The sequence below is a fragment of the Trichosurus vulpecula genome, chromosome 7, assembly GCF_011100635.1.
Source record: "Trichosurus vulpecula isolate mTriVul1 chromosome 7, mTriVul1.pri, whole genome shotgun sequence".
Classification (NCBI taxonomy): Eukaryota; Metazoa; Chordata; class Mammalia; order Diprotodontia; family Phalangeridae; genus Trichosurus; species Trichosurus vulpecula.
The window spans coordinates 14,985,653-15,116,891 of NC_050579.1; the positions used below are offsets into that span (position 1 = coordinate 14,985,653).

General features: G+C 51.0%; 7 protein-coding genes, 2 non-coding genes and 1 pseudogene across 15 annotated transcripts; 8 read left to right on the forward strand and 2 right to left on the reverse strand.

Moving 5' to 3' along the window:
* The first annotated feature begins 1,000 nt into the window (after positions 1 to 1,000).
* On the forward strand, positions 1,001 to 21,612 carry EIF4G1 (eukaryotic translation initiation factor 4 gamma 1). 3 transcript variants are annotated; one of them, XM_036766514.1, is made up of 34 exons: positions 1,001 to 1,170; positions 2,775 to 2,832; positions 2,991 to 3,084; positions 3,344 to 3,430; positions 3,582 to 3,931; positions 4,468 to 4,644; positions 4,781 to 4,880; positions 5,738 to 5,850; positions 6,632 to 6,724; positions 6,862 to 6,928; positions 7,060 to 7,914; positions 8,313 to 8,404; positions 8,492 to 8,678; positions 8,772 to 8,905; positions 9,014 to 9,184; positions 9,286 to 9,474; positions 9,614 to 9,811; positions 9,899 to 10,045; positions 10,814 to 11,050; positions 11,221 to 11,325; positions 11,448 to 11,607; positions 11,807 to 11,907; positions 12,070 to 12,172; positions 12,311 to 12,413; positions 12,512 to 12,744; positions 12,833 to 12,951; positions 13,034 to 13,206; positions 13,402 to 13,527; positions 13,638 to 13,719; positions 19,934 to 20,032; positions 20,163 to 20,297; positions 20,379 to 20,460; positions 20,557 to 20,697; positions 21,013 to 21,611. In XM_036766514.1, exons 5-34 carry the CDS (start codon positions 3,899 to 3,901, stop codon positions 21,192 to 21,194), a joined length of 4,737 nt encoding a protein of 1,578 aa, XP_036622409.1. In that variant the 5' UTR covers positions 1,001 to 1,170; positions 2,775 to 2,832; positions 2,991 to 3,084; positions 3,344 to 3,430; positions 3,582 to 3,898; the 3' UTR covers positions 21,195 to 21,611. The 3 variants fall into 3 exon arrangements, with proteins under 3 accessions (XP_036622409.1, XP_036622408.1, XP_036622410.1); XM_036766513.1 differs by lacking the exon at positions 3,582 to 3,931 and having other exon boundaries at positions 1,061 to 1,170; positions 21,013 to 21,612; XM_036766515.1 differs by lacking the exons at positions 2,775 to 2,832; positions 2,991 to 3,084; positions 3,344 to 3,430; positions 3,582 to 3,931 and having other exon boundaries at positions 1,080 to 1,170.
* LOC118858872 lies at positions 8,136 to 8,212 on the forward strand. Its single transcript, XR_005010995.1, has one exon. It is a non-coding gene; the product is annotated as a small nucleolar RNA SNORD66 (small nucleolar RNA).
* Positions 11,652 to 11,727, forward strand: LOC118858871. The gene has a single exon (XR_005010994.1). It is a non-coding gene; the product is annotated as a small nucleolar RNA SNORD66 (small nucleolar RNA).
* Positions 21,613 to 24,220: 2,608 nt separating the features above from the next.
* Positions 24,221 to 29,793, forward strand: FAM131A (family with sequence similarity 131 member A). The gene is made up of 6 exons (XM_036768694.1): positions 24,221 to 24,290; positions 24,845 to 24,987; positions 25,989 to 26,082; positions 27,132 to 27,314; positions 27,507 to 27,635; positions 29,324 to 29,793. Exons 1-6 carry the CDS (start codon positions 24,221 to 24,223, stop codon positions 29,791 to 29,793), a joined length of 1,089 nt encoding a protein of 362 aa, XP_036624589.1.
* Positions 29,794 to 30,651: 858 nt separating this feature from the next.
* Positions 30,652 to 55,599, reverse strand: CLCN2 (chloride voltage-gated channel 2). 4 transcript variants are annotated; one of them, XM_036768695.1, is made up of 24 exons: positions 55,386 to 55,599; positions 52,004 to 52,160; positions 51,687 to 51,818; positions 51,056 to 51,184; positions 50,815 to 50,948; positions 50,600 to 50,677; positions 50,358 to 50,436; positions 49,922 to 50,047; positions 49,180 to 49,264; positions 48,931 to 49,032; positions 47,354 to 47,438; positions 46,770 to 46,925; positions 44,943 to 45,012; positions 44,325 to 44,435; positions 43,031 to 43,244; positions 41,799 to 41,932; positions 40,097 to 40,269; positions 39,053 to 39,170; positions 38,730 to 38,803; positions 38,460 to 38,519; positions 38,237 to 38,275; positions 38,010 to 38,114; positions 32,241 to 32,327; positions 31,433 to 32,051 (listed from the first exon to the last, which is right to left on the reverse strand). In XM_036768695.1, the coding sequence occupies exons 1-24, from the start codon at positions 55,443 to 55,445 to the stop codon at positions 31,857 to 31,859; spliced, it is 2,703 nt and encodes a 900-aa protein (XP_036624590.1). In that variant the 5' UTR covers positions 55,446 to 55,599; the 3' UTR covers positions 31,433 to 31,856. The 4 variants fall into 4 exon arrangements, with proteins under 4 accessions (XP_036624594.1, XP_036624590.1, XP_036624593.1 ...); XM_036768699.1 differs by lacking the exons at positions 31,433 to 32,051; positions 32,241 to 32,327 and adding an exon at positions 30,652 to 30,767; XM_036768698.1 differs by lacking the exon at positions 51,687 to 51,818.
* Positions 55,600 to 58,772: 3,173 nt separating this feature from the next.
* On the forward strand, positions 58,773 to 65,893 carry POLR2H (RNA polymerase II, I and III subunit H). Its single transcript, XM_036765756.1, has 5 exons — positions 58,773 to 59,297; positions 62,783 to 62,866; positions 64,635 to 64,728; positions 65,035 to 65,118; positions 65,487 to 65,893. Exons 1-5 carry the CDS (start codon positions 59,225 to 59,227, stop codon positions 65,602 to 65,604), a joined length of 453 nt encoding a protein of 150 aa, XP_036621651.1. The 5' UTR covers positions 58,773 to 59,224; the 3' UTR covers positions 65,605 to 65,893.
* Positions 65,894 to 69,030: 3,137 nt separating this feature from the next.
* On the reverse strand, positions 69,031 to 74,196 carry THPO (thrombopoietin). 2 transcript variants are annotated; one of them, XM_036765974.1, is made up of 6 exons: positions 74,096 to 74,196; positions 72,717 to 72,875; positions 72,155 to 72,285; positions 71,927 to 72,013; positions 70,185 to 70,352; positions 69,031 to 70,004 (listed from the first exon to the last, which is right to left on the reverse strand). In XM_036765974.1, the coding sequence occupies exons 2-6, from the start codon at positions 72,727 to 72,729 to the stop codon at positions 69,315 to 69,317; spliced, it is 1,089 nt and encodes a 362-aa protein (XP_036621869.1). In that variant the 5' UTR covers positions 72,730 to 72,875; positions 74,096 to 74,196; the 3' UTR covers positions 69,031 to 69,314. The 2 variants fall into 2 exon arrangements, with proteins under 2 accessions (XP_036621869.1, XP_036621868.1); XM_036765973.1 differs by lacking the exon at positions 74,096 to 74,196 and having other exon boundaries at positions 70,185 to 70,346; positions 72,717 to 72,823.
* Positions 74,197 to 76,933: 2,737 nt separating this feature from the next.
* On the forward strand, positions 76,934 to 89,735 carry CHRD (chordin). The gene is made up of 23 exons (XM_036765868.1): positions 76,934 to 77,320; positions 77,547 to 77,650; positions 78,097 to 78,226; positions 78,518 to 78,646; positions 78,836 to 78,935; positions 79,120 to 79,207; positions 79,659 to 79,800; positions 80,223 to 80,363; positions 80,544 to 80,626; positions 80,710 to 80,857; positions 81,145 to 81,251; positions 81,408 to 81,527; positions 82,168 to 82,324; positions 82,523 to 82,743; positions 83,281 to 83,394; positions 83,478 to 83,807; positions 83,925 to 84,018; positions 84,145 to 84,201; positions 88,111 to 88,214; positions 88,796 to 88,898; positions 89,049 to 89,203; positions 89,358 to 89,454; positions 89,605 to 89,735. Exons 1-23 carry the CDS (start codon positions 77,005 to 77,007, stop codon positions 89,655 to 89,657), a joined length of 3,093 nt encoding a protein of 1,030 aa, XP_036621763.1. The 5' UTR covers positions 76,934 to 77,004; the 3' UTR covers positions 89,658 to 89,735.
* A 4,961-nt stretch (positions 89,736 to 94,696) lies between these two features.
* Positions 94,697 to 95,361, forward strand: LOC118857435 (annotated as a pseudogene).
* A 4,464-nt stretch (positions 95,362 to 99,825) lies between these two features.
* LOC118856170 (transmembrane epididymal protein 1A-like) lies at positions 99,826 to 100,713 on the forward strand. Its single transcript, XM_036766296.1, has one exon. The coding sequence runs from the start codon at positions 99,826 to 99,828 to the stop codon at positions 100,711 to 100,713; it is 888 nt and encodes a 295-aa protein (XP_036622191.1).
* Positions 100,714 to 131,239: the final 30,526 nt, after the last annotated feature.

The following is a 131,239-nucleotide window of genomic DNA, read 5'->3' on the forward strand; positions in this document are numbered from 1 at the left end:
TCTGGTGCTGGGCCATCTGACAGTGCCAGGGATTTTGGTGGTGAGAACTGATAGAAACAGTAACGAGAGAACGGAGTCCCTGCCCTCCGGAAGGCCGCGTTCTGCACGCCCTTCCCCGCTGATGCTGAGGCCGGGTGAGTGGGCGACTGCGAGCGCAGCTGAGCCACAGGCCGGTCTGTAGGGCGGACCACGGGGCCCTGGTGCAGTCATCACTCAGGGGACCTCCGGAGGGCCGGCTGCGAAGGGCCGCCGGGTGCACCTCGGAGGTGAGAATGGTGTGGTCTCATCGCCTCCGCGGGGGGCTTCCCGCCCAGCCTCCGGCGGGTACTTATCACGCGACCGTTGAACGAGGGGGTGAAGGATCCTCCTTCAGGGGCATGGAGCTCTGGGGCGGCTCTCTCTTCCTTCGCCTCCCAAACCCCGAGAAACGTTTCCCGGAGAGCCCTTTGTTCTCCTTCCCAGACACTCCATCCATCCAGCGTTCCCTGACCTCGTGACCTGGGGGAGGGGGAAGAATCACTGTGTCCAACCTCCACCCCCCCGCCATGACTGGGCCTTAATGCACCAAAGCCCGGGCCGGGGGCCGCCCAAAGGGGCTCCCCAGGGTCCTGGGGGTCTCCCGGTCTAACCTCCCCCTCTGACAGATGGGGGACTACAGCCCAGGGCGGCTCCAGGTTTGCCCTACCCGGGAGTGGAGAGCACTGTCCCGGCCCCGGACCCCCTGCGGGGTAGGCTGGTCCGCTGTAGCCCGGGATCGCCCTCCCCCGGCACCCCAGGAGGGCTCAGAACGCCGCCGGCACAGGGGGGAACTCCGGGCAGCAAGAGAGGAACTTTGGGAGGCCTGGCAGATTCCACGTGATCCTGAAGGACCCCCAGCGACTGGGGGCGGGGGAGGACTCTCCGCTGCGGCAGCGGGGAGACGTCGGCGTGACGGCGATGACGACGCACGCCGCGGGCGGCCCCCTCCCCCAGCCCCAGCCGGCGCCACCCAGCCCCCTGCGCCGGGGCAGTCACGTGGCGGGCCGGGCCGCGCCTGCGCCTGCGCCTGCGCTTGCGCCTCGGGAAGAGGCGGCGGCGGAGCCGGAGCGGTGTGCGGGAGCCGGAAATGGTCGTGGACGGCGCCTGTGCGGCTGCGTGGGGCTCGGCCGCGCGGACTGAAGGAGACTGAAGGTAACGGCGCCATGTCCGGGCCCGAGCCGGGCCCCCTCCCCCCGGCATCCGCCGCCATCCGTCCCGGGGCCGCCCGCCTGACTCCGCCGCCGCCGGGCCCGGCCCGGCTCGGCCCCGCCCCGCCGCCCGCCCTCCCTCCGGGCCCGGCCCGGTCCCGGCCCCGCGCTCAGCCTGGCCGGGCCCCGCCGCCCGCTCGGCCCTCTGCCTGCCCACGTGTGTCGGCCGCCCGCCGGGCCGGGCTGAGCGCGGGGCCGGGGTCGGGCCGGGAGCCGGGGTCGAGCTTGCGGAGCGCGGGGCCGGGGCCCGGGACGAGCGGGTGGTGGGGCGGGAAGTGACACGTTGTTCTCTGGCGCCGCCGCCCCGGGAGGGAGGAGCCCGGGCCGGCCCCGGCCCCGGGCCCAGGCCCAGGCCCAGCCAGGCCTAGGCCCTGCCCGACCCCGGCCGGGCCGGGCTCACTCCCTCCCCCGTTCCCCGTCCTCCTCCTCCCCCTCCGACAGGGGCCAGGGCTGAGCCACTCCCGGGTGCGGGCCCGGCCGCCCCCTCCCCTAGCCTTTGCTCCGAAAGAGGAAGCCTAGCGCCTACTGTGTGCCGGCACCGCGGACCTTCCCCCACAGGAGGCATGCCTGTTTAGCACCTACTGTGTGCAGGCATTGGGACCCTACACCTCTTTTTCTTTGCTCTGTAAGATCAAGCACCGCCTCTTCAACCCCTACTGTGTGCCAGGCACTAGGGCCCTTTCTTTCTCTGTTCTGTAAAGAAGCCTTTCCTGTTTAGCACCTACTACGTGCCAGGCATTGGGGCCCCCCTCTCTTTTGCTCTGTAAGATCAAGCACTGCCTGTTCAGCCCCAACTGTGTGCCTATCTGCTCTGTGAGAAACCTTCCTATTTAGCACCCACTGTGTGCCAGGCGCTGCAGCCCCATCTCCTGTTCTCTGCTCTGTAAGAAGTCCGTTCTATTTGGTACCTACTGTGTGCCAGGCACTGGGGCCCTCCCCTGTCTTCTTTGCTCTGTAAGATACAAGCACTGCCTTTTTAGTCCCTACTGTGTGTGGGGCACTCTTCCCCCGTCTTTGTAAGAGGAAGCATTTCCTATTTGGCACCTACTGTGTGCCAGTTGCTGAGAATGTGGTTGATTTCTCTCATTCCCACCCCCAGTCCTCTTTGCTCTTCCCCTTTTCCGAGGACTAGCATGTCCTCAGGGCTTCTCCCTGGAGGAGCCTCCTTCCCTCCCTGGCCTCTTGGCCTCCCCTTCAGGCTCTCTTTCTCTGGTCCCCTATAATAGGAGCTATTGTCAGTTCTGGTTCTGACCCCCCCCCCCCCTTGCATGCGCTGTGTCCAGGACACTCACCCACCCACTGAATTCAGACCCTCACTGGGGCCCAACTGGCTTCCCTGGAGGGTTCCTCTGGCACTTTGTCCCTCACGTGCTCTCTTAAGCAAAAATCATTTATCTTGGTGTGTCTCTTTCGTCTCCTGGTGGGGGGGAGGGTGGTCTTTCCTTTTTTGTTCCTGGAGCTTGGTGCCAGGGAGACCTGGAATTTCTGGTCTGGTAGGTCTTGGGCTCCTGGAGCCAGGTTGATTTCCCCCTACCCTTCTAATCCTAGGCCCCTCGGATGCCCAGAGCCTGTAGGCCACAGCGTGGATTTGTTGTTTCCCGAGGGGGTGAGTGAAGGGCAGTTGGGGTTGGGCTCCCAGTCTGATGTGGGCTAGGAACCTGTGAAGGTGGGAGACCCTAGGTTTGATCATTACAAACTGAGCTTCACAGCCTTAGACTCCCCTTCCTGGGGCCTCTCTTTGAACACCCCTCCCTCTCTTCACAGGTGCTGGGGGGACCCTGATGTGGCACCAAATGAAATGAACAAAGCTCCACAGCCCACAGGCCCCCCACCTGCCCCATCCCCTGGACTCCCCCAGGTAACGGGGGAGTATAGAGAAAGGCTGGGCCCAGGACTGAGCTGGGGGGGAGAACAAGTTCCAGTTGGATGCCCCAGCCCCTAGCTTGGGGGGTAGAGTGGGGGTTTTGGGGGAAGGGGGCCGTGACCCCCTGGCTCTGGACAACTTGCCAGCCCCAGCCCCGTTTGCTCACTTCTCTAGAGCCGCTTCGTTCTCCCCCCAGTGGTTTCCGTTTCCCTTAGTTTCTCTTCTTGCTGAATTCTGGTCTCCCCCTCTTCAGCCGGCGTTCCCCCCGGGGCAGACGGCACCGGTGGTGTTTAATCCGCCACCAGCGACCCAAATGAACACGCCTTCCCAGTCCCGCCAGGTGAGGGTCTGTGGGGAGGCAGCCGGGACTCGGTGGTGGGGGGGGGGCTGGGGAAGGACCAGGAGAGTAGAGTGGTCAGGGCCTGGCTCCTCGCTCCCGCCTCTGATCTCTTCCAATCCTTGTTCTCCTGTGTCCCCTTATTCTCTTTCAGTGCATTATTTGATAATGAGTGCCCACAGGAGACACGCCTAGGTTATGGGGGTACCCCTAACGGGGAGCCCCACAGAGCTGGGAGCAGTGCACCTGGGGTGGCCCTAATGGAGCTTACATCTTTTCTGTCTCCTCTCTTCTCCTGGTGGTCGCAGTAGTTCTGGTCATTGCCCCCTTGTTGCCACTCTAGCCTGTGGGGGAGAGGAGCCCCATTTTTTCTCCCCTGCTTCCTTCCTCCTAAGAAGGGATGCTTCTTTCCCTATTCTCCTCACTCCATCCCTGGCCACCTGGGGGATAATTCTCTTCTTTCCTGTCCCCATGTGCTCTCAGGGAGGATTCAGGTCTCTGCAGGTAATGCCTCTTGCCTGATCCTGGACCATAGTCTGGTCTCCCAGTCACGGGCGGGGCAGCAAGGACAGGGTCCTGGGGGATGGTGGGGAGATAGCCTCCCGTCCACCCAGGGTGGAGGCCTAGGGTGGCAAGGGGCTGCTGTAGTGCATGTTGAGAGGGCTTAGTCTCATAGAGCCTCTGGTCTTGGGAAGGGAAAGAGCCCTGCATGTTAAAAGCCACCTCCCTAGTGTCTGGGGGGCAGGGCAGGGAGGCAGAGCAGTGCATGCTGGTCTATCTGTTGCTTGGAAGGGTCAGGGAAGGCAGGGCTGCTTTTGTATGAGAGGGGTCCTTTTTATGCTGCCATATGGAGTGCATGGTTCTCTGGGAGTGAGCAAGTGCTGGAGAGAGCCCGGAGGTGATGGGAAAGGCCAGATGAGCCAACAGTCAGCCCTCGGGGCTGGTTAGTGGAGCCCACCTGTTCGCAGCAGCTTGTCTTATTTTGGATTCTGGGGCTGGCTGTAACGCTCTCTGTTCCTTTTCCTTCCTCACCCTCCCAGCATTTCTATCCAAGCCGGGCTCAGCCCCCAAGTAGTGCAGCCTCCCGCGTGCAGAGTGCAGCCCCCGCCAGGCCTGGCCCGGCTGCCCACGTCTACCCCGCGGGTTCCCAAGTGATGATGATCCCCTCCCAGATCTCCTACCAGGCTTCCCAAGGCGCCTACTACATCCCTGGACAGGTGAGGCAGGGATCTCCTATCCGTGGAAGTGGGACTCCCCCAGTTTCCTCCCTGGTCCCTTTTTTCAGATTTCTAGGCTAAGGTGTCTGACCCAAGAGTATGGCCAGTTACTCATTGCCACTTACTCCCTCCCCAGGGCCGTTCCACATATGTTGTCCCGACTCAGCAGTATCCGGTGCAACCAGGAGCCCCCAGCTTCTATCCTGGAGCAAGCCCCACTGAATTTGGGACCTACGGTAAGCAAGTGACGGAGGGAGGGGCTGGGGGGGCAGGTGTGCCTGTGAGCCTCAGAGGGGATATTTCCTAGATTGTGAAAACAAGCCCTGGCCTCTGGTGTTAGCATCAAAGAGATGGGATTAATAATCGGTGCTTAATGTTTAACAAATAGTGGGGGGTGGGAGGGAGTAGACTTTATCCTGCTGCCAAGAGACTTGGAGGCTTCCCCAGGGCAGGGAGCTGCCAGCCAACGTCCCAGGGCCCACTGGAAGTCGGAGGTCCACGTGCAGAGGGGTTTGGGAGTTCTGGTGGTACATAGTCCGTCCTCCCTCCCTGCCTGTCTAATGTGGCCAAGCTGCCTCTTCCTGTTCCCTGTCCACAATGTCCAAACCTCTGCCAAAGGGCCTTAGAGCCAGGTGGAATGGGGGTCATGAGTGCAAGGTGGGGTCTCTCTGGTCTTCTAGCACACATCCTTGTTCCCTGAGTAGGAAAAAGAAGAGGGCATCCCGCATGGGAGTCCTTTGTTGATACTCTTAGATCTCAGGCCTAGGATTAGGGCTTGCATGTTTTGGGGGGGGTGTGTCTGTGTGATTGTATGTGTATGGGGGGGGTGCCTTCCTTTGAGAGGTGTGTGTCAGGAATTCTTGTAAACGCAGTTCAGACTGGTTCCTCGGCTTCTGTAGACGCTGAGTTCCCTGGGGGTGGGAGGCGGAGCAAGGGGCAGAGGCCCTGGCTCCCCTTCCCTCCTGTCTTGTGTGGGGAATCCTGGGTTCTGGGGGCCCAAGGGGCACACAAGCAAGTGTCTGTACATGGTCTGGTCCTGACGTTGCCATCATTCCTCATCCTCCTCACCCCTCCCCGGCCCCCCTCTGCAAAGCCGGTGCCTACTACCCAGCGCAGGGTGTGCAGCAGTTTCCACCTGGCGTGGCCCCCGCCCCAGTCATGATGAACCAGCCGCCCCAGATTGCTCCTAAGAGGGAACGGAAGACGGTGAGCCACGGCACAGAGGGAGAATTGGGGATCTGGGAAGGAGGAGGCCCCGTCAGGTGGGAGCTAGGGCCCTGTGGGTCAGAGCAGGGGGATTCTGGGAGAAGGGCTCCAGCCAGGCGAGGAGGGGGCAAGGAAAAGGGGCCTTTGGAGTTGGAAAGCTTGGTAATGACTGTTCAGCTTTGAGGAGGAGGGGAGGGAGCTTGAGGAGGTGTTAGGGAGGCCTGAGGGGCCCAAGTTCTTGGGGGTTCAGTGTTGGTTTTTGTTTTTTGGGAATGGTTTGTCCCGTGTTGTGTGCCCCCACTCCCATCCCCCATGTCCTGGAAGCTCTTGCTAGCCTCCGCCTCTGCTCAGTCCTCCAGCCCTGGGCGTGGTGCCCAGAATGGGGTGCCAGGGCTGGGGAAGCCGCTGAGTCACTGTGGCTCCGCCCCTCGGAGCTTGGGCCCTGCCCAGAGAGCAGGCAATCCTTGGCCAGAATTGGGCTGTTTGAGGGCTGGATCTGAGTCCCCAAGGTGGGAGGAGGGAGGAGTGTGCTGTTGGCTTGGAGCATTGGGGGGGGCAGTAGTGAGGGAGGGCATTGTGATGTACTGGGTACTCTGTGAGGTCGAGGGGCTTGTGGGGGCGGGGGCTACGACTGCAGGAGCAGGGTGCTTGGGTCAGCAGGGGAATTCAGGGGGTTCCTGCTCTCTCCCTACCTGTTTCCTAGTGGGGGAGGGGTGGAGTGGGAGCAGGGAGGAGAAGTGGGCTCCCCCTGCTCCCCACTCAGCTTACACCCTTTTCCCAGATTCGGATCCGAGATCCCAACCAGGGAGGGAAGGATATCACAGAGGAGATCATGTCTGGGGCCCGGACCTCCTCCACCCCCACTCCTCCCCAGGTACTCAGGGCTGTCATGGCCCTACTTCCCATGGTGATGTCCTCCCGGCTCCGAGCCTGAGGGAAAGGGTTCTAATTTTCTCCGGGGTCAGGGGGGAGGCCCTCAGAACTGGCAGGCTGACCTTTCGCTTCCCACAGACAGGAGGAGGTCTGGAGCCTCAGGCTAACGGGGAGACCCCCCAGGTTGCTGTCATCATCCGCCCAGGTAAGTGGCCTTGTCCAGCCCTCCTGAGGGAGAAGGTGGTGATCTGCTGTGAAGAAGAGGACAGGTTGTGAGCTGGCAGCCATGGCATGGTGGGGATGAACACGAGCGGTCATTCTCTGCTCTCTTTACAGATGACCGGCCTCAGGGAGTGACCGTCGGGGGCCGGCCGGGGGCTGCCCCAGAGCACAGCCCTTCCGAATCTCCGTCACAGCCATCCTCTCCTTCACCGGCCCCGTCACCACCACCTCCAGTTTTACAGCCAGGGCCTGAGCCAGGCCTCTCAGGCCTCCCCATTACTGAGGACACGATGACAACCACAGTGGTCATGCAGATGAGTGTCGAGGAGCCTGCCCCCACCGCCCACGAAGCCCCAGAGCTGCCCTGCCCTGCTCTCGCTCTCCAGCAGCCCTGTGCCTCCCCTGGACCCTCCCCAGAGGCAGAAGTGACTAGTCCTCCACCAGCCCCCGAGACTGCCACTGCCCAGGCTCACAGCCTCCAACAGCCTCCGGACACCGAGCTTTCTCCCGAGCCCAACGGCGTGGCCCCCGCCGAGGAGCCCGAGGCCCAGCCAGAGGTGGGCCAGGCTGAAGCGGTTCCTGTGCCGCCACCCCCCCCAGCCTGTCCCCAGGAATTCACAATTGTGGCCCCTACGGCCCAGCCTGAGGAGCTGCCCAACGGGGCCCCCTCTCCCCCTGCCATGGACCTGAGCCCCATTGCTGAGCCCGAGGAGCCGGTTGAGGAGGTGGCGGTGGTGGCGGTGGCGCCAGCATCAACGCCGGCACTCCCCACCCTCCCTGCCGACCTTCCCGGGCCATCTGCTGCACCTCCTGCCCAGGAGGAAGAGCTAGAGAATGAGGAGGAGGAGGAGGAGGACGAGGAGGAAGGGGAGACTGAAGGGGAGAAGGGAGGAGAGGAATCGTTGCCCCCTGAGACCACCCCCACCCCAGCCCCCCTTCCCCAGAGCCTTGACGAGACAGCCACCCAAGGTGAGGGGTAGAGGGGTGGGATAGCATTCACGGACTCGTGTGCTCAGTCGCTGAAGCCCCTGGGGCTCTCCTTAGCTTGTTCTGTACGGAAGGCACTCTGTGGGATAGGTTTGGGGAGGGTGGGGGCCCCACAGATGCCCCGAGGTGAGGGCCTAGACAAGGAAGGGGGAGAGCCTTTGGCTCAGGGGAGAGGTGGGACCTAACAGGTGGGCTTCTTGTTTCTTCACTGATGAGGTCCTATTTGTGCCATCGTGTCTGGGCCACTGAAGCCTTGTGATGGAGCTGAGGATCTGAGAAGAAACTAGGATTGAGGCATTGCAACCAGCCTAGGGAGACTGGGCTGTCGATGGAGGAGGGGGGAGCATTCTAAAGTATTCTGGCCTTTGGTTCCCCTTTAGTGGTGGCAATATCTGTGCCAAAGAAGAGACGGAGAATCAAGGAACTGAACAAGAAGGAGACCGTGGGCGATCTGCTGGATGCCTTCAAAGAGGTGAGTGGGGGAGGGGTGGCCCCCAGGAGGGTGAGGTGGAGGGGGTTGGGATGGTCAGCCCTACAGCCCGGCATTCTGTGCCCACAGGGGAATGAAGGTGTGCCAGAGTTAGAAAGCCAGTCGTCTGTGGGCAGTGCGCCAACCCCCGAGCCTGAGGGTGGCCCACGGAGCCCTAGGCCCGAGGAGGCCGATGAGACCTGGGAGGAAAAGGAAGACAAGATTGATGATGCTGAGAATATCCAGCCTGGGGACCAGAAGTACCAGTACAAGTCAGGTGAGCTTGGGGGTGGGGATAGCGGGGCTGAGCCTGCTGAGGCACAGGGAGAAGTGGTGCCATTTAGAACTTCTCGCTCTTCCGTGTTCTCAGATCAGTGGAAGCCTTTAAATCCTGAGGAGAAGAAGCGCTATGATCGGGAGTTCCTGCTTGGATTCCAGTTCATTTTTGCCAGTATGCAAAAGCCAGAAGGCCTGCCTCACATCAGTGATGTGGTGCTGGACAAGGTGTGTGTGGCCAGGAGGGTGGGCACTGGCTAACTTGGAGGAGTTCTGCCAAGGGTGCCCAAAGGGAGCATCCTGCCCTGCCAGTGAAAGCTTCCCTTCTGTGTGCAGGCAAACAAGACCCCTCTGCGGCCACTGGATCCCACCCGGCTAACCATCATGAACTCTGGCCCTGACTTCACCCCATCTTTTGCCAACCTGGGTCGGCCCAACCTTAGCAATCGAGGCCCCCCAAGGGGGGGGCCTGGCGGGGGACCAGGCAGTGAGCTACCCCGGGGACCGGTGAGTGAAAATGCAGGTCCGGCCTAACAGTGGGTGGATTGGGGAAATCAAGGCTTCTGTCATGGTCTTGCTTGGCCTTTCTGACCTGACTTCCCTCTTAGCCGACCGGTCTTGGCCCCCGGCGCTCCCAACAGGGCCTTCGGAAGGAGCCGAGGAAGATCATTGCCACAGTATTGCTCAGTGAGGACGTGAAGCTTAACAAAGCCGAGAAGGCCTGGAAGCCCAGTAGCAAACGTGGCCCTACGGAAAAGGACCGGGGAGAAGAAGATGCCGATGGCAGCAAAACTCAGGTGCCCACGGGTGGGCGTGGTGGGATGTGGTGGGGTGGACCTGGTCCTCCCAGGCCCTGACCCTCCAGGACTTGCCTTCGCCTCCCCATCCTTGTCTGGGGAGCCTCACTCTGCGTGCTCTGTCCCCCTCCCCTTCCAGGACCTATTCCGAAGGGTGCGATCCATTCTGAACAAGCTGACGCCCCAGATGTTCCAGCAGCTGATGAAGCAGGTACAGCAGCTGGCCATCGACACGGAGGAGCGCCTGAAAGGCGTCATCGACCTCATCTTCGAGAAGGCCATCTCAGAGCCCAACTTCTCGGTGGCCTATGCCAACATGTGCCGCTGCCTCATGGGGGTCAGTGCCGTCCCTCCACGCCCTCCCCTGGCCCCTGCCCCACAATCCATCTGCTCCCTTCTAACATCTCCCTCCCCTCTCACATAGCTGAAGGTGCCAACCACCGACAAGCCCACAGTCACAGTCAATTTCCGGAAACTGCTGCTAAACCGGTGCCAGAAGGAATTTGAGAAAGACAAAGATGACGACGAAGTATTTGAGAAAAAGCAAAAGGAGATGGATGAGGCTGCAACGGTACTGGCCCCGGGCTCTCCTGCCCATCCCTCCTCAGGCCTGGGGGGAGGGGCGGTGGCAGGAAGGGAAGATGAGCTGGGACTCTGCCCGCAAGCCCCGTGCTTCCCCTCAGCAGGACCCTCAGGACAGGCCCTCTGCCAGCACACGCACCTGATTCCTCCAGAATCTTGGGCGGGTTCCCATTGCCTCCCAAAGAAAGTCCAGACTTGGCTTGGCATCTGGGACTTGCCACAGTTGGGCTCTGAGCTATTTTCCATCGTTATCTCACGTTCTTTTCCTTCATCTATTCAGGGCTTCTACCCAAGGGTATATTTAATGGGCCCCACACCCCTGAGCTTGGGGTCCTTCTCTCTAACTTCCTCTCCTGTGGTTGCTCGCTTCACTTGTAGTCCCTAGATACTTGCTTTCCTTTTTCTTCAGAATCTTTTCCCTGCTGGAGAACTGGGTCTGTCTCATTGGTCCATTTATATCAGACAGACTTGCAGACCTTGGCAGTAGCAAGGGGTCCAAATTAAAATAGGCTGAACTTCTTCAGCTGCTAGAAACAGACTGACGATGGTTGGGTTGCTGCGGGTCATGTGACAGCCGCCTGAAATCCTTTGGCGGGCCATATGTTGTGCAGGTCTGGGTTATGTCTTCAGTGCCTAGCATGGCCTGCATACAGAGCTCAGGAGCTGGCTTTGAGGAAGGGGGGCAAGGCTTGTTCTCTGGTGGGTGCGGGGGCCCTCCCCTCCTCTCCCGCCTTCACTCCACTTCTGCCCCTCCCAGGCAGAGGAACGGGGCCGCCTGAAGGAAGAGCTGGAGGAGGCAAGAGACATTGCCCGCCGACGCTCCCTGGGCAACATCAAGTTCATAGGGGAGCTTTTTAAGCTGAAGATGTTGACGGAGGCTATCATGCACGACTGCGTGGTCAAGTTACTGAAGAACCACGACGAGGAGTCTCTGGAGTGCCTCTGCCGGCTGCTCACCACCATTGGCAAAGATCTGGACTTTGAGAAGGCCAAGGTAGCACCCCATCCCCAGCGGCTGAGAGAGGCAGGGCAAGGGCAGGGCCGGGGGGAGGGGGCAGGACGGCTCCTCTGCTGGGGTGGAGGTTCTGGGCAGAGGCAGGTGCTGGGCATTGGGGGCACCTCCCCTCCCCTCCCCTCTGAGGGTTCTGTCTCCCATTCTTCTAGCCCCGCATGGATCAGTATTTCAACCAAATGGAGAAGATCATCAAGGAAAAGAAGACATCGTCGAGAATCCGGTTCATGCTGCAGGATGTGTTAGATCTCCGAAGAGTAAGAGTTCCCCAGGCCTTGCCTCCTGCCCCAGAGCCTGTCCCCTACTCCTGACCACCACCCTGTCCAGATCCTCCTCTGCTCTTCCTTGCACTGAGCCGTTCTTTGCCTCGTCCTTGCAGAGTAGCTGGGTGCCCCGCCGGGGAGACCAGGGCCCTAAGACTATCGACCAGATTCACAAGGAGGCTGAGATGGAGGAACACCGTGAGCACATCAAAGTCCAGCAGCTGATGGCCAAGGGCGGGGACAAGCGTCGGGGCCCTCCGGGGCCTCCGCCAGGCAGTGAGTTCAGGAGAGGGACTGGGCAGGGCTGGCAGGAGAGGACTCTCCAGTGATGACCTCTCATTAGTGCCGCGTGTCTGGGCCACTGATCTCCTGTGATGGAGCTGAGGTTCTGAGGAGAGTTATGGCTGGCCGGGGTGGGGCAGTCATGGACCTGTGTGGGCTCTGTGGGTGAGTGTTCATCTGTGCCTCTTCCTAGGCCGTGGGGGTTTGATTGTGGATGATGGAGGCTGGAATACTGTTCCCATCAGCAAAGGCAGCAGACCCATTGATACCTCCCGACTCACCAAGATCACCAAGGTAAGAAGCCAGAGAAGAAAGAGGGGAAGGGAGGGAGGGGAGACTGGTCTTTTTGCCTCATGGTTTTAGACCCGTTCATTTGGAAAAGTTAGAATGGGGCTGGGTCCCTGGACAGGGGCTGGAGCACCTTGTGATTCTGTTCTCTTGTTTGGAACCCCTTAGCCTGGATCCATTGACTCCAACAACCAACTCTTTGCCCCTGGGGGACGCCTAAGCTGGGGCAAGGGCAGCAGTGGGGGCATGGGAGCCAAGCCCTCAGACTCAGGTAGGAGCAGAGGGGCGGTGACACTCGCTGTTGAGGCTTGGGATGAGGGTCGGTGATGGCCAGGTGCCCTTCAAAGTGGGAAGGGGTCCGGGGACTAGAAAGGAGAGGGTTTGCATTTCTGGGCTCTTGTCTCCCCAGCCTCTGAGACGGCCCGGCCGTCCACCAGTACCTTGAACCGTTACTCAGCCCTCCAACAGGCAGCCCCCCCAGAGAGCACCGACACACGGCGAGTGGTACAAAGGTGAGGTCTTTGTCGCCCCGAGGGATGCCACCTTGCTTGCCCTGTTCCGTGGCCAAGGGGGGCACTGGGTGCTGAGGCTCAGCTGGTCCTTCTCTCAGGAGCAGTCTGAGCCGGGAACGTGGAGAGAAAGCTGGGGATCGTGGAGATCGCCTGGAGCGTAGCGAACGGGGTGGGGAGCGTGGTGACCGCCTGGACCGAGCTCGCGCCCAGATCCCCAAGCGGAGCTTCAGCAAGGAAGTGGAGGAGCGGAGCCGAGAGCGACCTCTCCAACCAGAGGGTCTACGCAAGGCGGCCAGCCTGACCGAGGAGCGGGACCGCAGTAGGGACGCAGGTGGGGGGGTGCTGCGCAGGGGCCGGGGAGAAGGGGGTGCCCGGGCCAAGTCGGGAGCCCCTCTACCTCCCTCTTATTCCCTCTGCAGTGAAACGGGAGGGAGCTGCTGCCCCGCCAACACCCGTCAAGGCTGCGCTGTCTGAGGAAGAGCTAGAGAAGAAGTCCAAAGCCATCATTGAGGAGTTCCTGCATCTCAATGATACGAAGGTGAGGTGTGGCTGGGCAGGGGGGTGCCGCCAGGAGGAGGGATCCCGGGCCCAGCTGACTCCCCCCCCTTTCCTGCCTGCAGGAAGCGGTCCAGTGTGTGCAGGAACTTGCCTCCCCTTCACTGCTTTTCATTTTCGTTCGGAACGGCATCGAGTCAACTCTGGAGCGCAGCACTATTGCCCGGGAACACATGGGACAGCTGTTGCACCAGCTTCTCTGTGCTGGTCACCTCACTACCGTTCAATATTATCAAGGGTAAGCCAGCCCTTGGGACCTCCCTCTGCCAGCTCCTAGTAGTATGTATGTAGCCTCTGGCAAAAGAAAGACTCCCAGAGGAGTTCTGCTGGCTTTCCTGGCAGATTATGGTTCCATCTTGAAAGGTTCTGCTGGGGGCAAGGCAAGGCTCCCCTGGTGTGAAGCCCTTAGGGTCCTAACCTCTGGTCTTTGCAGGCTCCATGAGATCCTGGAAGTGGCTGAAGACATGGAGATTGACATCCCCCACGTGTGGCTCTACTTGGCAGAACTGGTGACGCCCATCCTTCGGGAAGGTGGGGTACCCATGGGGGAGTTTTTCAGGTAATTATCCTTTGTGTTCTTCTGCTCCCCCAGGTTAATGGGGTAGACATAGGCCTGTCTTTTGGTGAGGTGGTGAGTGACCCAAGGTCTGGCTTTCTCTGTCCACACAGGGAAATATCGAAGCCGCTGAAACCCCTAGGCAAAGCTTCTCCCCTGCTGCTGGAGATCCTGGGGCTCTTGTGCAAAAGTGTGGTGAGTAGAGAGAACGCTGAGGACAGAGACACAGACAGACCCTTTGGGCCCTGCCAGGAAGGCTTCCAGTGGGGGTGCTGAGGCAGGAGCCACATGTCTCAGTGTGGGTCCCTGGCTTTGGACTAACTCCCCTCCCATGCCGTGGAGCATACTGCAGGACTCAGGCCAGGATTTGGAGAGGCCCTCAGTCCTGGGGTGCAGGGGTGGTCTGACACATTCCTGTATCCTTCTCTTCTTACCATATATTCATCCCTCCGGGCAAGGCCTTTAATCTCTGGGCCTCGCTGTCCTCATCTTTACAGTAAGAAGAGGCATTGAGAAGGGTCCCTCCTGAAGGGGCTAGAGTAAGTAGGAGGACTTGACAGGCTCACCAGGGAGAGGACCCGAGAGGAGGAGGGGCAGGAAGAGAGGGCAGGGATTCTCTTGGTGGGTCTCTTCCTGGCTGACTACTCGGTCTCCACCATTCCCCCTCCCTGAGGGCATGACCCTGCTTTCCTGGGCCCTGGCCCCCAGGGTTTCAGTTCTTGTCTCTCTCGGATGACTTCCCAGTCTGGAGCCATCGCTATGGCTCTTCTGAGTTCCGTTGGCACGTTTCCCTGTCCCTAGCAGGTGCTTCAGTGGTGTGTTTTGTTGGCATCTCATATTCAGCACAACCAAAAACAAGAGCTCAGTGCATTTTCCCCAGACCCCGCACTGTCAGGGGCAGCCACGCCTGCAGCCTCAGAGCCGTCCTCCCCCTCTCCTATTATCCTTCACAGAACTTGCAGTGATCTTCCCAAATTGTCATTCCCCTACTCACCAAACTGCAGTCATTCCCTAGGGTGAAATGAAAGGTCCTCTGGCTTTGTAAAGCCCTTCATAGCTTGGCCCCACCTTGACACTTTGGCAGCGTTCTGGTCCATGATCTTGGTGTTCTTCACACACAATGTACCACCGCCCATCTCACCACAGTTACAAAGACTTGAGTTCCAAATTCTATTCCTCCCTCCCTGAAGTGCTAAGCCTCTATTATAGGTTCTATATGTGCAGTCATGTAAAGCATTTCCATATTAGTCATTTTGTACAAGAAGACAATAGCAGTTCTTTGGAGGCGAATAGCATTTTTTTATTGGAAATCTTTTGGGATTGTCTTATATCACTGTATTGCTGAGAATAGGTAAATCATTCGCAGTTGACCGTTGTACAGTATTGTTCTTACTGTGTACAGCCTTCTGGTTTTGCTCTCTTCACTTTGCATTAGTTCATGTAAGTCTTTCCAGGTTTTTCTGAAATCATTGTGCTGGTCATTTCTTATAGCACAATAATATTCCATTACATTCATGCACCATAACTCGTTCAGCCATTCACCAGTTGATGGGCATCCCCTCCATTTCTGATACTTTGCTACCACCAAAAGAACGTCTGTAAGTATTTTTGTACACGTGGTTCTTTTTACGTTTTTTTTCCCAATCTCTTTGGGATACAGACCTAGCAGTGGTGTTACTGAGTCAGAGTATACACAGTTTTTTAGCTCTTTGGGCGTGGTTCCGAGTTACTTTCCAAAATGGTTGGATTAGTGCAAAACTCCACCAGCAGTGCGTTAGTGTCCCTGTTTTCCCACATCTCCAAAATTTATTATTTTCCTTTTTTGTCATATTAGCCAATCTAATAGGTCCGAGGTGGTACCTCAGAGTTATTTTAATTTGTATTTCTCTAATCAGTAGTGATCTAGAGCATTTTTTTCTTGGGACTGTAGATAGCTTTAGTTTCTTCCTCTGAAAACTGTTCATATCCTTTGACCATTTATCAGTTGGGGAATGATTTGTATTCTTATGAATTTGACTCAATTCTGTATATATTTGAGGAAAGAGGTCTTTGTCAGAGACAAAATTTTTTCCCAGTTTTCTGCTTTCCTTATAATTTTGGTTTCATTGGTTTTGTTTGTACAAAATCTTTTAAATTTTATATAATCAAAATTATTTTATACTTTGTAATGTTCCCTATATCTTCTTTGGTCCTAAGTTCTTCTCTTATCTATAGATCTGACAGGTAAAGTATTCCATGCTCTTCTAATTTGATGGAAGCTTTTTCTTGATTCTCCTGTTGTGGTGGCCTATCCTAAAGTATCTCACATTTGTTTTTTCTGGATTCTCTGTTTACCAACCTATGTCCATGCTCTTTTCCCCAGTTGTGACTGGGGGCACAGAGGCAGGATATCTCTGGTGTCTGGCACATAGTGCTTACTACATGCTTCTTAACTGATCGATGGAGGAGGCCATTGCAGCTGTGAGCAAGGACCTCTTATTTTAGAAAAGGAGTGACCAGTAGATGGGCTAGCTGTTTGGCCAGTGGGAAGCTGGGATTTGGTGGGGCTTTCAACAAAGAAAAACCTCACAGTGCCCTGCCAACAGAGGAGTGATGGGCACTAGTAGGTAGCATGTGTCGCCTTGAACCTTCCCTTTGTTCCAATCCTCTGTTAGTGTCAGTGGCGTCCAGTATTCCTGAGACCCTTCCACTGAGGATTTGGTAAGGATGAGTTCCAGGGGTACAAAGAGTATGAAAACCAGCTCCTGCCCTAAAGCAGCTTACGTGGTAGTAGGGGATATAAGCAGATGGGTCTGTAGCCAATAATTTGAGACAGCCCTGCGAGCTGTGGGGATTCAGAGGGGCTTCCCATAGGAGAGGAGATACGAGAGACAGTGAGTGACAATAGCAGCGGGCATTTTGTAGCCCCCTGAGGTTTTGCAGAAATAATCACTGGGAGACATCTCACAGATGAGGAAAGGGACTGAGAGAGATGGCGACTTGGCCAGAAACACGTGACTAAGTCATGTCTGAAGTGGGACCCCAGGATAGTTCGTTAGCCAGTGAAGGAGATGGATGGGAGCTGGATGCCATGATGAGAGTCTCTTTTATCACAGTCTAGCTTGTTCCTTGGGGATGTGATGTTGGTATGTGTGACGATGGATGGATGAGAGGCAAGGCTGATAGTGGGGAGGTCACTCAGGAGACTAGACACAGTCCAGTCAGGAGGCGAGGAGGCTGATGGCTGTGTCTGAGAGAGTCAAGGTATTGGGAGGCAGATGGCCACATAGGTGGGGGGAAGGAGGCGCCAAGGATGATGACAAGGCAGTGGACTGGGGTAGGGGTGAGATTGGGGGGCCAGAGACTAGAGAGGGCAGTGACAACATTTAGCATTTGGCTTCTGTGCTTGCCTGAGCCCGTGCCCTCTGTGGCTGCTGTCCATGGCAGTCCATGACTGAGAACTAGCAGCAGGGAGAGGTTCCTGTTGAACCATACACACATGCAGGCGTGTGTAGGTAGACAGACACGTGTACCGAAACACATGCCGTGTGCAGGCATAGACGTGTTTCATGACTGCTCCCATGGAGCCAGCTAAAAAAAAAAAACCCCGATACGTATTTGTGTGGTCCAGCAGTTTCCCACATTGGCCACATCTGAAAACATGACTGAGTAAAAGAGACCTTTGTAAAGCACTTAAAGGATGTGCTTAGTGAGATACTGTTTCTCCTTGCTGCTGTTTGAAGCCTATGGCACCTCTCTGGTAGGAGAGGGGGAGGGCTGTGCTCATCATTCTTTTGGACATGTGCTACTGACCTGAGTTGTGAAGACTCACGTTTCTCATTGTATACATTGTTCTGGCTCTGCTCACTTTACTGTCCCAGTTCAATAAGGTCTTCCTAGTTTGCTCCAAAACTCCCATTTCCTCATTTCTTAAGGCACAGTTAAGACCCCATTACATTCACAGGATACACTTGGTTTGACCCCTCCTCAAGAGGAGGATACTCCCTTCGTTTCCAGGTTGGAGGCTGCCATAATGATGTTTTGGTGGGATAGCTGGAACATTGGGTCTGAACATTTTAGTAAGTTTGTGGGCTTGATTCCTTTTTTTGGTGGGGCAATCCATTTTTTACTTTTCTTATTTTTTCAATTACATGTAAAAGCATTTTTTAATATTTTTTTTTTAATTTGAGTTCCAGATTCTCTCTGTCCTTGAGAAGGTGAGCAATCTGCTATAGATAATCTATGTGCAAGCATGCAAAACATTTCCATATTAGCCATGTTGAAAAAAGACCCAAAAAACCCAAGAAAAATAAAGTAAAAACAGTCTGCTTTGATCTGCATTCATACTCCATCAGTTCTGTCGCTGGTGGTGGACAGTATTTTCCATTGTAATCTTTGGGGATTGTCTTGGATCATTGCATTGTGAGAATAGCTAAGTCATTCACAGTTGAACATTGTACAACATGGTTCTGCTCACTTCACTATGCATCGGTTCATGGAAGTCTTCCTGTGGTTTTTCTGAAGCCATTCCTCCTTTCAGTTCTTAGTATTCCATCATACTCACATACCCCAACTTGTTCAGCCCTCCCCAGTGGATGGGCCTCCCCTCAATTTCTAATTCTTTGCCACCACAGAAAGGGCTGCTGTAAATATTTTTATACATATAGGTCCTTGCCTTGTTCTCGGATCTCACTGGGGCTCCGACTTAGTAGTATTGCTGGGTCAGAGGGCACAGTTTATACTTGCCCTTTGGCCATAGCTCCAAGCTGCCTTTGCACAATGGTTGGATCAGTTCACAACTCCACCAGCAATGCATTAGCGTCCCTGTTTTCCCGCATACTCTAATATTTATCCCTTTCCTTTACTGTCGTATTGGCCAGTCTGATAGGTTTGAGGTGGTACCCTCAGAGTTGTTTTAATTTGCATTTCTCTCATCAATAGGAATTTAGAGCATTTTTATACAATTGTAGATAGCTTTAAAAATTGGCTGTTCAGGGGCAGCTAGGTGGTGCAGTGAGTGGAACACCGGCCCTGGAGTCAGAAGGACCTGAGTTCAAATCCGGCCTCAGACACTTGACAGATGAACTAGCTGTGTGACCTTGGGCAAGTCACTTAATCCCAATTGCCCTGCCAAAAAGCAAAAAAAAAAATTGGCTGTTCATATACTTTGACTGTTTATTAGTTGGGTAATGACTTGTATTCTTATAAATATTTGAGAACTGAGGCCTTTATCAGGGACACTGACTGTAAAAGTTTTTCTCCAGTTTTCACCTCTCCTTCTAACCTTAGCTTCATTGGTTTTGTATGTGCAGAAAACGTTTAAATTTAACTTTTAAATAAAACTTTTTAAATTTAACATAATCAAAATTATCCATTTTATATTTTGTAATGCTTTTTGTCTCGTTTGGTCCAAATTCTTCCCTTCTCCATAGATCTGAAAGGTAAACTATACCATGCTTCCCTGCCTTGCTTGTGGTATTATCCTTTGTCTAAATCATGTACACATTTTGATCTCATATATCATATATATTATATATACATATACATATATGTATACATATACATACATATATATATATATATATGTGTGTGTATATATATATATGGTGTGAGATGTTGGTCTGCGCCTAGTTTCTGCCAAACAGCTCTCCTCTTTTCCTTCCCAGCAGTTTTTGAACAAATGTAGTTCTTACCCTAAAACCTGGGATCTTTGCAGTCATCATACACTAGTTACCATGGTCATTTACCCACAGTGTGGAGGACCTCATTCCAAATTGCTTCCTGGAATGGCTGTAGCCGCTGCCAGCTCCCCTGGCAGTAGAGGGCACCCTTGTTCTCACAGCTTTTCCTTTTAAAATTTTCCTCTTTTGTTGTCTTTGCCAGACTATCATAGGTGCTTTTTCACTTGCATTTGAAAAGTTATTAGTTATTCAGAGAATTGTTTTTGTGTGATGGTTGACAGCTTGGATTTCTTATTTTTAAACTGCCTATTCCTGGCCTTAAGGCCATTTATCATTTGGGAAAGGCCTTTCTGAGTCTTATTCATATGTATTCATTCTGGATGAAACCTTTTATCAGAGAAATGTGCTGTAGACTTTTCCAGTCATCTCTGTCCTTTCTAATTGTTTAATTCCTTAGAGACTCATTTCTTTGTTGATAAAATTGTTCGTTTTATCCTATATAATCCTCTTTATGAATTCTTCCTCTGATCACAGATCTGGAAGGTAAATTTCTTCTCTGATTTATGATACCTTCTAACGGGTTCATGTATCCATTTGGAACTTCTCTTAAGTGTGGTGTGATGGGTTGGTCTGAAGCCAGTAGCTGCCAGACTGGTCTGGTTTTGGGGGAGAAGTCCTGCAGGAGGTAAGGGGTGGGGCTAGGCTGCCGGAGCACAAGGGATGCTGAAGGGACCTTGCCTTTTTTACAGGGTCACAAAAAAGTCGGGGTGCTGTGGCGAGAGGCTGGGCTCAGCTGGAAGGAGTTCCTACCTGAGGACCAGGACATCAACACCTTTGTCATCCAGCAGGTAGGGGGTGGGGCTTCCCCTGGGTTGATGTCCTTTTGGTCCTGCTACAAAGCTAGCTGTGTCCCTCCCCCTTACCTCGTTTGGTTCCTGTGTGTCCCCCATCACCTAACCCTTGAACTGTTGGTTTCAGAAAGTGGAATACACACTGGGAGAGGAGGCCGAGCCCCCCAGCCGGCGAGAGATGTCGCCTGAGGAGCTGAGCCAGCAGCTGAAGAAGCTGCTTAAGGAGAGCCCCAGCAACCAGCGAATCTATGACTGGATAGAGGTGGGCAGAGGGCTGGGACGGGGAGGGGGGGGAATCCTGGAGGGGAGGTGAGTTTGCTCACGGCATCCTTCTCCTCCACAGGCCAACCTGAGCGAGCAGCAGGTGGCTTCCAACACGTTGGTCCGTGCACTCATGACCGCTGTCTGCTACTCAGCCATCATTTGTAAGGGTTAGGGGGCTTGTGAAGGGGGCGCTAATCCTTTGAGGGGGGGGCCAGGGCTGGAGATGGACCCAGCTGAGTTACTGTCTTCCTTTCCAGTTGAGATCCCCCTGCGAGTGGATGTGGCCGTGCTGAAGGCACGAGCGAAACTTCTACAGAAATATGTGAACGATGAACAGAAGGAGCTGCAGGCGCTCTACGCCCTCCAGGCGCTTGTGGTCACCCTGGAGCAGCCAGCCAGTAAGGGGCTGGGGCTAGCAATGAAACCTCTTTGGTTTGGGACTCGTTCCATGATCATTCTCCGTCCCTTCCCAGATCTCTGCCCTCCTCTCTCCCTCTCTTCCCCCTTCTGTTTCCTTCTGTCTTTTTCCCTGTTCTCTCCCCTTCTTCCCTCCCTTTTTCCGTCCTGGTCTTACCCCCCTTATTGGTCTCTGTCTCCAGTGAATCTTTGGTCTCCAGCCTATGTCTCTCCCATCTGTAAAGGGAGGATCCTTGGGGGAAGGCCTTGCTGGGCCCTGCCACCCTCACGAGGTTTCCTCCCTTGCCTCCTTGCAGACCTACTACGCATGTTCTTCGATGCGCTCTATGATGAAGATGTAGTCAAAGAGGAGGCCTTCTACAGCTGGGAGAGCAGCAAGGACCCCGCTGAACAGCAGGGCAAGGGTGTGGCCCTCAAGTCTGTCACTGCCTTCTTCACGTGGCTGCGTGAGGCCGAGGATGAGTCTGATCACAACTGAGGGCGGGCCGGCCAGAGGCCACCCAAATGGACGCGCAAACAGCGGCTGCACAGACTGCAGGGGGGGCTGCGGCGTGCGCCTGTAGCGCGGTGTGTGTCTGAGCTAATAAAGTGGTGGCTGAAGAGGCAGGATGGCTTGGGGCTGCCTGGGCCCCCCCCCTCCAGGACGATGCCAGGCGCCCCTCCCCCTGGGGGCATAGAGATATATTATATATAAAGTCATAAAAATTGGTGTGGGGGTGGGGTACCACCGCCTACCCCTGGGGTCCTTTTTTTTATTTTAAGAAAATCACTTTTGGGACGGCCGTCCTCGCTGCTGGGGGCGTTCCGCCCCAGCCCCCCGCACCTCCTCTGCTGCTGCCTGGGCAGGGGAAAGGGGGGGCACGGTGCCTGTAATTATTAAACATGAATTCAATTAAGTTCCATGCCTCTCTGCTTTCTGCCCTACTCTCCCTGGAGGGGGCTCTGGGCACTGCCATGTACACGGGGGCCTTCCTCGGCAGTGGTCAGCCAGGGGGCTGGAGAGCCGGCCCAGGCCTCGTTCTGCCCCTGTGGCGATGGGAGTGAGCCACCATGAGCCCTGCCCTGACTTGATGGGTTGGTGGGTGGCAGAGGTGCTTGTGCCCCTTGGGTTTGGGGTCCCCCGCCCCCAGTGCAAGATAGGATGGGGGAGCCAGAAGGGGGTGGAACGGACATGGACGGGGACCGGCCCTGCTTTGGTTGCCTGCGCGGGCTGCACCCCAAACATCCCTCCCAGTGTTTCACTGTTTCGCGCATCTGCCGGCAGGCACCTGCCCGCGACCTCCGTCCCTGGCCAGGTTCTTGGGGGCCCCCCCTCCCCCAGCTGTGACGTCAGCCCCGCTCCCCGCCCTCCCGGGCCCAGTGGCGTCACGGAGCCCGCCCCCAGCACTGACGTCCCCCCCCCCTCTCAGCAGCCGGCGGACCAGCGGCTCCGGCCCCTCCCTTCCCCGCCTGCTCCCCTCCCTCCTTCCTTCCCTCCCTCCCGGGCCTCGGGAAGGTGATGGCCAGCGGCCCCAGCTGAGCCTCCGCGGGGCCCTCCCTGGCCATGGGCTGCATCGGCTCCCGGAGCCCCGCGGGTAAGAGGGGGCGGCGGGCGGGGAGCGGCGATCGGCCGCGCATCGCGGCGGGGTCCAGCCTAGGGCGGCGCGGCGCATCGCAGCGCGGCAGGGTCCCCGGGCAGGTGGGCCCGAGGGGCGGAAGGATGCAGGAGCCGAGGGATGGAAGGACCGAGGGACGGATGACGGAAGGAGCTGGGGAGGGGGCCAGAGCCTGGCCGCGGGGAGGAGGGGAGGAGCCTGGTCCCCGCCGAGAGGAGGGGGAGGGAAGGAACCAGAGCGGGAGGGAGCCGAGGGGAGTGGGTGGTTTTGCCTCCGCGCTCTTACCTGCCCGTTTTCCTGGCCTGGAGGTGGGAGCACAGGATGTTATGGCCGCAGCCCTCCAAAGGCCCACCTTGGCTCCTCGCTTTTCCACCTGGGATGGTGATGAGCCGGTCTCCTGCCTACCTTAGCGCTGCCCTCTCACCCCACCCAGCACACATCTCCCTGCGTTCAGTCCATCCCCGTCTGCCTTCCCACACATCCATAAGGAAAGCCATCTACTTCTGCCCCTTCCCGTGTTCTCTGCCAGGCTCCTGGCTCGCCTGTCCACTTTGCAGCTTCCCACCAGGAGACCTCTTGGAGTCACTGCCCCATGGAGTGTGCGGGATGGAGCTTGGACAGCTGTCTAGTACCCCACGCCCACCCCGAAGCCACACTGGAGAATGTAGAACCAGAGAGGGTGGCAGAGGGAGGCTTTCTTCCCTACCCCATCTCTTGCCCCCCATCCTAAGAGCAAGTCCTGAGCTCCCCGTGGGTCCCCTTGCGTCCTAGGGCCAGAGTTGCATGCTGGGACCTGTAGTACATTTTAGGTCTGTTAACCTACTTTGTGTCAGTGGGCTCCCTTTGGTAGCCCCAGGTAGGCATGGACTCCTGGGCCTTGTGTGTCCCTGGGCCTCGTGGTACCTACAACTAGGCTGGCTCCTGGGCTGTTTCTAGGGTCGATGGCACTGAATGGTGGGGAACACATCCTAACAGAGTAGGTAGCTATGAATTTCTGTTCCAAATCTGTGGATAGCTGGGGGATGCTGGTCAAGTCCCTGCACCCCACCCCTCTCAGTTTCCTCACTTGCAAAAGTGACAGGTTTGGACTGAGGGGTCTCTTCCATCTCTGACATCCCAGTCTGGTCCATGGGCTCTCTTTCTGCTGCTAGGACTCAAAGTTCTGGTGGGCTGTGGCTCACACAGCCCTTTGCTATTCACACAGAGGGGCTCCAGCATGGAAAGATGGAAGCTGGGGTCTTGAGTAAGGTGTTCTCTGACTTGAGAGGCATAAACTCCTCGAGGGCACAGACTGTCTTTTGCCTTCTTTTATACCCTGGCACTTTAGCACAGTGCCTAGCACATAGTAGGCACTGAATAAATGCTTAGGACAGACCATTGCCTGACCTTGTAGTACTCTGGTCCCTAGGACCCTGCTGAGGCATCCCCACATTTTTGGACATGGCTGAGAGCCCAGGGAACCATCACACACACAGACAAACTCCACTCGTGGTCAGATGAGAGTTCGGCCAGCCCTAGGGTCACCCTGGTGAGCTCGGCTGAGTTGAGGTGACAAGTAGAGAAGGGGAAAGTAACCTTGTATCTTCCTTCTGGTTGTTAGCGTTTCTGGGGACCACCAGCTGGCTGAGGCTCGGGGACAGAGACGGCTGCTCCGGCTAAAGGTCAGTTATGATCTGCCCTGCCTGTTGGTGCTGTCCAGGGGATGACCCTAAGCACATACCTCCCCGAGCCCCAGAGAGCTCAGTCATGTGCCTCCTGCCTCCCTGCAGAAGGACCAGAGTCCTCCTCTTTGTGTGAATCAGAGTGGGAATTCTGAGTGGGGAGGAGACTGGTCCAGGTCCAGAGCCCAAACAGGAAGAGAGCTAGGAAGCAAGTCTTGAAATCTGGGCTTCGGGCTCTCTGAAACAACATGGCTGGAATATCGCTGTGGGGACCGAGTGTTTCTGTGGCAGTGTTTGGGAAGAGAAGGAGGAGGCATGGTGGGCTTCTCGGAAGGGAATGGACAGACACGAGACCACAGAACTGGGGATGTGAGCTGGGCATTACATAGGACGGGCTTGGCTGTTGGGAACCGACTGAAGATGGGGAGGGGAGGAGGAAGAAGCTGTGGGAAAACGGGCATAAAGAACCCAGAGAGGAACCAGCAGTGGCATGTGCTAAGTGAGGTCTAGAGGCAGGCAGACAGGAGGCACCTGGATGTTTGCAGGCTTTTTATCTGGGACAGGTGAGCGGAGAAGTTGAAAGAGGGATGCATTGGAGAGTCAGAAGGTTTTGTTTCATGGGGGTACAGGGAGTGATGGTGAGGCAAGACATTCCATTGGGAGAGGAAGCCAAAAGGGGGCTGGAAAAAGGGTCTTTCAGTGCTCAGGAGACCTCCACAGGGGCTCTCCTTTGGGACAAGAGGAGACAAGGTCTACTGGCTGTCTTCCCAAAGGTGAGGTAGAAAGGTTGATGTGGAGGCATTTAGGAAAGCTAGGAAAGAAGACCAGGAGGAGAAAACTGTCCTTCATTAGCCCTTGTCCCCTCCCTATAGTGGCTGCTGACCCCAAGTGGGGTGTGGAGTGGATAGAGCTGCCGAGAGTCCTGGGGCTGCCCCCTCGTCGACCTGCAAGGACCCTGTTTGGGTGGAGCCGACCCTCCTACCCACCATCTGTGGACAGCCAGGACTCATCCGAGGTACCATGTTCCTTCTGTTTGGAGGGGTGGGGGATAGGAGCTGGAATTGGGGGTAGAGGAACCATTTCTTCCTGATGAGTGAGGGTCCTGCCACCCTGTAAATCCAGACCTCCTCCTTTCTTTTCCTTTCCTTCCTTCCCTCTTCCCCCCCCCCCACCTTTGATTCTCCCCTCTCTCCACAACACAGGGGTACCTTTCTTGGCAAATGTCTTATCCCAGACCCCACGCCCCCGCTCCTGGCATGCCAGCCCCACCAGGGCTGACGTCAGTGCATCCCTGATGGTATCCGGGGAGACTGTTCCATGGTGATCTGTTGCCATGGAGATGTACACCTTGTCTCAGGCAGGCGGCAACTCGGAGCCCTGGGAGGGAACATGAATGGGGTTAGTGGCAGGCCTTAGAGGATGGGAAGGATCAGATAATTCCTTCTTGCCTCCCCCCGCTCCCCCCAACCAAGGCCCTCCACTGGGCCTTAGGGCTCTGGGTTACCATGGAGGCCACTGGTGCTGTCCAGATGCTAAGCCATGTCAGGGACTAGCCGGTCTTGGGGATGGGGGCCAGGCACAAAGAGCTTGATGGGGCTGGGCGAGGGGTGCCCCCCCCCTTGCCCCCAGTGTGAAGTGGATGGTTGGCTGGGTGTGAGAGCTCAGGGACATTCCCTGTTGAACTCTGCTCCTGCCCTGCTCCCTCTGAGAGAACGTACCTAGAACTCTTGGCAAACCTTCCTAAGCTATAAAAACATACGTTGTTACTATTACTGTTTTACCAGAGAAGCCCTTGTTCCCTTCGCCACCCATCCTTCCTCCCTGGGTGACCTTCTTACTCTGCCCATGACCAATGCCTTGCAGAACCAGTCCTAGTTGGGCCAAGCCTGAATTTCAACTTTGGTCCTTTGACTCTTCCTAGAAGCCATGGGAAGAGGGGTGCTGCTAGGGGGTGCCCCAGAGCAGCTGGGTGTGGGGCAAGCTGACCCTCCAATGTTCTGGCTCCCCCCACTTCAGGTGAATGTTGAAGACACTGTCGAAATGCTTCCCAAGTCCCGGAGAGCACTCACCATTCAGGAGATTGCCGCACTGGCCCGCTCTTCCCTGCACGGTATGGTCCCCTCCTCATTGCCTACCTCCCAGCCCTCATCCCAGCTCTCTTAGAGCTCATAGTCAACATTGTGGGGCATCAGAGCTGGGAAGGACCCACAGGCCATCTAGGCAGAGAATGCCCCTTTACATTGATCACAGAATCTCGGAACTAGAAGGCAACCCAGAGGGTATTTAGTTAAGCCTATGCCTCCTCAAGAACCTGCTCTCCAAGGTACCCTCCAAGTGGTCCTAGTGATTCCTTCAGAGTGGCTGTGCCTGCACCCTGTGCCCTGTGTGTCCGCACTTCATGTGACCATCTGTTTTTCCCCCGTAGGGGGTGGCTCTGACTCCTGAGCTTTGGGATATTCTCAGCCTCGGTTTCTCCTCATCTGGGACAGGGTTATGTGTGCTGCCCATCACAGGGCTGTTTCAATGCCTCATACATGGTGAAATGCTGCAGAAATCCTTCCTTTTTTTCACTGTTTTTCCCACATGCTTCTGAGACCTTCCTTCCTCCCCCTTTTTGGATGAACCAGAGGCTCTTCCATGTAAACAAGCAGCCATATGTGCGTGGATGTGTGCACACCCACTGCCTCATGGTGCATTGGGAAAAATGCTGGATTTGGAGTCAGGAGACCTGGGTTGGGTTCTCAGCTCTTGTGTTTCCTCCCCGTGTGACCTTGAACAAGTTACTGAATGACACAGGGCTGTAGATCAGGGGCTGGAAGACACCTAAGAGGACACATAATCCAAGCTCTTCATTTTACAGAGGAAGAGACTGAGTCCCATAGAGAGGAGAGGACTTGGCCAAGGCCACGTGGGTAATGATCCTTAGAGGGGGGATTGGAACTCAGGTCCATTCCTGTGCCATGCTGCCTATCCTATCACTATTTTATTTATCTGGGCCTCAGTTTCCCTATCTGTAAGATGAGGGGGTCAGACCAGTTGACCTCTAATGCCCTTTCCAGGTCCAGTAACAATCCTGTGTTGGATGAGTGCCTCAGACTCCCTTGGGAGTGTTTTCCTGGTATGCTCCCCTCATCCAGGCCCCCTCTCCTCATCCCTTAGGCATTTCCCAGGTGGTAAAGGACCACGTCACAAAGCCTACCGCCATGGCTCAGGGCCGAGTTGCCCACCTCATTGAATGGAAGGGTTGGAGCAAGCCTAGAGACTCGCCTTCCGCCCTGGAATCTGCCTTCTCCTCCTACTCAGACCTCAGTGAGGGGGAGCAGGAAGCTCGCTTTGCTGCAGGTAAGTCCCGGGGCAGGGAGGGAGCCTGGCCCAGTGGGGGAGGAGCCTGGAATGGGAGGAGGGGCTGCCTCGGTGGAGGGGGAAGCCTGGCCCAGGGTGGTGGGGCCTGCCTTGGTGGCCCTTCCTCTTCACCCCCTCTTCCCATCGATATTCTGATGAATCGCGGTGCTTCTCCCCCTCCCCCGACCCCAGGGGTGGCAGAGCAGTTTGCTATTGCTGAAGCCAAGCTTCGAGCGTGGTCCTCTGTGGATGGGGAGGACTCCACAGATGAATCCTATGATGAGGACTTTGCTGCAGGAGCTGACAGCCCTCAGCCTACAGGTATGCAAAAAGTCTTAATAATAATTCTCCCTCCCTTTGGGACAATGCAAAGAGAATTGCCTTTGGCATCAGAGGGCCTGGATTCAAATTCTCCTCTACTGCCCGGGCCTCAGTTTACCCAGTTGTAAAATGAAGGCATTAGACCAGATGACCTCTGTGATGACTTCCAGCTCTATAGATCACTTCCTGAGTCACTTCTCTTATAGCCTCTCCGGGCCTCAGTTTCCCTCTCTGTAAAATGAGGGGATTGGCCTCCGAGGTCCCTTTCCCCCAGCTCTGTTGCCCTTCTGATCTTTGCTCTGATCGCTTTGCTAGGGAGGTAAAACCAGCTGGCACTTCTTTCTTCTGCTCCCTGGGATGGAGGGCCATTCCTTGAGGGGGGACTCTGTCAGTCACCCGAAGGATTGTAGGATTCCATTGGAACTTGGGGGGGGGAGGGGGATTGGCAAAGATGCAGATTGAGTTTGAATGTCAGGAAAACCTTGTGAAGAGTTAGAGCTGGGGTCCCGAATCTCTGTCGTTGGAGGTTGAGTGGTGAAGCCAGCTGGAGGGCCTTCTGGGGGGGCCCTCCTTTAAGGGGATGCCCTCCATGGGCACACGTTGGCCTGAGCTGGGTCAGGCACCTTCCACCTGGAGCGTCGGGTGATTCTGTGCAGTTGGATCAGATGTTAGAGGCATTGTAGAGGGAGAGACCCTGCCTCAGAGGAAGGAAGACCCAAGTTCAGATCCTTGACATATGCCAGCCTTGTGTCCCTAGGCAAGCTGCTGAGGTCCGCTCTTTGACACTAAAAATTGCAGAGCAGTGGCTGATTTGATTGGAGGGAGGGCATTTCCTAACTAGGTCCAAACCCCTCCCTCCCACCCAAATGGAGCTGAGAGTGTTGAGCCTTCTTTGCTCCAGGAAGCAAATCACTACATTCCCTGTGCCTCAGTTTCCTTATCTGTAAGTTGAGGTTGGATTTCATGGCCTCCACTGACCTTTCCAGTTCCAAGTCTGAGTCTAAATGATTAGTTCAGGAATTGTGCCCTGCCCCATCCCCTTGACAGGTTCCCCCAGAGCCCAGAAATTATCTGACCATCCCCTTCACTCAGAGGCCTCTCTTCCCTATGTGAAGGGTCTGGCTACATTCATCCCCTCCCCCCTCCTTTCCTCCCCTCGCCTCCGGGGCAGGCAGCCTGCCAGGTGGCTCCAGCTGAAAACTGGGATATGCAGCTCAGGGCTGAGTTGGGGGTGGAGGGGGCCCAAGCAAACAGGAAGAGCGCCCCACTGAGCTTGGCTGCCCGAAGCTCCGCGGCTCCACATTCCTTCCCTTTGCCAGCCTCAGTTCGTAGGCAGCCAGGCCTTGTCAAGGTGGGCCCCAGTTCAGCCGGGGTTTCTCAGCTGGGGCCAGAGACTACTCCCCCAGATCTGCTTGCAGGCTTTGCTGCCCTTTGCTCCTTCATTCACTGGCCCTGCTGGAGCCCCTCCCATAGAAGGGACCCATCTGGGCCATAGCAGCGTCCTGGAGCCAGGGCCTTAGCAGCATCCTGCAGTGGGGGCCTTAGGAGGGTCCAGGAGCCAGGGCCTTAGCAGGATCCTGGAGTGGGGGCTGTCGCTTGGGTCCTGCTCTTGCCTATTCCTTCTGCCACCTTGACTCTGTGAGCCAAGGCCGTGGCGGGGCTGACTTCCTTCTCCTCCGGTCCTCCAGACATAGCTGGGCAGCTGGGGCCGCATCTCCAGGACCTCCTGACTGGGCGGCGCTATTCCCGTCCCTTGCGTCAAGGCTCCTGCGATCCGGAGAGCGATTCCTCGCAGACCGTGTCACCAGAGACCCTGTGCTCCAGCCTCTGCAGCCTGGAGTCTGGGCTGCTGGGCTCCCCGGCCCATCTGGCCACCAAGTTGCTCACCGAAGAGCTTCTCCTCTCCAAACTGCCCCCAAGCAGGGAAAGTGCCTTCCAGAGCCTGGGCCCCCTGGAGCGCCGGGACTCGCTCTATTCTGTGTCCTACACAGAGTCCTGCCTGTCCCCCGCAGAGGATGAGCCCATAGCCTGCAAGGACTGCCAGCCGCTGTGCCCCCCACCCGGGGGCAATTGGGAGTTGCGGCGGAAAGTGTCTGACGTGGCCTCGTCAGGAGTGGTGTCCCTGGAAGAGAACGAGGCCGAGCCTGAGGAGCAGTGAAGGCCGTGGTGGTTGATGGCATGCTTGCCTTGGCCTTGGCCTTGGCCTTGGCTGGGGGGCAGGGCCCTCCATGCCCTGGCCCAGCTCGGGCCCACCTACAGTGGGGGAGGCATGAAGCTTCCGGGTGGAGTGCCCGTGCCCGGATGGCGCCCAGGTGGCTCCTGCTCCTCCATTGTCTGTTTTGCATGAAAGTGTTTGGAGAGGAGGCGGGGGCCAGGGACGCATGCTCTGCCCCAACTCCTGGGGTTTGCCGGGGGCTGCCCGGGACCCCTCGAGGCATTGCTCCAGCCGTGGCAGACAGTAATGTCCATGTTCTTCAACGAGACAAAACAATAAGTTGTTACACATACCTCCTCTTCACCTTCACCCTTCCCCAGAGAGAGGTGACCCCCCCACGGGGGGTGCTTCTCACCACTGGGACTATTCTCTAGGAGAAAGAGGAGGCTCTCTTCTCTCCACTCTCCTTCCCCGGGCCCCACCCCAGCCCCCTGAGTTCATTCTCTCCCTTCTCACCTGTTCCTCCAGCCCCACTCCAAATGCCGTGCTTGAGAGAGTGACCCCCCCCCCACTAGGCTGGCTCCCTCCTTCCCTCCCGGCCTCTGGCAGCTGGAGGGTTGGGTCCATGGACAGAGGGACCCCAGCCCAGCTGGGTTCGTGTTGTGCCATGCTCTGTGCTTGGAGGCTGTGCTTCTCATCTTTGCTAAATCTTTCCCCCAAAGAAATGGGGTTTCTGGTCTATTCTTTCATTCTGGCCCTGCCTTGGAGGGGGAGGCATGGGAAGTGAAGAAAACAAGCCACCAGTTTTTCCTGCCAGCTCTCGTCTCCTTTACTCCTTTCAGTTACAGAGGCAGCTTGGTACACGCGGAAGCATCCAGAACCTGGAGCCAGACAACCTGGGTTCAGCTTTTGCCTTTGATGCTTACTTCCTGTACCACCCAGACCTAGTCATTTCACCTCTGGGCCTCAGTTTCCTCCTGTGTAAAATGAGAGGGTTATACTAGATGGATTTTCTGGTCCCTCCCAGTTCTAAATCTGGATTTCATGATTTCTTTTCTGCCTCTGTTTCCTTTTCCCTGGCACTGCCCCCTGCCTCTACTACCTTCCCTACCTTCATCCAGGTTCATAACCTTGTTAGGCCCTGGCTCATATCCTCCTCATTTCCTCTTTCCCCTGTATTGGGTGCACCCTGGGGATGGGGACTGGGGGAGCAGACCCCTTGTACCTCCTCGCTCTTCCATCTTCCTTCCATCACTGAGCAGTTCCAGCATATGGAACTGGGGGAAAGGTGTGTGTGGTGTGGGGTGTGCAAGACAAAATCCTGGGCCAAGAAACTTTGCTGAGGGTCCTAGGAGGGCAGGGGTTGGAAGGAGCGAAATCTTATCACCAGGGGCCAGAGTTGGGTCCTGAGTGGCTGGAAGCTCAGCCAGTTGGGAAAAGGTGATCATCTTTTGGAGGCACCAGGAAAGGTGGATGTGAGCTTGAGTCCCCAGCTGGAGCCTGTGGCTGGGCCAGGGCATTACTGGTAGGCATCTGAGGACAGCCCTGAGGAGGTCTACTTGAGATGTTGGCAGACCAGGCCCTAGAGGCATGGCACTGAGAGTGTGGCCAGGATAAGGGCAAGGGGACAAACATTCCAGGCTTGAGTGGCTCATTAGGGGTTTATTTTGTTCTATTTAAGACTCTGTTTTATTAAATTAATATAAAAATCTTTGTAAATCTCTATGTACATCTGGTCCCTGGAGATTCCAGGCCATCCCCCATTCCAGTCCTGTTCTACAGGAGAGGAGCAGCAGCTGGGCAGTCCCGGTCCATCCTCTGCCCTGGAAAGTCCAGAAGCTGCCTGCTCACAACCCAGGTCCCAGTTGGAGATATCCTGGGCGCAGCTGGCAGCTCCGGTCTGGAGGAGAGGGGCAGGCACCCAGCTGGGGGACCTCTAGGGCTGGTGCCTGCTTGGTCCCACAGGTCTCCCAGGAGAGAATCTGATTCCAGACAGCAGGAATGAAAGAGAGCAGACCCTCTGAGGCAGGCTGGTATCCTAGGCAATGCAGACCTCCCCTTCATGCTTACTGACACTTGTCATCGCTATCTGAGGGGCTGCCTTCATGGGGCGGGTTATGGCGGGGGCGCCGGCCCCATAGGGAGTGCACTTCCGTGGTTTCGGTGTCACTGCTGCTGGTCGCACTGTCTCGGAAGCTGGCCAGCGGTGGCCTCACTTTCACGCCCTGGGCTGTGACAGATCCCTCGATGGCTTTCCGAAGCTGGAAAGGGGACAGAGGGCTGGTGTGGGAGGGGAAGGAGTGGGGGAAGCAACTACTGCTTCTCAAGGCCCTCCCTTTGACACTCTATCAGGTGAGACTGACTGGGTGCCAGTGGGGTTTGGGGGGGGGTACAGTAAGGGTAACAGGATGAGCAGCCTTTGGCTTCCCTCTAGAAAGGCTGCCCCTCACCTCCTTAAGCGTGACGATGCCAATGAGCCGGCCAATGCTGGTGACGTAAGCGTGGTCCACTCCCAGCAGTGAGAAGATGGTGTGAGTCTACAGGGGGTGAACAGGAGAATCAACCTTGTTAGGGCGATGACCCAAAGGTTCTGCAGAGGGAGTCACCCAGAGTGCGAGAAGGCAGGGTGCTGGGGGAAGGGCTCAGTTGTCCATCCTGGCTTCACAGAGCACCCAAGTTCCCCCAGTTCCCCATCTGGAAGGTCTTTATGGAGAACTCAAAGCCAGGAGCACAAACCTGGAGGAGGAAGGACTGACTCTGGGCCACAACCTCTCAGATTCTTAGTAAAACCAATTCCACTGCACTATAGTCAGAAAATGTGTCCTTCTGTCTCGTCTTTGTCTCATATGCTACCATTTAGCCTTGCTTCCATTGTTCTTCCTCCCTTCTCTTCATTATGAGATTTTCTTCATTGGAGAAATGCTATGGCCTTATTTTCTTATTCTTTAATCTTTTTTTTTTATCATGGCTCCTATCTCATTATCATTCACTCATTCATTCAACAAGCATTTTATTGAACTCAATCTGCTAGGTACTGGGGGGCAGGGAGGGGGGGGCAGTGGTGATATCTGTTTCCCTTTGAACCGCTCTGCTCCTTTTTTTTTAATACATCCTTTGTCAACAAGGGTGTGAAGCCTTGGGTGAATCATTTATGCTTTCTGGGTCTCAGTTTCCTCCACTGTAAAATGATGGAGTTGGACTTTATGGTCTCCGAGTCTCTCATCTACTCCCCTTGTTTTACTGAGGAAGGAAGGTGATGTCACAGTAGAAGCCCGGAGTCAGGAAAGTGCTCCAGGGGTCATATAATCTCATTCCTCGTGGTTCTGCCCTCTGGGCCAAGCAGAAGAAAGATAATTTTCCCCCCATAGGACAGCTCTTCAAATGCTTGATGACATCTCTAAATCTTCTTCAGGCTAAATAAACATTGCCATTTCCTTCAGCTGATCCTTCTATGACTTGAACTTAAGACTCTTCAATATGATGGTTGCTCCTCTGGATACCGTCTAATAGATGCTCTCTAGGATACCAATGGTGCCCTGAACCAAACACAACACTCCAAATGGTGTCTGACTAGGGAAGAGGATTGGTGTTTATATCCTTTCTCTAGTCTTTGATACTACATATTTCTTAATGTTGTCTAAGATTGTATTAGATTTTTCCCCCTCGGCTTCCATATCACATTGTCGATGTGTATTGAACAATTTTTTTTTATCCCCAGAGCTTTCTATGCTATCCAGCATATCTCATATCTTTTATTTGTGAAATGTTTTTTTTTTTTTTCCCAACAAGACTTTTCACTTATACCTATTCAGTTTCAGGTTAACAAAGCAGACCTGGAATTCTATCCTGACAAGATCTTTTTGGATCCTGACACAGTTGTTCGACACGATAGCATCTTTCCTAGCTTTGGGCCATCTACAGATTAGATCAGCACAATTTCAATGTCTTTGTCCAAGACACTGAGAAAACTTGAGTGGCACAGGGTCAAAGCAGAGATGTCTGGGACACTCCCCTAGGGCTTCCTCCCAAAGTGACAGAGAGCCATCAGTGACTCCCTTTGGCTCTGGCCACTCAACTCATTCTCAGTCTGTCTAATTGAACTATTGGCTCACTTGCAACTTTCCATCTTTTCCTCAAGGATTAGCATAAGATACTTTGTCAACTACTCTGCTAAAAATCAGATGAACTTTATCTGCAGCATTTCTCTGACCGACCAGTCTAACAACTCTGTCAAAAGAGGGAATGAGTTCATTCTGGCATGACCCAATCTTAATGAAGCCAGGCTGACGTTGTGATCACTGCTTCCTATTCTAGATCTTCCTAGACCATCCTTTTGATATTACATCCAAGATTTTTTTCTTCTAAGAATCAAGTTAAGCTTAGGGGCTGGTAGTGTACAGATGCTTTTCTCTTCCCTTTTTCGAAAATTCATCTTGAGTCAGAAAACATGGGTTCAAGCCCCTTCTCTGCTGCTACCTCCTAGCTAAGCAACTTTAGGAAAGGTGCTTAGCCACTGCGCGCCTCATTTTCCTCATCTGTTCAGTGGAGAAAATAATACCTGCACTGTCTGTTTCGTTAGATTGTTGTGAGGAAAGCATTTTGTCAACCTTAAAGCACCCTAGAAATCTGAGCTGTTGGCATCGCCAATGCTGCCCTGAGCTTGTGATCCACTGTGACCCGTAGATCATTTCCCCTTGTTCTTGGGCCTCAGCATCCTTGATTTACATTTGTTTCTCCTCACACAATATCCTGGAAAGAAGACTGACCCAAGAGTCGGGAATCCTGGGTTTCAGGCCTGGCTCTGCCGCTTATCAGCAGTGTTAGGCAGGTCTCTTTTGTCTTTCTGGGGCTCAGTTCCCTCAACTATAAAACCAGGGGGTTAGACTAGAGGCTGTGACCTTCTAACTCTTTCTTCCCTTATTTCCCAGCTAGGAGTGATCTTGTCCTCGTGAAACTCCTCCCAGCAGCTTGCCTGGGCCATCCTCTATTGTCCTGTCTGCGTGTGCATCTGGACCGCTCCTTTTAGACTGTAAGCTCAAAGGGGGCAGGTATGGTGTCACTTCTAGACCCTAGTTGCCCCCACAGTGCCCTGCAGGCAGACAATTAAGAAATGCTTCTTGAATTAAATGGAGCCAGAGGTTAATTTGGAAGGTGCTTCCCTGCCTCGGGCAGCCACTTGGCTTGGGAACAGTTTGTAGACATTGGAGGCTCCCAAAAGGACAGTGGGACAGGATGCAGGAAATACGGGCTGTGGTCCTGACTGTGGCACTGATAAAGAACACCAGTCAGTCAGCCAATCAACATTTATTAAATGCCTACTGTGTGCCAGGCACTGTACTAACCACCAATAGTGATATGAAGAGCGGATATCTAGGGCTTGAAAATTTGGACATCTCCCTGGAGGAGGTAGCATGGGAGAACCTGGGTTCAAATTCTGCCTCTGCTGAGGACTCCCTGGGTGACCTTGGCCATGTCATTTAGCTAGTCTGAAAGTGAAGGGCACTGGATTAGATGGCCTTGGAGGCCCCTTCCGCCTATGGATCTGTGATCCTTTGATGCTTTGTCACTTATCCCCTCTGACCTTCAGTCTCCTCTTCTGTTCACTGAAGGGAGTGCACTAGGGGTCCATTCTGCCTTAGAGTTACCCCGTCTCAGCATCGGTTTTCTCATCCCTAAAATGGGAATAAGAGCAGCACCAACCTTCCAGGGTTATTGTGAAGATTAAATGAGATCATATTTGTAACAGGTACCTGGCACACAGTAGGCACTTAGTAAATGCTTGTTTCCTTCTTTTACCTTTCTGATCCTTAATTCCTCATCTGCAAATTAAGAAGGTTGGGCTCCATGTCCTCCAAGGCCCCTTCCAGCTCTGGACCCATGACCCCATGAACCTAAAACCCCCCCATGTGGTCGCTACTACGGGTGACATCACCCCCATTTTACAGAGAGGAAAACTGAGTCTCAGGGGAAGAGATTTGACACGGCTAGTGAATGTCAGACCGCGCTGTCTGGCACTCTGGCCAGGATGACGTGTGCCCTCCTTTTTGCAGGTTTCCATCCCTAGCCCTGAAAGTGTTTGGAGGCAGTGTGGTATAGGGAAAAGGGCATTGGCTCTGGATCTGGGTTCAAATCCTCAGACATTATTCGAGCGATCTTTGGATGAGTCACTTAATTTCCTTGGGGGGGGTGCCTCAGTTTACTCACCAGTAAAATGAGGGAGTGTACATGGGCTTGGGTTCCTTCCAATTCTAGATCTATGATCCTAGAGCCTCTCTGAGCCTCAGTTTACCCCCCTGTAAAATGAGGCAGTTGGACTGCATTGCTTGTGAGTTGCTCCACATGTGGAGTCCTACAGGAGCGAGGCTGGTGATGGGGTGAGCAAGGGAGCTTGGCCCCCAGAAGTGCCCATCTTGGCCTGTGTTTGTCCCCTTCCTCTTTCCCCAGATGTGTGTGGACGGCTCTTTCATCCCCTCCCACCTAAGGAGGGGGCAGCCTGCAGCAAGGCAGCAGGTCTGGGCACGGTGCCCGCTCTGACCTCCACCTGCCAGGGGACTTTGAGCCGCCACAATCCAGTCTGAGCCACAATTTTCTCACCTGTAAAACAGGGAAGCTGATGATAATTACATGGCCCGTCTCCTCCGGGCAGGGCGAAGGTTTTGTTGTTGAGTCGGTTCAGTCACGTATGACTCTCCATGACCCCATTTGAGGTTTTCTTGGCACAGATCCTGGAGTGATTTGCCATTTCCTTCTCCAGTTCATTTGATAGATGAGGAAACTGAGGCAAGGAGGGTAAAGTGACTTGCCCAGGGTCACCCAGCTAGTGTCTGAGGCTGGATTTGAACTCAGGTCTTCCTGATTCTAGGCCCAGCCTTCTGTGCGTTATGGTGCCACCCACCTGTCCATGAAGAGTGTTCTTTGTAAACTGAAAGGTGGTCCCAAAAATGTGGCTGGTGATTGTAACTCCTTCCTCGCTGCCTGGGTTAGCCGGCTGTCAGCAGGGTCCAGGCTTCAGGCATCTGGGAATCCTATGGGCTTGTCCCAGAGTCTCCCAAACCCACTTCTCATGAGACTGTTTGTTCCCTAATTTAGTATCCACGGGCTCAGAGACTGAGCCCTGGAAGGAGCCTTAGTTAGGTCTTATCCAAACCACCCATTTTACAGGGAGAGAAACTGAGGTTTGGAGAGAGGACTTCGTTTGCCTGCGTTCAGCCAGTAACTAGTGGTGGTGGGATTTGAGTGGAAGACCTCTGCCTCCCCAGCCCATTCTGTTCTGGCTCTTGTTTCTTCCTGGGCTTATGAGCCCCAAGGAGCCTGCCTAGTAATTGTTGGCACTTTCTTGGATGCCTCCGTCCTTTCTGTCAAGCCTGAATATAGCTGGCGTTGGGGCCAGTCCTCTTGGCAGCAGCTTCCGGCTCTCCTCCTCCTTCTCCTCCTCCTCTAGTTTTTGCCCGTTTGGCCCCCAAATGTTGCCAGTGGCATGGCTGAGGGCAGTCCTTGTCCTTCTTGAAGAAGGAGCAGCCAGGAGGACCCTGCTCGATGCCTGGCCACTCCAGAAGAGGTTTGTCCAGCCCCTCCCCCAGGACTGTGCTAGAGGAGGGGGCACCCTTGGGCCACACGCTCAGCCTCTCTGCCGTCTGATCGGCTCTCGAGGTCCCTGGGACCCATTTCCTTTGCTAACTTTTCTGAGCGGTCTCCCTGCGCCCCCAGGCCAGGACCCTCCCACGGCTGTTCAGAGCTGCACATTTTCTCCCTGCACTTGTAGCAGCCTCCTGGCTTTCTGGCAGCACCTTCTCTCCCTCCCTCCCTCCTGCCTCTGACTCTGGACCCAACTTCCTGGCCTTCCCCCAGCTGCTTTCTCCACCACCCCCACCCCCCCCCCCCCCCCCCCGCCCCAGCCTTTGTGGTTACCTCAGTGCCAAGCCCTGTGGGCTGAATGCATCCAGCACAAAAGCCTCGGTCAGCTTCCTAGCTCAGGAGGGTGCCCCCCCCACCCCCCGGGGGGGAGCCTGCAGTGTCCTTCCAGCTCTAAATAGTCTGATCTATCCACAAGCCTCTGGGGACTGAGTCTGGGGCCATGTAATAGGAGATAGAGTTCTGGAGTTGGAAGTCAGAGACCTGGGTTCAAATCCTGACCTTGGCCAAATCATCGCTCCTCCTCTGGACCTTGGTTTCCTCCTCTCTAAGAAGAGGTTGGACGTCCGCGCCATCTTGAAGCCTACCTTGTGCAAAGACGTCCTCTCAACAAGCTGGAAAGGGGCAGGGTCAATCTTGCAGTCACTAAAATTCACGGGCTCGTCTAGCTGCTGCTCCTCCCATTCCAGAATCTGGGGGAAGGGAGAGCAAGAGGTGAGGGGGCCTGCCCTATTTTCCAACCAATGCCGCTCTAGGCAGGGTCCAGCCTGCCGGGGGTGGGAAAGACCCCCTGGAGAATCCCCTGGGACCTCACCTCTGCTGCGGTCATCTCCAGGTCCAGGTCCGAGTCACTCTGGAAGAAGAGAAAAGATGGGGGGTAGATGGGTGGCTGTGCGGTGGAGAAGAGGCAGCCCACCAGATCCCCTGCCCTCCCTGAGCCTAGGGCCCTGGGTCTAGGGATGGGGGAGAGAGGGGCTGGAAGAAGAGGAAGAGGAGAGGAGGAAGAGGGGAAGGAGGAGGAGGCGGCAGGCACTTACCGCCACGGAGATGCGGACCCTCTTCAGCTTGCGTTTTTCGCATGGTTCCGACTTTTCCAACTTGGTTAGAGCCAAACCAGAGAGAAGAGTGTTATGGGGTGGGGGGAGAAGAGGGGAGCACTGAGCCCCGGCAGCAGGGTGGGGAGCAGAGCTCAGGGGGAGAAAGCATAGAGGTTAGACGAAGATGGAAGGGCTGGGGAGGGGAGGCCAGGCCACACAAAGCTGAGCAGGAGGACCAGGTGGAAGCGGTGGGGCAGGGGTCTGGGGTACCTCCGAGCTCCCCTCTGCTGGGGGGCTGGCGCAGAAGAGACTCCTGAGGGCGATACCAGCTGACTCATGGACCCCTGCAGGCCAAACATGCCCCTGGTGAATCAGCGAGACCTGAAGCCCAGTGTGGGGGGTACCGAAGGCAGCTCTGGGCCCCCCAATACCAGCCTTCCTCTCTCTCACAGGGTCTCCTTTTCCATTTGGAACTTGGGACCAGCCCAGTGTGGCTACTAGTATGCAGGAGTGGTCAGGATTTGGACAAAAGCCTCTGCAAAGGTGCTTTTGGTGTCAGAGAGGATGGGATTTGGTGCTGGTAGGGCACTCACCAGAAGGGCTTTCCGCCCCAGGGCTCGTGGCATTGCTGGACCCTCGTTTGAGGGCAGGCTTCAGTGGCTTTCGTGGTGGCCCCCGGGGAGGAGGGAGACCTGATTCCTCCGAGCTCACCTGCAGAAGATGGTAAGAGCCTATACCTGTGGCAGGAAGGGACCTCAAAGGCCATCAAACCCAACCCCCACATTTTACAGATGGGGAAACTGAGTCTCAGCTAGACTAAGTGATTTAGGAGCATAGAGCTGGAAAGGATGTCAGAGGCCATCGAACCCAACCCTCACATTTTACAAATAAAGGGCATCTCAAAATTGGAAGGGTCCTTCCTCTGAGGCCACCTAGTCCATCCTGGCCCTGACCAAGACTCTCTGAATGACAAGTGGTCATTCAGCCTCCCTGCCTCCAGTGACAGAGGACTTACTCCCAAGGCAGCCCTTGACTTTCTATTTTCGGACAGTTCTCTTTATGGGGTCCTTTACAAATTGTGGACCAGCAGACCTCAGAAGCCAACTTGTCCCACCCGCTCAGTTTACTGATGAGGAAGCCAAGGCTGTTGTTTTTTGTTGTTCAGTTGTGCTCCACTCTTTGTGACTCCATTTGGGGTTTTCCTGGCAGAGATACTAGAGTGCTTCACCATTTCCTTCTCCAGCTCATTTTACAGATGAGGAAACTGAGGCAAACACGGTTGAGCGACGTGCCCAGGGTCACCCAGCTAGTAAGTGTCTGAGACCGAATGTGAACTCAGGAAGATGAGCCTTCTTGGTTCTAAGTTCAGCACCCCATTTGCTTTGCTGCCTACCTGTCCCTAAAGAAGGCTTAGAGAGGTCCTGAATGTCTTGCCCCAAGTGGGAACGACAAAGGTAGGAATCAGGCCCCTGACCCTGTATTCATCTCTCTTCTCACCGTATTGTCTATTCTGCGTGTCTACCACTTCCACCTCCTGTTCCCCCTGCCCACCCCATGTCAGCAGTGGCCAAGTGCCCATCAAGAAGCTGCAGGAGTCTGCCTTGGGCTCTTCCCTCTCCCTGCTAGGCCTCACTCACCTGAAAGCGGACACCTGTCTCTGGGCCGTGGGAGTCCTCCTGTTCTGGAGGTGGAGAGGCCTGGGCAGCCCTCTGGTCCCGCTGGTACTGCCTGCGCCGAGCAGGGCTGAGCTGGGCACTGAGGAGTGCCACCACTTGGGAGCGCTCCATGGAGCCCAACAGGATCATTGACTCTGGGGAGAGAAGGACCCAGGATCATGGCAGGGCCTCACCCACAGAGAAAGGGGGCTATGGGCCAGTGTAAGCATTCAAGAACTTATGTCCCTACAGGTCATTTCTGTATATACGGGATGGGACTAGGGCACCAAGAGGTTAAATGACTTGCCCAAGAAGATAGATCATAGCCAGAAGGGGGCTTAGTAGTCATCTCATGCAAGGCTTTCATTTTATAGAAGAAACAACTAAGGTAGAGAAGCTCATACATAGGTCTAGGGGGACCCCCGCAGGCCACTTGATCCAACCCCTTGATTGTAAAAATGAGGAAGCCTGGGCCCAAAGAGGAGATGGCCATGCAGGCATCACTTGGCAAGCCAGCATTCAAGCTGAGGGCAGGACAGGTTGTGACTTGGCCAAGGTTACAGAATCCAAGCCACTTGACTCCAGATCCAGAAGGAGGAATGTTGGAAGTTTACATGGCTCTTCAGAGTCTAGCCCAAACCAGATCAAAATGTGACTGGGAAATAGTTAACAAAATAAATAAAAATACAGTCCCACAGAGATAACATTAATTTGTGGTTTTGTGGACGGGCAGGAATCTGTTTCATTTTGAGCTACTGACGCAGCCCACCTAGCTAAGCTTTTTGGCGTCATGGACCCCTTGGGCAGGCAGACTGCTCAAGTCTATCAGGTTTTCCTCAAAACAGTGCTTTTAAATGCTTAAAATAAAATCCGTAGGATTAAAAAGGAAACCAGGCATGTTGAAATACAATTGTCAAGATAGTTTAAAAAAAAAAAAAAGACAAGTTCAAGTTCATGGACCCCAGGTTAAGAACTCCTGACTTAGCCCAACTGCTTTGTCTTTTGCAGATTAGGACACCAAGGCCTAAAGTCATGAAGTGACTTGGAAATGTTGGGTTTTGAGCCTGGGTCCTTTGACTCCCAATTCTGTCTTCTTTACACAATGGCCTATGGAACCAACTAGGCTCATGGTAGAGACTGAAATGTGTGCCCACTGTAACTGGAGGTGGGAGGGGAATCATTCTAACTTCATACTCGCCTCACCCCCAGGCACCAACAGAGCATGTCTCAAAGGTGGGGTTCTCTGAAAAAAGGGCAGTGACTGGGCCAAGGTCTCATAGGTACCAAGTGGCAGAACTAGGATTTGAACTCAGGTCCCTTAGAGCCTTAGAGGCCATCTGGTCCAACCCTATCATGGAGTGCAGAGAAATGGAGTGAGTTGTACTAGGTTACACGGATTCTGAGCCAGATCTTCCAGACCAGCCCCTCAGTCTATCACCATCTCCGAAAGAGAAGGCCACGAGTGTAATAACAGTCAGAGGCAGGCTTTGAACCCAGGTCCTCTGGTTTTGTATTGAGGACTCTACAACTGGTGGCCTGTTGCGGCCAGTGAAGTAACACAACTGAAAATGCCACAAGTTATACACAACGTTCTAGAAGTACCTGGCGTCTTTTATTTCTCTTCTGATCTACCCCATGACCAGGGCCGTGTTGCCCCAGCTGCCCCACCCAGTCTCCTTTTTACCTGCGGACTCCACTAGTGCCAGGGTCCGGCCCTTGGTACGGTGTAATGCCATGCGAAGGTCCCGGAAGGTGCTGCTCAGGGCGACGTGGGGTACGTCCCGTACCATGATGTCCTCGACCCGCACCCGGTACTGCCTGGAAGACAGGGGGACTGAGGTGGAGGCAGGGAAGCCACAAGAATGCTCGGTGCCCAGTGGGGATCACAGCTCTAGAGCTGGGGGTGGGGGAGAGGACACCTCTCAGATAATTCTTCCACCGCTACCCCATTTCACAGATGAGGAAACTGAGGCCTGGAGAGGAGAAGGGGCTTGTCCAAAGCTATAGAGGTACCGGGGCACTTGAACCCTGGCTCTCTCCCTCCTGAACTGGATCTCTTCCCAGATCCTGCTTCCTCAACAAGGTCAATCAAGAACCTGCTAGAAACACCTGGGACCTTGATGGCCTGGGGTGGGTGGGAGCTTTGCCCAGGAGAATGTAGGTTCCTTGAGGACGAGCACAGTTGGGATTTTCTTTGCATCTCCAGAATCTAGCACATCCTCGCCCATTTTTCACCAGACTCGTGAAGTCTGAGGCGCAGAAACGCCTTCTGCCAATGAGAGTTCGGAGAGCTGAAGTCATAAGTTCCCAGTTCCAGAGCTGGAGGGGACCCTCTGACTGTATCTTACAGAAAGGGAAACCGAGGCCCAGGGACATGCCCAAGGTCACCCAGCCCATTTGTGTGAAAGGTCAGGCTTGAACTGGCGTCTTCGTGACTATTCACTGTGCCATGTTGCCTTCGTATCCGTGACAAATGCTTGTCGAATGGGTTGGAGAGGGGTCACCTAGGCTCACAAAGATGGCCAATGGAAAGTATCTAAATTGTTTGGGGAGGGGTGTCGCTGGGAGAGCAACAGGCTCCCTGAGGTCCTCTGAGAGCCAGGGCCATTCAGAGAATGATCCCTGAAGTTAGGAGGGACCGGGGGGAGCTTATTCTCCAGCCTCGATCTCATAGGAGGATAGGCCTGGGGCAGGATACAAGAACAGACTTGTTCATGAGGCAGGTTCAAAGTCACTGAGAGGTGGGAGGGAGGGAGGGAGGGAGGGAGAGCAGTCATTGGGACTGACTTCCAGGATTCTGGGGTCTGAGACCTGACTGTGTCCTTTCATCCTGCCCATCCCCATCATTTCCCTGCCCCTTCTCAGCCCCACCCCCACCCCTTCCATCCCCATGCCACCCGACACCCTGCTCCATACTGGTGCCTGCCCCAGCCCAGCTCAGGCAGATAGGGCAGCTTCTTGATACGGATAATGCTGTCGTAGAGGGAGGGCTGCAGGCTCTGGGCCACGGCGTTGGCCAGGATCACGGCGATCATGACAGGCAGGATGTGCGCGATCTGGCCTGTCAGCTCAAATACGATCACTGCTGTGGAGACGGTGTGGGTCACTGCCCCCGACAATGCTGCCGCACCTGGGGAAGAGCGCCCGTGTTTCCTGGGGGCAGAGCCCTGAGTAGTCAGATCCCCACCCCCTGGGGATGGGCCAGACAGGTACCCACTGCAGTAGTGACCTTTCACAAGAGAAAGTAAGGTCCTTGAAGGCAAGGATTCCTTCCTCCCTCCCTTCCTTCCTTCCTTCTTTCCTTCCTTCCCTCCCTCCTTTCTTCCTTCCTCCCTTCCTTCCTTCCTTCTTTCCTTCCTTCCTTCCTCCCTCCCTCTCTTTCTTTCTTTCTTTTTCTTTCTTTCCTCTCTTTCTCTTCCTCCCTCTCCCTTCCCTCTTTCCTATCTTCCTCTTTTTTCCTCCCTTACTTTCATTTTTCTTCCTTCTTTTCTTCCTCTTCATCCTTTCCTCTCTCATTCCTTTCCTCTTTCTTTTTTCCTTCCTTCCTACCTTCCTTCTTTTCTTTTTCTTCCTTCCTCTCTTTATTTCTTTTTTCCTTCCTTCCCTCCTTCCTTTCTTCCTTTTTACATTCCTCTCTCTTCCATTTTCCTCCTTCCTTCCTCCCTCTCTTTCCTTCTTTCTTTCCTTTCTTTCTCTTCCTCTCTCACCCTTCCTTCTTTCCTATCTTCCTCTTTTTTTCCTCCCTCACTTTCATTTTTCTTCCCTCCCTCACTGCCTTCCTTCCTTTCTTCCTTCCTTCCTTCCCTCCTTCCTTTCTTCCTTCCTCCCTCCCTCACTCCCTTCCCCTTCCTTCCTTCCTTCCTTTCTTCCTTCCTTCCTTCCTTCCTTCCTTCCTTCCTTCCTTCCTTCCTTCCTTCCTTTGTCTTTGTACCTACAGTACCTCTCACAGTGTAGGTGCTAATAGAGACGTGTTGATTGACCACTTGATTGAAAGCCCAAGAATTGAGTACTCTAGGCAGAAGAGGGCCTGGCACATTTGGGGCATTCCCATTCAGCCCTGGGCACCTGGAGAGGTAGGAAGGCTTTTTTCTGCCAGCAGGTGGCAGCAGAGGCCAAGAACCCTGTGGCTGCTTTGGAGTTGGTTGGGGTGGGAGTTTCCCCAGGAGAGAAGCATTCCCAAGGAGCCTGGGTTCTGGTGGCTGGCTCTCACCGACCACAGCGTAGCCCCCGGGCACTATCCGATAGGTGCTGCTGTCTGTGTGAATCCCATCAGGGAACCAAGCGGCCATGCTCTCCCCGACCAGACGCCCAAATGCTGCTCCTAGAAGAGAGGGTTTAGCATGAAAGCTCAGGGATGGGAGATGGGCAAACAGAGGGTGACCCCAAAGGCAGCCCTGGGGCAGTCCTGGCCAGAGCCCAGGCAGCCCTCGGCTCATGGCACCAGCTCTCAGGATTTCATGGCCTCAGGGCTAAGAGCTGGAAGAGACTAGCCCCAGCTTTTTAAAAGGACACTGAGGCCCAAAGAGGGATCATTGTTGGAAAGGTCCCCAGAGTCTGTCTAGTCCCACCCCTTCATTTTACAGATAAGGAATCAGAGGCCCAGAGAGAGGAAGAGGCTCATTCAAAGTCACACCAGGAGTAAGTGACAAAGCCCAGATCTGGAACCAAATGTTGTTTTTCCAAAGCCAACCCTCCTGTCGCTGCCTCTCTCCAACAGTGAGGGAGACAGAGCAGTCGAAGCTTGGAAGGAAGGCAGAGGCTGGGGAAGAGGAGACCCAGGGGATGAGCTGGGGGCTTGGAGAGGTCAGCACCAGCTGACAGAACTCACCGATCACAAAGACGGGCATGAAGGCTCCACAGGGCACAGGGATAGTGGTGGCCAGAGCTGACATCCAGAACTGCAGAGTAGGAGGACAAAGGGGCATGTCTATGTCACCCCCGCTTGGGTCTCTAGCAAGAGCCTCCCAGCCTGTCCCAGCCTCCAGTGTCTCCTGACTCCAACCTCCTCTCAGCTACCAAACCCTGAGTAGCATCATCATCACCATCACCACCATCACCATCATCATCATTGCCAGCACTTATATAATGCTTTAAGATTTACAAAGTGCTTTATATTAACTCATTTGACCCTCACAACAACCCTCCAAGTGATATTATTATCTCTGTATTACTAATGAGGAAACTGAGGAACAGAGAGATTAAGTGACTGGCCCAGGGTCACACAGTTGCTAAATATCTAAGGCAGGATTTGAACTCCTGACTCCAAGTCCTTTGCCTGAGCAGCTGCACCACCTAGATACCTCTATTAATACCAGGATCAAACATAAAAGTCTCTAGTTGGCATTTAAAGCCCTTCCTGCCTTTCTGGTCTTCTTAAATTCAGTTCCTTTTCATACATTCTAGGATCCAGAGTGGCCTCCTAGATGCTTCTAGCATATGACATTCGGTCCCTGATCTTCAGCCTTTGCCCTGGCTGTCTCCCACACTAGGAATGGCCTCCCTCTTCACTTCCATGGTATCCCCTTCCCATAGAAGGCTGTTTTCTGTTTTTCTCAAATGCTAGGGTATCTTCTTTCACACTGTTTTCCATCTACTCTGTATATATCCTGATAAGGTTTGCCAAGGAAACATTTTGTGTGTGTATCTTCCAGTGATTTATAAGAGTTGTCTCCTCTATTAAGAGATAAGCTTCTTGGGGGGCAGGTTGGTTTTTTGGCCTTCTTTGTACCCCCAGCACTTTGTACAGTGTCTGGCACAGAGTAGGCACTTACTAAATGCTGGCTGGCTGCGTCACCTCCCAGGTGTCCTGGTACTGGCAGGTGGCTGGGGGCAGAATGCAGCCTTTGCCCTAGGCGGTCACCTGTGAAGACACCTGCTGGCTAGGTGACCCTGAGCAGATCAATTAACCTTTCTCAGCCTCTGTTTCAGAGTCTTAGTGCCTTCTTCATAGGGTTGTGTGAGAAACACATGAGGAAACATAGGAAATGCTTTTAAACCTCTAAAGTGATATATAGATGTTAGCTAAGTGTCATCATTATTAACTATTCTTGTCAAGAGGCCTAAGCCAGAGGCCTAGTTTTACCTACATTCTGTTTTGCCACCCCAAAAGGGCTGGGGGAGCCAGGGAGGAGGAGGATCTAAAATTCAGAGGTGGGGAACCTACAGCTTCGAGGTCTGGATTGTAGCCCTAGCTCCCATTTCTGGAGTATTTTAAGGCCTCACGATCAAATCTAGGAGGAGGTGGCACAAGTGTAATCCTCACTGTACACATGAAGAAACTGAAGCTTGAGAGATTATGTGACTTGCCCAATATCCCAGAATCTGAGATATGGGAGTGACCTCAGCTTCCGTCCAGTCCAAGCTGCTAGGATAGCAACAACACCCCCTGAACCAGAGTCCTCACTGCGGGGGGATGGGTCCTCCACACTCTACATGAAAACCGCCAGTTGGAGGAGTCCACCATCTCCCAAAAGAGGGGTGACTGTCTCAAGTTCCCTTGGATTGGGCCTGAATTTGTCTCCTTGTAACTTCTATCCCTGGCTCCTGGTTCTGCCTTCTGAAGCCAAGCAGGTAAGTGCCAAGAACTGAGAACCAAGACTCGGGCTGCTTGCTACCCACTTAGCCACACTGTCCCAGGAGGAGAAAGGCCTTGCACCTTCATGAGGATGAAGATGACGAGGGTGAGGAAGACGTTGGCACGTGGAGGGCTCCAGGCCTGGGAAGTGCTAGGCATCTCCAGGTCCTCTACGATGCCCTGGCGCACCCAGGTCCGGTTGTCGAATAAAGTGACCAAAGTCTCCTTCTGTGAGAGCTGAAGGTGGAGAGGGTTATTTGGGCTGGAGAGACAAGCAGGAGGAGACCCTGGGGCCCAGGAGACACCTTAGGAAGGTGACACCAGCTGAGTCTGCTAGGACTGTTTGGAGCCCTTATCTGAAGTGGGGGGGGGGGTTGCTGCTTTGGTCTCTCAGGAGGGTTGAATTTCCATTTTCTCATGAGGTGGGATACTCTGGGTGTGTTATTTAGGGTTACACTGTTACTATGTACACTGTGAGCTGTGGTTTACATGTAGATTATTAGGTTTTCTGCACCACTTTTTTCTTCTCTTTTTTCCTTGTTACAAGGGATGGCTCCTGGGGGTGGGGGTGGGGCAGACAGAGAGGGGGATACTGGAAAATGAAGGGAATGTGAAAATAAAGGGGTCAAGACAGCACAGGGCACGCCAGAGCCATGAGAAGTTACCTGTCCAGCCATGAACTGGCCAAAGCCGGGTGGGAAAGTCAGGGTGGAGATGAGCAGGGTCACCAGGGCTGGGAAGAGCAGGCGTCTAAAAAAGAAGTGAAGGCTGAGGGGATGGGAAGGCCAGGTTATCTTGCATGGCTGAAGTTGCCTTTGGGGCTGCTGATAGGAGAGGCCTGGAGATAGCAACCAGCCAGTCCAGATGCCGAAGGATCCTAAATTTGGAGCGGGAAGGGGCCATTGAGGTCACTTTATAGATGAGTGACCTGAGGTCTAGGGAGGCCAAGGCTGAGATGGACCTTCAAGGCTTCCTATCCTGAACATGTCATTTTGTAGATGGGGAGACTGAGGCCCCAGATCAGGGAGCAACACAATGGTGGTGGAGCTTGGCCTTTATGAGCCTGGCTTTCATAAATGTATGCAGTCCTTCCTCCAACCCTCTGGATTGACACTGCGGGCTGAGCCTCCTCCCACACCTTCCTGAAGGGCCCATTGTGGGAGATTGCTGAGAAGGAGGTGCTTTCATCTCTCTGTGGTTCTTCGGTGAAGGTCAGGACCAGAGGGAAGCCATCCTTGTTTATCTAGATGCTATGTTTAATTGAGAACTGCCCTCCCCATCTCCCAGTGCTGCCTGATGTCTGCCTAGAATGTTCAGAGGAACCACCTCCTTTGGCCATCGTCCCCGTCTCTCTCTCTTGTCCTCTCCCCGTCCTCTTCAGTCCCCATCCTCAAAGCCAGAACATCAAGCTGGAAGGGGCCCAAAAGCTCATTGGATCATCAGTATTAGGATCTGGGAGGTATCCCAGAGACCTGCTGAGTCTCTGCCTCTTGGGGTCTCAGTTTGCTAGTCTGTATAATGGAAGGATGGTCATGAGCCTCAAAGAACAGTGTATGCAAAGCACTTCAATAGCCTTAAAGTTGAGGTTAGAATCTGCTCCGACTCTGCTGTCTTAGAGATGAAAAGAAAGCCCTGCAGAGAAAAGGAACCTGCTCAGGGTTCCTCAGGTAGATGGCAAAATTGGGATTTGAACCCAAGACCCTGCTACATCACCAACCTCACCATCCCCATCACCTTGCAGGGTGAAGGGACTGGGGTCCAGAGAGGTTGGATGATGAGGATCCCGGGTGCCATGCTGCTTCCTCTCACTCCTACATGATGGGGGCTCTCTTAGCCTGGACAAGCTATGGAAGAGGCCTCTGCCCTCCTGCTGCTCCTTCGATGCCCTTTGGCCCTCCGGGGAAGGGGGTGTTGGTGGACACAATGGAAAGAATCAGAGGACCCCAGTGTCCTCATCTCCATCTCTGACACTCCCTCTGGGATCTCAGGCAAACCATCTCACTACCTTGGGCCTCAGGTTGGAGTAGGTGACTTCTGAGGTCCCTTCTAGCCCTAGTTTTAGGATTTGATGGTCTTTCACCAATCACTTCATTGCCCTGAGCTTCAGTTTCCCCATCTGTAATGAAGTCTAAATGACCTTCCAGCCCTGGCTCTATGATCCTCCTTTCTCTGCCTTGCTGGTCCTATCTGCCCCTCTCAGCCCCTGCCCGACCTCTGCAAGGTGGGGCTGGACACTACTCACTTCTTCATGAGGAAGCGGTTGATGGTTTTTTGCTTTCGCATCACCTGGACGATCTTGCGGTTCAAGTAGACAAACAAGGCCCCCCCAAAGCCACTTGCAATTCTAGGAATGGAGGAGGCATGAGGGTAAGTCAGAGGAAAGGCCCTTTCCCTGGCCCTCGGCTGCCCAGGCTCCCAGCCCTCCACCACCTTTCTCCTCAGCTGCCTGCACCTTCACCCCAGCCCTTCTCGCCAAACCTCTAGGTCTCACCCGATGACAGCAAAGGCTGGAAGCTCCTGTAGGTCAAAAGGGAAGTCAAGGCGAAATCGAGTTTTGAAGAGGGCGGTGATGGTCTCTGGGAGGAAGGAGAGAGAGCAGAGCGAGGCAATCTTGGTCCAAAGGGCTCCCCCCAACTGCCTCCTCTGAACTCCCCTCACTCAATTGACAGGAGCCCAGAGCTCTGGGTGCCATTCAGCACAATCTCCTCCTTTCTGTGAAGCCTGGAAAGGCTGGGTCACTCACAGTCACAAAGGCAGTAAGGATCAAAAGCAAGATGTGAACCCAGGTCCTCCCCATCTCCAGTTCCACCAGCCCTCTTTTTACTGTGCCAGGATAAGACAATTCAGTTATACTGGGCCAGCATTGGTTAAGCACCTACTGTGTGCCAAGACAAAAGCAAAACTGTCTCTACCCCCAAAGATCTTACATTAGCTACAAGATAGAGAAAGACCAGGTGGCGCCATGCTTTTCTTGGAGTCCAGAAGACCTGAGTTTGAATCCTGATCCAAACACTTACTGTGAAACTCTGGGCAAGTCACTTAAACTCTCTTAGGCTCAGTTTTCTCATCTATAAAATAGTGCCCCTTCCTGGGATCAAAAGACAATGTTTGTAAAGCTCTTTGCAAAGCTGAGCACTAGCTCTTATCATTGCACAGATCCCAAGTGGATACAATGATGTCACTCCATTTCCCAGCCCCTGCGTTTCTGGTCTCCTAACTCATCCCTCACCCACCTTCATCCCGATTCCAGACCGCCAGAACCCGGAAGATGAATGCACTGAAGGTGGCGGCAAAGAAGCCCCGCCAGTAGTTACGGACAGCAAAGAAGGTGGAGGTGACCTCAATACTGAACAGGACTCCTGAAGGAAGGAAGAGAAGGGAGGGAGATGGGCCTGAGGTGGTCATGGATCTGGAAGAGACCCTCTAGACCATCAGCCTTGATAGAGGACGGGTTCACTGATTTGGCTGGGGTGAGTAAATGTTTGGGGCAGGATTCAAATCTGGGCCTTCCTAACCTCCAAGTCAAGGCCTGTATGTATGGCACACATACAGGGTACAGAAGGTTGCCAGGGCAAGGGAACAGACAGGAAGGAGGGGTGAACAAGGACAATTCCCTGCCTCACAGGAGATGGGGCCTCAAGCCTTGAGTCTGGACTCAAGGGCTCCTACCTCCAATGGGGGCAGCAAAACAGCAGCCAACTCCCACAGCACAGGCTGCCGCCAGCATCTCTGTATTGCGAGACTCATTCTGAGGGGACCAAGGGAGATGGCATGTGGCAGCTGGAGAAGAGTGAGAGTCTCCAACTGACTAATCCCCAGCTTCTCTTTTATTCCCTCTTGGTCCTCCTAAGATACCTTCTTCCCTAGCCGGGAGTTTCCAATGCCCTCCCTGACCCCAGCATCGCTTTTACCTCATAGATGCCCCCAAAGAGGGAGAGGAACTTGCTGAGGAGTGCTGCACACATGCTGGCAATATGCACAAATGGGCCCTGGGGAGGGAGAAGGGCATGAGTGAGGGTCACAACACCCTGACCAAGAAGCCGAAGCTCTTCTCCAGCTACTCCTTGTGGCCAGGGCTCTTCCTCCCAGATCCCCCTCCACTGCCGTATGTCCATTCTGAGGTCACCTCCTTGCCAAGGGGCATCCCGCTTCCCAAGGCACAAGTCAGCCCGATGACCTTGGCGACAAAGGTCTTGAGTGTGAGATATTCCTTCAGTACAACACCCCGTAGAATTGTCTTCATCTCTGGGATCCCAGAGCCTGGGAGAGGAAAAGGAGTCAGCCAGAATCTGAATATGAAGGAATTCTGCCCCTCCTCCATATTTCCCATAGCTCCCACTTCCCACCCCCTTTTCTCTTTACCCTACCAACAGCTTGAGGGGCCAGGATCTGGGTAAATCCAGCTGAGAAGGTGATGAGGACCACAGGGTAGGTGACCCAGGCCAGATACTGCAGCAGGAGGCTGGTGTCCAAGCCTCGGGACATCCACTGCTGGGCTGGAAGGACACAGGATGCTGACTCCCAGCTAGTGACGTCCCCCCACGCACCCTTGACTCTCAGCTTGTATCAGGGATACAAGGATATGACTGAGTCTTCCTGGGAGATGGTGGGCAGAGGTGACGGAGTGGAGGGGTTGGGAGACTGGGAGGAATGTGGCTTTATGAGGGTCATTAGTGGTGACAGCGGCCACTGAAGGTGGCAGGGGGTGTTGCTGTGCAGCAGAATGGCAGCAGCCAAAGCAGTCAGCATGGTTTGGAAATGGACAGGGGTTTGGGCAGTCCAGGGACTAGTGCCTGGCATCTATTGGGAAGCTATGACTGAGGTTGGGGAGGTCAGTGAATAGTAGTGGGGGGTGTTGAGTTGGGGAGAGACAGCAGGACAGTTGCTTAGGGGATCCTGGGCAGGGCAGGCCATAGCACATCAGTCTGAGCCCCCCTCCCCCGGGGATGACATGTTGTTGACCTAAGGGGAGTGTTAAGGAATCAGCGCCCCCCTCACCCTGCAGACAGGCAGCAATAGCATAGTCCATAGCCCAGCTGACCAGCGCCATGAGCAGCCCCAGCAATACCAGGAAGATCCAGTCTTCACCAACCCTTGAGATCAGGAACTTATGACAGCGGACAGAGCAGACTAGGGCAAGGAAGGGAAGGGGAGGGGAGTGGGGCGAGAGCCAAAGCCAACTTTTTCCCTTCCCACCCCACATGCCCAGCAAGAGAGACTCTGAATGCCTCAGCATCTCTCTGGACAAAAGCCTCACTCCCTTTCTTCCTGCCCTGATCCCTGCTCCCCCACTGTCCCCTTGTCCCTGGTCTCACTGCGGCATCGGGCACAGCGGCTCTGTCCATATTCCAGGAGCTCTGGGGGTGCTCGGGGAGAAGGAGGCCCCTTCCAGTGCTCAGCACTCCCCAGTCGGATCCGGGCAGCCTCCTCCTTGGCAAAGCTGCTGAGGTCTTGGGTGTATCGGCCATACATCTGGTGGGGGGAGGGCAAGAGGGGTATCAGACAGGGAGGAGGGAAGACAAGGGCCCAAGGAGAGCCCTGCACATTAACTCCAGCCTCCACCCTCCTCCTCCACCCAGGGCATTTCCAATGGGGCAGGGCTGGAGAGAACAATAGAGAAGCATTACAGTCCGTGGGGGCTGCCGGGGCACCAGTGAGAGGACAAGCCACTGTGCGTGGGCACGTCTCCAGTGGGGACAACCTTCTTGGGCCTTTGTCCTATGTCTGAGGGTCATGGATAAGGAACGTGACTCTTGGACAACTGGACAACTTGAGGTAGAAAGTCAGGAAGTAGGAGGAGAGAAGGTCAGGGAGCCGTGGGTGCCCTGGGGCACTGGACGGGGGAGGCTGAAGAGCTGAAGGCCAGACCCGCCCAGGGCTCCTGGTCTTAGAGAAAGGGGATACCGAAATCCCTATCACGATGTTTTCTCTGGGCCTCCCTGGCCTGGGACTGCCTCAGCTGCCTTCCTAATCCTCTTTCTGTGCACCCCCCCTGCCAATCTTTTCACCCTTCCCCAATCCTGCCAGCCTAGCCAGAAGCAGGGAGCCAGAGACACACTCCCTAAATTCCCAGGGAAGGAGGAAACTCCAGTTTGGCCTGTCCAACCCCTCTCTGGGGTCCTATAACCCCTTTTCAAAGAGGGGATAACTTGAGGGTGATGGGAAACCTTTTCATGGAGGTGATGGGGGAGGAGCCAGCTTGAGGGGCTAAGGTTCTAGGCTTATTTGATGGTGAGGTGGGGGTTGTGGTGGTGGTGGAGAATGGGGAAAAAAATCACTCAGCTACTGGTTTAGACCAGCCAAGCTGGGTGTGTGTGTGGGGCGGTGGGGGGGTGGGGGGGATAGAGTAAATTCCGGCCACCACCCGCAGAGCTACATGACACAAAGGGCTCCTGTTGGGATTGGAAAGTGGGGGGAGGCAAGTGGAGAGAGGAGAGAGACAGAGAGGGAAGGGAGAGAGGGAATGAAGAGGGAAGAAAAGAAAAGGGAGAAAGAGGGGAAGGGAAAGAGAGGATAGAGGGTGGAGGCAAAGAGAAAAGGAAGAGAGAGAGAGAGTAAGAGGAGAGAATAGGGAGAGGGAGAAGGGAAAGTGAGGAGAGAGGGGAAAGGGAAAGAGAAGGGAAAAAGCAAGAAGGAGAATGGGGGGAGAGGGAGGAAGAGGAGAAGGAAGAAAAGGGAGAGGGAAAAATTAAAGAGAATTAAAGGAAGATAAAGGGCTGAAAAAAAGAGAGAAGAAAAGGGAAGGAAAGGAAGAAGAGCAGAGAGGGAGGAGAAAGGAAGGGACAGAGAATAGAAAGTGAAGAGAGGAAAGAAACAGTTAAAGAAAGGTGAGAAGGAAGAAAGGAAACAGAAGTGAGAAGAAAGAAAGGGGAGAGAAGGGTATGAGAAGGTAGAAAGAGGAAGAGAAAAGGAGAAGACAGGTGAAGAAGAGAGGAAGAATAAAAGAGGAGAGCAGAAGAGATGAAAGGAAAGGAAATAGATGGGGAGAGGAAGGGAAAGAGAAAAGAGAGGAAGGGAAAAGAATGAGGCAAATAGGAGGTGAAATAGAAGACAGGAAGAGAAAGAGAATAAAGGGAAAGGGGAGGAGAACAGGAGAGTAAAGGAAATAAATGCTAGAGAGGGAAAGTGAAATCAAAAGGGAGAAGGAAAGGGGAAAGGGGAAGGAGAGAGGAGAAAGAAAGGAAGAATGGAGGGTAGAAGGGAAGGAAATGGGAGAGAGGAAGGGAACAGAAGAAAGATAATAGGGGAGAGAAGGGAAGTATAGAAGAAGGGAAGGAGAGGGAAAAAAGAGACAGGAAAAGGCAGACATACATAAAGAAGCGGGGAGGGAGAAGAGAGAGGTGTGGAAGGCAATGGAACCAGGAGAAGGAAGACTAAGCATTGCCTAGCAAAAGATGGGGAAGGTGAGAGAGTAACTTGAGAGAAGGGGGCTTGGCTTTGCATCCCAAAGACAGGACTGAAGGCAGATCCCTAGAAAGAGATGGGGAAAGGGAATCGAGAAGAGAGCCAGGCCCTTTACCATAGAAGCCTCTCAGCGTTGACAGCTCAGGGATCTCTTCCCCTAAGACTGTGCTATGTGTAGGTTGGGTTTTCCCAGGGAAAAGTACCTGAAGTCTTCCCCAGCCCCAGGACATCCCTGGTTTCTCTCTCCACCCTCCTTTCCTCATTTTCACCTAGTCTCACTCCCTTCTCCTCCTCCTTGTTCCTCTTCCTCAGTTGTTCCTGTTCCTGAGCTCCCCCACTCCTCAGACTGATCCTGCTGGTCAGCCCCTCCCTCATTTACTGTCTCTAGACAGGCAATTTCTGATCTCTGTGCTGGTCCATACTGGCTGGAGCTCTTCCACTCACTCCTCTGTCTTTCCCCATGGCTGAGGTTCCATCCCAGCTGCTGGATTCTAACCTGGGGAGCACTCCCTTACCCTAGCTGCCCTCCCCATGGGTGCTGGCAAGAGATAAATGGAAGCTGAAATGCCAAACTACAGTGGAGATCAGTCCAGTGAATCATCACATCCCAGCCCCAGTCATCAGGCCCCCTAATGGGGTCAGAGGACACAAGGTCCAGGACTGAAGCTAGGCCTGCATTCCACCCTACCACCCAGGGTCTGACTTCAGGCTGAGCTGGACCATCTCAAACTAGAAGAGATGCCCCATCACCCCCAACTCCGTCTGAGCCCAACTCCTGCCTAGCTCTGGGCTGATCAAGAGTTCAACAAAAATGGGAAATATGGTCACTGGAGGTAGTAGATGGAGCAGGAGATGAAGAGAAAGGAGCAGCAGAGGAGAGGAAGGTCAAGAAGCTCTGTGGTGGGTGGTGCTGGGGCTCTGACTTCTGCCAGGCGAGAGAGGTAGAAGGGGTAAGCGAAGGGGTGGGGACGATCTTGCTGACCGGGGGACATCTCACCTGGAGTCTTGGTCCAGTACTCCCTAGCTCCTCCACTCAGATCTTAGCCTCTTTTGACAATTCAGTTATTCACCCCATGCCTGCCTCAGTTTCCCCACATAGATCTCTTATTTCTGCTTCCCTTGTGTGTGTGTGTGGGGGGTGGGGAGTGAGGGGGACAGAGGAAAGACGCAGATATGGTAACCACTACGTCCCGGCCAGAAAAAAAAATCCGCCCCCCGCCCCCGGCCCAAGCCGCAGCCCCAGCTGCGGGTAGAGGGAGATCTGGGATTGGCTCCAAGGGGGTCTCCACTCACCAGGGTCTGCTCGTACTGGAGAGCCCGGGGCTCCATCCCTTCCTGTACCGCCGCCGCCATCTCCTCCACGTAGGACAGCCCGGCCTGGGGCTCCGACTCCGGCCAGCTCAGCCTCAGTGCCCCAAGCTTGGGTTCTCCCGCTTCCGAGCTGTCCTCCCTCCCAGCACTACTGCCTACTCAGCTCAAGTCCTGTCCCCGCAGGCTCCCAAGTGCCGCCCGAGCCTGGTGTTGTCTCCCCCACTTCCCTCCCGTCTCCTCCCCTCCCGGGCGGGCCAGGGGCGGTTCCCGAGGAGCTGAGCTAGGCTGGGCTGCGCTGGACAGGGCAGTGCTGCTCCGCGCGGAGGGGGCGGCTCAGGGGCCGGGAGCGACTGCGCCCCACCCACCCTGCACCCCAGGCCTTTCTGGGGGGTCCCGCAGGGGCTGGGGGAGCGCCCAAGCAGTCGGAAATCTCTCCATGGGACAGCGCCCCCTCCCCCTCTTGGCTCTTCCCACTTGGGCTCTAGTCCCTCCTCTCGAAGGCCCTGCAGAGCTCTGCTGTCCCGCCCCCAGACTGGAGGAACCGACGCTGGGGACATGGGTTCCCGTCCAGCTTTGTGTGACCTTGGAAAAGTTAACCAAACCTCAGTTTCCAGAGCTGTAAAATGAAGGCGTTGTACAGTGGACGTCTAAGGTCCCTCCCAGCTCTAAGATCTTTGACCCTGTGATATTGAGATAACCTTTAGGGCAAAATCGGCGATCCTAGGAACTGGGAGAGGGATACAAGCCCAAGGCAGCGGGTCACGGGTTAATGTAGCGGAGCCACGGAGTGCTGAATCAGGGAGCGAGAATTGTGTTTGGGTCTTTGCCCCGGCAGCAGACTCTGAACTGAGTCCCCTAATCTCCCACCAAAGCTGGAGTCTCTTGTTTTCTTATTTTTTTCCATCTTCCCTCACAATCTATTCCAGTCTCATCACTCCAGGACGTAGGGACTTAGGGGAAAGTTCTTGAAGCTTCATTTAGGGGCAAACAGGATTTCTGGTGACGGCACTGAAGAGGGATCTGAAGTAAGGACAGAAGGAACCACTCTCCCAGCCACTCTTCACGTATCCTAGATCCTAGAATCCTAGTTGGAAAGACCAATCCACCCCAGCTTATTTTACAGGTCTGCGACTTGTCCAAGATCACCTAGGTAACTGAAACAGGTTTCAAACTCAGGTCTTCTGACTCTAAATCCAGTCCTCTTGCCCTGGTATCATTCTGTAGGTGGGAGCTGGAGGGGATGAGGGTGTAATCAGTCAACCAACAATGATTAAACATTTACCATATGCCAGTGAGAGTCCCTGCCCTTAAGAAGGAGAGGCTAAGACATCAGGGTCATATTGGGGCTACAGTAGCTGAGAAAGATTCTCTAGATTGCAGATGTCACCCACCCAACTTTTTTTCAGATGCCTGAAGCCCCTCTTTATTTGGTCCAGGACCCTTTTGTTCATTCAGGTCCTCTCCTGCCTCTAGTCTCTCCCTTTTCCTAGCCATTCTTTAGGGGACTCCCAAAGCATCTTCCTGCACAGCTTTGAATATGATTTTCCTATTCCAAAACTTTTAGTGGTTTCCTATTGCCTATAAGGACCATAATGTCCTCCTCAATCTGCTTCTTTTAACCTACGTTTCCAAGTTTATTTCACATTACTTTACCTTTCCCACAGTTGGTGGCACAAAGGGAGTGATTAATAAGAGCTTTTTTTATTCATTCATTTGTTTATTCAACCAAGCTAGATTATTAGTTCCCTGAAATTAACATGCCATTTCCCCTACCTCAGTGCCCTGATGAAGGGAGCACCCCTGCCTGGAATTTACTCCCTCATTCTATTTGCTTCTTAAACTCCTTCTGTTCCCTCAAGGCTTAACTCTGCTGAACTCTCCAGCCAAAAGTACTAGCTCCTTCCTGAAAATTTCCTAGAGTACTTCGAGTCTCTCCTTTGCTTTGATGTACTTTATTTGGTAGTTTGCATCTCTGTAGGATCCGAGTACCTGAAGGGAAGGGACTATTTCATTTTTATCTGTTGCATCTAAATATTCCTGTAATTTTTGTGTGTATGGACCACTTAATAAGAATTTGTTGAATCGATTTCTCAGTGGGAGAAGGCTAGATCAGCCAGAGATGAGAAGAAAAACTGAGTGTGATTTGGGGGAGGGTGTCTTCCTGGAACCAGAATGAGAACAGAATCAGGGATGAAAACGACACAGATAGCAAGGATATTAAGGACTGACTTTTTGGGGGTGGGATGGCTCCCTTTTCTCTTTATGTCTGTGTGCCTCTCTTGGGTGCTGCATTTGGTGAGAGGTGGGCCTGAATATAAACGGCCAGGCTGGAATGATGGGGATGGAGAAACCTAGGGGTGGCTGAAGACAGAAAAAAGAGAGAACCTGGGAGGGAGTTGCAGAGGCCGCTCCCTGAGACTGGCCCTAACTAGGCAGGGGCGTGGGGGGGGCAGAGGTCGGTTTTTCCTGGCAGGGGCCCAGGCCCGAAACCTGAGGAGCTGCTGACGTGCTAGGCCAGTGGAGAAAGAATGGAAGAGGCAGCGTGTTCCAGAGCATGGGAATGAATGCGGGTGGGGGAGGGGGCTGCTGGGGCAGGTGAGGGGGGCCCATGGGGAGAGGGATTGGCAGCCTAGGGGCGAGTGCCCAGGGATGGAGCTGGGGGTGTGGCGAGCAGGTGTCAGGTGTGGGCAGCACCGGGGACAGGTAGCGTGGGCAGTGCCAGGAATAGACTGTGCCGGGCGGGAGAGCCAGGGTGGGCTGCGCTGGGGAAGGGGGCAGAGCTACCGCCCGATGACCTCATGGCAGATTCCCAGGAAGGCGGGGCCACGTCCCAGGACCACGGCTCTTGACCTCCCGCCGCTCGGGGGAGGCGGTCACCTCGAGGACTGGCCGTGCTCACCGCCCCCAGCCCCGACAGAGGGGGAGGAGGAGAAAGAGGAGTGGGGTGAGGCCAGCACCAACCCCCAGGCCCGGCCTTAGTCGGAGACAGAGTGTGACAAAGCCCGGGGGCGACCTGTGGAAGGGCGAGGTGCGCACTGGACTCTGAGCCACCAGATCAAGGTCGCGGCCAGGGGCGGAGCCGAGCGGGGAGGTGGGGCCTCGGGCTGGACGACGGCGCATTCTGCGCCCTTATAGGCCCAAACGGATTCGGGGCGGAGCCAGACCCAGAGGGCGGGAGAGGGCGGGAAGAGCTCCCTCTAGGCATTTCCATAGGCTCATGTAGACTTGGGGGGAGGGGTAGGGTTTACGAGGCGGGGAAATCGGCCCAGCGTTCTTATAGGCCTTGGAGGGTCTCGGGGAGGGGCGGTACTGCGGGCGGGACCGGCTTACAGTCCTTCGCTCTCAGAGACCTGGAGGGGCGGAACCGGGGTCGAGGGGCGGGGACAGCTCTATCCTCCGCCCGCAGAGGTCCAGGTTTTCAAGGTGGTTTCCGGCTCGGGGACACACAGCTAGGTTCATGGACTGTAATAGGAACTGTGCGGGGAGTCGGGATGCGGTGAGGAGGCCCAAGAAACTGTTGGGACGTCGGGGACAGGGGCGGAGCTGGTGCCCAGAGAGCCAGGCGCTGAGCCGGGCCCCGCCCCCCTTGGCGAAGTGCGCATGCTCTGAATAGGGTCGCGAGAAGGCCAGCGGCCTGAGGAGAGAGGGGGTAGGGCAGGAAACGGTGAAGAAGAGAAGCGGAAGCGGAACTACGTGATTGGACGTCCGCCCCTAGTTCGCGTGCCGCGCTTCTGCGCACGCGCAGCCCCCGATCTTGCGCGGCTCTCGCGCCGGCCTCGCGCTCTCTGTGGTTCGGCCTCCGTCGCGTCCCGCGGCCAGCCATGGCCGGCATCCTGTTCGAGGACATTTTCGACGTGAAGGACATCGACCCCGAGGGCAAGAAGTTTGACCGAGGTGAGGCTGTCCCCGGGGAGACCCCGCCCCCCGCCGTGCGTCACCGAAGGGGTCCCCTCCTCACATTTCTCTTCAGACCGAGGAGACTCCCTCCTCCCCCACCGACAGGAGACCCCGCCCCCCCGGAGACTCCTCCTTGAACCCTCTCTCCCCGCCTCAGAGGAGACCCTTCCCCATCATTCATTCGCTGAGAGTAACCGCTACGCTCTGGGGATCCAGAGAAGGCAAACGAGCGCCTGCCCTCAGGGAGCTGTCTAACGGGGGAGACGTCAGGCAGACAGACGGGACAGATGGGGAATGAAGAACTGAGAGAAGGCGCCGGCGAGGGCTGGGGGCGGGGCAGGTGGGACCTCAAGGAGGCCGGGGAGGTCAGTGGTCAGAGCGGAGGAGGGAGGGCCTCCCAGGCAAGAGGGCCCGCAGCCCCGAGGTGGACGGTCTTGTAGCTGGGGCAGCATCGAGGCTGGCCGGGCCGGCGAAGGGAGGAGGCCGGAGAGGCCCGCAGGGGCTTGGGAGGCAGAGGATTTCCCTTGGCTTCGGGAGCCACTGAAGGAGCGGGGGTGACTTGGTCGGACTCTTTAGGAAAATTACTCTGGTGGCCGAATGAAGGGTGAGCCAGGGTGGGGAGAGGCAGGACGACCCCCCGGAGTCCAGGTACGGGATAGGGGCCTGAATCAGAGGGGCATTGGAGACGGGCTGAGAGTTTTTGAGGATGGGGGACATGTGGGCACGGTGGGCGACAGGGAAGCAGCCAGTAGACAGAGACTGAGTTTGGTGAAAAAGCGGGCATGACAAAGGGGACGGTTAGGATGGAATGCGGTCGCTCTTGTATGTAGAGGGGTTTGCTTTGGCAAGGAGGAGGGCCACTTCTGTGAGACGGGTGGAGGAGGAGAGCTGAATGACGGGAGAAGAGGAAGAGGGGTCTCTCTGTGAATGGCCTGCGTTAGTTAATCGGTTAGGGCAGTGTAAAAGGATTGCCTTGCTGCAGTGAGGGCCCAGCTGAGTCAGGATACAGTTAGCTCCGTTTTGTGGTTTTTCTGCAGCTTCATTCAGCATCACGTGAGCAGGAGTGAAGGAGGCCAATTGTGGCAGTAACTCAATGCTGGGGCTTTGCAGGGCAAAATTGGAGAATAGAGCAAGGGGGCAAGAGCCTGGAGGGAAGGGGCCGGTATAGAGGTGAACTTGTCCACGAAGAGATAAAGGTGGGGAATGGAGGAGAATGTGGTCATTACAAGGCCTGGGAAAGAACTGAGGGGTGTGGGATTGGAACAAGATTGGAAGAATATTGATGTATGCATATATGATGGGGGAGATCATCTTAGGGAAGGGGAAGGTCATCTTAGTGAAGTCAAGAAGGGGAGAAAGTGCCCAAAGTGTGGGAGAGGGGGAAGGGGCTCTTAGGTCAAAGAACAGGCAGTTGAATCTCCCTGTGGTTCTAGGGAAGGAAGACTTGGGAAGGGGGATGGAGTTGAATCACTCATTTAACAAGCACTTATTAAACACTGAGATGTTCCAGAGACTAAGTGCTGGATGTATGGAAAAAAAGGGAAATTAGTCTCTGCCTGCTAGGAGCTTACATTTAGTGGGGGAGAGACAGCCAGTGTGGAGGTGGCCTCCAAGGCTCTGTCCCAATTCCTCTTCTCTCTTTTCTCTATGCCTTCTCGTGTGGTGACTGTGCGTTGTCTTATCCCTGTGCAGATGACTCCTGGATCTATACATTTAGTCCTGATCTCTCTCCTGATTTCCCATACCTAATCCTGCCAGTTGCCTGTTGGATATGTTGAGCAGGCTGTTTCTAGGCATCTCTGACTTAATGTGTCCAAAACAACTCACTGTCTTTCTACCCAAAGCTGCCCTTCTTCCAGACTTCCCTATTGCATCCCTCACATTCACAGCCTTGGCATCATTCTCAACCCTCATACATTCTCACTCACCCCACAGATCGAGGCAATTTCCAAATCTTGTTTCTTTTTCCACAGCATCTTTTGGCTGAATCTCTTTCTCAGTCAGTCAGGAAACACATATTAAGAGCCAAGTGCCTGGGATGCAAAAGGAGACAAAACCAGTCTTCCCCCTGTTCACACAGTCGGCACCAAAGTTCAGGCCCTCATCACCAACAGCCTGCCAGCGAGTCTCCTTGCCTTTGGCTTCTTCTCTCTCATCTGTCCTCAGTGTAGCTGCCAGTGATTTTCCTACAGCACAGTCTTACTTTATGTGAACTTTGTTTAGTATTTAAAGCTCCTTGCAACCTGACTGCTTCCTATTCTTCTTACCTGTCACTCTTCTTCATGCATTCAGGGCGTCAGCCATGCTAACCCACTTGTTCCTGACACACAGTCTTCTATCTCCTACATCATTCTGGAAATGCTTTCCCTCCTGCCTCCAAGAATCCACTACTTCCCTCAGGATTCAGCTTGAATGTCCCCACGGCTGTGCAGAAGGCTTTCAGGGTCCTCTCAACTGCCAGGGCCTTCTCCTCTGAGGGAGGGAAAGCTGGGTTAACTTAGGTCCCTCCTGTATTTATCTTGTGTCTGTTTCCATTTCTTTTTTTGTTGTCTTCCCTATTAGAATAAGTTCCTTGAGGGCTGTTACTGGCTCTGCTCTTTCTTTTCATCCTCAGCACCCAGCACAGGGCTTCTCACATTTACTTAATAAAGGTTTGTTGGTGGATTTTTTTCACCCTTCCAGAGGAGACCTCTCTACATTGTCATCCTCCCAGGAGGATTTCCCCCTACCTACATGTACCGGGGTATTTCAGCTTCCTCCCCATTGACCTAGGGAATCTCCTGCTTCCTTCTCTCATTCAGAGGTCCCCCCTGTAATATAGCTGTGCCCAATATTCATTGACCCTCACTGTTACTACTTTTCCAAAGGGATAGGAATTTTCCTCGCACTGAGATCACTCCCCCACCCATGCCACCAAATGCAGAGACATTTCTTATTTCTTTCCCTACCTCCCACATAGCCTCTCTTGGACAAAACACACACACGCACACACACGCACGCACGCAGCACACTTGGCCTTCTTCCGATATCTTACACTACTCCCGGAGATGCTGTGTTCCTTCACCCCTAATCCCAATACACACATCCCTTCTTGTTAGAACCACTTCCACACCATCCACATCCATCCATTTGCCCTTTCTGGGGAAGATGTCCTCTGCCCCCAAGCATCAACACACACTACTTGAAGTTGACTCCCCATGTCTGGGTATCCTGTCCTGCTCAGATACTCTAGAGGGTTGCTCCCCTTTTGGCCATCTCACAGAAGCAGCTAGAGAGGACCCCAGGGATCCTCTGGTTCACTCCGCTCATTTTTTATGTATGGAAACAGGCCAGATTTTCTGGGGGAGAGAACATGATTGGCCCCAGTTCACAGTGAATCAGTGGTAGAAGATGGATGGGAAGCCAGAGGTTTGGCTGTCCTTTGTTATCTCCTCTTGCTTTCACAAGCATCTCTCCTGTAATCATTTCTCTCTTGTCCTTAGTGTCCCGCTTGCACTGTGAGAGCGAATCCTTCAAGATGGACCTCATTTTAGATGTTAACATCCAGATCTATCCTGTGGACTTGGGTAAGTGTTTGATGGAGGACACAACCAGACAATCTGCTGTTCTTTCTGGTGTTGCTGGCAACTGTTATTGATTGAAAATGATTTGTATTCCACACATAGACACCATCAACAAAAACAAGCATTGAAGAACAAAATCAGAAGGAAGAGATTGTACTTGAAACTATAAACATCATTATTTACAATTTAAAAAAATAACAAAAATGTCCCTTTTGCTTGTATCATCCCCTGAAATCCTTTCTGTAGATTTATTTTTGGACTTTGTGAAGTTCTCAAAAGAAGAAACCCATGGTCAGTAACTACCTAAAACTTGCTTGGCCTGTCTGAGCAGAGAAATGGAAAGCACAGGAACCCAGAGGTACCCCCTCACATGCTTGAAATGAGCAAAGGGAATTAAAAAGGATACCCTTTCCTGTTGGAGGGCCTGTGGCGAAATGGGCATGCTGTCACACTGCTGAGAGAACAGTTCACTGGCAGAAGCCTTTGGAGAGCAGGGCAGCCAGTACAGGAGCCACAGGATTGTTTGGCTTTGGTGATTGGTGCATGCAGGGACTGGGGTGTTGAAGACGTGTAGCACTTACACATCCATGGTGGCAGCATTTGTCATCGCGAAGAACTGGAAAGAGACCCATAGTCAGTAGTTGAGGGATGGCTGAACCATGGACGATGAATGAACATGAGACTCTTGTGCCATCCAAAATGACAGATAGGAGGCAGCATACAGAGAAATATATGGAGCCTTAGGAAGTGATGTGATCATAATTCAGCCAAGATTGAAGTTCCTACTTTATACAGGGCACTGTGTCAGGTAGTGAGGGATATGGAGCTAATAAGTTGTAGTTCCTGCCCTCAAAGGGTTTTACCTTCTGCTGGAGAGGGGAGAGGGATGAGGATACGTATAATACCAAGAACAATATGATGGAGGCAAAGGAGAGATCCAGATAAAAAGTACTCTAGGAGCATTTTAGTGGGAAGAGAGTATTTTTAGCTGAGAGCAACAGGGAAGATTTTGTGGAGGTGGCGGTGGTGGTAGCAGCCTCCGAGTGGAACCTTGAAGTAAGAAAAAGAATGTAAAAGGCCGTGATGAGGAGGGAGAAGAGGCAGAGGTGCAGTCCAAGACTAAGGAAATGTTCATGATGGGCAGGTCAGGTTCATGGGACAGATAGTCTGGTCTGACAGGAACATGATGGATTGTGGGGGTGGGAGGGGGAAAGGGAGGGTGATGTGAAATGAGGCTGCCAACAGGAGGCTGGTGCCAAATTATGGCAGGCCTTCAATCCCAGGTAAAGAATTTATATTTTATCCCATAGGGTTCTTAAGCTTTTTGGTGTTTCCTGGTTGTCTCGAATTTGTATCCCTTCTCAGAATCATATTTTTGAATGTATGGAATAAAAGTGAAATCAATAATATTGAAAGAGTTGTGTATGTATATTTATATATATGTATGGGTATATATACACACACACACACGCACGCACACGCAAATTTGATGTACGTAGCCCATGTTAAGAAGTCCTGCTACAGATCCTAGTGAGCTAGTGCAGGTGTTTGAGCAGAGCAGTGACACATTCAGAGCTGTAGAAGCCATGGGTTGGAGAAGAAAAAGGCTAGAAGCAGCAGGACCATCCAGCTTGGCATGAGTTAGGCTGATGGTGTCATGGCAGGGAGTCGGCTTCAGGGCAAAGCCAATTTTCAGTGAACGGAGTGAAGAAAGGGCAGTGAGAATGATAGTGTACATTCTATCTCCACAAAATCTCTTGTTGATTTTCAGGGGACAAATTCCGATTGGTGATAGCTAGCACCTTGTATGAAGATGGGACCCTGGACGATGGGGAATATAATCCCACAGATGACCGGCCATCCAGGTGAGGGATCAGGGAAGAGAAGGTACTCTGCCAGGTTTTTAACTTTAATCTGATTTGAAGTTACTTCTTTAATGATATTCTTGAAGGACAAGAGGTGACCTAGGTCTGAATACCTGGTGCTTAGTAGGGCCTGGGGCACCAGAGGGAAATCACCTCCCTTGTCTGCCACATGTAAGAGCTCAGTCACCATGTATGTATGGGGTTTCTCCTCTGCCCAGCTCTGGTGGCTTCTGCTGATTCCTGTGCCTGGGGACATATGCAGGTGGGAGAGAGGGACCCAAGGAGTGTCTGCCTTTTACTCCACAGGGCTGACCAGTTTGAGTATGTGATGTATGGAAAGGTGTACAGAATCGAGGGGGACGAGACCTCCACGGAAGCAGCCACTCGTCTGTAAGTACCTTCACAGCGTGTAAGAGACTGACTTTTCCCTTTGCTGGAGAAGAGGCAGGCTGACAGACTTTGTGCTTTGGTCACAGATATGGCTGTAGGGTGGGCGTGGGGGGCGGTAAGAGTGGGCCCTTAGTACCTTAAGGGGTTCTATTTGTCTCATATCACAGTATTCTGAACCAGAGAGTGGGTGGGACATTTTTGTGACCTTAGAGCCCATGTCCTCTTCTCGGGGAGGTCAGGGGGCTCCCTCCTCAACTTCTTGGCTGCCACATGCTTTTGTTTCCTGTCCCGTCATTCGGCCTGGGCTGCCAAGAAGGTAGAGCCTCTTTGGAGACCAGGCTGACTTGAGTGCCGTCCTCTTACTTTAGCTCTGCCTATGTGTCTTACGGGGGGCTGCTCATGAGACTCCAGGGAGATGCCAACAACTTGCACGGCTTTGAAGTGGACTCCCGAGTTTATCTCCTGATGAAGAAGCTGGCTTTCTGAGCTGCCCAGGGAGCCTTTGCCATCCCCGCCTTTCCTGTCTGGTGGGGCCTGGTCTGGGCATCCCTGCCCCCTGAACTCTGCTCCAGTGTGAGGAGTGCTGGCTGAGGAAGGGCCCCTTTCTCCTGAGTAATCCGTTCTTCACCCGATGGACTTGAGATCTTTTCGGCTGGTCTGAACTAAGTGGAAAAGTGGCTGTTGGTCCCCACTTGGGACCTCATAGGATGAGCTCAGGTTGAGCTTTCAGATACTTTGTTTGATGGTTCAATTAAACTGTGCTTTTTTGTATCCATTTCTCTTCTTGTCCTACTGTCCACCTGGAAATTGTCTTTTCAGGTTCTCCTGAAGTTTTTTATGCATCTGACCTAAGACTGGGGATGGTGTGTCTGGCCAGGCCTTTTTCAGCCCTCGGGGCTAACTCTTTGGGGTCACCCTCAGCTAGCTGACCTCAGTATTTATCCTGTGCTGCTGTGCTTGGGGCCTCTGGGGTCAACTCTGAGGATGGCACAGGGCACATTGGTGAGGGGATCTACTGAATTTTTCCAGCACTTGCTTCCCTAGTCTAGGAATTCTGTTCAGTTCTTGGAGAAGAGTCATCCGCATAGCCTGGAGAGGATGAGGATGATGAGGATGGGCTGTGTGTGTGTGTGTGTGTGAGAGAGAGAGAGAGAGAGAGAGAGAGAGAAATCATGAGTGGAGGCTTTCAGACATGGGCATGACACATGGTTGTGTCTAGGGATGGTGGGAATGTGGGAAAGTATTTAGTGGTTGAGAATGCAAGTGTGGGAGTGAGTCTACATTTCTTGGACTGAGGGACCGAGGAGGGAAAGTAACTGTCAGTGGTGTTTGCCACCCAGTGATAACTGAACAAGGAGAGGGAGCTGCTGTGAGCATCACTGGGGCACCAGCAACACCCCTGAGGCTCATTCTGGTCCCATTGCTCTGGAGCATTGTGTCCCTCTAACTTTCGTGACTGTGCACGTGCTGGGAAAACCTTGGGAAATGGCCTGAAACTGCCTGAGAATCCAGGTTTTCTTTCTGGATGAAGGGAAGCAAATTCAGGAGCCTGCAGTTCTGAGGAATTCTGGCCAGCCCCCAGAGGGCATACCCAGGATCTGTCCTTTTGAAGCTGTTTGACCCCAGGAGTTGGCCTCCCTCAGACACTGCCTGGGGGGTTTCCTTCCCTGTCATTTTCAGGTCTGTGAAGAAGGTGTTAAGAATGGGATTTAGGGAAATGGGTTGAAAGTGAATGAACTCTGCAGGAAGAAAGGAAAGATGTTTCCGTTGGTTTTTCACTGTGGGAGGGATGAAAGGCGGGAGGGGAGGGTGGTAGGGAATGGGGATGAATGTCTATGGAAATCTCAGCAGCTTTCTGAAGCCTTAAGTTTGGGGGCAGAATGGATGGAGGGAGAAGAGCTCAGTTTTCTCCAAAAATTTGGAGGGCTAGAAGAAGGTCCGATTGCCTCTGAAGGCAGTTGGCACAGTCCACTTAAAATATTGGTGTCCTGACAGTTAAACTGTGGGCCTGGCATGTCAGAGGGAAGAAAGGCACTCCTTTTTCCGCTCTTTGGCTTGGCAGGTGTCCAGGAGTCGGCTGGGTTTGGGGACTGGGCTAGTCTGGACTAAAAGGATCTTTTTCTTTACATGAGTGAGGGGCTATTGGTCCTGAGCTATGTAGGTCAACCTTCAATCTCTGCTTGGAACTTCCTGGAGTTTATGTTTGCATCACCCTGAATCTTATGGCACTAAGAGCCCATAGTACTTGGGCTGTTGGCATAGTTTGTATCTGGGTGTTGGCTCATTTATATGCTGTAAAGAGTTTTATTTGGTCATTGCCTTTCATCCGATTTCCACAGAAGTAAATTGCAGGAAATTTCTTAGTCTTCCCTCCCGAACTCGGGTATGCTAACTTTTCTGTGCATGCAGAAATCTCTGGAATCAGACCTGTACTACCAACCTAAGATCGACTCTGGAGTCTCCAAACTTGGTGACTTCATGGATTCTGTCCCTATCTGATTTTCAGTATTTTTCTGGGAAGGGCAGCTCTGAGATATTCTCATCTAATGCTTCATTTTTCACTCATTGAGTGTGATTTTCCTTAGCCTGAGACCCTTTGTCGGGGTGGAATGTTTTTCCCATCCTCATTTCATTGAGCCGCAAGGGCTCAATAGGCATTAAGGTGTTTGTGGTAGCACGGTGACTGCCATCCTGCATGCCTGGCATTTGTGCCCTTCGGCCCTTACCTGCCCCAAGGCAAGGGACTCTGGAGGTTGCACATTGTCCTTCCAGATAAGGCCTCAGCCTGGGTGCAGCACCAAGGTAGCAATTCCCTCCCCCTCCCCCCCCCCCAACTTGGGAGACTGTTTGCATTCTCTTGGGGAAGACGCTGCGTTTCAGAGGGATTCCATATTGAGGAGCTTCTTGGGCTCTTGTCCTTGAGGATCTCCCTACTTCACCCTGGGACCTTGCTTCATTGCTGGGCTGCCTGGACAAGCCCTCACTGGAAAAGACTGCCTGGTAGACGACCTGTGACCTTGGGGGTGAAGGGGGCAGGTGGTGCTTTCTGGGTGTCAGTCTGCTCACCTGTAAAATGAGTTGCCCTAGATCGCCTAGGTCTGTTCCAGCTCTTATACACTGTTACTCGATTCATTAAAGTTAAGCCCACAGAGCTCCTCTTTAGTCACTTGGGCTTCTGGGAAATAGGACATAGACTCTACCTCCCACTGTGGTGTGCTCAAGGGGGGTGGGCAGGGCTGCTTCCTGCACTTCTCCCCGCCTCCACGGGAGGGAAGTAGGAGCTTGGCCCTGGTGAAATTTCCTCTCCAGGGCAGGCTGTTTGCTCAGCTGTGCTAGCCTGGTCTTGGCTTCCCTGGGGCTGTCTCTAAACCTTAGCTGAGGTGTGAGGTTCCCCTGGGCTTCCTGTCAGCTTTCAGCGAGCCCACTGCCCCCTCCTAGAAGGACAGTGTGTTGCAATGCTTGACTTCAGCTCTCACCTTTCTTTATTTTCTCCCCTACAGTTTTCTGGGTCTGCTTTGCTGTGTGAGCTCCAGGCAGGTGGGTAGGTGAATGTAGTTTGGAGCACCTTCCAGTCAGAGAGAGGGGGGGGGGTGTGGGTGTGTGTGTTGTGTGTGTGTGTGTGTGTGTGTGTGTGTGTGTGTGTGTGTTTGGAGTACCTCTCAGAAGCCTGCCAGGGTGAAGGATACCACTCATAGTCTCTCCTGAGAGAATGGTCCCCCTGGCAGGAGGCAGTGGGGGTTAGAGGGCTGGTGTCTGGCTTAGTTCTAAGTGTGGAGCAAAGGACCCTGCCTTTTGTATTCCCCAGTGAGTTGCTGGCAAAGGCAGCCTTGAGGTGATGGCTATAGGCAAAGCAGAGGAGACCAGGAAAGGGGGGAGGGTGTGTGGAGAAGTGAACCAAAGGTTCCAGGAGAATCAGCTTTTCTGACATATTATTTATCTGCTTAAAAAAAATATTTTCTGAAGTTATACAGTGAAAAATGTTCCCTTTCCATCTGTCTGGCATGAGAAGGCTTCCAGGAGGGATCATGGAGAGGCCTCCCAGTCCTTGTTGCCAGCCCTTGGGCTCCTGAGAGTTCAGCAGGGCTGGGCTGTGGGGCTTGGACACCAACATTGGAGCAGGCCAGGGCTGAGGTTGGGTGGCTGTCATGGGTATCCTGGCTACCTCCCAGGAGGACCTTCTTTTCAGACTGTGGAACTTAGGTAGGGAATGAAGTAGGGGTGCCCTGAATGTCCTGCATGTCCTTAGTCTTATCTTGGGAGTGAAGGCAGCAGATGGTAAAAGAGTTACCTGGGCTTGTGGCTGAGGGGGAAGTAGAAGGGATGTGAGGCCCTGGTGTGGGGCTCAGGGTGGGTGAGGGAGAAGAGAGCACATGGTGTCCAGTAGGAGGAATGCTTGGGGGAGTAATCAGTCCAGGTAAGGGAATGGGTGATTGGAAGGTTGTATCGAGAGCTCCAGGGGGCTTGTTCAAGTTTCCCAGAGTATTGCCTGGGGTTACAGGAGAGATACCATGGGTACTGTTTGACGGCCCAAGAGTCATGTTCCAGTGTGCAGGGGCTTCGTCCAGGGGGCTGGCCGTGTGGTTCAGCAATCCAGGAATTCTGTTCAGGCGTCTGAACATTCTCTTGGGAGCTTCTGTAGCTCTGGCTGAGCTCCCAGGGCCCCTTTCCAGTGATGCAGGGGTCTTGTCTTTGAACCCAGAGGTTGTCCTGATGGAGGGTACAGAGCCACTGCCTGGGGCTGCTGTGGCCATCTGGTCCTGCTTGGCGCAGAGGATGGGTCTTAGTGCATGTAGCAGGAAACGCACCTTTCCTCGGAGGAGCTGCTGAAAGCTCAGGAAGATGGCTGTGGGCTCTCTGTGAACTGCAGTCTGGCCCTTTGGGAGAGACTGGGGCCAGAGGAGGGGCCCAAGGCCAGAGATCATGTCTCTGGTAAGGGCAAGGGGTCCCTAGGCCCAGGGGTTAGGAAGAAGACCAGCATGGCCCACCCAACACCTGTTACCCAATACTGGATGGTCCAGTTGGTCCAGGGAAGAGTGTTCCCACGGATGCCTCGGGCTGGGCCTTACCGGGCTTCCCAGGAGGCCTTGCAGAGCTCCAAGGAGGATGCGTGTCTGGGCCGAGAGCTGCCCGAGCAGGGAGGAGAGGCAGCTGGGGCTCAGCTGTCTTCGGGCCGCAATCACACCTTCCAGCAATAAGGTCACAGCTCCGAGGACCTCCTGCCCCTTGGTCTGCTCCTGGGCAGGAAGAGCACATTGAAGGAGCTTATGGGTGGGACACTTCTAGGATAATGGTCATATAATCTCCCTTCCGTGGTGTCCTGACTGATGAGGCCACCCATCGATGAATAGATATACTTATATATCATGTATCAAAATATATACACCAAAAGAATTCTTGGACAGCTCCCTTTTCCCCAGCTGGCCCTCCAGAATAGCCCAGGATCTCCTCTGACAGCTCCTACAATAGCCAAGGCTCCCTCCTCAAGCTCACGGTCGGTCTGCCTGGATGTTCCATCTCTGACTGTGGTGCCCTACTAGATTGTGCACAGTGTCCAGGGCAGGGGACATAGGACTGTCCCTGTATCTCGTGTACCTCCTCCCTCCATCATGACGTCGGTGGGATGAAATCTCTGGCAGGTCCCACCAGATGCAAAGCAGACTAAGCACAGGCTTTAGAGTCAGAAGTTCTGGATTCAGATCCCACCCTGGTCTCTTGCTACATGTGTGATCATAGGTAAGTCATATTACCTTCTGGGCTTCAGTTTCCCCATGTGTAAAATGAGAAGGCTGGCCTGGTTGCGACTCCAAAGGCCCTTCCAGCTCTCGATCTGTGATCCTCTCTAACCAGCCCAGATGAACTGACAAAGGTTCCTAACTGGACAACTGGCCACCAAATTAGGCAGCTTGGAGCCCCCTCCCTTTATAAAAGTGTTTCCTAAGACATGGAGGGAGGACCCACACCAGTCAGTCAGTCAGCAAGCATGCACTTATTAAGTGTTTCTATGTGCCAGGCACTTCACCCAGTGCTGGGGACATAAGGAAGAGCAAAAGCCGTCTCTCCTTTCAAGGTGCTTACATTGTAACGGGGAAAGAAGATATGTAGTGGCTACATCCTATTTGTTGGCTCAATAGAAAGCTTGTGGTCAAACACAAACTGATCTTCTTCATGAAAATTTTTGCCAAATCAGCAGCAGAAATTCCAAATAAAGAAGAAGAGGGTTGTTGTGAGCAGGGATTGGGTCCAGTACCAGTACGACACTGTGCTAGTTCACTTGAGCCTCAACCCAAGCTTGGGGCTCAATTGCCTGCATTTCAAATCACTCTGAGTAAGATGGGGCTTTGGAGGTCCCCTTCCCCTCCTCAGAGGAGGTGTGAGGCTCCCCAGACTCCATTAGCTTTCCGGGAAGCCTCCTGCCCAATATGAGAAGAGTCTCCATTTTGTCGGCTGATCCAGGTTCTGAGGGATCTGTGCCTGGATGTTTCAGCTGTTCAGGAAATGGAAAGCCAGCTAAGATGAGCCCAGAATGTAGGTTCATGACTATGTCATCCTGTAGGGATGGAGGGCCTTGTCGTCTTGTATATTTTTTATTTTATTAATAACTTGGATGAAGCTGGATGATTTTCCAATTTGTGAATGACCCAGAATTGAAAGGGATCCCCAAAACAATAGATGCCAGATTACATAATTCAGATTTATCCTAGCAGGCTGCCACATCGGACCAAGATCGACATGGAGACGGGGACAAAGGTGAAAGGTTTATGGCCACGGTTTGGGGAAGCAAGCCCAAGGACCTCAGGGGTGGTCTCACCGTCTTTGCTCTCCATTCCCGAAGGCTGAAGTCCACGGCGGGCAGCAGGACAGGAATAGGCAGAGGACCGAGGTCGGAGCATTGACTCTGTGAATCAGGAGCGTGGCTGTTGAGTCTGAGGGCCGTCCCAAGCGGGGTGCCCTCCGAGCTCTCCACAGGGGCCTCGGAGGAGGTGGGACTCACAGGTCCATGTCGGGGAGTAGGGACAGTGGGCCCTCGGAGACTTACCAGTCTGCTGTGTAAGGCAGCAGAATCTCGGAGCAGCTTGTTGAAGAGTCTGGGGTCACAGATGGGAGCGGGGCTGGTCAGGGTGAGGGTTAATCTTGACGTGAGGAGAAACATGACCGCAACAAGCAGCTCTGGCATGAGGAGGAGAGTCAGAGGAGATTAGTTGGAATCAACACAGACGCGGCTGCCAGCGTGAGGATGGTGGAAGGAATTCGAAACCGCAGGACCTGGGTTCAAATCTTACCCTGCCACTCATTAACTATACGATGCTGGGCAAGTTACTTCCCCCGAGTAAACCTCAGTTTCCTCGTCTGTAAAACGAAGATGACAATATTCTGTATACTCCCTATATTGAAAGGCAAGTGCCTTGTAAATTTTAGTGCTATAAAAATAGGAGCTATTATTAGTCTGGAGATGGTCCAGAAATTCCGATTCTAAATGCAGGCTGACCGTCCAAAGACGCTGAAGCTCCAAACCCTAATTCCCAGGAGGATTTAGAGACTCCAGATGCCTTGAAGTGTTATCTTTTCTCCCCCCCCTCCCCCCACTGTGGTCCACTCACCAGTCAGCTCCATGCTGAGCAGGCCGGCTGCTGGGGTGGCTCCCTGTGTGGGGCCTTCTGCCCTGGGCTCTGCCTGAGGCCATGGAGGCGGCTGGGCGTAGTGGACTGCTGGCGCCTGGGGGAGACGGCCTGGGGTCTGGCTTCCTAACCAGCTCCAAGCTATGGGGGTGACAGAATTGGTCACTGGCCAGCCCTTGGGGTTATTGTGTGTGCCATCCCTCAGGGAGTTTCTGCTTTGGCTGGAGGTGAGGATGGGGCTGGGGCTGGGGGTAGGGATGGGTGAAGGAGGCAGGCTCCACTGGGAGGAGAACAGCTGCTGGCTTAGCCTCCAGAAACACTCAGCTCCCGAGCACTGGCTTTGGTTGGAGGGTGGGAGTGTTGTGAATGGACAGAGATTTAGGGATCCCATGGGGGGCATCTGAGGGGGCACCTGGGAGTTACTAAGAAGGGTTGAATAGGACTGCGTCCATGAAGGCTGGAGGGCCCCAAAAGGTTATGGGGCGATCAGAGGGGGCTTTCTTCCTCTCCCTATATTCACTCAAAGCCGCTTGAATCTCTCTTTTTTTCTCCTCACTTGTCTCTTAGGATCTGTGGTTCCTAAGCAGACCAGCCTGCACCTTGGAGTAGGGGTATGGGGATCTTGCCATGGCCCTGAGGCTCCTGGCTGCCAAGGAATTGGGTTCCCAGTGGGTAGGATCATGTCCCCCTCCTGGGGCTAGTTGTAGCCCAGACACTTCCAAGTCTGTTCCTCCCCGCCCCCAGCAGGCCCCTTTCCATCCCCTCACAGGACCCCCCACATGGCTTCCTCTTTTCACAAGTTGTGCAAAGAGGTCTGCACCTGATTCAATATTGGGATTTCCTGTAAATCTGTCAACAGGGCTGGACCCTCCCCCCTTTTACCTTTAACTTCTCGGCCTTGTCTTTCTCCTCCCAGAACCCCAGGCCCTGAAATCAGTCTCAGACTGGACAGGGATGGGTCAGGAAAGTGATGGGGAGATTCATGTTCATCCTAAGAAGCCCCTGCCCCCAGCGACTGGGTTCCCAGGGTTGAGTTATTCCCCCTTTAGCCTCCTTATCTTCCTTTCCTCTTTTTTTTTTTTACCGAGGTGGGGCTATACCCCTTTATAGCTCCCCATGATGAACTGACTTAGGAACAAGGCCTCCCTGCTCTCCCCCACACCCCACCCCCTACTCCAGCTCCGGCTCTGGCCTGCTCCTCCCATTCTGGGAAGAGGCTCCAGGCTTCCTGACAAAGGTCAGTGGCTGGAGGATCCAGTGTAGCTGCCCTTCCCCCAGCTGGGAGCCCAATGCCTCCTTCCTACCCCTCCAACCCCCAGCTAGACACACCACCTTCCCCCAGCCCCCATGCCCACACTCACCAGGTGGGGAAGAGCCCAAGAATCCAGGTGCTTTGAAGATGGCACAGCAGGGGGACCAGGGTTCTGGGGCCCAGCCCTTCCAGAGCAGTAGGGTCACTTGCCTGTCCTGGTCACTCCTGCCCAATCAGAACAGGGAGCCACCCAAGCACTGACTGGGGCCCCCGGATGTGACGCCCTCCTCTTCCCGCCCACTCTGGACCCACAGCCCCTAGGCTGCATGCACCTTGGTCTACTCTCCCAGAGTAGCCCCTCCACAAACTCACAGACTAGAGAGAGCATTCTGTTCAGTTGAACTTGGGACCTCCTCTCCAGGAAATGGGAAACATGGTACCTGGTCTAGGAAGGAGATGGGGGATGGGTGGCAGTTGGAACCCAAGACTTCTCCTGGGATGGTTCTGACAAGAAGACACACCCCTCCCCCCATAGAGACTGGACTTGAGATCTCACTGATAGAGTTGAGCTCCTTGTACCCCATTCAGGTCAACACATCTCTGCTGGGAATTCCCAGAGAACACTCAGAAATTTATTGACTTCATCAGTTCCCATAGCCAGTAAGGGGAAGAGGCAAGACCTGAACCCAGATCTTCTTGTCTCTGAGGCCAAGTCTCTATCTACTAAGTCTTGCTCTATCTTAAAAAACACATCTAGGACTTGTTTTGGTTTTGGAAATTCCACGTTTCTCTCTCTCTCTGTCTCTCTCTGTCTCTCTCTGTCTCTGTCTCTGTCTCTCTCTCTCTGTTCTCTTCTCTTCTCCTTGTCTCTCTGCCTCTCTTTTTTTCTCTCTCTCCTTTGTCTTTCTCCTCTCCCCTTTCTTTTTCTCTCTATCTCTATCTTTCTGACTCTCTTCTCTGTCTCTCTGTCTCTTTCCTCTCTATCTGTCTGTCTGTCTCTCTCCTGACCCACCTCATGCTAACTCTTCCCCATGAATGAGATTTTTGTTAATGACATCCTTTTATGAGATGCCTTGTTCCCTGATACTCTCTTTGTACTGGCTTCCCAGTATCCCTCCACTCTTCCTCATTTCTCTTTTTTTATATTCTTTCCACCAACGATCCTATTGAGAGACAATGCTGAGGGAAAGCAGCGCAGATATATTTGGGGGCACGGTAGGTCAGGAGGGAAAAGATGTGTGACCTTTGAGGTGTTGGTTGCTCTGGGCAGCTGAAATTCCCTCCTTTTTGTCCTTCCTCTCTCTTGTCTGTTCCCTGCTCCCTCATCACTTGCTGGTTCTGCCTCCTTCTGCTCCGTATGCCTTCCCCTCTGTGATAACTGGCATCAGTTCTGTAGACATCCTGTATGTACTGACTTTTCAGGTTGTCTCCCCGTTAGAATGGAAGCTCCTTTAGGGGAGGCACTGTGTTTCCTTCCCTTTGCCCATCTCCGGTGCTCAGCACAGGGTCTGACATAATGAACTTGCTGATATGATGGAGGAAATAACTAGGTCTGTGTGTACTTATGCTGGCGGGCAGTGGTGTGCCCCAGCCAAATCCCGTGAGCTCTGAGCTCCAGAGAGTCGGTCGTTAAATTTTCAGTGTGAGCATTTACATCTCAGAAATAGGCTAATACTACAAACGGAGTCTTGATTTATTATTTTGTTGATTAGGCTTAAGAAAGTGATGGATAAAATGTTACTAATACAGATGAAATGTAAAAGGTGTTGTTGTTATTGTGGAGATCTGGTTGTTAAACATTTACCAACACACCACTGTTCCTTTCCAACTTTTGGTTCAAGATTCCCCCTTGGCTTCCTTCAGCTCCTCTCTTCAGTTAGTGTTCCCTCCTCAGTAACAAGGCCTAAACCCTGGAATTTTCCAGTCTAGCCAGACAAGATGTCTTTTCAGATTAGGAAGGGGGGGTGGTGGCTGTGAGCTGAGGTAGTGGGGTGTGTGTGTGTGTGTGTGTGCCTGCAGGTGGTGAGCAGGGAGGCCAACAGGGTTACAAAGTCAAAATGGGAGGTTCTGACACAGACAGAGCCCAAGGAGCTGGGAGGACGGGAGAGCGAGAGCAGGCCACGCTTGGCCTTCGGCTGAGATGGTCTCCTAGAAATACTGAACGGGAGGAGGCAAGCAGGCTAGGTTGCTGGTGGGGGACGGGCCATCCTGAGAAAAGCCGCCACTGCTCCCCAGAGTTTGGGGAGCAGAAAGTATCCAGAAAAGAGGCTGAGTCGAGGGCAAGGCAGATGGATCCGGGTGTGGCGTGTGTCTGTAGCGGGAGCAGAGCTGGGAAGAAGCAGGAATAGAATGGGGGAGGGTAGCGGTTGTAACTGGACTCTGAGTAAAAGAGCTGAAATCTCCCGGCCAGAGACAGGTGTTGGGGGTCTTCCCTGTGCTTCCTCCGAAGGGCTGTCCCTGAGCGCTGGCCCCTGAGCTGTGCTCTTTCTCCAAGGAGAACCCCACTTGATCCGGCAGCCCCAGAGCTCTCCCCGGGATGTCTGAGACACAGAAGGCCCTCCCATTTGTATCCCCTCAAAGGGGTGTCCCCGGCACCTAGCTAATGGTCAGTGCGTCTCTGGCTTCTCCCGCCTCCCCCCAGGTGGCGTCCCCTGGAGGAGGGGGGGCTATGGGGGGCTCCCGCCCCGCCCTCGCGTAGGGACATTCCCTCCCCTGGCCCCCCTCCAGCCCCTCCCTCCCGCTCTGCCCCTCCCCTCCCCCAGCTCTAGCGGGCCGCGTCTGCAGGGCCGGACCCCCCGGGCTGGGCTCGGCCCGGCCCCTCGCAGTGTCGCCGCTGCCGCCGCCGCCGCCCCGTTTGCTGACGAGGAGGCCCCCGGCCGGGGCCCTGGGCGCCGGGCATAAAACGGGCCCGGGCCGGGGTTGGGGCCGGAGCCGCCGTCCCCGGGCAGCGGAGCCGCCTGGAGCCCGCGTCTAGGCACCGTCTGCCCGCCCTGTCCCGCCCGGCCGGCCGCCGCTGTAATGCCCGGCCAGCATCGCAATTCCCCGCTCAGCTCGGCCCAGCCCCGTCCCCGGCCCGGCCTCGGAGAGATCCCGGCTGGCCGGCCCGCCCGACCTCCTCTCCTCGCGTCGCCCGCCCCACCCGGCCCGGCCCAGCCCGGGGGCTGCCTGCCCTCGCCGGCCAGCGTCATGCGTAGCCTCCCGGGTCCGCCGGCTCGGTTTCTACTTTTCGGGCTCCTGGTGCTGGGGTCTCGGGCAGCCCGCGGCTCCGGCCCCGAGCTCCCCCAGCTGCCCATCCGGCCCGAGAAAGAGCCGCTGCCCGCCCGGGGTTCAGCAGGTAGGTGGCCACGGGTGGCGCAGGTGCCCGACGCTGCTGCGGGCACGGGACTAGGGGGCACGTCTGGCACGAGGCGAGGCGAATCGAGGCGAGGCGAGGAGAGGAGAGCGGGAGCTCGGAGGGGCGAGAGGACGTCAGCTGGTCGGCTCTAGGGAGGGAATAGCCTCAGGGCAGGAGGGAGATGGGCAGGTAGGTAGCGGCTGCCATCTGAATGCCCATCTTGCAGGCTGTTCCTTCGGGGGAAAGCTCTATGCCCTGGAAGAGACGTGGCACCCGGACCTGGGGGAGCCCTTTGGGGTGATGCGCTGCGTGCTGTGCGCCTGCGAGCTGGTGAGTGGTTCCTGGGGCACGAGGGACCTTAATTGATGGGCAAGGGTCTGGGAAGCCGCAGTTTGGGTACCATGATTTGGAGGACCTCAGACTGCCGGGAGCGGAGATGTGGTGGTGGTGATGGAGCGGGGTGGGGGAGGTACCAGTCCTCCAGGGCACATTTTGTGGACTACCTCCGCGAGTATGTGGGGAGCACGAGAGAGGGAGGGTGCCCAGGTTTCTTCCCTTCCTTCCTCATCTCAGGGCACTGGGGTCTTCGGTTGGTCTCTATTGAACCTCCGTAATTCCCGACCGCCCTGTCTGTTCTCCCTCCTCCCCGTCCCGGATGCTTGGAGGAAGGCCGCCCCCATCTCGCCCCCAATACCCCAAGCGGACTCTCTAGTCTCTGGACTGTCCCCCACCCCGGTCCTGACCGCTTTCCCTTCTCGTCTCCGCTTTGGCCGCAGCCCTCTTGGGGTCGCCGTGGCAGGGGTCCAGGACGGGTGAGCTGCAAGAACATCAAACCCGAGTGTCCGGTGCCCAACTGCGGGCAGCCTCGCCAGCTGCCGGGTCACTGCTGTCAGACTTGCCCCCCTGGTAAGGCCCGCCCCCGAGGCCCAGGCTCCGCCCCCCATTCCCCCAGTGCCCAGACCGGCTGATCCTTGTTCCATTCCCTCGCCCCTACTGCTCGCTGGCTTCAGGGCGGAGCCAGGGCCACGGAGTTCTTCCTCCACTCCACCTATACCCCTGTCGGGGTGGCAGCCCTTGGGAGGTTGGGGGAGGAGGTGGTCCCAGGGGACCCTCCCCCTTCTGCGCCTATCCGCTGTTCTTGGCTGGGCCGAAGCTTTTTTGATTCTTTCTCTTCGATCCTCCTCCGCTACTGACCAGAACTGACCCCTCCCGAAAAGCAGCACTCTGCTTCGGCCTTCGAGTACCCTCGGGACCCGGAGCATCGCAGCTACAGCAGCCGCGGGGATCCTGGAGCTGAAAAGAGGGCCCGAGAGGATGGTCACACGGGTAAGGGACTGGCACGATCAGGGGCCTGGCGGGAGGATGTGTGCGGGCAGGCGCACGGGGTGGGGGGGACGGAAATGGGTGGCTATTGGCAGAGCCACGGAGGGCGCTCAGGGCCCAAGGGGGCTCAGCTTTGGGGGCCTGGAGAAGCGAGGTTCCTGAGTAGGGCTCAGGGCTCCTCCCTCCCTGCAGACTTTGTGGCGCTGCTGACTGGCAGAGGGTCGCAGGCAGTAGCCAGAACCCGGGTGCTGCTGCTGCGGTCCACCCTGCGTTTCTCCGTCTCCTACAGAGGGTGAGTTGAGAGGGTGCAGGGTCCACCGAAACTAGGGTGCTAGATTGTGCTGGTGTGGTGGTGCCTGAGGGAAAAGCAGCTCAGATCCGGGTAGCCGATCGGGAACCTAGGGAGGAGTTGACAAGGGGGCAGAGGGCACCCTAGGAGCTCCTTGCCTCCCTACCCCTCTCCTTCCACTCTGCAGGCTGGACCGCGTCACCCGAGTTCGATTCACAGACCCAAGTGGCAACATTCTGTTTGAGCACCCTGCTCCCCAAGCCCAGGATGGTTTGGTGAGACCTTTCCCCAGACCTGGACGCTGTCCTGCCCCTCCCCGACCTGCCTGCTCCCTGGGTCAGGCTGCAGGACTAGGGTAGGGGTGGAGGTTGGGAGAGGGGTGGGGGTGGTTTGATTGGTGCCAAGAGGACCTTGTCCATTTGCTTATCAAATCAGAGGATCATAGATTTAAAGCTGGAAGAACCCTTCCAGACCACCTTAGCCCAACCCTCGAATTTCCTAGCTAAGGAAGCAGAAGGTCAGAGAAAGGAATGACACAGGTAGTAAGCTGGGTCTGAGTTTTCATTCAGGTTTATGAGTCTAAATTCAGGGCTCTTTCCTAAAAGTCTTCATCCGCCTGTGCCTGGGTCCCACTCCAGTCTGCTTGTTTGGGGTGCTGTCTATTCACATCTCTCTCTGTGTCTCTCTGTCTCTTTCTCTGTCTGTCTCTCCATCTGTCTACTACAGGTCTGTGGGATGTGGCGGGCACTGCCCCGGCTCTCCCTTCGGCTTCTTCGGGCTGAGCAGCTGCACGTGGTGCTGGTCACACCCACTCACTCCTCCGGTGAAGTCTGGGGGCCCCTGATCCGACACCGGGCATTGGCTGCAGGTGAGGACTGTTGAGGGGGGGGGCAGAGGGGGAACCTGTGAGACGCTGAGCCCTAGCTTGGAGAACATAATTGCCTCATGACCCCTGTGCATGATTCCTGTTACTTCCCTGACCAAAACACCCCTCTCTGGCCACCTTCCCTCTCTATGTGTTATTTTCCGCTATTAGAATGTAAGCTTCTTGAGGGAGGGGCCCTTTTGCTTTTTGTATTTGTATCCTCATCTCTTTGTGCAGTGCCTGGCACACCATAAATGCTTTATTTGTCCATCCATCCATTCATTCATTCAAAGGGAAGCCCTAGTCTCAGCAGAGGGGGGATCTTTTTGCCCCCCCCCCCTTTTGAGTCAGTGCTGGAGAGATATGGGTTGGGGTGGGAAAAGGGGAGGCCTGCTTTGAAATTCCTTTCCTCCCCCTGTACCCAGAGACCTTTAGTGCTATCCTAACCTTAGAGGGTTCACCCCAAGCCAACACTGGTGGGATCGCCCTCCTCACCCTGAGTGATACAGAGGACTCCCTACACTTCCTCCTGCTTTCCCAGGGCCTACTGGACTCTAAGAATGGTGGTGAGTGAGAAGAACTGGGGGAAGGCCCTCGACAGGGTTTGAGGAAGACACTACCTGCAGGAAGCCTCACATCTTTCTTCCAGGGAGCCAGGAGGGAGGAGGGGGGAGGGCATGAGTATCTAGACCCTGGTCAAGGGGCCACGTATAGAGCAGACAGGCCCCCCATCCATGTTTCTTCAGGATCTTTCCACACTCCCCTTCGGCTGCAGATTCAACATGAGGACCAGCTCCTCCGAGAGCTCCAGGCCAACCTCTCTGCCCATGTAAGTGCCCATGCCTGTCCTACTAGCCCTCTCCCTCTGGCCCCAGCTCTGCCCTTCCATGCTCTCCCTCATTCTGTCTCCAGGAGCCTGGCTTTGCTGAGGTATTGCCTGACCTTACGGCTCAGGAGATGCAGTGGCTAGCTCTGGGAGAGCTTCAGATATCCCTGGAGAAGAAGGAGGGCCCCGGCCCCCGGATCAGTGGGCATATCACTGCCAGGCAGAGCTGTGACAGTGAGTAACTGGCTGCCTGGGGCCACAGCTGGAGGGGCAATGGCTCTGGGAGAGGGAGTGCTAGTGGGTTTTAAGATCAATAGGAAGATGATGGAGGTGGAAAGGCCCATCCCAGTCCTGAGTGGGGAGAAGGCAGTGGGGAAGGCAAGGTAGCATCTCGCTGAGTCTTCAAGCCTGGATTGAAGTTATAGGCCAAACCATTGGGACTCATTCAGCAGAGTTATGGTCACGATCACGGCCTGAGTCCTTCCTACCCCACTCCTCTCCATCTTTGTGTTTTTTCAAAGCCCTGCAAAGTGTCCTGTGTGGTGCAGATGCCTTGGTGCCGGTGGAGACTGGTGCGGCAGGCTCAGCCAGTCTCAGGCTTCTGGGGAATGGCTCTCTGCTTTATCAGGTTAGGGGCTGCCAGGAGGGAGTCGGAGGACAGCCAGCTGAGATGGAGGCTGGGCATTTGAGGGTCTGGGCTGGATGTGTTTCATGTTCTGGCTGGAGGTTGGAGACTTTGGGTTCCTGACCCTCTTCCCCTCTGTGTCTTGTCCCTGGCCCACAGGTGCAGGTAGTTGGCACAGCCAGTGAGGTCACAAGTGTGACCCTGGAGACCAAACCTCGGAGGAGAAACCAGCGCAGTGTTCTGTGCCAAATGACCAGAGGCCAACAAGAAGGGCATATGGTGAGGGGATCCTAGGGAGCGCAGGGCTGGGATGCAAGTTCAGAGGAGCTCTCCCCTGGGCTGAGGAGGCTTAATGAGGGCTTCATTTATTTTTTTAAAGATTTTTTTTTTTTGGCAAGGCAATCGAGGTTAAGTGGCTTGCCCAGGGTCACACAGCTAGTTGCGTGTCAAGTGTCTGAGGCAGGATTTGAACTCAGGTCCTCCGGACTCCAGGGCCAGGACTCTATCCACTTTGCCATCTAGCTGCCCCTGAGAGCTTCATTTTTTTAAAATGAAGTTTTATTTATATCTTTTGCTTTTACATCACCTAAATCTCCCAATATATCCTTCCCCCTTCCCCTCCTAGAGAGCCATCCTTTGTAATGAAGAAGAAAAAAGAGGAAAAAGGAAAGAAAAGTGCATCAAAACTAACCAACTCTGAAAAAGTCTGATATTTTATGCAGTGTTACATTCACCCCAGAGTCCCCCACCTCTGCATATACAATGAGGGGTGTATATGCATGTGTATGTGTGTGTACATGCATGTGTGTGTATGTTGTGTGTATATGCTCAGATCCTAAAGGCTTCTTCTTTATCTCTGCTGACCCTCTCCTCTCCATCCCACCCCATGGGCTCTCCCTCCCCTGCCTGGCTTTGCCAGGTACTGGGCATGTGTCCAAGTCTAGGTGCCCGGGGAGTTCACATGCTGCTACAGAATGAGCTGTTTCTGAATGTGGGCACCAAGGACTTCCCTGAGGGAGAGCTACGTGGGCATGTTGCCACTGTGCCCTATAGTGGGTACACTGCCCGTCAAGATGGTGAGTACCACAGTGCTTTCCCTCACTCCATTCCTGGTTTGCCCCTGCAACCTTATGGTCAGGAGGGTGAAGTGTCTGACTTTCAAGGCATGTGGGTGGGCACCATGGGACAGAATCTCCCTGTAGGAAGCAGGCTGAGGTTGGTGCTCTGGGTTATGAAAGCTCCTCTTCTTACCTTGTGCACCCCTCTCTTTCTAGTGCTTCCTGTGCCCTTGGCAGGCGCTCTGGCCCTGCCCCCCATACGAAGCCAGGCTGCAGGGCATGCCTGGCTTTTCCTGGATGGGCACTGCCACCTGCATTATGAGGTCCTGCTGGCTGGGCTCAGTGGTTCTGAGCAGGGCACTGTCACTGTCCACCTCATTGGCCCCCCTGGCCTTCCAGGGCCCCAACGCCTGCTGAAGGGATTCTATGGTCCTGAGGTGAGTGAATTCATTGAGGATTAATGGGGAGCATTATGTGGGCAAATAAGGAATGGTCCATGGCCCTCCAGGGAGTGAGGAATATGGATTTCATCAATTCTACACTAGCTGGGCCCCTTGTAGGGGAGAAGGAGGGCTGGTGGCCCAGGTGCAATGGAAAGATCCTGGATTTGTACTTGGAGGTCCTGGCTTGGAGTCTTGCTGATGCACCTTGTGACCTTATCATCTTGGGCATGTCCCTTCCCCTCAGCTTATTTTCTGCTCTGTGAAACCAGAGGGTTAGACCAGAAAACCTCTCATTCATTGACAGAGTTGGGAAGATGTTGGCCTTAGAGGTAAAGGCTCTATTCTGTGTGATATTGAGAACACTGGACTTGGAATTGGAGGACATGGGTTCAAGTCCTGACTTCACTTACCATGTGTGTCACCTTGACCAAGTCACTTTCTCTGTACCTCAGTTTCCCTATCTGTAAAATTAAGGGGTTGGACTTGATGGCATTTGAGGTCCCTTCCAGCTCTGTGTTTCTGTGTTTGTAGGCCCAGGGGATTGTCAAGGACCTGGAGTCTGAGTTACTGCATCACCTGTCCCAAGGCATGGCCTTCCTGCTGGTCAGCACCAAGAGCAGTCCCCGTGGGGAGCTTCGGGGACAGGTAGGCTTTGTGGCAGCCCAGGGAGAGGGAATGGGAGGGAGCAGACTTCTGGATTTATCCACTGGCGATTTTTATCCAACCAGGTGCACATCCCCAACCAGTGTGAGGTGGGCAGCCTGCGGTTGGCAGCACCCCTGCCTGAAAAGGTGGCTCCTGATCTGACGGTGGCTGCGGCACCCATGAGATTCCTAAACCCTGAAGCACCAGATGTGGTAGCGTCTGCGATGCCTGCGTCCATGGGCCCAATGGAGGCCCAGCCCATGCCAGAATCTTCTGTGTCAGCAGTCTCTAAGACGGGTGGGGGCGGACACCTCCGTGATCCCAACACTTGTTTCTTTGAGGGGCAGCAGCGCCCCCATGGAGCCCGCTGGGCTCCCAACTACGATCCAGTCTGTTCTCTCTGCACCTGTCAGGTAAGGCTGCTGGATAGGGGGAGATTGGGAAGGAGGTAACAGGGGTGAGGTGAAGGAGGGATTGGAGATTAGGGAGGCTAGTGGGTTCACTCCCCCCTTTGCCATCTCTCCTGACAGAGACGAACAGTGATCTGTGACCCTGTGGTGTGTCCGCCCCCGAACTGCCCTCACCCTGTGCAGGCTCCAGACCAATGCTGCCCCGTTTGTCCTAGTAACCAAATAGGGATGGGGGGAGGTGGAGGAACAGAGGAGAGCAACAGGAAGTGGGAAGGGGGAAGAGGGAAGTTTGGAGGACAGGAGGGAATTGACCCTCCACTCTCTGCCTCTTTGACTGCAGAAAAATCGGACGTTGGAGACAGGCAAGGGCTGGATCGGAGTCGGGACCCGGGAGAAGGTGATGGAGGATTTGGGGTGGGAGATGGGAGCCGCTGGCGGCTCTAGGAGATGGGAGGGGAGGGGAACAGAAAGGTATGAGAGCAGTGGGTGTGCAAACTGGTCATTAAGGAAACCAGTTTTGTGGGGGGCAGATCAAATCCACCTCCTCCAGTTCTCTTGAATTTCCCACCCTCCTTCTGCCCCAGCCCCCAGCCCATCTGCTCCAGCAGGCCCTCACCTTCTCTTGTCTGGACTCTGGGTAGCAGACTTCTAACTGGTCACCTTCAACGTACTTCAACTAAAGCAACATTTCCTGCGCATAATTAGTGCTAGATGGATGTTCACCAGTGTTATTATCACTGTCCCACCTTGGCAAAGAGGCAGAAGGAGGCGCCTTGTCGTGGTTCTTCTTTGGGGCCCAGTTTGGTGATGAGAGTCTTTCCACCTTGGGCTTCAGTTATTTCACTGCCGTCCTCTCCATCTGCATTGTGGTCATTGCTGTCTATGTTGTTTTCCTGGTTCTGTCAACTTCACTCTGTTTCAGTGTCCAGAAATCTTCCCAGGTTTCTCTGTTGTCATTTTCCTCCTCATTTCTTACAGCACAACGTTATTCCATTCTGTTCATGCACCACAACTTGCTTAGCCATTCTCCAGTTCATGGGCATCTACTAACAGAGGGAGAGAGAGAGAGAGAGAGAGACAGAGAGAGAGAGAGAGAGAGAGAGAGAGAGAGAGAGAGAGAGAGAGAGACAGAGACAGAGACAGAGACACACACACACAGAGAGACAGAGACACAGAGACAGACAAACACAGACAGAGACACAGAGACAAGAGAGATAGATAGAGAGAGACAGAGACAGAGACAGAGACACACACAGAGAGAGAGACAGAGACACAGAGACAGACAAACACAGACAGAGACATAGAGACAAGAGAGATAGATAGATAGAGAGAGAGACAGAGACAGAGACAAAGAAAGAGAGACAGAGACAGAGAGAGAGAGAGACAGAGACACAGAGACACACACACACACACAGAGACAGAGACACAGAGACAGACAAACACAGACAGAGACACAGAGACAAGAGAGATAGATAGAGAGAGACAGAGACAGAGACACACACAGAGAGAGAGACAGAGACACAGAGACAGACAAACACAGACAGAGACATAGAGACAAGAGAGATAGATAGAGAGAGAGACAGAGACAGAGACAAAGAAAGAGAGACAGAGACAGAGAGAGAGAGAGACAGAGACACAGAGACACACACACACACAGAGACAGAGACACAGAGACAGACAAACACAGACAGAGACACAGAGACAAGAGAGACAGAGACAGAGAGTGAGCTAGCAAGAGAGACAGAGACAGAGAAAGAGAGACAGAGACAGAGAGAGCAAGAGACAGAGAGACAGAGACAGAGAGAAAGAGAGAGATAGGCAGAGAGACAGAAACAGAGACAGAGAGAAAGAGAGAGATAGACAGGCAGAGAGACAGAAATAGAGATAGAGAAACAGAGACAGAGAAAGAGACAGAGAGAGCAAGAGACAGGGAGAGAGAGCAAGCAAGGAGGAGAGAGAGACAGAGAGAGAGAGAGAGAGAGAGAGAGAGAGAGAGAGAGCCACAGAGACACACAGAGAGAGACAGAGACAGACAAACACAGACAGAGACACAGAGACAAGAGAGATAGATAGAGAGAGAGAGACAGAGACAGAGAGAGACAGAGACAGAGAGAGAGACAGAGACAGAGACACAGAGACACACACACACAGAGACAGAGACACAGAGACGGACAAACACAGACAGAGACACAGAGACAAGAGAGACAGAGACAGAGAGTGAGCTAGCAAGAGAGACAGAGACAGAGAAAAAGAGACAGAGACAGAGAGAGCAAGAGGCAGAGAGACAGAGACAGAGAGAAAGAGAGAGATAGACAGGCAGAGAGACAGAAATAGAGATAGAGAAACAGAGACAGAGAAAGAGACAGAGACAGAGAGAGCAAGAGACAGGGAGAGAGAGCAAGCAAGGAGGAGAGAGAGACAGAGAGAGAGAGAGAGAGAGAGACAGACAGAAAGCCAGAGGGAGCCAGAGAGAGCCCTAATAGCTGTAGGGATGAAGAAAGGTCTCATGTAGGAGTCAGCGTAGGAGCTGTGCTTTAAAGGAATTGAGAGAAGCTACAGGAAGCCAGAAGTGAAGACAGAATGCATTCCAAATATGAGGGCCCACCTGGGCAAAGGCCTAGGTGGAAACAGGAGATGGAATGTCATGCATGGGGATAGTAGACCAGTTTGCCTAGAACAGAGAGCATATGAAGGGAAATAATAGGAAATAAGGTTAGGTGGAAGTCATCTAGTGGAGTCCTATAAATGTCAGGCTAAAGATTTTGCATTTTATTCCAGAGCTAACAGGGATTCAGTTTAGATTTTTGAGTAGGGAAGTGGCATAATCAGAAATGTATTTTGGGAATACAGTTTGTTGGCTCTATGGAAGATGGCAAGGGGAGAGACTGGGAAGGAGGGAGAACAGTTAGACCACAGTCCAGGAAAGAAGTGGTTGTGTTAGTGGAGAGAGGAGAATGAGCGTGAGAGACGAAGTTAGAATTGGCAAGATTCGGCAACTGACTGAATATAGAGGTTCTGTGGATTCAGACTTAGGCCGCTGGAAGGATGGGGGTGGCCTCCGCAGAAATCGGTCACCTTGGATTGGGTTTGAGATGCCTGTGACAGGACATCAGTTTCCCCATCTGTAAATTGAGAGGGTTAGACTAGATGGTCTCGGAGATCCCTTTCAGCTTGAGGGTTGATCCTATGGTCCTCTCTCTCTCTTCTCCACTCTGTCCTTTACTGGCTGCCCAAATCATCTTCTTAAGGCACACATCTGATCACACCATTGCTCTGCTCCAAAGCCTCTCCCGGCTCCTTACTTTCTCTCACCTCTTGAGCCTAGCATTTAAGGCCTCCTGGTGTCTGGCTCTTATTTCCCTTTCCACATTACACCCCAGCCTTGCTTTCCAGTCTCCCTTCTTGTCCTGCCCGGTCTTGCCTCTGGGCTTTTACTTGTGCAGGAAGGAGTTCCATCTCATTGCTGCTTGTTGAAGCCCTTCCTTCTTTCAAGACCCAACTCCACTGCCGCCCCTTCCAAGAAGCCTTGCCTAATCTCCCCCAGTTTAAAGCAATCTCTCTGCTTTCTCCTAATTCTTTCTATAGCCCTCTCTTCTGCACTCACCGCATTCTACCTTGACCTACTAATTTGTGACCCCTCCTTCCCCACTGAGAACTATAAGTTCCTTGAGGACACAGTCTGTTGTTTTTCCTCTTTGTATTCAGTGAATCAGTGGTCCAACGAGGATTTTTTAAGCTCCTATTTGTGCTGCGAGCTGGGGAAAGAACTGTGGAGCTTATTCTCAGTACCTTGGACAGTGCCTGGGCGCATAGTAGGTGCTTACCAAATGTTTCTAGAATTTAAATTTGACTCGTCTCCAGGATGAAAGATAAAATGCTTTGTTTGGCATTTAAAGTCCTTCGTCTCCCAAGTTTTCTCTTCTTTTTACACTGTTCAACAATCCAGTGAGAAGCGCCTCCTTGCTGCTCCTAGCATGCGGCACTCCATCTCCTGGCTGTCCACCATCTTGGCTTCATTGAAGACAGCTCCGATTCTACCTTCTACGGGAGACCTCTCTTGGCCTCCCCCACTGCTAGTGCCTTCCCTCTGGGATTTCTTCTCATTTGTATTGTATGTACATAGTTACATTAGTACATTAGAATGCAAGTTCCTTGAGGGTAAGGCCTGTGTTTTTGCCTTTTTTTGTATCCCCTGGTCTTAGCACAGTGTCTGGCACATAGTAAGTGCTTAACAGATTTTTCTTGACTGACTGATTTTGGTCTCCCTGAGCCACTCTGGACCTTGGGCCTTGTTTTCTCTCCATAGGCTGCTACTTTGATGGTGACCGGAGCTGGCGTGCTGCAGGGACCCGTTGGCATCCTGTGGTGCCCCCCTTTGGTCTCATAAAGTGTGCTGTCTGTACCTGCAAGGTACTGCCATGCTCCCCAGTTTGTCTCTAAACATGTGACCTTTGGGTCTCCTGTCCCTCAAGGGCCTTAGCATGAGTCAGTAGTGCGCCATGTCCGCCAGAGAAGCTGATTTGATCTTGGGCTGCATCAAGAGAGGGCTGGCCTCCAAGAACAAGGGGTGACAGTTCTGCCGGGCTCTGCCCTGCTCTGACCACATCTGGACTATTGTGTTCAGTTCTGTGTGGCACAATTTAAGGGCATCGACAAGCTGGAGTGTTGGGAGAAGGGCAGCCAGTGTGGCAATGGGCCTGAGTCTGTGTCATATGAAAATTGGTGGAAGGAGCAGAGGATGTTTAGGCTGGAGGAGAGAGAGCAGGGACTCAGGTGGTGGGTGGGAGGTGAGAGTGGGGTGCAAGGGCAAGGATGATTTCTTTGTTTTTATATCCTTGGCATCTGCTGCCATTCTTGAAACATGGTAGGTACTTAATGAATGCATGTTGCTTTGTATTAAGATGAAGTATTTGGGTTAGATGGGGCAAGTGGGCTAGATTTGCCCCTTTCATTCCTCCCTGTCCCCTCCAATCCTGCTGATTCTCCTACAGGGAGCAACAGGGGAGGTGCACTGTGAGAAGGTGCAATGTCCCCGACTGACCTGTGCCCAGCCTATCCGTGCCAACCCCACTGACTGCTGCAAACAGTGCCCAGGTGAGGGAGTCTTTCAGCACCAAATTCCTGGAAAGGGTGCTCTCTGCCCCAAGGGATATCTGGCATTGAGCCTTGGCTGGGAGAGGAAGGGGACCCTTCTCTACCTCTGAACCCTCCTCCTCCCTTGTCTCCCTTCCTCCGTCTGTACAGCGGGGTCTGGATCTCGGGCCTGGCTAGGGGACCCCATGCAGGCAGATGGGCCAAGAGGCTGCCGCTTTGGGGGTCAATGGTTCCCTGAGAGTCAGCGGTGGCACCCATCAGTGCCCCCCTTTGGGGAGATGACCTGTATCACATGCAGGTGTGGGGTGAGTTGTACATATGCATATAGGGGGGTTATAGTAAGAGGGTCACAGAAGAAAGGGCCTAGTGGGGAGGACTGGTATGGGATACATGGAGGGGCACAGAGATTAGGAAGAGAGACAGGAGGAGCCCAGGTGTTGCATCTTCTCCTGCCCCTAGGCTGGGGTGCCTCACTGTGAGAGGGATGACTGTCCCCCTGCCTTGGCTTGTGGCTCTGGGAAGGAAAATCGCTGTTGTTCGCACTGCTTGTCCCGAGGTAAGTGAGGAATCCATGGAGGGGTTCCTGCTGACTTGTAGGGATTCACGCTGAGAGGGGATCCAGGGACTTGGGACAGGAAGAGAAGTGCTGGGAACAGGAAACACACGGGCTACTGTGCCCCACCACCTCTCAATGTGTCTTCTGTAGCCTCTGAGACCAGGATGGAGCCGGAGCTGGAGAAAGAAGCTGGGGACTCATAGGCAACTGACTGAACAAAGCCCGTACAAGAAGGCCCAGGGCATGAGGGGAGTGGGCCGCCAGGATGAGAGAGGGGTGGGTGGGGATTATCCTTTCATCTATGGGAAAACCAATGGCAGCAGGGACCTCGTCTCTGCCACCCCCAGCCCCCACCTCTATTTGGGACTTGTGTCCCAAGCTGGAGCCAGTATCAGGCCCCCACACTGCATTGCCTGCTCTGCCTCTTCCCCCCACCCCACCTCACCAGTTGCCTAAGAGGCTCCTTCCCCTGGCCTTTCGGCCCCTTTGTCCCTCTCTCCTCCCCAGCCCCCTGTATATAGTGCCACTGGCTTTTTGGGATTTTTAATTTATCCTCACTCAGCACAAAGGCCCCTTTTCCCCCCAACCTCACTGTCCTCGCCCTGAGCTGAGCGGAGTCATTACTGGAAATATGTATATTTATTAAAAATTTTTTCAGTTCATGAGTCTGACATTGTCTTTTAGTTGAGGAAGGAAGGGAGAGCCATGGGGTGGGAGCTCTGGGCTGCAGGTCACTTGTGATAGGGGTGAGGTCCCCGACTTGTTAGGGGCTGCTGATTTTTCCTGCTTTCTATTTTCAGAGATTGAAAGCTCAAAGAAAGAGGGAGGAGGCACAGTTTAGGGAGCAACTATGCCTGGCACGGACTTGGGGGCTGTGGTTTGAGGGGTGCAGAGGAAAGCCAGGGAGCAGAATGGGCCATTCCCCACCTTGGCAGGCAAGGCACCTGTCTCCCATCTTCTCCATCACTGTGTCTGTCCCATTGGGGCCTGGGCAGGGGCTACGGCTGGAGCTGTAGCATGCCCTGAGCTCTCTGCCTCCCTCCTGGCAGCTCAGGCAGTGATGGAAGTCCTTGAGCATGCTGGGCGGGCCCCATGAGTAACAGCTTGGCAAAAAGCCTGGCTAACCTGCCGGCTTTGCCAACACACAGACGGGCAGTGAGGACTTCTCACTCAGAGCTGCCCTGGTACAAAACAGGAGCACAGAAGCCTCATAAGCTACAGCTTTCCAAAAGGCTGTATGGATGAAGCTGTCCGGCCTTTTCTCTTTCCTGGAAACCAGCCTTGTTCTGGTCAGGGAGGATAGGCTTGGGCCTAGAATCCACCATGGCCCAGCCTGGGCCCTCAAGGAATCTTGGGCCAGTCACTCATACACAAGCGATGCTTAACTCCAATCCAGTCCAATAAACATTTATTAAGCACCTACTGTATGCCAGCCACTATGTGCTACAATTAATAAAAAAAAAATCAGTCTCTGCCCTGAAGGAGCTTATAATAGAAAGGAAACAACATACAAAAAGAGATTTGAAAGCTGCTCCTGGACCACTGCCCCTAGCCCTAGGACATGAACGACTAGAAGCATGTTGGGCTGTCATGTAGCAGCAGAACTGACTGGCCAGGTGCCTGCTTCCAGCAGCTTAGCTATAAGGGTGGTGTTGACCAGAGGTGGGTCTTAACCTCTGCAGAGACAGGAGGAGAGCTGTGCAAACACCTCACAAACAAAGCAAGAGCTCGTTTGCACAGGGGGCAGCCAGGTGCATAGTGGATGGTGAGAGAACCCAGGTTAGCCCTTGTCTTTTTTTAGCCTAAAATTATTTTTTTTGACAACTTTTCCACATCATCTTCCTTTCCCAATATGTTGCCATTTGTTGTCCTGTTGTTTCAGTCATGACCAACTCTTCATGACCCCATTTGGGGTTTTCTTGGCAAATATACTGGAGTGGTTTGATATTTTCTTCTCCAGCTCATTTTACAGATGAGGAAACTGAGGCAAACAGGGTTAAGTGACTTGACCAGGGTCACACAGCTAGTAAGCATCTGAGGCTGGATTTGAACTCAGATCTTCCTGACTCCAGGCCCAGCACTCTATGTCCTGCACCACCTAGGAGCCTCCTTTCCAACATATTCTCAATTAAAAAAAAAGTTTTATTGATTCATTTCCTTCCCATGTCCCATTTATGTTCCCCTGTATTAACTAGTGCAAAATATGAAAACATTCTGCCTCAGCCTACCACATAAAGTATCAATCTTCCTGGTACTTTTAGGATAGGATCTCAATGGGGACTGTACTAACCCTTGTGTTTCAAAGAAACATGAAAATAATTATTAAGAAGAGACTTGGATATCCTGAGAAAACTGAATGGTGGGACTGTGTTTCAAGAATTGAGGAGAATTCAGAAGCAGAAATGATAGTTAAAGATGACTTGACTATGCTCTTTCTCAAAACAGATACATGGTAAATCCTTATTTATGTTGTTGTTTTGTTGCTGGTTATACTGTTAATAAACAGCATAGCCAGTAACTTTGAAGTTTGTTTAAGCCTAAGAAATGAGGGAGTTTGATATGTAGGGAAAATGAGCAAACAGGATTGTAGGATCGTAGATTTCGAGCTGAAAGTGCCCTTAGTGGTGTTCAAACTTCTCATTTTACAGATGAGTAAACAGAGGTTCAGTGAAGTTAAATGACTTAGGGGAAAAGAAGTTTCTTTAGTTTATCAAATAAATAATATGCAACAGTTTAGCAAACTGTTAAAAAATTGTACTTAACTGTGGTGGGGTCTCAGAGCTAACTAATTAGTGAGAGATGTCATTTTTAGTATTTGAGATGAAAATTTCCCATACCACCCTGATTACCTTAGAAACTGAGATGAGAATACATAAGGAAAATGGACTAGTAGCATGTAAAGAGAAAGGCGATTGTCCAACCTAGGCTACATGTGAAGGTTGGCCCTAACATCTGATATAAATATCCTTGATTTTTATTACTTTTGCTCCCATGATAATGAGTTAAGCACTATACGTAGTCCAACTGTTCGTGATGGTCTATGCTATTATACCATGTTCAGCATGCCTGGGGCGGAGGTGGAATAGCAACTGAAATGTGGCAAGGTTGTGGCAAATCACCTACAAAGACACACTCCAGACTTAGACAAATCCAACTATTATACCCTTTTTACAGAAATAAAGTAAGACACATAATTGGAGAGATATTGGTTATCCATTGTTGGACTATGCAATAGAATGATGTCGTTGCCAAAATTAACTTGCAGGTTTAATACCATACCAATCAAACTCTCAGCGGACAAACAAAAAATGAAATTCCTGAAGCAACGTAAAACAAGAATATGTAGTTCGATGAAAGTTTTTGACTTCCCAATAGAGCAATAACACTGTTATTGATGGCACCCCCTTGGAAGAAGATCTGTCTTCTCAGAAGATGAACGCAGTTACCTTTTTTGGTTAGGGAGTTCTCCTAATTTGGTCTCAGATAAGCTAAGGGACATAACTTCTCTTGCTCTGTTTAACAAAAGGACATTTCTTCGTGACTTAAATCAACAGTACACCCTCGATTGATTTAGCTACCAGGAATTAAGATCGCTCCGTTAATTAACTGGATCTTCTATTCGGGGGATGGAGACAAAGGATACCAGACCAAAGATATTGTGACATTATTCATTGTTTGCTTTTATGACTGCTGAGGCCTTCTACAATGAAAGCGATGGTCTTTCTGGGAGTCTGCCATATTTCCATTGGCCACCAGAGGGCACTTAGCCTACGAGGGCCAAGGCTGCTTTCCTTACCCATGACTTCACTGGAGTTTTTGGTTTTTACAGCTCTGAAGCTGGGCAGGCTTATCTAGTTCAACCCCATTATTTTACAGATGAGGAAACTGAGGCCTGGGGGTTAAATAACTTACCCAAGGTCTCAAAGGTAGTAAATAGCAGAAGCAGGATTTGAAATCAGGCTTTGGAGCCCTTTGTTGACCTTTCCACTGTACAAGAGGCTGAGATAAGGAGCTTGGATTATCTCTCAAGAGTTGGGTCCAAACTCGATCTGGGGACAAAGGGAAATGACACTCAGAATATGCCTACATGATACCCAGGTTCCCCAGTACCTCTCTCAGAAGCCATAGTCCTGGCTGGGCTCCCTTCTCTCAGTTCTCGGCCTGTCGTCATCCCAGAACACAGAGGCTTTCCATATTGTGGTCAGTTGGGTAATTGTATACAGGGCATGATCAGACCAAAACAAGCCCAGAAGGCTCTACCACACGTCAGGCACAAAATAGTCTATTTGGACATTCGGGACAGAGACGTTTCTAGATTTGTGCATCTCACTTTTTTTTTTTTGAGCTACAGATTCTGCTTTGCTCATGGAACACAGCTCCTTCTTTGATGTGGGTATGCCATGCTGGGCAGTCCTGTGCCAGTGTCTCCCATGCCTGACAATCAATTCCAAAGTTCTTGAGGGAGCCCTTGAAAGCATCCTTGTGCCACTTCTTCTGACCTCCATGTAAGTACTTGCCTTGTGCAGGTTCTCTGTAAAATAATCTTTTAGGTAAACATATGTTTGGCATTTGGACAAGGTGGCCAGCCCATTGGAGTTGCGCCCTCTGCAGTAGAGTCTGAATGCTTGGCAGTTCAGCTTGAGAAAGAACCTCACTGCCTGGTACCTTCTCCTGCCAGGTGATCTTCAGAATCTTCCCAAGACAATTCAAATGGAAGTGGTTCAATTGTGGAATCGGGAATGAGCAGCAGTTTAGTAATAGCCCGGGCCTTGTGCAGCCTATTCCTTTCCACCTCTCCAGGGCTAGAGTGTCAGGAGGGGGTGGGCTAGAGCAGGCAGCTCAGCTGGCAGGATCTGGGAAGTGGCAAAAGAGCGAGGGACACTGTCCAAACTGAGGGGAGAGCTCATGTCAATGCCCTGATGAGAAAGGATGGCTCAGAGGATGGAGTCCTTCCTTAAGCTGTGACAATCCAGCCCTTGGGAGCAGATGAGGCAGCTCACTCTGGACCTGCTAACTGTGATAGGGCAGCCAGAGGTCCTGGACATCTTCTGAGTGGGCACGATGGGCGAGGCCCAAGTAATAGATGATCTCCATAGATCAGAGTCTCCTTGGGATCAGGCCCACTCAGAGTTTGTGCTTCTCAGTCTGTTCTTGGCACTGACTTTCTATGACTACATTCATGGGACTTCTGGTCCCTGGTTCTGTTTTCTTTCTTTTTTGGACTCTACTATGAAATGTTGGCATGCCTGGCAATGGCTCTTGGTTGTCCTGGGACAAGAGACCATGGAGCTGGTTGCAGCAGATCTCCAGTGAAGGTCTAGTGAAGGTTACTATCTGCACAGTTAACACCATAGATGAGTTCTACTATCCATCAGTATTAAATAGGTTAGCAATCATGGGCTGGAAAGACCCTAGGAAACAGTATCGCAACATCTGGCAACATGTGACCATGTATACCTTCCTTATCATCAGTGGTCTGGTGGACATAGTGAGTCAGAGCTGGCTGGCCAGGCAGCAGGTGAAGCTGGAGCAGACTGCCTTGGCCTTGGCCTTCCAAGGAACTGCCCTGCACTTCATCTCCCACACTGAGGGGCAAGGATGTCCTGGAAATGTTCCCACCTCTTGTGGTGTTGCCCAACATGCTGATTGCTCTGGTGCTGATGATTGAACTTGGTTTCCTGCCCAGTTGGAGATGTCATGTTCATCACCACCTTCTTCTGCTGGCATTTGATCCTGGATGCTCTGATGATAGCTGGTGTCTATGGGCTCTGCAGCCTCTGGCATCATCGGTACCCACCTCAGCAGGGGTCAAAGAGGGTGGGGTACCAGCTGCGCCCCACAGATTCCATCACTGAGGACCTAAAGAAACTGCTGCCTGAGATGAATCGGGCGGATGGTAGGATCTAGGCTGTGAGACAGTTATGCACTGTGCCTTTTCTCCATCATGGAATGAATATTCCTAGAACACTTCCTTGGTGTGGAGCATAGCAGAGAACCTTTCTCCAGCCAGGAAGGATGGGTTTTCTTCAATAAAAAGGACAGCTCTGATCCAAACTTCTTGCTTTGTCTGGCTTTATGTGAGTGCAGTTTCTTGACTCTCTCATGGGGATTTCTGAAAACGGGGTGAGTGAGGAGGAGGACTGAGGACTGTCTTCTGACAGCTTGAGCCATCTGGCCAGAGGGAGTCACAGTACGATAGAGAAGGTGGCAGGGATGGCTTCCCCTAAGGCAGAGGAGAACAGGCTCCAAATCCCATCTCTCACACTTTACTGCCTGTGTGACCTTGGGCAAGTCACTCTAAGACCCAGTTTCTTCAGCTTTAAAATGCAGCTCATCCACACAGGACCTGCTGTGCAGGGTGGTTGAGAGATCCAAATGAGGGGACTGGTGCAGAAAGCTTTGCAGATGTGAAAGCCCCATAGAAGACTTTGCTATAGTTGGTATGGATTGATGGGCACAAATTGGGGGTGGTGCTCTGTGGGTCCCTGCTTAGCTATTTCCACCAGAGGGAAAGGGGAATGCAGTCCTCTGTGGGTGGGGTGCCAGGGAGGTAAGAGATCTTTCTCCCAGGCAGCCTTAGCACAGTGAACAATTGTCTGCCTTTATAGTCAGGCTGTGAAAGAGGATCTGCCTCTCTGTCTGATGAATGGCATCTCCTTAACCAGACTCCCCCAGCACCAGTCCCTTGCCCTGGGAGGTCTTCTCTGTCTGCTGGCCTCCACAACCCACTCATTTCCTGGGTTTCTTATGTTCTGTCCACAGCCTGTACCTTTTTCTCAGTGGGTCTGGTGTTTGCCAGGGGAGAGTCAAGGCAGGGGGAGGAGGAAGAGAGCCAAGGTGAGCAGGAAATGAGGAAGATGGGAGAGAGAAAGAAAAAGAAGATGGGCCAAGAGACAAAGGAGAAAGCAGCTGAGCAGTCATGAAGGAAGAGCTGGGGGAGAATCAGGAATGGGAAGCAAAGACAACTGGGAGCCCAGACACAGAAGGGTGGAGTCAAGCCTAGAGTGGGGCCAGGAGGGTGCCAGGTAGGCCCTCTGGGGAGAGGGCTTTATTATATTTTGTGGGGGGGACTGTAGCAAGGCATTTGGAATCAGATGGGCTGAGTTTGAACAGCAGCTTTGGGATGTTGGGCAAGTGATTTCCTTTCTCTGAGTGAAGAAGCATCCACTATGTTTCAGGAGCTGTGCCAGGCACTAGGTGTACTGCACTATGCTCTAGCAATATCATGGCAGCAGCCATCCATTTCCTTAGTAGGCTATTGGATATCTCCCAAATTGAGGAGCTCATCTTCTAACATAACTTCTTTGATCACTTTAGTACCATCCATGGGGTTTTCTTGGCAAAGATACTGGACGGGTTTTCATTTCCTTCTCTAGTGCATCAGCTTTTGTCAGAACTTTCCACCATGACCTGTCTCTCTTGGGGAACTCTGGCCTTCATGGCCTGGCTCCTAGTTTTGCTGAGGCACACCAGCCCCTCTGCCACAATAAAACAGTGATCCAGGAGGGAATTTTCACCTGGAACCACCAGAAGCAGTTTGCTGTACAAGAGCCAAGGTTCCTTTGCTCCTAGGCTCAGTGACCATTTATTGGGTCTGTTACAGTGGGGATTCTCTTGGAGTATTGGTTGGTCTCAATGGCTACTGAGCCCCTACTCTCAGATTCCACTTTTCCTTTTTGTAACTTTCCCTTATTGCACTGAGTTCTGCCCTCTGGGGCCAAATAGAACCAAGTGAATCCCATTGCTGGGACTTACCTGTCAAAATACTTGAATGAAAGTCAAAGTCAAAATGAACAAATGAAAATACAAGAAGTCCTTTATTAAGATCTTCTTATGTGCCAGAAACGATGCTAAAGTGCTAGGGATACTGACAGAAATAAACAAGGTAGCCCTTGCCCTCAGGGAGCTTGTGTTCTAATTGGGAAAGACGAAACACATCAGGAAGGGGTGTTTCAGACAGATGAATGATTGTTTTGTCCTGAAGAGGAATGGTGGTGCTGGTCAGAGTCCTGTTCTCTGAGCCAGAGTTGGAAAGTAGACGAGAGGGGGGGTTGCTACATGTCACAGTAGAGCAAAGAGAAGGCTGGGAAGTGGTAGGGAGGGCTTGAGCCTCTTCTGTATGATAAGGTGAAATGGCCACCTATGAGATCCCAGGGCTATGCGTTGGGCCTTTCCGTTCTGGTTGGAAGTGGAGGGAGGCAACGTGGCATAGAGATGGCTGGGAGGTGGTAGCGAGGGCTTGTGACCCAATAAGAAAAGATGAAATGCTCACCTATCAGAGAGCAGGGTTACAGGGAAAGGACTGTCAGTTCCAGAAGGAGGTGGGATGATCACATTAAAGTGCCCTGGACCCTATCACCAGTTATCCAACGGATTTCTTGTGATGCTGTAATGGGGGATTGCCCGATAAGAGCCCAGTCTTGGGAGCATAGGTATGTTTGGCGAGCCTGTTTGTTGGAATATTCAACAGAAGGCCTCACTCTCTACTTTGGATCATGTGCAGGTAGTTTTCTCACAACTGTTTCTGGTCTATTTACTTGGTGCCTTTTTGATTGGCTGCTGATTCAGAAAAGAGCGTGCATACAAAAGATTCCCATGGGGGCAATTCCATCTGTTTCCCACTTGGCTGCATCTGAGTGAGAAGGCTATAAGTGGGATGCTGAAAACCTCCAGGTAGGGAGAGCACCTGTCCTGCTCTCCCTTTCCCTCCCCCCAGGTTGACATGAAACCATGAACACATGGTCCTGCTCTTCCTTCTGTTCCTCTTTCCTAAATGTTAGCGATGGAATGGACCAGGCTGGGACCACGTGAACTTCAAAGGTTAGGAGAGAAGAGGAGTTTTGGGAACTAGAGTCCATACCAGAGTCTGAGGGCAGCCAGGGCCAATAAGAAGGTGTCTTGAAGTGGCCTCCTTGACCCAGCCCAGCCATAGTGACCAGAAGCTGATTCCTGCAAGCAAGGGAGAAACTATGCCCATCAGCTGTGCCAACTTTGGAAGAGAACTTGGTAGGTCAAATGCTTTCAGTTTGAGGCAGTCTCCCCAGGGACCAAGGAGGTCTAGGGTGTAGTGTGTCCCTGCTTCAGGGGATTGTGTTTGTACTTCAGCTCTTTTGTGGAACCTAGGTGATGTTAATCAGTACAGTGATATAGGAGTGCCAGTCAACTGTACTGATGATACTGAGAAGATATTGACTGGGTGACTGGCATCATGGAACTTACTGGAATGGGGCTTTGATCGGATAGTGGTAGAACTCCAACCTCCCAATTCCTCAGGTGTATTGCTAGAGACAAAGGAGGCAGATGGAGCCGATAGCCCTCTGGGAATCCAACTTAACAGTGTGAGTGTGAGTTAGGATAAGAATCTGCCAAGTCCAACAGGCTACAATTTTTACATACCTGGAGTGTTTATAGGGTTTGAAAGTTGGCAAAGTACTTTCTAAACATTCCCTCATTTGAGCCTTCCAATGACAAGGTAGGCTGTGTGGCACTATTATCTTCACTTCAAAGATGAAAAAACAGGATCAGAGATGCCATGTGCTTGAGTGTAAGACCTTGTCCAAGGTCACCCAGTTAGCAGCTAGCCCAGGAAGGAGTTAAATCGCTGATTCTTGCCTTCAAGCCCAGCCCCATTCACTTTGCCACAGTCCGTTGTGCTGCGAGGACTGCATGCTGCCCTTAAGGCACAGAGGCTTCCATTGGCATTCGTCAGAGGGTGCCATGTGTGGGGGAGAAAAGAGGGAGAAGAGAGGAGCTTGGAAAAAGAAAATGAGAGAAGAATCAGAGAGGAAGCAAGAGTGTGAGCACGTGAAAGGGGATAGAAGGAAGACTGATTGGTTCGAAAGAAAAATACAGCCAAGCAACAACGATTGGTCTGACAGGTGCTGTCAGGAAGGAAGACAAGGGATGCCAGACCTGGCGGGTGAATTTCATATTGTGCTGATAACATCTGATGGTATATATTATTATAGTCTCAGTTCTTTTTGGTGTTGTATGTGCATGTGCTTAAACCCATTTAGGAACTCCAACCCAATTCCTTCCTGTCTCTTCAGGGTTAGCGGGACTAGAGCAGGCAGCTCAGCTGGCAGGATCTGGGAAGGTGGAGAAGAGCCAGGGCCATTGGCAGAACTGAGAGGAGAGCTCCTGTCAATGCCTTGGTGAGGGAGCATGCCTCAGAGGATGGAATCTTTCCCTGAGCTCTTCTGGTCCCACCCTTGGGAGGAGCCCAGGAAGGTGTGGAGTCAACTTAGATGCAGATTCGCTGAGTGGGCAGGATGGGCAGGATCTTTCTCTCTCTGACACATTCAGCTTCTGGTTGGGAGCAGTAGCTTAGAATTTGTGCTTCTCAGCTTTGTCCTTGGTTTTGGGGCTCTGATGGGTGACTTGGTAGGCCACCTGATTCCTGGGGTGTTTTTGGTTTCCTTTGGACTCTATTATGCTTGGCTGGCTTCGTTGGCCATCCTGAGGGGGCAGCGGCTCCTGGTTCCACCGCTTCCTCCCCGGGATAAGAGGCTACGGGGCTGGCTCCAGCAGCTCCCCATTGAGGGTTTGCTGAAGACTGCTGTCTCTATCCCTGCCATCCTGGGCTCTTTCTTCTTTCCAGTGGGCTCAAACAGGTTTGCCATTATAGACTGGGAAGACCCTGAGCAACAGTTCTTACATCACAACACCTGGCAACACGTGACCATATACATCTTCCTTTTCCTCAGTGGTATGGTGGACGTAGTGAGTCGGAGCTGGCTGGCCAGGCAGCAGGTGAAGCTGGAGCAGGCTGCCCTGGCCTTGGCCTTCCAAGGAACTGCCATGATTTTCATCTCCCACACTGAAGGCAAGGATGTCCTAGAAGTCCGTAGCCACTTCTTGCTGGCATTACCCATCATGTTGATCGCTCTGGTGCTGACGATTGAACTTTGGTTCCCTGACCAGCCTGTGCTTTGGGTGTTCAAGGCATGGATGCTTCTCCTGTTTGGCTCATGGTGTGCCCACTTGGGGAGCATACTCTATCATCCAATTACTGGCCACCCCTGGAGGGCAGATAAACCTGGAGATATCATGTTTGTCACCACCTTCTTCTGTTGGCATTTGATCCTGGATGCTCTGATGATAGCTGGTGTCTATGGGCTCTGCAGCCTCTGGCATCATCGGTACCCACCTCAGCAGGGGTCAAAGAGGGTGGGGTACCAGCTGTGCCCCACAGATTCCATCACTGAGGACCTAAAGAAGCTGCTGCCTGAGATGAATCGGGCGGATGGTAGGATCTAGGCTGTGAGACAGTTATGCGCTGTGCCTTTTCTCCATCATGGAATGAATATTCCCAGAACACTTCCTTGGTGTGGAGCATGGCAGAGAACCTTTCTCCAGCCAGGAAGGATGGGTTTTCTTCAATAAAAAGGACAGCCCTGATCCAAACTTCTTGCTTTGTCTGGCTTTATGTGAGTGCAGTTTCTTGACTCTCTCATGGGGATTCTGAAAACAGGGTGACTGAGGAGGAGGGCTGAGGACTGTCCTCTGACAGCTTGAGCCATTTGGCCAGAGGGAGTCACAGTATGATAGAGAAGGTGGCAGGGATGGCTTCCCCTAAGGCAGAGGAGAACAGGCTCCAAATCCCATCTCTCACACTTTACTGCCTGTGTGACCTTGGGCAAGTCACTCTAAGACCCAGTTTCTTCAGCTTTAAAATGCAGCTCATTCACATAGGACCTGCTGTGCAGGGTGGTTGAGAGATCCAAATGAGGGGACTGGTGCAGAGAGCTTTGCAGATGTGAAAGCCCCATAGAAGACTTTGCTATAGTTGGTATGGATTGATGGGCACAAATTGGGGGTGGTGCTCTGTGGGTCCCTGCTTAGCTATTTCCACCAGAGGGAAAGGGGAATGCAGTCCTCTGTGGGTGGGGTGCCAGGGAGGTAAGAAATCTTTCTCCCAGGCAGCCTTAGCACAGTGAACAATTGTCTGCCTTTGTAGTCAGGCTGTGAAAGAGGATCTGCCTCTCTGTCTGATGAATGGCATCTCCTTAACCAGACTCCCCCAGCACCAGTCCCTTGCCCTGGGAGGTCTTCTCTGTCTGCTGGCCTCCACAACCCACTCATTTCCTGGGTTTCTTATGTTCTGTCCACAGCCTGTACCTTTTTCTCAGTGGGTCTGGTGTTTGCCAGGGGAGAGTCAAGGCAGGGGGAGGAGGAAGAGAGCCAAGGTGAGCAGGAAATGAGGAAGATGGGAGAGAGAAAGAAAAAGAAGATGGGCCAAGAGACAAAGGAGAAAGCAGCTGAGCAGTCATGAAGGAAGAGCTGGGGGAGAATCAGGAATGGGAAGCAAAGACAACTGGGAGCCCAGACACAGAAGGGTGGAGTCAAGCCTAGAGTGGGGCCAGGAGGGTGCCAGGTAGGCCCTCTGGGGAGAGGGCTTTATTATATTTTGTGGGGGGGACTGTAGCAAGGCATTTGGAATCAGATGGGCTGAGTTTGAACAGCAGCTTTGGGATGTTGGGCAAGTGATTTCCTTTCTCTGAGTGAAGAAGCATCCACTATGTTTCAGGAGCTGTGCCAGGCACTAGGTGTACTGCACTATGCTCTAGCAATATCATGGCAGCAGCCATTCATTTCTTTCCTGGGACAAGAGATGACAAGGGTGGCTACAGCAACTGACCAGCTATGGCTTGGTGAAGTGTGTTAGCTTTATGCCTTGCATCCTGTATCCATGAGGGTTTAACAGGTTTGCCCTTGTGGACATTAGGAACCTTAGGGACAATTTCTATATTAAGAATTCTCCTCCCTGCCCTGTTTCTGGCCTTCAGGATTTCAAAACCATGTAGTCATCTACTGTTGCCTCATCTTGGAACTTCTCTCAGTGCCTGAGGCTTCCTTGCCTTGGAAAAAACTAAGAAGCTTGCAACAGCTCACAAGGCCCATCTTCCTCTTCTCCCATTGGTGAATGTCTCTTGGGTCCTCCATTTTGTGTAAAGGGCCCAGGGCACTAGCCTACCTTCATTGTTCTACCTGCCCTGTTCCTGGTTTTTTGTATCTCAAAACTATGCCTCTCTGTACAGGCTACCTTGATTCTTCTCCCTGTATCTCTCCCACCTGCTTTTAAGTCCCCTTTTGTGTATTGTCTTCTCCCTTTAGAGTGTAAGCTCCTTGAGGGAGTTTATATTTGTTTCCTCAATGCTTAGTACACTGCCCGGCACATGGTAAGCACTTAATAAATTTTTTTTTCCTGCCTTCCTTTTCCCCTCCCTCCCATCTGTCCTTCCAGCCTTCTTCCCTCTGCCCTTCCTTCCTTCCTTCCCTCCCTCCTTCCTTCCTTCCTTCCTTCCTTCCTTCCTTCCTTCCTTCCTTCCTTCCTTCCTTCCTTCCTCCCTTCCTTCCTCCCTTCCTTCCTCCTTCCTTCCTTCCTTCCTTCCTTCCTTCCTTCCTTCCTTCCTTCCTCCCTTCCTTCCTCCCTTCCTTCCTCCCTTTCCTCCTTCCTCCCTTCTTTCCTTCCTCCCTTCCCTCCTTCCTTCCTTCCTTCCTTCCTTCCTTCCTCCCTCCCTTCCTTCCTCCCTTTCCTCCTTCCTCCCTTCTTTCCTTCCTCCCTTCCCTCCTTCCTTCCTTCCTTCCTTCCTTCCTTCCTTCCTTCCTTCTCTCCTTCTTCCCTCCCTCCCTCACTTCCTTCCTTCCTTCTTTCTGTGTGGGATGAAATACCCTCACCAATTAAATTTATAAGAAGGAGCCATCTCAGGGCGGGGACAGAAATAAATTTTATTCAATTCTTGAGAATAGGGCATCCTCTGCTAGAACAGATCTAGCAAGAGAGACGCTTTACAAGGGGCAAAGCACCCATAGTTATACCTAACACAAGAGAATTCCTGCCCACCTCTGATCCTTCTCACCATTGTCTGGGAGGTGGACTTACAATCTGAGCACAAAAGCTAGACAAAGAACTGGGAAATTGAGGCACAGAAACTCCGATTCCCATTCCCTTAGTTAATGATTACAACTGAGGTGACATCTATAAATCTAAGGAAGGAGAATAGGATAGGGGGAGGGGGAGACCCTCTCCATTCTCTTACAGTACTTTTACAGTAAAGGAAAACAGGTCACAGTGACCCTGTCCTTACTGAGCAAATCTTTAAACCAGAACCAGAAGAAAGAACAAAAAGTTTCAGGGTAAACTTTCCCAGAGGCTGAGCCATCGACTCTCATGGCTTCAGAATTTTTCCACTTCCCTATTTCTTGATTTTTAAACATTTCTTAGTATAGATATAGATATATATTTATACATATATATTCCCTGTGAAGTCTTCACATTTTATTTACCTAACACACTTCCTTCCTTCCTTCCCTCCCTCCCTCCCTTCCTTCCTCCTTTCCCTCCTTCCTTCCTCCCTCCCTTCCTTACTTCCATGCCTCCCTTCCTTCCTTCTTTCCTTCCCTCCCTTCTTTCCTTCCACCCTCCCTCCTTCCTTCTTTCCTTTCCTCCTTCTTTCCTTCCTTCCTTCCCTCGTTCCTTCCCTCCTTCCTTCCTTTCTTCCTTCCCTCCTTCCTTTCTCCCTCCTTCCCTCCCTCCTTCCTCCCTTCCCTCCTTCCTCCTTTCCCTCCTTCTTCCCTTCTCTCCCTCCTTCCTTCCTTCTTCCTTCCTTCCTTCCTTCCTCCTTCCTTCCTTCCTCCCTTCCTCCCTTCCTTCTGGCAGCATTTTTGTTTTTCTTTGTAATGTCCAGAAGATTTCACAGTATAGGTGTCTGGAAAGTCACCAAAGCCACAGTTTGAATGTGACTTTTCATACTCCTCCCAATCTGTTGCCTTAGGAAAGCAACCCATCTACTTGGAAATGAGATTAGTTAGTGACAAAGGTCCAAATTCCATGTGACTTTTTTCTCTGCAATGCTGAAAATACAGATTTTAAATAAAATTCATGAAATACTCTGAGCCCCCAGACACTTGTTGATGAACTAGGAGAATGATCTCACAGCCAGGCAAATCTGCTGCAATCAATTATGCTCACCCTCACTCCTCATCACATTCCATAGCAAAAACACAAATTCAAGATGTAATCAAAATTCTTTTAATTTAGTAATCCGTTTAAAGTGTTAATAGTTAATAGTGTTGTTACCAAAATTTAAAATAGAAAAGAAACAGTTCAGGATTGTGTGACTGTTGCATGTGAGAATAAGACAGAGAAGAAATATAAAGTGCAGTAAATTCCCTGTCATTCCAGTGTTCTCTCTGAATAGCTGCAATCCCTGTTGGATTCTCTTAGTAAGGCAAGCTTCAAGTCAGGGAAAGGAAAAGCCTCCAGCAGCTGGCCCAGGAGCTGGGACGCATTTCTTCCCACCTCCTTACTAGGCTTTTGGACCCCCTCAGGCCCCCTCAGGGTCACCACATGGTTAGGCCCTGCTCACAGTCGACCTGGGGCACACCGCCTCTCACCTGCTTGGCAGGCTTCTGGACTCCCCCGAGTCACCAGTCCCTGCCTCTTGGCTTGGCTTTCTTACCGGATGGTGTAATGGACGGAGCGCTGGACTCAGAAGCCGGAGATCTGAGTTCAGTCTCGCTTCAGACACTTGCTAGCTGTGTGATCCTGGGCCAATCAATAATTGACCTATCTTAGCCTCGTTTTCGTCATCATTAAAATGGCGATGATAATAATAGCACCTGCCTCCCAAGGCTGCTATACAGACCACAAGAGATGAGAGATGTAAAGCGGTCTGCCAATCTCTGAAGTCCCACATAGACACCGTCTGTTATTTCTGCTTAAGAGTCTTTCATTCTCTAACAGTTACAATGTTCCCATTTCCTTCTTACCTTTCCCATCTCCGTGACACTGAACCTCCTCCTGCTAAAGAACAAATCTCCCCCCTGACCCCAGCTGTCTTCATTCCTAGCCTCCCTGTCCTCTATGATGTTCCATCGTACGTCTGTCTCTCCCTCCATCGTGCCCTCTGAAATGCTTGCTCCGTAATTATCACACTTCTCACTTTGCACCACTTTCTCTCTTGTTTTTTTCTTCTTCTGGCATTCATTGTGGTCTGGCTCCTTTTGGCTCACATTGCATCCCTGGCACCCTATCAGTCCTTCAATCTACTTAATTCCACTGATATAATCCTTCCTTCATTTATATTCATTGCATATAGGGATGGTCATGCTCTTGATTTTGCCATCGCTCACAAGTGTTCCACTTCCACTTTCCAGATCTGTGAATGGCCTTCATCTGTTCATAATCTTTTCTCTTTTCGTTCCTCTTGATGCTTTGCTTCTAATTCCTATCCTTTGTCCTTCCCATGAATTTTAAGCTCAATTTCTCAGTGGTCTTGCATTATCTGGCTCTATTTTCTTCTCTTCCCAGTCTTGACTTCTTGGTGAGCCAGCTCAATGTTACCCTATCCTCGATGCTTGAATCACCCTTGGATAGTCTCTGATGGGGTCTTGCCAAGCCTCAAGCCTGATTTATTGTTACTATTCACTTCCTTCACTCCTGCTCATGTGCTACTGAACATAGCTGTTGACAATCATGAAACCATGCTGATGCAGCCACTACAAATTTATGTTAGCTAACTTCAACTGGCCCTTAGTTGCTTTAGTATGGCAAACCCTCCCCTGCGCACTAATTGATTCCCTATTCCACTTACCACAGCTATTGTCCCAAAACTTCTTTCCCCTCCTCAAGCCTACTGTGATGCTCTTCCCCAGTCTTCTCTACTCATGATGCCACCTCATATGTCAGTGAAAAATTTGAGACTATTTACTGAAATTTTACTCTTTTCTCCTCTTCCTCACCTTACATCCCTCTGGTATCACCCCCCCATATTATCTCCTCCTTCATTCTCATCTCTGATGATGAGATGGCTTTTCTCCTTGCTAAGGCTGACCCCTCCACATTTAATGTTGGAGACAATCCATAGAGGGCAAGAAGTAATATTACGGGGGACTGGGCAAGTATTCTTGCAGAAAGTGGAATTTTAGCTGAGACTTGAAGGAAACCTGGGAATCTGGGATGGATGGAGATAAGGAGGGAGAGAAATCCAGGCATGAAGAATAGCCAGGGGAAATGCGTGGAGTTGGGAAATGGAATGTCATATTTAAGAAACAGGAAGGAAACTAGTTTCACAAGATTGCAGAGAACATGGAGGTGAGAAAGGTATAAGAAGAATGGAAAGGTAGGAAGAAGCCAGGTAGTGAAGAGCTTTGAATGCCAAACCAAGGATTTTATATTTGAACTTGGAGGTTGTACAAAGTCACTGGAATTTATTGAATAGGAGGACAAAATGGTCAGACCAGCACTTTAAGAATGTCACTGTGACAGCTGATTGGAGGATGAACTGGAATGAGAAGAGACTTGAGGAAGAGAAACCACACAGTGAAGATTCTGTGCCTACAAGGAGCCAATCCCATGGAACAGCAGATCCTTGGGGTACTCCACTGGAGACCACTTGCCACATAACAGTGAACCATTAATAACTACTCTTTGACTGGTCCATTAAAGAGTTTTTCTCCCTCTGATTATAATATTTTCTACTTTGTATTTCTCTCTCTTCTCCATAAGAATAGTATGAGATCCTTTATCAAAAGCTTTGCTAAAATCTGAATAAAGGACATCAACAGCACCCCCCACCCCATCTACTAGCTTAGTAATACTGTCAAAAAAGGAAATAGGCTGAGTCTTGCCTGACCTGTTCTTGATGAAGCTGGGTGGGCTCTTTGTTATCTCTTGTGACTAAAAGGCCAGGGTCTCCTGTTGCATCCTGGGTCATCTCCAGTCATCCTGGTGAATATCAGGCCACTAGACCCAGATGGCTCTGGAGGAGAAAGTGAGGCTGGTGACCTTGCACAGCCCTCCTTCACTCAAATCAAAGTAACTGCAGGTCATGTCATCATTTCCCTGATGTCATGGTCCTCTTTGAAAATGAAGGATAAACACAACCAGACTTCCCCAGATGTTCAGTGACCATCTCTTTAATGACCTGTGTTTTAGAGTTTCCCCAGGAACTGAAGTGAAGCTCACTGGCCTGTGATTGGCAGTTCATTTCTCTTTCCTGTTTCTGGAAACCAGGACAATGTTTGCCCTTGTCCAATTTGACCATACCCCTCCCACTTTCCAGGATTTCCCCATATCCCTGACAATGGCTCAGCCACCACAGTGGCCAGTTCTTCTGTTATATTCTGGGCCAACTAACTGCAATTCCTCAAGTAGCCTCTTATCATCTCCTTAGTTGTCTTGAATGTCAGCTCCCTGACTGTTATTCTGTTATCTCCAGTGTAAAGTTCCCTCTTGCAGAGAAATCAGAAAGAGAATAATTGACCCCCTTTGCGTGCTATCCCCTTCTTGGATCCCCTCCCCATATAGCTGAAACAACAAACAACTGAAACAAACCATACCCTAAACCCTTTTTGTTGTTATAAAATACAATTCAAACCATCCCCTTAAACAGAACCCCATCCCTGACAGTGGTTCTCAAGGTCTGTCTTCTCTGCTGGGTCCTACAATGGCCTTAAAGCCTTTTCTCCCAGAATGCCCTGAGTTGTCCATGTCCAGTCTAGAGTTTGTGCTGCTCTTACTGGTGGGTACAAGGAGTGAGATAGGAAATAAACAGTGAAGTCTAAAGGAAGAAAGGGACAGGCCATGGGCAGAGAGAGAAAGGAGACAGGAAGCAGGAAAGGAGAAAGCCGACAGTTGCAAAGCAGTAGAGATGAAGAGAAAGAGAAAGGGAAGAGGAAGAAGCACTGACACTCAGCTGTGGAAGAGCTAGCCAGTGTATTTGGATTACTTGGAGAGTGGGCTTCATTTGTATTATGCCAATCACACTGAGTTATTATTACAATAGGCGAGGCAGTGAAGGGTCTTAGAAAGGGACCTGGTTCTGAATTCAGAGGACCTGGGATCAAATGCTCTATCTTCTACTGCCTAGTCATACAACCTTAAGCAATCAGGCCTCAGTCTTTTTATCTGTATAATGAGAAGAAACATAGTCTCTAAGTCTATTGGATCCTAAGTATCATACACTATTGGGTTTGTTCAAAGACCAACTACAAGCTTTGCTTTAGCTGACACCTCCTCCTTCCCTGGACGAATGAAGATATATATAGACCACAGCCAGTGAGTGGCAAGGCTGTCAGGACCTAGGGCTGGAGATCTCTGGTACAGAATCATGTTGAAATCTCACATATTAACATGGGAGATTAATGATATTAATATACTCTCACATGTTCTCAGGGGCTCCTAGAGAGGGGCCAAGTCAGTTCCTTCTTTACATGATAAAAGGTATAGGATGAACTTAAAGATTTTCCTAGGCTGTACATTTCTCCCCCTGCCCCTTTCTGATGCTTCTTCCTATGAGTACAGAGCTTTATTGATCTTGCTACTGGTAATTGCTCCCCTCTGCAACGCATCCTCTGCACAGGTGAATTCAACAGAGAGAAAGGATGTTTTGAGGGAGAAAGATAGTATGTTCTGCTCTAGGCATGTAGAGTTTGAGTTATCTTTGGGACATCCAGTTGGATGAGCCTAGAGCTCAGGAGAGAGAGATTAAGGCTAGTGTGCGAACCATCTGAATAGGGATAATAATTAAAACCATGGGAGTCGAGGAGGTCACTTAGAGAGTATAAAGAGAGAAGAGGGCTCAAGACAAATCTTTGCATTGTACCAACAGTCTGGGGTACAATCACTAAAGAAAACTAGGAACGAACATTTTAATTTACGAAGGAAAAAAGGTGCTTTCTGGCAGAGGAAAGAATTAGGAATGTTGAGATGGAGTTGCCCAAGAGACAACTATTCAGGAGGGCTGTGAACATTGAAGACTAGATCAGAGAGCTCAATGTCTCACACCACATACTACAGTAAGCTCCAAATAGACATACGACTTAAATATGAAAAGTTTTTTATTAAGATTTTTTATTTTTAGTTTACAACACTCAGTTCCACATGATCCTGAATTCCAGATTTTCTTCCCCCCCCACTCCCCTCCCAAGATGGCATGGAATCCAATATATCTTCTACATATGACTTATGAAGAGTTTTATAAACAAATTTGAGGAGAAGAGGGAAAAGTACCTTCCACAGCTATGGATATAGGAAGAATTCTAAATTAAACAAGTGATATAAATGTAAAATGGACACATTTCATTACATAAAATTGAAAAGCTTTTGCACTAGCAAAATCAATGCAGCTAAAATAAGTTAACTGAGGAAACAGTTAACTGAGGAAAACATCCTGGCAGTAAATTTCTCTGATAAAGATCTGCTATCCCATATGTAGAGGGAATTGATGCAAATATATCAGAAGAGCTATTTCTTAAAAGACAATGATCAAAAGATATAAACAAGCCATTTTCTTTCTTTCAAAAATTTTTTTGCATTGAATTTAACAAACACCCAAGAAAATTCACATTTCAATAAGCATAATAGAACAGAAAAGAGCCATATATAAAACTGCAAGATCTCTATGTACAGCTTTATTGTCTTTTAAATATGTGATCAACTTAACATATAACTTTCAAAGCTGTCCTACTTGTCTATGATTCTTTCTGGCCTCCCTTCTATTCTCTTTTGTGCATCTTAAAAAATGCTTCAAGGACCCTCTTTTTTCCTTCTCTTTCTCCTCCTCCTTCTCCACCACCACCTCCTCTACTCTTCCTCCTCCTCCTCTACCTCCTCCTCACCCTCCTCATGCAGGCAGCATTTGTGCACTGAACTGCAGTCTTCTCTCACCTTGGTGCAATAGACCTTTCCTATTGATCTTTCAGATAGTCTTGGGCTGGAAATTTGTTTCACTCTGTCTTTTGTGGGTTCTCCTGCCTAGAATTGTTTAGAGTCATTTTTATAGGTGTTTGGAGGGGTTTGGGGGAGAGTTCCTACTTTTACTCTGCCATCTTGGCTCCACTCCACCTTCCCTCCCCCATGGTTGTTGATAGCTTAAAATTCTTCCTTGGAAAACTGCTTGTTCATATCATTTGACTGTCTATTGGAGAATGGCTCTTAGTCTTATAGATTTCAATCGTTTCCTTATATATCTTATATACGAAATTTTTAATGTTTTTCTTTATCAGAGAAATTTGCAGCAAAGATATTTTTCCCAATTAACTTTTCCTTTATCCTTTTAGCTGCATTGTTTTGTTTGTGCAAAAACTTTTAAATTTTATATAATCACAGTTGTTCATTTTATCTTCTGTATCTGTCCCTTGTTTGATTGTGAGCACTTCCCTATCCACAGTTATGAAAGATCTTTTCCTCCTTGCTTTTTATTTGTTCATTTTTTACCTTGTCTTGGTAGGTGATGTAAGCCTAATATCTGGCACTGTTTTCCATTTCCCCCAACCGTTTTTGTCAAGCAAGGAGTCCTTTTTTCTTATTCCAGGGGTTTTGGGGTTTATCAACCACTATATTACCATGCTAATTTGTTTCTGAATTCCATTTACTTGGTCTGTTCCATTTTTCCTCTCTCTCTTTTAAAAGTTACTAAATAGTTGTGATGATTGCTGCTTTGCCTAAACTCATTCCCTCTATTTCTTATTTTAGTCTCATTGCCATAGGTAGCATTCCTAACAGTGGGAACAATGGACCCCTTTGCTTTAGCCCAATTTTATTATGCCTTCTCTATTACGCATGTAATGTGTGGACTGGCCAATGAGGGTCAAGTCCTTTCTGCCTGCATGATATGTCTGTCTACTGTCAAACCACATGGAAGCTTGGTGAATCTTCTTCTGGAGGTGTGTGATGGAGGTGGGGCCTTTTACCTCTCCACTTCAGAACCTGTTCTGGTATTCTTTGTTTCAGCTTATTCTATGATGCTGAAAAGCCTTTCAATTAGCAGTTGAGCCAGAACAGAGTACACATATAAAAAGCATGGACAGATGAAATTTCTGTCCCCTCCATGTGATTTTCAAGTGAGGAGGAAGACATACTGTGAACCTCCATGAGGGAAGAGAGGTAGTATCAACGTCAGTGGCAGGCGCTGCCTTATTTCCCTACCCAGCTGCCATGTGGCCATGAAGGCAAGGGGCCTATGTTTCTTCTGTCCCCGCTGTGTCTAATTTTTCTTGATCTTAACGGAATGAGTATCAGGGATGAGATGGATTAAGTCACAACCTTCGTGACCCTAGAAGCTCAGAAGAGCTACCCAAGGTCCAGTCGTTGGAGTCTATAGCATAGTTTGCCTATAGTCAAAGCAGGCACGCTTGGTGAAAAGCCAACTCTTAGGAGCAACCTGTTTGGCCCAGGCCAAGAGTGAACCAACCAAGACTCCATGTCCCTCATTCATTGGCTATACCATACCCAGGAATAGACTTGTTTGGGGAAAATGCTTTTGGTAATTTGAATCCCCTTTCTCAGGGATGGAGTGGGTATGTGGAGGAAAGAGTGTGCCCCAGTTCAGAGGGATTTTTTGGGTATTTTTGTCCTTGTTATACTCACTTAGTAAATGTCCCTTTGTAAAAGCAAATTCATTTTACTTGGTTAATTGATATTGAGGATATCAACTTATTGACAGCATGGCGATATTAACTAGTGACTGATATTGGGGAGACAGATATTACCTGGGTGAACACTATTGAGGATAACACACCAGATGGAGGCTTGTGAGTTCTAGAACTAGAGAAACCCTCCAACCCCTTGGGGTTATTCCTAGAGCTCTGAGAGGAGCAGTAACCTTGATCTAGGGACCAGACCTGCTAGTTGGAGGGTAGATTGGGAGAGTGAGCCTAAAGTCAATATGTGTGCTTGACCTATCATGTTTGCTCTTGGCTACCTACCATGTTAAGGAAAGACCATTTATTCCTATGCTTTGTTGTGCTTTTTTCTTTAAAAAAAATAGGAATGAGTGTTGGATTTTGTCAAAAGCTTTTTCAGCATTTTTTGATATAATCATGTGGTTTTAAATTTTAATTTTGTTACTAATATGGTCCATTTTATAGATAGTTTTCCTTATATTGAACCAACCCTGAATTCCTGGTCTAGTTCCAAAGTGTTTCTGGTGAATAATATGAAGATAGATAGATGGAAAGATAGATGATGAATGTATAGATAGGTAAGTAGATAGACAGCTAGATGGTAGATGGATGACTTATTATATGCTTATTATGTGTCAGAATTGTGCTGAGAATATAAGGAAAAGCAAATAGGAAAGTCCCTGCTCTTCAAGAGCTTATAGTCTAAATAGAGAAGACAATGTAGAAAGGGGCACAGAAAGGGGCAGGGAAAGAGGGTGGGCAAGGAGATGGAAGTGTCAGTGGAAGCTTGGATCCTGACAAAATGAGACTGATGCAAAGAAAGAAGAGCAAAAGAAAGAAAAGAGCATCCACGAAACATTAAGAATAATGCAGAAAAGAGAGAAGAAAGAAAATCCAGAAGGCGCTTATTGAATTACCGAACTTAAAATACACAACATGATAGGAAGAAGTTCACAGCTTCATATACAGTCATCCTCTCTGTTCTTTGTTTATTGAAATGCTCATGTTTGTTAAGTTCATGATCAAAAGTAAAGATCAAAATCACAGATGACAACTCAAGTGACGTTGGAGCTTCCTTTTCCCCTCTCCACGGTTGCAGAAATCAATTGACGTGCACCAGAGACCATGCCAGGTTGCTAGAGTCCAGAGCTAGAGACCTTGAGAGCTAAGGCAAGTGAAAGCTCTTACTTGCACATGAGAGAGAAGCAAGGCTGGTAGAGTTACTTTCTGAAGTGCTGCTAGCTGAGGGAATAGCCCGGCCAGTTCCTGTGTGATAAGGAAGATTGCCAAGTGTTGAGGGATTGTTTGTTCCTGTGTGGGCAGGGTGGGTGGGGCTGTAGTGGCGGTTCTTCTCTTTGCTTCAGAGGTTCCAATGTTTCCTTGTGAGCAGCCATCCAACATGTGGGCTCCTCAGTCTGTCCTTAGCGTTGGCTGAACATCTGTTGCTCCTGTAATAACCCTTGAGTGCTACCTGCTCCCTGGGAAAAATCTTGATTCTTGGTGGACTCTATGCTATGCCAGCATGCTTGGCCCTGCTGAGGGGGGCAGCGGCTCCTAATTCTCCCACTTCCTCACCTCGACAATAGAGCACAGGGCTGACTATAGCAGTTCCCCACTGAAGATCTGGTGAAGCTTGTTGCTTCCATGTCTGGCATCTTAAGTGGGTTTTTCTAACTACTGGAGTCAAGCAGGTTTGCTCTTGTGGACTGGGAAGACCCTAGGCAGTGGTTCTTGGATCACAACTCCTGGCAACAGATGATCATGTATGACTTCTCCCTCATTAGTGGTCTGGACCTAGTGAGTCAGGGCTAGCTGGCCAGGTAGCAGATAAAGCTGGAGAAGGCTACCCTGGCCTTGGCCTTCCAAGGGACCACGCTGCTCCTCATTTCCCACATACAAGGATGCCCTGGGAGTCCATGCCCACATCTTGCTGGTGCTGGTGCTGGGCCTTGGTTCCCTGACCAGCCTGTGTTTTGGGTGTTCAGGATATGGACCCTTCTCCCATTTGACTCACGGTTTATATGCTGGTATAACTCACTCTGTTGCCCAATTACTGGCCATCCTGGGAGGGCAGATAAACCTGGAGATGTCATGTTCCTCACCACCTTCTTCTGCTGGCACCTGAACCTGACTGCTCTGATGATAGCTGACGTCTATGGGTTCTGTACTCTCTGGCATCATCAGTACCCAGATCAGCAGGGGGCAAAAAATGTTGCCTACCAGCTTTGGCCCACAGATTCCACCACTGAAGAGATGAATCAGGAGGATGGTAGGATCTAGGGTGTGAGGCAGTTCTGTGCTGTGCCTTTTCTCCATCGTAGGATGAGTGTTCCCAGAATAGCTACTCAGTGCTGAGTGTGGCAAAGTATCTTTCCCATAGAGATTATTTCTCCTGATTGAAATTAGGGGATTTTTTGTTTGTTGTAGTTCTTAAATAAAATCCTTAGCACCTATTAAGGCTTGTTGCTCTGTCTGTCTGTCTGTCTTTATGGAAAGCAGCATTTCCTGTAAAGACTTCTGAGAATATGGTGGCAGAAGGGAGGCAGAATGGAAGGCAGAGGAGCTGCTTCTGGGGCAGCTGGCTGGAGGCATTAACAGAGAGGGGTCGAGGGTGGAGGGGATGGTGCAGTGGACAGAGTGCTCAGCCCATAGCCAGGACACAATAATGTTCAGTGGTTTTTCTCTCATCTTTAATAGCTATGTGACATTGGGCAAGAGTCTTAAGCTCTTCAGTTTCCCCATTTCTAAATCGGGGATGGTTCCTTTCTCCCAGGTTTTTGTGAGGCTCAAGTGAGACAATGCACATAGGGAAGGGTAGAGAGAGCCACTGGACCTGGGATTTCATTGATATAAGGAACTCTCAGATGAGGAAATCCCTCTAACACTGCAGGTTGCTGCCACAACTGATCATAATAGAGCTGCCTGGTGCACCAAGACATTAAGTGACTTGCCCAGCAGTGTTTTTCCTGGAGTCAGGAAAACCTGAGTTTGAATCCTGCCTCAGACCCTTGCCAGCTATGTGACCTTGGACAAGTCATTTAACCTTTCTTAGCCTCAGTTTTCTTGTTTATAAAATAGAGATAAGAATAGTACCTATACTCAGTGTTGTTGTGAAGAGGAAAATGAGATAATATTCGTAAAGCTCTTTACAAACTTTAAAATTCTCTGTGAAGGCTATGATGATGATGATGATGATATGCCAAGTCCGATGCATAATTTCATTCACACAAGGATGTTGTTGACAAGTTTGGCTATGTAGCTTTATTTGTGTCCTTCTTTCTCAGGAGGATATAGACCATGGCTACTGTTAGGGTGGCTAGGATCTCCAGAACAGAGGTATGTGGAAAGCTCATCATCTTACCATGGGAGACAGATGGTGTCAAGCCAGTCCCACTTGTTTCTGAGGAGTTCGCACTCCAGTTCCCCATGTACTTGTGTTACCTGAGGCCCTGGAGCAGCCTCTTCTCTGAAAGAGCTTCTCTTCTGGTCTCCCTTGGAGCCTGGGCCCAGTCTTTGAGAAGTCAGAACTTCAGAGGGAGGATCAGGCTTGTCTCACAATCTTGGGCTCATTATGCCCTCACCTAAAAGAGAACCTGAGAGAAATCTCTGAAATAAAGATCATGTCCAAGGTCTCCCCCCAAAAGAATTCTCAAGGTATCTTTTAGCATTTGCTCACTGTACAAAATAATGCTTAAAACTCAAGACTCATAAGACATGTATTGGCAAATATTAAAAACGTAAACTATGAGCCATCATCTCTATTCTACTTTTCCCAGGGATAGTCCTCCACAGGGAACTTGAGGGACCATTGAGCAGATATTTACGTTTGCCTTAAATCTGTAGTATTTGGCAGCAGCTCAAAGTCCACACCTTGTGGCCAGTCAGGCATGACTGGCTTATCCTCTTGCAGTGGCCACCCTTCTCAAGAAGTGCATCCTTCTGGGTAACCACAGCCTGATTCAAGGACTCCAAACTTCCTGATCTCATGAGGTAGGTCCCAAGGCTGGAAAAGTTTGTCTTTCAGAATGGCTATTTGCTTACCTGTGCTCAGGCAAAGAAATACCAAGCAGAAGGGGTGGCTGGAGAATTGAGAACCAGTCTCACATAAGCATGGTCTCTTGGCCATGTGCGTGAAGCCACCATAAGTTACTTTTGGGAAGTGGAAGGGGGAGAAATACACTCTTCCCCTGGTCCCCCAGCAGATATTCAAGGGAGACCAGGCATATACTGTGCCTAGACCAAGAGGCAACTTGGGAGAGGCAATTTTTTGTTTCCATTACTTACCCTAATGACAACCTGTTTCTTCCTAGCCCAGCCATCATTCCTCCTTGGCACCCTCATCCCAAATGGAGGTTGATAAGAATAAGGGACAGTGTCTTCCTCTACCAGTTTCAGAGATCCAGATAGATGGAATGAGCCAGATGTATATGTGGCTGCCTCCCTCTGGGGGAGGAGCTGTCCTGATTTGATGTGGCTAGCAAGCAGGGATGCAGGAGAGAAGAACTGTGGGGCATTTCTGAGGGTAAGATTGTGTTGTCACCTCTGTGGGGCTGCCATAAGTTGGGGCCCTTCTCTCTCCTGTCACTTTCACTTGCCCCCTCACTTCCTGTCTCTTTTATCCTGCCATCCTCCCCTCCTCTTCATACGTCAGGCACCTGCTCCAGCAGCAGGAGGGAGAATTCTGGTCTGTTCCTTTAAGGAGTAGGGAAATAATTCTTATTAAATCTCCACTTGATATAGGAAACATTTAGCAAAAGGACAGCAGTGGTCAGAGAACAAAAAGCCAAGTTTTCTTGCTCCCAGAGAACTCCACTTGCCTGGGTGCCAGGGGGCTGCTGAGCTCCTGCTGTCTGTGGGGACCCTCTCTTGGACTTTCTGATCTGGTCATTGCAAAAGGCAAAAAGGAAATAACTTCCATCATTTTCAGCTTTGAAGTGTGTCCTTTTAAGGCCCAGTTAATGATTTTAATTGGCTTTAATTGGATTTTTGTGATCTCCAAGTGCTTATTGCTTTTCAAACTTCAAACCCGAGTAGTAGGTTAGGCCTACAATACATCTGCCAAATAAGCCTCAAATCTAGAGAAGGAGAAGGAAAGTAAGCCCGTACAGATCCAGTGAATGGTGATAGAAGGGCGTATTATCTGAGAGTACAGCTCCTTGCTATCTCTCTTTGCCTTTCTTCTTTTGACCGCTCACACTTGACATCCGTCATCCAGGCATCCCCATCTGCCCTATTTTCTTTTGGCAGGGGTGGGTGGTGGATGGGGGCGGCTCTCTATTGACATCTTTTGCTTTTGTTATCAGCTTCCTTTCCTTCTCCCGCCCCTGGCCCCCCCCCCCCCACAGAGAAGCATTCCTTGTGACCAACAATAAAACTAGAAAGACTAAAAAATAAAAGCTGTTCGACAAAACTATCCAAGTCACCAGTGGAGTCTGACAGTAAATACAAGTGTCCCAGACTCATTGCCCCTGAGAAGGGGAGGGTGGGCCACTTTCCCATGTCTTCTTGGTCCATTGGTAGTAATTAACATGAGCAGATGTGACACATTTTGCTAAGATGTACAGCCAGGCCTTTTCATTCTTTATTTAAAAAGAGGTGAACATTTATCAAATGTTAAATTAATAGAGGATATTATTTTCATTCATCAAAGTAAAGAAACTAAACCAAAATTTTAAGTAAATGAACAATTAAATTTTACTTAAAAATGAGATGCAAAGTATGAAATTTCTGCTGTAGCAATAACGAGGAACATGCAAAGATGCTGTCAGATTTCATGATCTTATCTTTAATCAGATAACAACATGAAACAGACTAAGGCTTTTTCATCTTCCTACTCTGGAGAATGAGAAGTTCTTTGCCTGCTGTTATGGACTGGAATTCCTCAACTATGTAATTCTAATTAACTGTGGAGGTAAGGCCAATTGTTGTTCAATGGCCCAAATTCCAAGTGAGTCAAAGCGCTGGTGGGATTTTCTACTTCCCAGTTTGTTTTTAAGACAGGCTAATTAAGAAAAAGTTCCTTCTCAGGAATAAGCAAAGACTACAAAGTCTTAAAAGATCTATAAAGTGCCTGGAATGTGGAAAACTGATCCATTTCCTATGGCTTTCTTCTTCTGCTGGTATCTGTCATAACCATGAAGCAAATCCTACATCAGCTTCCAGCTCATTCCAGGACACTTGAAATTAGCTGGCAATGCTTGTCATCTGCCTCTGCCTGTGTCTAAGCTCAGCCATTTTCCCATTGTAGTCATCATTTTCCAAGGCCCTTCATCAAATACTCGATCAATGCCAGAACTCAGTGAATCTTGGAATGCATAAAAGTGAAGTTCTCCCATACTCCTCTTTTGTTGGGCCTCACACCCATTATCCATAGAAAGCCATGCCTTTCTCTTCTTAAATGAGGTGAATTGGGGGATTATGCTTTACACATATTTTCACACCATTATTGAAAATATTCTTGGCCAAACTGGAGGTGACCCAGAATTGTCACACCTATAGATCACAAATTCTTTCTTTGAGGAAAACTAGAAAGGTGCTAGATGTGGCCTCAAATCATTGCGGCTGGTCTCATGTACCCTCTGATGGGTGCTGGTTCTTGCATCAGCATGGGGAAGGCAGAGAAACAGAAGTGCTCCAAACTCAAATGGACATGTCCTTTCTTCTGGAAGTACCCTCCCCACCATTAAGAGGCATTAGCAGGATTCATATGTCCTTCACGTGCTTGTCTTCCAAAAGCCAAGTGGCTGTGATTAATCTTCTGCAAGATCTTATATGAAGATGAGTCTTCCTGATTCTAAGCCCAGTGCTCTATCCACTGTGTCCCCTAGCTGCTGATCTCTTACTCAGCTGGTAAAATGATGGAACAATTTACAATTTTGTTCCACCCCAGACACTATTCTTCTTCTGCCCTGCTTGTCTTTGACAATGACTTCAAAATCTACAGTCAGCAGGGGCACTACTTCTATTTCTATGGCGTGTCACCAATGGTTCCCCTCTGTGAAGGCATAAAGAATCTGTATCACACACACACACACACACACACACACACACAGCTCAGATAGTTCTGTTTTGGGGCCACAAGACCAGTAAGATGAGGCTCAAATAGGACTTATAGCAATGGACACAGAGTGTTTTATAGTTTCTTTACATCTCATTTGAGCTCCTGCAGTACATTCACACTTAGTAGGCACTCTGTTAAAAGAGACAGACATCACTGATGAGAAGGCAGGTTTAACAAAGCCAAGGATGTCATTTATCTGGTCAACAGTAAACTGGGTACCAATCATTGATAGTCTCTGAACCAACACAGAATGATCCACTGAATTGGGTTTTTTAATGTTCATAGTGCCCAGTCAGCAGTGATATCAACAGTTATGCAGCTCATTTTTTTCATAGAGTAATGACACAATCTTCTGTTGTATAAGGTTGTAGAATAGTTCATGAGTGTATATCACTTTGGATACTACCTTAGACAAGTTGGGAGTATTGAGATTGTCACAAATGCTCTGCCATTGTGGGGTCTTTTTTGAGGGGCATATTGATCAGATTTAGATGTGGCGATGGAGGGAGATTGAGTTCTCCCCAGCCCTGGTATGTCCAGAACTAACCTGCATAAATGAAGGTCAGCTTTGACTGGAACAAATGCCAGTCTATTTAGGATACTGGCAGAATACTGCAAACCAAGTGGAGGACAATGCCTGCACACCTTGACCATCCATACAGTTTGTGAAGACTCTTACAACAGGATAGAGTCAAGTTGTTGCAGTGAACACCATAAGAGCCCTGGCCTTTCCAACTCTGAAATGTATATATCCACGGAGATGGGTTTTGAAGAATTCCCCAGAACCAGTGGAATGGAAGAAGTAGTTGACACAGAAGCTTGGCAAGAAGACAAATGTATTCTCAATGCATGAATGGGATACTGGATGTGTCCAAGGAGTGACTCATAACATCCAACTAAAATACCTTTGTTTGTGATGAATGATCTCAGAGAACATCTCATGAACCTCATGAATGGCATCATCACAGAGTCCAATGGCCCATATGTACCACACATAGTGTGGTGGTACTGAGGAGGAGGGGAAAGATCTATCTATCTATCCACATATATACACATACATACATACACACATACATATACATACATATATATATGTACACACACGTGTGTGTTGACAACTGCACCTGGGACAAAAGAACCAAAGTGGACTGATATACCATGCCAAGAATTCAAGATGTCTTGGGTTGTTTATTAGAAAGGTTTAAGTTGGACCTGTGCAATGGCTACTATGAGATCTTTATGGCAGAGAAAGAGACAGAGAAGACTACTTTCATCTGCCCATTTAGATTTTTACAAATTTAAGTGTTTCTCTTGGGGGCACCAGCTACTTTTCCAAGATGGATAGAAAAAGTAACATAGACATAAATTATCTGCAAATGTTGTTATACCTTGATGACATTGTGTCTCTGGGAAGACCTTGGAAAAACGTGAAGAAAGATTGTGAAAGTATTGGACTGGCTAGACAAAAACAGCTTTGAACTCTCCATTGACAAATGCTGGTCAAAAAGAGGACTCTTACCAATGGAGAACCAGTTGTTAGGGTAAAAATGATGGAAACTTTGGGAGGAGATGACTACTCCTTCATTGAGTTTGAGACAGAGGAGAGGAAAGCTGGGCACAGATTGGCATGCCCCTTAGATTTGGGAAGAATAGATTTCAATGAGTTTGGGGGAAGGGGATGTAGCATCTAGTAGACTAAAATTCTCCAGGGGAAATCAGCTCAGGAGAGATGAAGAATTAAAGAATGAAATTCTGAAAACACAGAGAGATGTAATCAACCAATCAACCAATCAACAAGCATTTGTTAAGTGCCTACCATGTTCCAGACACTGGGATCACAAAATAATGAAACAGAAAGGAGCAACATGGAACTATAGAATATATATGATATACTTACATATCATATAATATATCCTTAATATATTGTATTTATATATTATATAATATATTCTTAATACATATTTTATATATTATATATGTTTTAGATATAATATACATATTGAATATTACATATATGCATGTGTGTGTGCATGTGTGTGTGTATGTGTGTGTGTGTGTGTGTGTGTGTAGACAAAGTAATGTCTCTAAGGGGGAGACACTGGAGGCTGAGGCATTAGAATATCTTCATGTAGGAAGTATCAATTGAACTGAACTTCAAAGGAAGTAATGAAGAGGAGAAAGTCCATTTCAGGTCTGGGAGACAGGAGATTGAATGTCACATTTAAGCAACAGCATGATGGCCCATTTGCCTGAATCAGAGATCTAGTGAGGGAGAGTAATGCATAATAGGGTTAAAAAGGTATGTTGGGACCACATGTGAAGATCAAATTTAAATGTCAAATGGAAGACAAACAAATCCAACAAGAACTAGAAATGGGAGTGGTTTGAAGAAACCAATGTGGATTGGCAGAGATTTCACCAATATTTTGATTTTTAAAAAGACACGAACAGAAGACATAAACAAGGGTAGATATAAGTAGGTGAATACAAAAGAGACTGCATGGTCATATAATAATAGTATTAGGAGTGTGAAAGCTCAGGATGATCTGAGACTGCTAAGGAAAGTGAAGTCTAACAGAAATGGAGGGGGGCAAATTTTTTAATGATCTATTAAGGAAAAGAGAGCAGGACAGAAGAATGGATAAGATCATTGCTTGGGGTGGATGGGACAATAACTGCCAACAGAGAGAAGGTAGAGACCAGCTCAACTCTTCCTTTGCTTGTTTTCTCTAACAAGGAGAATGACCTTTGAACTGGAAATGACCAAGCAAAAAATGGCCCGTGGCATGTTGAATCCTAATGTAGATAATCAAAAGAGCACCTGTGGCCCCTTCCAGTCACCTGGCCCAAATGAATGCTCTCCTTTGCTACTCTAAGACCTGGCAGTTGTGACTGTTGAAGGGCAGGTGTTGTACTGATTTTCAAAAAAAGGGAAGATGACAGAGCCTGCAAACCTGAGGCCAGTGAGCCTGACTTCAGTTCCTGCCCAAATTCTAGGACCTGTTATTATAGGCTATAAATTTCCTGAGAGTCAGGATTATTTCATTTACTATGTGTAATCTGTGCTTGGTATGTAGTAGGTGCTTAATAAATGCTTCTTAATTGACAATGAAGTGGCTAATGAAGATCCAGAAAAGGAAACAGTGATCACAAAGAGCCCACAAGGCTTCATCTAGAACAGATCATGTTAAACTAGCTGTTCTTTCTTTCTTTCACTTTCTTTTTCTTTCTTCCTTCCTTCCTTCCTCCCTCGCTCCCTCTTTCTTTCTTTTCTTCTTTCTTTCTTCCTTTCTCTCTCTCTCTCTCTCTCTCTCTCTCTCTCTCTCTCTCTCTCTCTCTCTCCCACACACACACACACTCACAATATTACTAACTGAGTAAACCAAGAAGCTGCAGATACGGTTTACTTAGATTTTGTCAAAGTGTTCAGCAAGCTATCTCATGCCATTCTTGGAAAATGGGGAGAGATGTGAGATGGCTGATAACCCAGTTAGATGGATTTGGAATTGATGGCTCGTCTCAAATAACATTCATTAATTGGTCACTTGGAACTTTGAAGGAAGTGTCCAGTGCAGTGCTGGAGATCTCTGATCAGGGATCTCTGATTATCTTTGTGCCATGTTTTAACCAATGACTTGGATTGCTGTTGTTTATCAGTTGTTTCTGTTGTGTCTGATTCTTTGTGACCCCATTTGGGGTCTTTTGGGCAAAGATACTGGAGTGGTTTGCCATTTCTTTCTCCAAATCATTTGACAGATGACAAAACTGAAGCAAACAAGGTTAAGTGATTGACCCAGGGTCATACAGCTAGTGTCTGAGGCCAGATTTGAACTCATGAAGATGAGTCTTCCAAATGACTTGGATATGTATTTATAAACAGCATGCTGTTCACATCTGCAGAAGACACAAAGCTGGGAGGAATAGCTAACATACTGGAAGAAAGTAAGGAACTCAAATAAATCGATGTTAAAAGATAGATCATTGAACTGAATCTAATAAGATGAAGTTTAATGGGAACAAATGTAAAGTTTTTCAAGGGCTCAAAAAACCAACTTCACAAGTACAAGATAGAAGAGACGTAGTTAGTTTGAAGTTTTTCAAAAAAGATTTGGGAGGGCTTAATGAATGGTAAGCTTAATATGAATCAATAGTAATATGGTAGCCAAAAAGGAAATGTGATCTTTAACTGTATTATGAGAGGCCTCCAGGAACAAGACAGTGTAAATCCTGTTAGATGTTCCCCTGTTTGGACTACATCTGCAACTTCCTGTTCTACATGCCATAGTTTAGCAAAGATATGTAGAGAACATCTAGGTAACCAGAATGGAGAAGGGCCTTAAGTCCATATCTTAGGAAGACTGATTGAAGGAACTCAAGATGTTTGCCCTAAAGAAGAGAATGCTTATAAGGGACATGATAGCAATCCTCAAGGATCTGAAGGGCCATTATATTGAAGAGTAATTAGGCTCATTTTGGCTAGCCCTGAAGGGCAGAACTTGGAGGCTACAAAGAGACAAATCTAGGTCTGAGGTCAGGAAAAATGTCCTAATGATGAAAAAAAGGGAACTGGATGCTGGGGAAGGTAGCCCCTCATGAGAGGACTTCAAAGCACAAGTCAGATATAACAGGGATTCTTGGTGTGGTGGTGGTGGTGGTGGTGGTAGTGGTGGTGGTGGTTATGCATTTAGACCATGTGGCTCCTTCGGACCCTTCAAACTCATGTAATTAAGATCTGTATACATTCCAAAGGACTCATGATGAAAATTGCCATCTGCCTCCAAAGAGAGAACTGATGAACCTCTGAGTGTAGACTGAAGTATATTTTTTTTCACATTTTTTTTCACCTATCTTTATTTTTCTTTTGTTGGGAGAGCAACATGGCTAATGTGGATATGTGTTTTACATGACTTCATGTGTACAGGCACAGCTCATTTTATTGTGCTTCGAAGATATCGTATTTTCTACAGATTGAAGGTTTGATCAACCCACAATGAGCAAATCTATCGTCATCATTTTTCCAATAACGTGTGCTCACGTCGTGTGTCCGTGTCATGTGTCACATTTTGGTAATTCTCACAATATTTCAAACTTTTTTATTATTATCGCATCTATTATGGTGATCTGTAATCAGTGATCTTTGATGTTATTGGAATTGTTTTGGGGCAGCACAAACCATGCCCACGTAAGACAATGAACTTCATCAAGAAATCTTGTGTGTATTCTGACCACTCCACCAACCCACCATTCCCCCTTCTCTTTCCCTCTCTTCAGGTTTCCCTATTCCCTAAGACATAACAATATTGAAATTAGGTCAATTAATAACTCTACAAGGCCTCTAAGTCTTCAAGTGAAAGGAAGAGTCAATCAATGTGGCAGACTTCACTATTGTCTTATTTTAAGAAATTGTCATAGTCACTTCAACCTTCAGCAACCTGGATCACCCTGATCAGTCAACAGCCATTGACATGGAGGTAAGACCTTCCACCACCGAAAAGATTACAACTCTCTGAAGGCTCAGATGATGGTTGGCATTTTTTAGGAATAAAGTATTTTTAAATGAAGGTATATATGTATATATATATATATATATACATATATATGTATAATCTCACTTTTTTAGACATAATACTATTGCATAAACTACTGTATAGTATAAACATGACTTTTATATGCACTAGGAAACAAAAAAATTCATGTGACTCACTTTATTGCAATATTTGTTTTATTGCGGTGGTCTGGAACTGAACCTGTAATATCTCCAAGGTATGCCTGTATAATGGGAATCTTATTGCTTGCCCTCTCAATGTGTGTGGGAGAGCCTAGAGGGAGGGTAAGAATTTTGGAACTCAAAACTTAAAAATAAATTTAAAAATAAAAATTAAAAATAATTCTAAAAAATCTGAGTAACTGATACCATACCTAAAACCAGACCTTCCCTATGTCTCTACTTGTTAAAATCCTTTTCTTCCTCAAAGTCCTGGTGTAGGTATCACTTGGAATCTTCCCAGGGCCCAGCAGCCAGAGATGAACCTGTCATCTTTTGTCCCTCCGACCTCTGTTTGACCACACCTATGTACTCATGCCTTGTGCACATTTATTTGTATGTAGGTGTGCATGTTTGTGGGTGTATGTGTGCATGTGCATACGTGTGTGTGTGCATGAGTGTGTGTGTGTGCGTGTGTATGCTATTTTCCCCTTAGGACTCTGAACTCCTTAAGAACAGACACCATTGTTTTTCATCTTAAGAAGCACTGAAATGTAATGAGATAGCACTGGATTTGGAGATGGGAAACCTGGGTTCCAATTCCACATTTCCAAGCCTTGTGATTTTGGATAAGTCACTTCCCTTCTATGACCCTCAGTGTCCTGATCTGTAAATTGAGATTTACAACACCTGTGCTATTCATCTTGCAGGGTCATTTCTAGGAAAGTGCTTTGTATAGCTTACATTACTGAAGAAAAGGGAGCTCTTTTTTTTTCTTTTTGCCTTTGTATCTCCAGCACCCAGCTCAAGATCAGCTGCTACACTCGGTTGCTAGGTGTTGGGAATGTGTACCAACGAGGTTTTGTAGAGTAGATGCTTCACAATTACTTACTTAGTTGACTGCCTTAAGCCTGGCATGGTAGAACTCAGAGCCGGAAGTGAGCTTGGGAGGCACATTGTCCAGTCCTCTTGCTTTCCAAATGGAAAGACTGAAGCTCAGCCAGGCTATCTGACTGTTCCAAGTTCACGAGGGTGGAAAGTGACAAGGATGAGGTCTGAGTCCCAGTCTACAACTTCATGCTGCAGGTTCCTTACTTTCATTCCCATCCATATAGACAGTGTCCTCCCCATCTGTGGATCAGCCCAATGTCCTGAATCGAGCATACATGTTTAGAGGTTCACACCAAACATCTAAAACACTAATGAGGTGGCAGGCAACTCACTGGGATACAAATGAACAGTTTGGCTCACGAGAAGGAGCCATACCCAGGGGGCAGACACAAAGAAAAAACACCATGGTTCTACTGAGAAAGAGAAGGAATTTAAACTCTTGTGGAACCAAGATAAAGGACCCAGAACCAAGAAGAGCCTGGAGAAAGGAGGCTAAGGCTGTCCAGACTTCATGGACTAAGCAGGCATGTCTCCTGTATGGGGTGGATAATTGTGAAGACTTCACAGGGCATGTCTAATGGAAAGGTTTTGGGATCTGGCCTTGTAATTTTGGGAAGGCATGCCCTTCCCTCTCTCTCTCAGATATTAGAAGATAATGAACTTCCTGTGAGCTATTTGTTCTCTGCTCTGGGAAGGGTCTCTCCTTCCCCCATCCCATTTCTCCTCCTAGACTTTCAGCCGCCACCCTGGCAGTTGAGTTCTGATAGGGAAAAACCTGAACGAACTGGATCAATCTTGGTCCTCTGTGTAGTTTTCGAGCCTAGACTGTAAGCCCTCCTCTCAGCCAATGGTGAGAAGGGATAGAGGTGGGTGGGAATCTTCTTCATTAAGACTATAAATTAAAGCAGGTTCTCTTTTACCTCGCCTCCTCCCTTATGGAGGTGCGCCCGAGTCTTGCAAGGTTTGTAGAATAAATTTACTTTGTTTCTCTTAAAGATGTCTCTCCTATTATTTAAAATTTCTGTCCCATACACTCCCAAGCTGATCCTGAGAGTTGGAAGGAATCTCAGAGGCCACCCAGTCTAACCCTGCCCTAAGGTATGACTGTCCTGTAGAGCTGGGCTTCATCTATCTTCTCTTCCCACGACTGCCTGAATCATACACCAGGCATAATCATGTTTGTTCTCCCTGGTGATAAAAAGCTGTTGTCATCAGATGGTGTGTTTATGGAGTTTGGTGTCTCTTTTGGGTCATGTCAATGTGTATATGTGGCTTTTTTGCATGTACAGAGGCAGGGGTTCTGGGACCTTTGGCTGTCTGGTGAAGCCAAGCTGTCCACCTTGCCTGGAATGCTTCCCTCCCTCATAGAGCTCCCCTCTTGCTTTAAGAGGCAGCTCTAGAGTTTCCTGTTTTTCCTCCCCAACTACTAGCACGTGTTTCTGCTGCCAATTTTTCTGGCTGTTCTTACTGGTCCTCCTCTCCCATTAGAATGGGAGATCCCTATAAAGGAGGATCATTCCATTCTTTGTACTGGCATCCCCAGTGCATACTATGGTGCTTCAGACATATCAGGCAAACAATATAAAGCCTTGTTCAATGATTGTGTAATTAACTGTAATCTATGTAAATCACCATGGGAGCCTCAAAGGCACAACAAAACCCTAAGACATCAGTATGATTATGCAGGCATAGGTTTTTGTGAATATGTTGGTGTGTATGTGTGTGTGTTGTTAATATGGGCAAATGCGGTTTGTGTGTAAATGTGTGTGTGTGTGTGTGTGTGTGTGTGCGCGCGCGCGCGGGGGGCATCCACAAGAGCCCCCGACAAGAACCACAAAGAACTGAAGAGCTCACTTCAAGCAAGTAAGAAGCAGAGGAAACATCTTATAGTCTACTGCTTCCAGGGGCTCTGCTTCTGTTTCTGCCCTGACCTTGGCCCCTCCTCAAGGCACAGGTTGATCTCCCTTCTGGAAGAGGTGAAAGGGATTGTGTAAAAAAGGCCTCCTCCTTCTCCAGGTGATGGAGGAAGATCAGTAAGGGGTGTGTGTGTGTGTGTGTGTGTGTGTGTGTGTGTGTGTAAAGAAGGGCTTTGATGTGAAAACAAGAATGAAAAAAGCTGAAGAGGCAGGTACAAATCAATGGATATGTCCAGGGAGGGTTGCAGAATGTCACGCTGAGGATAAAGAGAAAAAAGACTGAAGAAAAGATACAAGGCTCTTCCTGAAGAGAAGGGAGCTGGATGTTTAGAGCCTGGTCTTCCAAGGAGTGATGACGTGTGTGCAGATGCTCAGTGAGGCCAGAGGAAGAAGACGCACACGGTGGTGGTTGGTGCTTCCATGCTAAGGCAACTATTTATCTGGCTAGTGATAAGAGAGGGCAGCCAGGTGGTAAAGTGGATAGAGTGCTGGGCTTGGAGTCAGGAAGACTCATCTTCCTGAGTCAAATCTGACCTCAGATACTAACTAGCTGCGTGACCCTGGGCAAGTCATTTAACTCTGCCTCAATTTTCTCATCTGTAAAATGAGCTGGAGAAGGAAATGGGAACCACCCCAATATCTCTGCCACAAATGGGGTCACAACGAGTCAGATGCACCCAAAATAATTCAACAACAGTGATAAGAGAAGTGCGCTCTCTTCCTGGGCGTGTACCCAGGACAGAAATAAAGAACCTCTCCAGATCTGGCGTGTGAATCACCACTTCTAATGACTCATATTGGCACAAATAATCAGTCATAAGGGCTTAGCATTGCCAAGGATAATGCCAAGACTACGGGGCACAGGTGATATATTCATTACTGGTGCCCATTAAGGGAAGGGCTGCAGGAGAAAAATGCAAACTTGGGAAATAAACAGCTGGCTAAGAAAATGCTGTCTTGAGAATTAGATTGGGATTTAAAAACCACAAACAGACCACAGCTTGGCACAAACCTGAGATTTTTGGAAAATAGCTTTCAAAGGGCACAGAAAAATTATTGGTAGAAAAATCCCAGGGACTAACATTTTCATCTCAGAAGGAATGGGGAGCTCTCAAGAATGGAATTCTGAAGACACCGTTCTGATAATGAGGAAAAGGGCTGAAAAAATTTGGTTTTCTATGTTGCACGTTAAAGAAGAGAAGAGAATCAAAGAAAGGCTAGGATGGTGGGTGGGTGGCAATCAATTGGATGGTGAAGCTGTCCATCTCATTGTCCTATTTTCTCTACAGGGAAAATTTATTTTTGTATTGGAATGGGTGTAACCAGAATGGCATATAGGGAATTGACACATATGCCCCACACAGAAGCATGTAGAAAACATGCCATTTGTCCTATCCCATACCTCATCCTGCTCCTGCCTGCTATGAGGTGGCTCTCCCAGGAAATATCACAATCTGCCATGAAGTTGGACCCTGAAAGAGGACTTTGAACAGATTTAACACCAGGCTTCCTTAATAGGCGTTGCTACTCTGCCTGGATTCACTCCTCATTGGCTAGCTACAATTTTTTCTTTTTAGTTTTCAACATTCACTTTTGTTAGATTTTGAGTTCCAAATTTTTCTCCCCCCCTCCCTCCCCTGCCTCCTCCACAAAACAGCAAGTAATCTGATACAGGCTGTACATGTACAATCATGTTAAACATTTCCATATTAGTCATGTTGTAAAAGAAGAATCAGAACAAAAGGGAAAAAAACCACAAGAAAACAAAAACAAAAAAACAAAGTGAAAATAGTATGTTTCAATCTGCATTCAAACTCCCTAGTCCTTTCTCTGGATGTAGATAGCATTTTCCATCATGAGTCTTTTGTCTTGGATCATTGTATTGCTGAAAAGAGCTAAATCTATCATAGTCGATCATCACACAAAGTTGCTGTTACTATGTACAATGTTCTCCTGGTTCTGCTCACTTCACTCAGCATCAGTTCATGCAAATGTTTTCAGGTTTTTCTGAAATCTGCTTGCTCATAATTTCTTATAGCATAATAGTATTCCATTACATTCATATACCACAACTTGTTCAACCATCCCCCAGTTGATGGACATCCCCTCAATTTGCAATTCTTTGCCACCACAAAAAGAGCAGCTACAACTATTTTTATACATGTGGGTCCTTTTCCCTTTTTATGATCTCTTTTGGGATACAGACCTGGTAACGATATTGCTGGATCAAAGGGTATGCACAGTTTGGTTGTCCTTTGGGCATAGTTCCAAATTGCTCTCCAGCATGGTTGGATCAATTCACAATGCCACCAAGAAAGCATCAGTACGCCAATTTTCTCACATCTCCAACATTTACCATTTTCCTTTTTTTTTGTCATATTAACCAATATTGTAGGTGTGAGATGGTACTTCAGAGTTGTTTTAATTTGCATTTCTCTAATCAATAGGGATTTAGAGCATTTTTCATATGACTATAGATAGCTTTAATTTCTTCATCTGAAAACTGCCTGTTCATATCCTTTGAACATTTCTCAGTGGGGGAATGACTTATATTCTTATAAATTTGACTCAGTTCTCTATATATTTTAGAAATGAGGCCTTTATCAGAAACACTGGTAGTAAAAATTATTTCCCAGCTTTCTGCTTTCCTTCTAATCTTGGTTGCATTGACTTTGTTTGTGCAAACCATTTTTAATTTAATGTAATCAAAATCATCCATTTTGCATTTCACAATGTTCTCTATCTTTTGTTTGGTCATAAATTCTTCCCTTCTCCATATATCTGACAGATGAACTATTCCTTGCTCTCCTAATTTGCTTATGGTATCACCCTTTATAAGACAATTCTTTTACAGAAGTCCCCTAATTATTTGACTAACCTATTTACCCCAGCAACTATTCCAATCTCTTTGATCCCTCCTCAAACCTTCCATGTTGGGCTCTTTTCCATCTTCTCACCAGAGGACCTTGCCTCATTCTTCACCAAAAAATTGAGATCATTTCCTGAGAGCCCTCTTCTTCATTCCACACCACTCAGACATCTTTCCACACTATCTCCCCCTTTACTTCTATCTTGAATGAAGAGAGGACCCTTCTCTTTGTCAAGACAAACCCCTCTGTGTGCATTCTTGATCACATCTCCTTCTGTCTTCTCCAGTAGATTGTCCCTACTATCATCTCCACTCTCTAATATTCAATTTCTCCCTGTCTACTGGCTTCTTCTTTGTGGCTTACAAAAATACTCACGTCTTCCTAATTCTTTGCAAAACTCTTCACTGGATCTGGCCATCTCGGCTAGCCACCATCCTAGATTCCTCTTCCCTGTCTTGGCTAAACTCCTTGAGAAAGCTATCTAGAGAGGATTCTGGGAAGATGGTGGAGTCGGTCAGAAAATTCCAAGCTCTCAAGATTTTCCCCCACAAAAGAGTTAAAATAGCACCTTAGGGTGAACAAAGTGTGGGTGGAGACAAAGAAAAATAGGGGCACAACCAGGATCTTCCTCAGACAGTTTGAGAAGATCTGAAGAAAAACCCCAGGACCAGGTTTGGTCCCTGAGGGGAGTAAGCACCTCCAGGCTAGGTTCCATTTCAACAAGTGGCAAGCCACTTAAATAACTAGCGGCAAGCCCCAGGGGTAGTTGGTTTGAGAGGCTGCCTTGGGCCCAGCCACTGGAACTTTTCACCCAAGGATAGTGAGGGGAGTCCTGTGTTTGAGCCCAGGAAGATTGCGGGAACCTCTGCTGACAAGGAATGCCAGACTCAGCTGTGCTGGGAAGAACAGTGGGGGCTAGAAGGAACCAGTGCAT

Excerpts from the sequence above, each read along its gene's own strand:
- CHRD (XM_036765868.1), top strand. The coding sequence starts at position 77,005 with ATGCCCGGCCAGCATCGCAATTCCCCGCTCAGCTCGGCCCAGCCCCGT. Across the intron at positions 77,651-78,096 it reads TGCTGTGCGCCTGCGAGCTG|CCCTCTTGGGGTCGCCGTGG; the intron begins GTGAGTGGTTCC and ends CTTTGGCCGCAG. Across the intron at positions 89,455-89,604 it reads TTCGCACTGCTTGTCCCGAG|CCTCTGAGACCAGGATGGAG; the intron begins GTAAGTGAGGAA and ends TGTCTTCTGTAG.
- CLCN2 (XM_036768695.1), bottom strand. The coding sequence starts at position 55,445 with ATGGCGGCGGCGGTACAGGAAGGGATGGAGCCCCGGGCTCTCCAGTAC. Across the intron at positions 50,678-50,814 it reads GGATGCCCCTTGGCAAGGAG|GGCCCATTTGTGCATATTGC; the intron begins GTGACCTCAGAA and ends CTCCCTCCCCAG. Across the intron at positions 38,520-38,729 it reads CAGCAGAGGGGAGCTCGGAG|TTGGAAAAGTCGGAACCATG; the intron begins GTACCCCAGACC and ends GCTCTAACCAAG.
- POLR2H (XM_036765756.1), top strand. The coding sequence starts at position 59,225 with ATGGCCGGCATCCTGTTCGAGGACATTTTCGACGTGAAGGACATCGAC. Across the intron at positions 62,867-64,634 it reads GATCTATCCTGTGGACTTGG|GGGACAAATTCCGATTGGTG; the intron begins GTAAGTGTTTGA and ends GTTGATTTTCAG. Across the intron at positions 64,729-65,034 it reads ACAGATGACCGGCCATCCAG|GGCTGACCAGTTTGAGTATG; the intron begins GTGAGGGATCAG and ends TTTACTCCACAG.
- LOC118856170 (XM_036766296.1), top strand. The coding sequence starts at position 99,826 with ATGGGTGACTTGGTAGGCCACCTGATTCCTGGGGTGTTTTTGGTTTCC.
- THPO (XM_036765974.1), bottom strand. Across the intron at positions 72,014-72,154 it reads CTGCCTTACACAGCAGACTG|AGTCAATGCTCCGACCTCGG; the intron begins GTAAGTCTCCGA and ends CCTGATTCACAG. Across the intron at positions 70,005-70,184 it reads AAGGCCTCCTGGGAAGCCCG|TCTCTCCCAAAGGGCCAGAC; the intron begins GTAAGGCCCAGC and ends CTCTGGCCCCAG.
- FAM131A (XM_036768694.1), top strand. The coding sequence starts at position 24,221 with ATGGCTGGAATATCGCTGTGGGGACCGAGTGTTTCTGTGGCAGTGTTT. Across the intron at positions 26,083-27,131 it reads GGCCCGCTCTTCCCTGCACG|GCATTTCCCAGGTGGTAAAG; the intron begins GTATGGTCCCCT and ends CTCATCCCTTAG. Across the intron at positions 27,315-27,506 it reads GGAAGCTCGCTTTGCTGCAG|GGGTGGCAGAGCAGTTTGCT; the intron begins GTAAGTCCCGGG and ends CCCCGACCCCAG.
- EIF4G1 (XM_036766513.1), top strand. The coding sequence starts at position 3,025 with ATGAACAAAGCTCCACAGCCCACAGGCCCCCCACCTGCCCCATCCCCT. Across the intron at positions 7,915-8,312 it reads TGACGAGACAGCCACCCAAG|TGGTGGCAATATCTGTGCCA; the intron begins GTGAGGGGTAGA and ends GTTCCCCTTTAG. Across the intron at positions 11,908-12,069 it reads GACTCACCAAGATCACCAAG|CCTGGATCCATTGACTCCAA; the intron begins GTAAGAAGCCAG and ends GGAACCCCTTAG.